The 144179-nt window shown below is 38.6% G+C and overlaps 1 protein-coding gene and 1 pseudogene across 1 annotated transcript; both read left to right on the top strand.

The window, feature by feature from the left end:
- The first annotated feature begins 4588 nt into the window (after positions 1-4588).
- Positions 4589-111962, top strand: LOC126248851 (amyloid protein-binding protein 2). The gene is made up of 11 exons (XM_049950284.1): positions 4589-4825; positions 4963-5076; positions 5163-5286; positions 13893-14019; positions 42700-42868; positions 50629-50892; positions 68167-68291; positions 68795-68928; positions 108960-109105; positions 109433-109598; positions 109764-111962. The coding sequence occupies exons 1-11, from the start codon at positions 4658-4660 to the stop codon at positions 109994-109996; spliced, it is 1770 nt and encodes a 589-aa protein (XP_049806241.1). The 5' UTR covers positions 4589-4657; the 3' UTR covers positions 109997-111962.
- Positions 111963-134017: 22055 nt separating this feature from the next.
- On the top strand, positions 134018-134886 carry LOC126248859 (NADH-ubiquinone oxidoreductase chain 1-like; annotated as a pseudogene).
- The last annotated feature ends 9293 nt before the right edge of the window (positions 134887-144179 follow it).

Consider the following 144179-nt stretch of genomic DNA (forward strand, 5'->3'; position numbering starts at 1 on the left):
TAGCAGGAAATTTAAGGGGGGGAGGCACTGCCATGAATGGTAAAATACCAGTGGTTACAGGTGTTGGAGCAGCACCTTTTTTAGGATAGGTAAGACAGAAAGATGTCAAGTTCTACGAGAGGTCAGGATTGAAACAAATCTTCAGTTTAGGAAAGAAATTAAACAGCACAATTCTAGCACATTGGATCACCAATCACAGCTATCAATTATAAATTTTCACCAATCACCAGAAATTTTATCTCCACCAAGTTGTATCTCAGTCCTAGGTAATTGCATTTATGAATTAAAGTCACCCAACCCAGTTGACATAATCTGCCTCTCTGAACACCGTGTGACCACTGGTATAGGAACTAGGCCTAAGCACAATGAGAAACTCAGACAGGAGAGTACTGCAAATGTTAGAATAAGGAAAGGTTCTCATAAAAGTATAATTAAAAATAATGTAAGTATATTTCATCAAAATATTGGGAGTTTAAAGAATAAAGTAGATGAGCTTCTGGTTTGTTTAGAAGATTTAGAAGCTGAGAATGAAATAGATATACTATGCCTGTCTGAGCATCACATTGTTACTGATATGGATAAGGTAAATGTAAGTGGATATAAGCTCTCTGCACATGTAATGAGAGAAAATATGGAGAAAGGAGGAGTTGCCATATATGTCAAAAGTTATCATTGTGCAAAAAGTATAGAAACAAAAAAGTTTTGTGTAGAGAAACATATAGAAGCATGTGCCTGTGAGCTTAAATTAAATAAAGGCACATTTATAATTGTAACTGTATATAGGTCCCCATCAGGAAATTTTCATCTATTTCTGAAAAATTTGGACTCCTTGTTGTGCTATCTGTCAGACAGGGGGAAGCAAATTATTATTTGTGGGGACTTCAATGTAGATTCTCTGAAAGAGGGTAATAGGAAAAATGACCTTGAAGTATTACTCGGTTCTTTCAATTTGACACCCGTTATTGATTTTCCTACTCGGGTGGTAAAGGATAGCAGCTCACTGATAGATAGCTTCTTTATAGACCAAGATAAGTTTAACCAGATAAATGCTCAGCCTGTTGAGAATGGTCTTTCTGATCATGGTGCACAGCTAGTTACAATATATGACATAGCTCCATTCAGCAATACTAAACAGTCCTCCAAAGTAGTACGTTCAGTCAACGATTTAACAATTGCAAATTTCAGGGAAAGCCTACAGCAGTTAGACTGGGATGAGGTGTACCGTGAACCTGATGCCAATTTAAAATATAATTTATTTCATGACATTTTTGTAAATGCATTTGAAAACTGCTTCCCCAAGAAAATAGTTAAATATACTCGTAAGAAACCTTGTAACAAACCATGGCTTACTAAGGGTATAAAAATATCTTGTAACCGGAAAAGGGAAATGTATCTGACAGCAAGAAAGAGTAGTGACCCAGAAACTATCAAAAATTATAAAAACTACTGTGTTATATTAAGAAAAGTTATTAAAAAATCCAGGAGTATGTGTATCATGTCTGAAATCAGCAACTCTGATAATAAAATTAAAACAATTTGGAATATTATTAAAAGAGAAACAGGTCAACCAAGAGCTGAGGAAGACAGTATTACCATCAAATTGAATGAAAACTTTACGAACAAAAAGTCAGAAGTTGAAAATATTTTTAATAATCATTTTCTAAATGTTGTGGATATAGTAGGATCCAGGTGTTCATTAGAAGATGCTAGGCTGTTAATGGAAGAGGCCATACCTATGCAATTTGATACAATTGAAATCTCACCCACTTCTCCCTCTGAAATTAGGAAAATAATAAACTTGCTTAAAAGCAAAAACTCACATGGAATTGATGGCATTTCCAGCAAAATACTAAAAGCTTGTTCTCAACAGATAAGTAAGATTCTCAGCCACCTGTGTAATAGCTCTCTGGAACAGGGCATTTTCCCTGATAGACTGAAATATGCTATTGTTATACCTTTGCATAAAATGGGGGATAGATCTGATGTCAACAATTATCGTCCAATCTCCCTTCTAACAGCTTTATCCAAAATTTTTGAGAAAGTAATGTATTCAAGAGTAGCTTCACATATCTGTAAAAATGAAGTACTAACAAAATGTCAGTTTGGTTTCCAGAAAGGTTTTTCAACAGAAAATGCCATATATGCTTTCACCAGTCAAATTTTGAATGATCTGAATAACCGAACACCACCCATTGGGATTTTTTGTGATCTCTCAAAGGCTTTTGACTGTGTAAATCATGAAATTCTGCTAGACAAGCTCAAGTATTGTGGCATGAGTGGGACAGTGCACAAATGGTTTAATTCGTACCTAACTGGAAGAGTGCAGAAAGTAGAAATAAGTAGTTCTCGTAACATGCAAAGATCAGCACATTCCTCAAACTGGGGAACTATCAAGAATGGGGTTCCACAAGGGTCAGTCTTGGGTCCTTTGTTGTTCTTATTATATATTAATGACTTGCCATTCTATATTCATGAAGAGGCAAAGTTAGTTCTCTTTGCTGATGATACAAGTATAGTAATCACACCTGACAAACAAGAATTAACTGATGAAATTGTCAATACTGTCTTTCAGAAAATTACTAAGTGGTTCCTTGTAAACGGACTCTCACTGAATTTTGATAAGACACAGTACATACAGTTCCATACAGTGAATGGTATGACGCCATTAATAAATATAGACCTTAATCAGAAGCATATATCTAAGGTAGAACATTGCAAATTTTTAGGTGTGTCCATTGATGAGAGATTAAATTGGAAGAAACACATTGATGATCTGCTGAAACGTTTGAGTTCAGCTAGTTATGCAATAAGGGTCATTGCAAATTTTGGTGATAAACATCTTAGTAAATTAGCTTACTACGCCTATTTTCACTCATTGCTTTCATATGGCATCATATTTTGGGGTAATTCATCACTGAGGAATAAAGTATTTATTGCACAAAAGCGTGTAATCAGAATAATAGCTGGAGTCCACCCAAGATCATCCTGCAGACATTTATTTAAGGATCTAGGGATATTCACAGTAGCTTCTCAGTATATATACTCTCTTATGAAATTTGTTATTAACAACCAAACCCAATTCAAAAGTAATAGCAGTGTGCATAACTACAATACTAGGAGAAAGGATGATCTTCACTATTCAAGATTAAATCTAACTTTGGCACAGAAAGGGGTTAATTATACTGGCACTAAAGTCTTTGGTCACTTACCAAATAGTATCAAAAGTCTGACAGATAACCAACAAGTATTTAAGAAGAAATTAAAAGAATTTCTGAATGACAACTCCTTCTACTCCATAGAGGAATTTTTAGATATAAATTAAGAAAAAAAAAACAAAAAAATATAAAAAAAAATTAAAAAAATAAAAATAAAGAAAAACACAAAAACACAATAAAATAAAGTTGTTATATTAACTTAAGTATGTTGTTAAATTAACCTAATTATGTCATGTATTGGAAAATTCGACTCGTTCCACATCATTACGAAATATCGTATTCATGATCCATGGAAATAGTATTAATCTAATCTAATCTAATCTAATCTAATCAATAATAAAGTTCATGAGGTACTTTTGACCTCCTCTCTTATGCTGTGTATTTATAATTGGACAAGTAAATTATGAGAGCTTGTGTAGATTGTACAACAATTAAAGGAATATATTCTTCATCAAATAATCTAGTTTAATGCAATTTTAAGTTTATTTATTAATCTTCATTTTGTTTCTTAAAGATTCAATTCCTCAAAAAGTACCACTTTTTGCTGGGAGATATAAAAGTCAAAAGGTGAGCGGTTTAACGCGAGGAAAAAGACTATAAAAGTGCAAACACAAAATAGTTTTTAATAAGCAATATTCTGGAGCCTTTTTGGACTTTTAACCGCCAGGCGTTTGAGCACACTTAACACAAGGAACATGCTGAAAAATCCCATTTTCTAGTTAAAAGATGCATGAATAAAAAGTTGCATATAGCACAAACACAAGGGACTTTGAAAACCTTTACATTAGATTAGTATAGATTCAGATCTCGTTCCACAGACCCAAAATGAGATGATTCTCGTGGGTGTGGAACATGTCATACCCACTGGAATACTCTAGATCCTAAGGATTTTATGATGGGAGACGTGAGTGTCATTTCCATTTTACTGAAGTTGTTTTTAAAGACTGCTCTCAGATACTTCATTGCACTGTTCACCGAACTTGATTAAAAAAAAGATTTAAGTTAAACTGCATTATGAAAGTAGTGTTCGTTTTCTCGATAATACTACAACGAATTTAACAGCTTCAGTGTTGTCCGCTAAAGAGGACATGTACAATTGTTATGAATATAGTGATATATTCTTTGTTGCTAGAACTCGTAAGTATTTCCATTTCCTTGTTTACAGAGGAATGAAGAAAACGTTATGCCATATGATTGTTGCAGTGCATTTGCTTATTTCGCATGTCATCGTGTGAATCAATAGTTGCGATATAAAATTTTCGCCAAACAACCGTCTCCTTGCGCTGTTTTAACTGCATCCATTTGCGGACAATAAAGAACACTGTCAGAGATCTTGCTTGACTTGTTTTCAGTTTCGTCTGGTTGATGTCAGTGATGGCCATCAGCTGTGGGTCTGGATGTTGAATTCTGTGTTGATAGGCGTCCGTCGATGTAGGTAAACAATGGCCGCAGAAAATGTAGGGGATTCAGCCGCAGACAAGCGACACGTTTATAAGACAGCAGAATCGCTTTATAAACTCGGTGTAGCTGCTGTTGTAAATAATTATTCTACTTTTAAAGATGAAATACGTTCATTGCCTGCCAGCCTTCTGTTTGATTTATATTACAAGGTATGTATGATTATATCGTACCAACAGTTACCCATTACTCCAGACTGAATGACAGATCGTTTTAGGGGTAATATGTATTGTGCCCTCTGTAGGCAATGATGAATTGTGGCCAGTAATTTGTCTTTTTTGTTACACAGTTATACCAAGATCAAACACTCTGTTTACTGAATCTCGAGTTCACGGATATCGATGTGTTTTCAACAATGTTAAAAGTTTCGAATAAAAGACTGCAGCTGCTAAGAAGTTTCCAGGTGGGTGCCTATTATTATTATAATGTTCCTTGATGAAAAATGTTTTTGTTTTGTGGATAACTTACAAAGTAATTGCCGTTTTGCAGGCTCTGATGGACCACAGTAGGAGGATTACAAAAGACTTAACTTCTGCCTATATCCGTAAATGTAACAGTGTCCAGTTAGATCCTTCATCTCGGGAAAATGTGATTGATCTAGGTCTCAGATTAGGTATGTATTTGTTTACATTATTCTGCTACTAGTTTGTACTGGGATGTTTTATTTTCATCAAGGTCATAGAATCATAAGGACTAAAAATTAAGGAAATCTAGATAGCAAGCTGATATGGTACAATGCTCTGTCTTGTTGCTTGAAAGGGGTTGTTGCACTGTTTTGGAACTGTGTTGCTGGAGAGTGCAACTCGTGTCTTATAGACACAGGTCTCGAAGAGTTGAGAGTTCCTAGAGTTTAGAAAGTTTGAATGTTGTGTCGTTGATAATGGAGTATGTCAATAATTATGCTCTTGGAGACTTACCAAATTTTGTAATTTGCTTTTCAAATACATTGCTACATTTATGGAAACTTTTGTTCCTAGATATTTTTCTTCCTGTAGGTAAATTTTAATGATTTTGTAATACCTATGTTGAGGCAAGGGATTGATGTTTGTATTTTAACTAAAGGGAAAGGGCTCCTCACTGCGTGTATTAACCAAAGCATAGGCCTACCCAAACCAATTGTTGTTATGGTCTTCAGCCCTGAGACTGGTTTGATGCAAACCAATTGTATAAATATGCAATACTTAGCTTGAACTCTCGCAGATGGTGGGGAGGGGGGGGGGGGGAGGGAGGAAAAAAGAAAATAATTCCTGTATGATGGCTACCATATGTAGTCATTGTAAAATTTAAGGACTTAGAGAACTTAACAAATAGTTTTAATTGATTAGTGTGATGTAAGAGAATTTTGTGCTTCGTTTTCATGTTGTAAGATGTATGGACACACCAGTATTAGCCTAGTGTGAGACAAAGATTTTACAAGTGTCATGTGTGACATTTGTTGCTTAAGCAAGTGACAACTACTGCAGTTTGGCAGGGGGGGGGGGGGGGGGAAGGATATCTGAGATACTGATGGTTGGTCATTGTTGATTTCATTTCTATGTAAAGTGTCACTGATCTTCATTGAACACTCGCATGTAACTAGAATAAAATAAGCGTATTACTGATAAATGGCTATTAGTTTTCAAGCTTTATCACATTGAACAAAATCACTGAGTGATCAATAGCTAGACCTTCGATACCTATGCTAGTTGCAATTGTCAAGAGCTGAAGGATATATCATTGTACACTTGAATTATATCCTATGTGTGTGACTTCATCAAAGAAGTGTTTAACCTTGAAGCTGTAATAGATTTAATTAATTGTTTTTATTTATGAAACATTTTGGTATAATTGGGTTATTCCATGTCAAGTGTCAAAACAGTCTGAGGTTGAACTCCTTCAGTATGTGCAGAATGTACCTAAGGGGACTGTGTGAAATTAGTTATGAAGTTCCAGGCTCCATGTGTTTCCTAATATAAATACTAGACCTGCTTTTTCACAAGGCCACTTATCTTTTGGACTGTAAAATTGTGAAAATATTCTCAAATTTGCAGACCATTGTTCCTGAACTAATATATCTTGGATTATGCAAATTGCCTTTCTGACAAAGCTTTTTGCATAGCATATAGAAATATCATAAATGAAGATCAGATTGTGAATACAAGATTAGACTGATTACAGTGTACAGAGGAATTTAAGCAGTTATTCTTTCCTCACGCCATGTGGAAATGGAGTGCAAAGTGAGGGACAAGGAGAAATATCCTCTGCCATGACCTTTGCACTTAGCAGAGAATGGATATAGATGCACCAGGTGGGTCAGGAAGCAGTGCTTATGCAAAATCTCTCTTCAAACTATCTGCAAATTTTGTTGCGACAATTTTCCCTTAGTTTAACAAGAAAAAGGATTTGAGTAAAATGTACTGGATACATATTCGTTTGTGAGTGCCTGATTTGTTTGTTTGCCAAAAAATTAGCCGAATGTCAACCAAGCAGTGGAAACTCGAGCCTGGAATATCAACAACATAAGAAATATTATAGATTGCTACTCACTGTAAAGATGACACGTTGAGGTGCAGACAGGAACAAGAGAAAGAATGTTATGCATTTAGCTTTCAGCCAAAGTTTTCCTCAGAAAAGGTAACACACACATACAGATTTCATTCAAACAAGCAAGCAAACACCTCTCATGATCTGATTGCCATTCCCAGTAGCTGGGACCTGAATGCAACTGTCACAGGGAAGAAAAGTAGCAATGTAGAGTGTGGGCAGAGGGGTAGGGGTGGCAGGGTATGGGTGTGGGAGAGAAGGGTATTGTGTGTAGCGGAATGTGTAGTGACTATATGGAGGTGCGATGAGAAGTCTGCCACCAGGTGCAGCGATGGGAGGCTGTTTGTTACAAGGAGAGGGGGGGGGGGGGAGATGGAGTGGAAAAGAAGAGGAGTGGGGAAGAGAAAGATGGGCAGGTATGTTGGCAGAAGCCATCCCCCTTGGTCCTATCACCTCCTTCTTATTCATGTCCCCTCTGCCAATGCACCTGCCCATATTTCCCATTCCCTTCTCCTCTCCTGTTGCTGCATTTGGTGATAGTCTTTTCATGCTTCTATCTAATCCCTGCACACTCTGCCAGACACCACACTTCTCCCCACCCCCTACCCTCCCATATCCTGATATTCCTTCCCCGCCCCCTCCAGATTGCTGCTTTTGCTCCATGTGACAGTGTGATTCTAGTCCGAGCTGCCAGAGATGGAGGTCGTGTGTATATGTTGTGTGATTGCTTGTGTGAATGAATATGCGTGTGTTTCCTTTTCTGAAGAAGGCTTTTGCTGAAAGCTGAATGTGTAACAAGTCTTTCTGTTGTACCTGTGCGTAACTCAATGTGCCTCTTTACGTTGAGCAGCAATCTATACTTTTCCTTATATTGTCAATTATGAACAGTCGCACAGATCCAGTTGCTGTGTTGTCAGGCTCTCAGTTCACCATAAGTACTGAATGTATGAAATTGTGGCTGTATTGTACACCATGTATCTTAATATTGAGACAAGTCAGAGGTGTCATCAAAGAACATCAGGTGAAGTGATGCACACCAGAATTTAATATTGTAAAAGGCTGTCCTGCTGAACATCTGTAGAGTGGCTGACTGAATTGATGCTGAATTAGGTGAGGAGGGGGGGGGGGGATGGGGGAATCCATCAGACAAACCTATGAAGACCATCAGCAAGAGCGTGAGATTGGCAAAGTATGAGAGAAGATCCTGTCAGAGTTGTATACCATGCACTTGTAGAAAAGTTTGTGTGAGGGTTAGAACTTAAATAGTGGAAACTATTTATTCACAACCGATACAAAAGAGTTACATATTTGCACCTGTTACTGTTCTTCAAAGTAGTCATCAGCATTGTGTAGAACCCGTTGTCAGTGATGTGGAAGGCTTAGTATTACCGTTAGCAGAGTCTGTTCTGTTGATGGTGTGAATGGAGCAATCTACTGCCTGTCGAATCTCTGCAACAGTTCTGAAGCAAATGCCGCAAATTGGTTCCTTCATCTTTGGAATCAAGTCAAAGTCACAAGGACTTAGGTCTGGGGAGTATGGTGGAGGGTAGAGTACTTCCCAGTCCCATCAATCGAACAGAGAAACCACAGCTTGCACTGTATGTGCCTCCGCATTGTCATGTAAAATGATGGGTGGGTTGCGCAGATAGTGTCGCTGCTTCTTTCACAAAGCTGGACACAAGTGATGCTCCAAAAATGAACAGTAATACTGTGCATTGACGGTCTGCCGTGGAGGAACATAATGCATTAGGATAACACCATCGCAGTCGTACACGAGAATCACCATAACTTTAGACTGCTCCATTCACACCATCAACAGAACAGGCTCTGCTAACAGTATACTATGCCTTCCACATCGCTGGTAACAGATTCTACACAATGCTGGAGACTACTTTGAAGGACAGTAACAGGTGCAAACATGTAACTCCTTTGTATCAGTTGTGAATAAATAGTTACCACTATTTAAGTTCCAACCCTCGTGTTTAGATGGCAGGAAGATGAATCAATCCCAGTATTAGCTACTACAAATGACAAAATAGGATAGTACACACGAGGAAATTCCCATTGCTGATACACCAAACATACAGGAAAACACAACCACACAAGTGTTTACTGTGGTGAAGAACTGTCACACCTGTTTGTGCCTAGAAGACACCACTATACAGCAGTATTTCTGAAATTTATTTAATTTAGGAAGTATGTATACATATTGTCAAAGACTTACATACATATTGTTGAACAATATTTGTACCCATCAAATTAGGGCATTGTGTAACATGTTGAATGATAAACTTTTAAGAAACACTCCAGTATACTGTTCTTTAAGTTTTAATCAGAACCGTCCATATCCATTACACATTTTGCTTTGAAATGTCAGTTTGGAAAAACAAAGTATTAATTTTTGTTGGACTGTTGATCATAATGTTATGGCACTGTCTGAAGATACCACATCGAGAGCAGCCTGAAATGCTATGACGTCAGAAGTGGCAGGAAATCTCTAAAGAACAGCAGTGCAGGGTGTTGGTGTCATATCTTCATGTTCCTCCTTGGAAGGTGACAATAAAGCATTATCATTCTCTTCTGCACTGTCAGCAGAAATGATGATTGACTCTTCAGGAGTACAGCTGTTGTCTGAGTGCTTCTATTCTTCCATTCTCAGGGCACCAACTTGCCTGTAGAAGAGCAGCATCAGAAACAGAAGTTTTGTCACCATTATGAGTAAGTTCAGATGTTGGGCCATCAGTTTATTCTTCAGTTTCAGTGGCATTATCAGTTGCTGTCCAGGCCTTCTGAAAACAGTTAGTTATATTGCCTGTTGTAACTTCATCCCAAGCAGCAGACATGTTACAGATAGCTTGCAATACATCCTATTATCAGACTGTTGCTTGCAGTTTGATTGCATTGATGGCAGCCATAAGTAGTCAGTGTCTGTAATTGTGCTTCTTTGAGGATATTATTCCTTGATCCAATAGTTGCAGATGGCTCTTGGTGTTAGTTGGCAAGAAGATGATGTTAGGAAGTTCCAGGTCATCAAACAGATGTACTGAGCAGTGGCCCAAAGTTAGCAAAATATCTCTCTTCATTGCAGCCATTTGTTATGGTACTTTCAAGAGTCGGCCACGGAAGAGATATTTGGTCATCCAAGCCTTTTTTTGTTATTCTCGTAGTGGCATGGGAGGTTGAATTGGTTGACATTTCTAAAACAATGTGGATTTCTGTACTTTCCTGTCACTTATGGCTTGAACTTCTCAGAACCATCTGAATTACTACACAAGACCACCGTCAATCTCTCATTGCTGCATTTTTCTCTATGACATATTTTGCCCTTGACATTTAATGCTTTTTCGGACATCAAGTTACAGAAAACGTCGGTTTCATCCATATCATACACATCTCTTGGGTGATACAAATGAGAGAGCTTGGATTGAAATTCTCACACTCACTCATTCGCATATCTTCCTCATTTTCTATATGTGCCTCCACACAGATACTGACGGCATGGATTTTATACCTCTTGCCATATGCCATAGCCAGCTCTCAGAAAACACAAATGCAGAAATTTCATTTTTCTGTATACCGCAAGCCTTTTGTGGAAGCATGGAGCTGAACAATGGAATTTGTAGTCAGTGCATGGGTTGGAACCAAACAAACAGTGACTTCTCCACTTCTTTGTGTTTGGCTGGCCTCATGCAGTTGCTATTGTTGCTAAATGAAAAGCTTTGGAGACTTGCCTCTATTTTCTGCCTTGATCTTATTATTGACGAGATGGTAGATTTGGGATCTGAAAGCATTCTGCAACTCATTTCTGTTTTGGCGGCATACTATGAGTGATTGAGGGGGGAAACACATATTCACTGTTCACAAACAGACAGAAACAGAGAGCTCTCTGGATTGTTGCGTGTTTCAGTCTGTGTGCGGTGTGTTGGCTAAACCCTCTCTTCCCCCACCCTTGCGTGTTACACTGTGGAAGTGACATGTGAACAGTAAGTAAGCAATCAGCCATCCTTGCAAAGTTACAGTACAATACATTATTGAGGAAAGATTATGTGAAATGCGTAATAGAAAATACCATAATGCAGAGCACTACATATGTACAGGGCTATTACAAATGATTGAAGCGATTTCATAAATTCACTGTAGCTCCATTCATTGACATATGGTCACGACACACTACAGATACGTAGAAAAACTCATAAAGTTTTGTTCGGCTGAAGCCGCACTTCAGGTTTCTGCCGTCAGAGCGCTCGAGAGCGCAGTGAGACAAAATGGCGACAGGAGCCGAGAAAGCGTATGTTGTGCTTGAAATGCACTCACATCAGTCAGGCATAACAGTGCAACGACACTTCAGGACAAAGTTCAACAAAGATCCACCAACTGCTAACTCCATTCGGCGATGGTATGCGCAGTTTAAAGCTTCTGGATGCCTCTGTAAGGGGAAATCAACAGGTCGGCCTGCAGTGAGCGAAGAAACGGTTGAACGCGTGCGGGCAAGTTTCACGCGTAGCCCGCGGAAAATTGGCTCATGCCACAACTGGAGACCGACAGCACCGACTTCATATTTCAACAGGATGGTGCTCCACCGCACTTCCATCATGATGTTCGGCATTTCTTAAACAGGAGATTGGAAAACCGATGGATCGGTCGTGGTGGAGATCATGATCAGCAATTCATGTCATGGCCTCCACGCTCTCCCGACTTAACCCCATGCGATTTCTTTCTGTGGGGTTATGTGAAAGATTCAGTGTTTAAACCTCCTCCACCAAGAAACGTGCCAGAAATGCGAGCTCGCATCAACGATGCTTTCGAACTCATTGATGGGGACATGCTGCGCCGAGTGTGGGAGGAACTTGATTATCGGCTTGATGTCTGCCGAATCACTAAAGGGGCACATATCGAACATTTGTGAATGCCTAAAGAAACTTTTTGAGCTTTTGTATGTGCGTGCAAAGCATTTTGAAAGTATCTCAAATAATAAAGTTATTGTAGAGCTGTGAAATCACTTCAATCATTTGTAATAACCCTGTACATACTTATTCAGTTAGACGGAGAATAAAGAGTGGAATATGTAATGTGGGGACCAAAGTTTAGTTTGTTGTAGGAATGATCTAAAATATGGTTTGAGCAGTAGATTTCGATGTAATTTGACAGGGATCGAACAGCTACTACAGTACAGGTAGGCAGAGTTTTCAGTTTATCCAATTTCAAAATAACAAGGATCTGCTGTATACTAATGATGACTTCCCATTAATATAGTAGCCAGAAAAGCACACAGTATGTTACTATAAAACATAATACCACATTTAACTCTTTGTTTGTTTAAGTGTACTGATAGTATTGATGTACAACACCTGATGTCAATTATGATGATAAAACCATTGGCGCATGGACCGAAGATGCCGATTTTGGAAAAGTAATTTTTTAACTGCGTAAAATCATCAAAATTTTTTAACTGCGTAAAAATACAAACTGCTGATATGAATATAATAGAGGGAAACATTCCACGCAGGAAAAATATATCTAAAAACAAAGATGATGTGACTTACCATACGTAGGCGCTGGCAGGTCGATAGACACACAAACAAACACAATCATACACACAAAATTCTAGCTTTTGCAACCAACTGTTGCTTCATCAGGAAAGAGGGAAAGATGAAAGGATGTGGGTTTTAAGGGAGAGGGTAAGGAGTCATTCCAATCCCGGGAGCAGAAAGACTTACCTTGGGGGAAAAAAGGACAGGTATACACTCGCACACACACCCATATCCAAGCACACATACACAGACGCAAGCAGACATTTGTGAGTATGATTGTGTTTGTTTGTGTGTCTATCGACCTGCCAGCGCTTTCGTATGGTAAGTCACATCATATTTGTTTTTAGATATAAAATACAAACTGCCATTAATATGATTTCAAACTTCATTACTCCATTTACATTGGTGGATAATATTAGTCAGTTACTAGTTAAAACATGTTAGTTGTTTATTTTATGGCAGATATTTCTGAATTTATGAAATGGCATGTTAAGAATAAAAATTAAAAGGGGTTTTACATGAAATCTTCTGTTGTTTTGTAACAGCTGATCAGTGAGGATGATTTTAGATGAAGTTTTAGTGACTGCAAGTTCTTTTTTCTTGCATTAGGTAGGAAGGCAGGTTATTAACATTTCTCATTCTAGATTGTGTAGTTACTGCTTGTATTTAGGGGAGCTGATAGATGTTGAGTTTGTACTGTATCTGGGACATCCAAATTCATCCAATAAACAGTTATAATAGTGTGTATACTCGTGGCTGCTACATGAACCCTGTTGTTAATGCCCTGTGCACCACACACACACACACACACACACACACACACACACACACAGTCAGGAGCTTTCAGGAGAGAGATTAAATTTGCATAACTGAACAGTTTTAGTTGTCTGCAAATTGTAATACAGACTATGACATTCTTCTTCTTAATGAGATAAACACACAGTGACTGCACTGAATTCAGTTATTTTCTAAATGCGTATGAACTTACTTTTGAATATTTTGGATGTGATTTCATAGATGGAGTCAGAGCAAACTGTGTATTTCAAAGAGACATGGATTAAAAAAAGAGTATTTAGATTGATGTTATACATTAATTTACATACATGCTGAATGGGTCAGTAGTGTGTCTGCTACAAGTTTTCTTACATGAGATTATACTTTGCAGGTAACTTCCTTGGTGATGCGGGATGGTATGCTGAGAGTGAAAAAGTGCTGGTAACCTGTAGAGACATTTGTTATATGTCTGATGGGTCTATTTATTGCATCCAGAAACTGCTGGAATGTTGTCACAAGTAAGTTCCAATTTAAAAAATTTTTTTTTTTTATTAACGTGAAGTGACAAATCAGCACAAAAAAAGACGTACTGTCAGCACACAATAACATGTCAAAAGCACCTGAAATGTTTATTCACTTTTTCTGATTCCATAACAGCTCTCTGTAGAGAGGACATTGAATGGGAAACTCAGTATGTAAATGGAGAAGATAACCTAAAACCATGGGGATTGGAATGCTATGGCAGGGAAAGCAATTTTAGATGGTGTTGAGGGAAAATATGAGCTTGGTAGTGGGAATGAGAGGAGAAAGACTTAATTGAGTTAAGCAACAAGTATATGGGAATAGCGAATACGTAGTTCACACAAGAGGAGGAAGTATACATGGAAAGGACCTGTAGACATGGCAAGGTATCAACTGGAGTCCGTCATGGTGAGACAAACATTCCAGAGTCAGGTATTGTATTGTAAGGTGTATTTAGGAACAGAAGCAGACTTGGACCACAATTTAGTAATGATGAAGAGTAGGCTGCAGTTTGAGAGAACTGTCAGGGAGAATCAATGTAGAAATAAGTGGGAAATTGAAGTACTGAGAAATGATAATGTCTGTTTGAAGTTCTCTTAGGCTTCTAATGTTCTAACGACTTAGTGTGAGTGTGAATCTGGGTTATGTCGGCTTATTCCCCCAAACCACCTTCCGCTTCTTTACTAGGTGACTTACTTGGAACTTGCAGCCACTCTTCTTTACTGTCTAGCCAGCTGCTGGAAACTCTCTTGACTTATTCTCCGTCAAATAACGCTAGGTACAGGAATTTTTGGACTCATTCTACTTATGAAATAAGTAGACATACAAACTTAACTTTTTGTCAATTAACGCTGTATTTATCCTCCATACACAATAAAACTCTCACTTTCCACATAAATATGTAACTTCCTGTAAGTCTCTCATACAGCCGAACGTCAGAAACAAATTGAGTTAAGGTTAAAAGAAAGTTGGCTTAGATGCCACAACTTTTCTTAACATGAATCAGAAAATAAGTCTTTCCTATAGGAAGCTTATGTCAAGAGTTTTCAAGAGTTCTTTTTCGACTGTCTTTGTTTTAATAACAATAGTCAATGACACAATAAGCACAGGGCTGTGTATAAATTCCATGGTTCTTCCTAACACACTCACTAAAACATCTATGGATTGGCCGATAGGTACTTGTCGGTGCTGTTCGTCCGCCGCGTCTACTTTCTTCCCGCAACTGATTTTAAAACTGCACACACAAACGTGTGATGCGCAGTAGGTAGGATTCTACCATCCCACACTCATATCCAGAATATCGTGTGTTCGAGACAGTAGAGGGCTGAGTAGTTCTAGAATTCACACAGAAATTCTCGAATCACTACAGGTTGTAGATGCTGTGATAACGAGTACTACAGCAATCAGTTCAGTTGACGAGGAATGGACATCTCTATAAAGGACAACTACAGAAGTTGGACAAACAATTGTAGGTATAAGGAAGGTAACTGCAAAGAAACCTTCGACAACAGAATAAATATTTAAATTAATCAAAGAAAGAAGAAAGTACAAAAATTCTCAGGAAAAGACAGGAATATAGCAGTATAAGTCACTTAGGAATGAAATAAATATGAAGTGGAGACAGCTAAGGCGAAATCAGTGCAGGAAAAATTGCGAAAAAATTGAAAATAAATAGTTGTCAGGACAGACTGATGTAGCATATAGAAAATTCAAAACAACTTCACCGAAATTAAAAGCAAAAGTGTTAACATGAAGAATGCCAGAGGAATTCCGCTGTTACACATAGAGGACAGAGTGAATAGATGGAAGGAGTGTATTGAAGGCCTATGTGAGGCGGTGGACTTGTCTGATGATTTGTTAGAAGAAGAAACAGGAATCAATAGGGAAGAGATAGGGTATCCAGTATAAGAATCATAATTTAAGAAAGCTTTACAAGATTTAAGTTTGAATAAGGCAGAAAGCTCAGATAACATTCCATTAGAATTTCTAAAATCATTGGGCGAAATGGCATACAAACAGCTATTCAACTTGATGTGTAGAATTTGAGATGAGACATACTGTCAGACTTTCGAGAAAATATCCACACAGTCCCAAAGATGAGCAGCGGCAGATAAGTGTGAGAACTATTGTACCATCAGTTTAATGTCTCATGCATTCAAGTTGCTGACAAGAATAATGTACAGAAGAAAGGAAAAGAAAACAGGCTCTGTTAGATGATCAGTTTGGCTTTTGCAAGGTAAAGGCATCCAAGAGACAGTTATGGCATTGTGATTGATAATGGAAACAAGTCTTAAGAACAATAAACACATGCGTGTGGGATTTATTGACAATGTAAAATGGTGCAAGATGATCAAAATTTGCAGAAAAAGAGAGACAGGCTGTAGGGAAAGCCAGGTAATGCACAATATGTCTAAGAGCCAAGAAGAAACAATAAGAATTGAAGACCAAGAATCAAGTGATAAAATTAAAAGGGATGAAAGACAGGGATGTAGTCATTCTCTTCTACTGTTCACTATGTGCACTGAAAAAACAATGATGTAAATAAAAGAAAGGTTCAAGAGTGGGTTTAAAATTCAGGGTGAAAGGATATCAATGCAGCGAAAAGATTTGTTGATAACCTTACTATCCTTGGTGAAAGCAAGGAAGATCTGAAGGACGTTAGAAGACTATTTGAGGGCAAATTGCAGAAAGATGAAAGTATTGAGGAGCAGCAGAAATGAGAGTAATTAGAAACTTATACAATGAAAAACGGATATCAAGAAGCAGGCAAAGTTCCCTCAGGAAGCTCATGCCTCTTTCGTGAATGTGTGTGCAGCGAGCACAGGACCCCAAGCTATTGCTCCTACTTCCTTTCCGGTGCTGCAATCCCCCCATCATCAACTATATTTACATCTGTTACTTTCTTTCTCGTGTTGCCAGTCTTTGATGTTGACCCATCTATGTCTCTAGGTTCTACGTTCTTTCGCTTACATTTTTATCCATTTATTTCACTTCAGTTTTTCTACTGAAGGAATTTTTTGGTCCTTTTTGGGTTTGACCTCCATTTCAAAGTTTTTTTCTGTGCTGTGGACTGAATGAGGGAAGATCATGTTACATAGCAACAGCCTACAGTGTAAAGGATCTTCAGTGCACAGTACTTGCGTAGGTTTATATACTTAAAAGCCAATGCAGCAGCCAGTCCGATGTGGTTGCGTCATTACATACTCTTTTGGTAGACGCCCCTGACAACAAAGGGATCACACTTCTGCTGCCTCAGCTGCTAGCTCCCTAAGCATGCCACACAGTAGATGACTGTGTATTTGGGGCATTGGTACTCCTGGCAATGACCGTGGTGCTGGATGACCTTTGCTGTGGCTGAGTGGCCCCCCTGGGGAAAGCCTGTGATCAGCGTAGGTGTCATCAGGGCAGGTGTTTTCCACATGGAACCCATCAAACCCCACCAACATAATGGCTGCTTTGATCTGGCTGTTTTAACAGATAGATGTAGATTTTTAATGCAGATAGTTACTATTCAACTGCTTTTCCCTCCTGGCAATTCCTTGGAAAAAGGGACAGCCAAAAGAGCTCAGTACCTGGTATCAAGATATATAAGCCTCAGGAAATATGGTTAAAACCCGGGAATTTTTTCATCTGGGAGAAAACTGGGAAAAAACCCGGGAATTTTTTAGAATTATGGAAATTTTTCATTGTTTTAGTTTTCAGTTAAATTTTTGTAATTTTGACTGATACTCTAACAGAGAATTACACTGTACCCCACTACTGCATAATAATAACACAGCAATAAAACACAAACAAGAGGGGTAAAATAATAATAATAAAACTTAAGCTGGAAAGAAAATGTGCCACTTACAACAACAAAACACAGTGCATGCACAAGTGTCTGCCAACAGCAAAGTGTGTCAAAGACTTTAATACAAAGACTATGCAATACTTCATATCAACAAACTGCTTACGATGAGCGTGATGTCACAACTGTTTACATTAGGTTCACTTGAACAGTTGCCAGTTGGGTCATGTGCATGCACATTTGAGTCAAGTATGGCTACTTGAAGAGTGCGTGTTTGGTGGATCAGCATTAGCAACAAGCAGCCATACAAGGTACCTGGAAAACTTTTTCTGGCGTGCCTGGGCTACCAGATTCACGCATGTACAGAGCAGTCTGAGTTGTAGTGGAGAGTGGGGCTAGTCTCCATGTGATTGGTGTTTATGTTTAGGTTGCTGTTTGCTCTTCATTTACAGCTCTTACGTCAAGTGAAAACTAAATAGATTTCTGTGGCTGGTAGCTATCAAGTGAATTAAAATAGTTTCACATAATTATGGAAGGCTGAAATATGTTATTAGTTTGTTTTCTGATTTTATTTTGCTTCCACATTTTAGCAGTCAAGCATTAATCACCTTGCAGAACAGTGAAGTTATTTTTGCTGGTTTCCTAATGAAATTTGGCTTTTATCAATCTTTTCTGCAGAGGCTGAATTTATTTGGAAGAAAGTATTTCATTCCATGTTATTGGCTGGTTTCAACTGTTTGCTGAATTTCAAGTGCACATTTTCATCTTCTGTTATGTATGGCACTATGCCAAAATAAAGAACCAAATGAGAGGTAATACAGTACTTGTACTCCAAGAAAATTTGCATCCTGAGAACCACACTGAAAAGCTTGAATGTCAGGTTGGGGCTACTTCATTGTGAATCGGGACATATGAATGTGCAATCTAAGTTGAATTACGCATCTCACAAGGGGAAGGCCTCAGACACGGCCAACCGATTCAACTCAAATTTGGTAGGTCGCTTGTGTACAACCTAAAATGAAGGAATCTTAAGATATTTTGGGTCAACACTCCTGCAATTTTGAGAAAATCACCCCTAAAGGTTATGACGAGCAACCAACTCAGAATTGGCGGGATCTATAGATAATTGTAAATAGAGCATTTTTCATCATCAAGTATGGGGTCCGAAAACGCATACTTTTTCAGAAATCGAGGTAAGAAACTTCTACAACTGCCGCTTCTGTACCCACATGGTAAACGCTTTTTGCCGACAGCACCAATAGCGCAACGGCCAAGGTAACTGGCTGGGAATGGGAGAACCCAGGTTCAAATCTTGAAGAAACCTAGCTGATATTCTTCTTTTCATTTGTATTTTTCCATATCTCAATTGATAGGGATAGGAGAGTTAATAAGGTAAGCAAATCAATGAGGAATGATGATAATAAGGTAAGCAAATAAATTTCTCAAACCTCTTGGGATATTAAGCAACTAAAATGTTACTCCAGGTCACTTTATAATGGCTCTTCCGGTCGCCGTTATGTGTCCTCACTTTTCTTCGAACAACTCGATGGATGGCACTTGTCATATAAACATTCGAAACAAATATACTCACGGCACCAAGAACATCTAATTAACGCAATCTTTCGACAGCTACACTGTTCCTTTCGAAGAGTCGGCGGAAAACAAACTTGGTTTACATTAAAAAATATGACTTTTTCGGGAATTAATTTTGGTGCTTATCACGCATACTATATCATTGCCTGAAAAATCGGTTCTGAAAGTTGGTTATGAATTATGCTGTGAATAGTTATTGCATCCGTGCGGTTGTGCAATTCCCGCTGAGTTTCCAGAAGCACACTGCAATTCTGAAGCCTGGAAATAAAGTTTTTAACCTGGCAATAGAAATAAACATCACACGGCTGGCACACAGGTGTGCAGTTTGGCGGCATTACTTTTACTGTGCACGTTGGCTGACCCTTGCCATCTATAAACATTGTGTCATATACCGTAATATTAATGTGTCCACTCCAGGAATCGAATATTAGACAGAACTTGTTATCAGAAACGTATGGTTTTAAAACATTCTCAAGAAATGTTCTGTAAATTGCATTCGTCAGTTTCCCGGATTTGGAGCAGGTAATGTAAACATTTTTCAACAAGTCGGTTAAACGATTGACCTCTTCTATAACCCGAGGGCCAAATCTAACACCCGTTTCTTGTAAACACAAGAAAACCTTACGCAACACTTTTCCAAAAGTGTGATGGCATATTGCGCCGTGTACAAATGCGTTAGTTTGTTTTTACTACCAACTGCGACAAGGGTTCGTTTTTCTCCCTTACGCGATAACGTGTGTCGAATGTTCACCCGAACCTCGCATCCTGTCAGATCGGCGTTTATCACATAATAATGATTAAAACCGGTCATAAGTGACGCCATTTGCGTGCTGATAAGAGCTACCACTTTCTGTATATCTTCTATATTTTGTATCTCCTTATGAGAGACGTATTTAGTGATGTGTCGTTGACGAATTTTATACTCGGATTTGAAATTTCTTGCCGAAGATAATGATGCATCAAACGTAAAATCCTTGTTGGCCCTATATTGAAGCACTACACCTGCAGCCCATTCCTGAAGTATTCTCGTTATGTCAACGAGATTCGACAAATCGATCGTATGTCCACTTATTTATCACCTGGTATTTGTCGTATCTTGTCCCTCCTTTAACGATATCACTTTCGCACAATTTCAAGTCCTTCTTCTTATTCAGGGCTGTTGTTGCTCCATTCTTTTGCAGTGTTTGTAAGTTCCAATTTGAATGATTACTGTCTAGCGCTACCGCCTTTACTTTTACTTCAAGGGGTATAGTGCCGTAGTTCAATCGTTTAGTAACCAGTTCGTTATACTCATCGGAAACAGATGAAGCACATATTCCCAGTGACGTGGAGATTTCCAAAGTGTTATGGCCATTTTGCGATTCACTAGTCGGGATATCTTCCACTGAAACACCTTCTGCTTCGTCTTCATGGTGTAGTACATCAGTATCAACAAAAGTCATTTCGTTCGTCAGTTCCAAAAATCGCTCGACGATAGCTGCTCCTATCAATCTAGAACGCCGAGAAACAGAACTGCCCTCTTCTGGTAGTGCATTGATAATGCATCTGTCTTGCAACACTTTTACAAACCAAAACACAGCGTCGGTAACTTCCCGCTTGCCATCGTCTGTGACAGGCTTTCGTCTATGACAGGCTTCCAACTATATATTACAGAGCTAGTCGAAGGGTGTACATCCTCCATTATTCAGATTATGCACCTGAAAGATATGACACAACAAACAATAACTAGTTACTACGGCATAAACAGATGAGCTAATTACTACAAACTACATACAGTACTTGTCTTATGTTACTTACCGAAGAACACCGTATTCATTCACAAAATGTATTTCATTCTTCACATTAATGATGGAAAAATCACTACACGTATCCATGAGGTTCGCGGCAGCCTAATGACAGAAAACAACTCTTTTCAATTGACTTCTATAAGGCTCATGCTGGACACCTTCACTCTTCCAAGTTCACAACTATGATATGACGAAGAGGCAACCGGGACAACATTACTCTCCCCGCGTGTATTCTATCCCGTGCCTCACCATAAACAAGCGTCGCGCGCTTGGCTATCTGTGATTTGTTTGCCTACCTTATTTTATCATTCCTTATTGATTTACTTACCTTATTAACCCTCCTATCCCAATCAAATGAGATATGGAAAAATACAAACGAAAAGAATAATATCTACTAGATTTCTTCGAGATTCGAACCAGGGTTTTCCGATTCCCAGCCACTTACCTTGGCCGTTGCACTATCAGCGCTGTTGGCGAAAAGTGTTTACCATGTGGGTACAGAAGCGGCAGTTGTAAAAGTTTCTTTTCTCGATTTCTGGAAAATTTTGTGTTTGTGGACCCCATACCTGATGATGGAAAAGTGCTCTATTTACAATTGTCTATCGATCCCTCCAATTTTGAGTTATTTGCTTGTCATAACTTTTAGGGGTGATTTTCTCAAAATTGCAGGAGTGTTGACCCAAAATATCTTTAGTGTCCTTTGTTTTAGGTTGTACACAAGTGACCTGCCAAATTTGAGCCGAATCGGTTGGCCGTGTCTGAGGCCTTCCCCTTGTCAGTGCAGTGCACGAAGTTCTGTTGGTCTTGGAGTATCCTCTGATATCCTGTTTCTTTCATGAGTTGGTCTTGGAGTATCCTCTGATATCCTGTTTCTTTCATGACATAATGTAAGAAGATCAGTGCTTATACGTACGGACATAAGGGCATCTTATGTCTTCGTAGTTGCACGCGTGCAGCAACGCCTGTTTTCTGGCACACTCTGGCAACTGCCGAAATGTACCTATTTCTAATAGGTCACTGGAAAATATTGCAAATGGTGGTTTGAAAAGCATTACTTTCAAAGTTAATTTCATTTTACACAAGATGAATTATGATACTCGTGAGAAAGTGTGACAAATTTCTTAAATCACGGGGCATTTGACTCTCTTGTAAAACTTAACACTTTGAGGTCTAACCACTTTGAATTTCGAATCCAGACATTTATGTCATTATTTAAAAGTTTGCTAGCGCACTTTAGTGAGTATCTTACAGTGTAACACACACAAAAGAAGGACCAATATTATATGTGAAAGCTTAGGTTTTCTTGTAGCTACACTATTTATATTAATTTAAACCATTAATTTTTTTCTATTTGTGTGTTCACGGTATTTAACAGTGATGTTGCTATTGGCTGACTAAAACATGTGTCTGATGCTGTGGATATCTGCTGTCATCAGCTGGCGAGATCACTTGATGTGAGCTATGATAGGCTTTCAGAAGTGTATAAAACCTTAACCATTCAAAGAATTGATAATTTTTATAGTTCCGAAGAAAAGTATACTGTCACAATACAGAAAAAGTGTGTTTTAAACGGAAAAATCCAGGAAATTTTTTTCTTTTTTCACTTGTCCATGTACACACCTTTTGGTAGATACTCTTAGAGCCATGAGGCTATTATTTTACATGGAACAAGTAGATGAGAAATTTGACTCATTAGGATAATTGCAAAACTTAAAACTGTTAATGCCCTGCTGCACAGTCTCGAGCACTTCACACTTGTGAAGTCCTATATGATGTACTAGTGACTATTACTCTACAAATATGGCATAGGGAGTTACCTATCGCAGAGACCTTACTCAACACAAACAAGGAGCTATGAGCTACCAGGTAAGATAACCGAATAGCTACAGATACTTTCATCGTAGCTTCTGAAAGAAATGTCCTACCAGAAAATGTTTGTCATGACATGAAACCTTACATCCCACAATTCATGAGATGTTTCCAAATTCTTATGCTTTGGACATAGTCATCCTGCTGCACGGCAGACACAAAATGTGGAAATTGTGGAAGAACCCTTCAAGAAGAGTATCCTAGTGAACGAATTATACAGAATACCATCCACCACGTTCACTGTGTTGCCCAGTATTTAAAAAAGAATAGAATATAAATCAGTGTACCACTGTCGCACACTGAGGCAAGGAAAAAGTATGACCTCATGCATCCAGTCAACATGATGATAGGTTATGCAAAAATCACAGCTATTACCCTCCTACCTCAACTTTTTCAAAACTGAATCTTCTGGCACATTTGTCTCTCATGGTTCCTGTGGTATCATCTTCAGGAACCATTTTCCATGCTGAGGTGGAGAAGTAGCTCCCTCCTCTGGTGTTTACAAATCAGTCAAGGCTGAAGGAGCCCCAGGTCGTGGATCCCAGGACTGTCAGCTTTTTGTCCATTCCTACACCCACAGTGGACAAGCCCTCCCAAAAATCTTGATTGGCAACAGTTAAAAAGAAGAAAAATAAATGCCAGGAGAAGGCTAGTCTGGAGATACTACAGGCACTAGAAACCCCACCCACCCCCGCCCCACACACACACACCGTTGGACTTAGAACTGGTGGTCATTTATGTGATTCCACCCCCACTGGTAACAGACAGTGATTCTGGGGTGTGACCTGTTTTCTTGGCCCCTTCACACCTAACCTGGATATCCCAACCCCAATGTACCTTAAAAGATATTACTGTCAACTGCCTGAACTACAACAACCCCAGTGCTTCAAAATTACCGTGTGTGTCAGAACTGTACTGGCCCTCAAAATGGCACCTGGAGTAGTCTGTTGATTCGCACAGATGTCGTCTGTTAATGGATTCCTCTCCATACCACACTGGAAGCAGTAGTGATGTGGGTGCAAATGACCCCAGCGATCACTATGTATGTTATTTATCTTCAGGCAGACCACTTGCTTGCCTTGGGATGATCGTCTTAATTAAGCAATTCTCTTCCCCTTTTTTTCTACATGCGGATTTTAGCGTGCACCATTGCCTTTGCAGAAGTACTGCTTCAACTGGTAGTGACCTTCCGATTGACCGGCTTTCATTCTTGATCAGTGTCCCCTCAGTCACAGTACTCCTACTCTTTCAGTGCCGCCCATGGCACTTCTTCAGCCATTGACCTTATGATCTTCCTCAGTCTCATGGCTTCCCTAGAATGATCACTACACAACGATCTGTGTGATAGTTACCATTTTTGGGGGATCCTGCCACTTCCTAGTCACCATGTGATGGACCAGTAACTGCATTGGGTGTTTTGATGAGCCAACTGGCAGGTCGCTCTACCATCCCCCCCCCCCCCCTCCCCTCCCCTGTCCAGTTGCATTGATGAGATCGGGAGAGACCTCTCCAGTGTGCTCACCTGCACCAATGGAACTGCTACTGCCCTTTCTACCGGCCCCTTCTGCCACTGGCTGGTGCTATGACAGACCAAAGACAGCGCAACAGCTGTTCAGCAATGCCAAAGAGCCCAGTAGCATCTCAAGTGATGCTTTCACAGACCCCACTTCTCACTTTTTAACAACTTAGCACTAAGATTCGCCATCTAAACACACTAAGAAAGAATACTGGAAACACTACATCTCCACCCTTTGGGCCAAGTTCTGAAGTCTTCTGGGCCGCCAAAACTCAACAACTGTTCTGGGTCTTTTTCTTCAGGGTGGTCTTTGTACCATCGCGTTGGTTCGTTCTGTACATCTTACGACACACTTTGCAACAGTGGGGCATCCTCTTTCTTCCCAGCAACCTTTTAAACCCACAAACAAGAAATCTCCTCCTGACACCCAGTTATATAATGAAGCTTTCAGTGATTGGAAACTGCTTCAGGCCATGATCCTATTCATAAGCAGTGACCCAATATCTCAACTGTATTTGGCTTGAAGGTGCCTATGCAATGGTAAGAGAATATCGTCGTCTCAGTCTTCAGCCAGCCAAAAGCCCAACATCCATTGACAGCTACTGACAGGTTAGTCTCTTAAATGTGCTGTGCAAAATGCTTGAAAGAATGGTCACCTTCCAATTATGCTGGGTTCTCGAATATTGAGACCTTTACCCTTCTGTCAGTGTGAGTTTTGGGAGGGACAATCCACAGCCATCTGTCTGGTTAAGTTGTAAATGGAAATCAAGACAGGCTTTTTCTAAAAGACAACACATTTTTGCAGTCTTTTTTTCCTGCATTAGGCATAGGTCACAGCTTGGCACAATTGCATTTTACATACACTCCTTGTCGACTCTTTTGAGACTCCCTGCCATGATTTATTTATCAGTTTTTATTCAATAGTTATTCTTGTTTAGAATTGATGCACACTCAGCTCCCAACGGGTCCAAGAGAATGGTACTGCAGGAATGGTGCTGCAGGGTTTCTTACTGAGTCTCACACTTTTCCTTATCACTTTCAATGGGCTAGTGACTTCTGGCGGACTACTGATCAGCCCTGTAGTCTATGTTGACCTTTTCATTTGGTATAGTTCCCACTCTGCAGCCTTGGCTGACTGCCAACTCCAAGGCTTCATCTGAAGGGCCTCTACTTCATCCCTTTCCCATTGTTTCCAGTTCTCTTCTGCAAAAATACGGGTCACGCATTTCTGTCATCGAGCTAAGGCCTGCCCAGAACTCTACTTTGGTACTCAGCACTTGGACATTTTTGCAAACTACCAGTTTTTGGGACTTCTCTTTGATAAAAAGTGGACATTGCTGCCCCACATTCCCCAACTAAAAACTACCTGCATGCAAAAGCTTAAAGCTCTCTGATTCCTTTCCAACATGTGTTGGGCTGCAGATTGTGGTACTCCTTATTTACTGGGCCTAGGTCTCATCCTGTTTGGACTACGATTTCCAGGATTATGTCTCAGCAGCACCATCAGCTTTGAAATTGTTGGATCTAGTCCATCATTGTGGTGTTCATCTGCCCTTGGGCACCTTCTGGACTAATCCCATGTACAGTCTCTTTGCTGAAGTGGTTTTTTTTTTTCTCTGAGTCCCGAATCATTTGTTGTATAATATTTTTACCGGTAGCCTTAACCATACATTATGATTATATGGTAATGACACATTGTTTCTATACTTCTACTATGTATTACATATTATTATAGATTCTAATGTTCACTAGGCATTTGACACTTGGTCCATAAATTTTTTTATTGCTATAGATGTTTAAAAATGATTGAAATGTACCATGAGCACACTATAAAATAATAGTAAAGGCTTATTTGTTCTATGAATTTACTAGGCAACCCCATGATGATGTCTATACGTAACAAAAAAATGTTGGAGTGAGATCCACAATTAATCTCTAAGGCTACATTCATAAAAAGACATTAAATGCCAAGTAAGGGAACAATATTCTTAAACCAACTATTAAACACACATTGTACCCAGAAAACAGGACAGAAAAAATCAGTTCATCCCTCCTGCGAGGTGTTGGTTCAGATAAAACAGGCATATATCAGTATCACTAGTTGTAATGTATTTGTCTTTGCCATGTGGCCATGCAAAGATGCCATTGTAAGTTTTTATAAAATTAGTCTCCTCAATGTCATTACATTAAGCTTAACAACTCAGATATCATGTTGACGTGTATTAGATTCAAATTGATAATCGCTACTGTCATGGACATAGAAAGTTGTAATCACATCACAGATATCTGTACAATGTTATCCGATCTCTCCTTGCATGATGTTACTCCAAAAACTGTGTTTTTGTAATAGTTGCAGTAAATTTGCTGCTTTACCATTGCGTGTTGATTGGATGACTTGGCAATCCATTCTTAGCTCTGCAGACTACTTTTCCCACTGCTTGAGGAGAAATTTAATAAACATTTGTGTCTTGCTGTTGCTTTTCAAGTTTTTCTCACTGTCACTGACATTTGTGCACCCCTTTTGCATTGCTCTTCCTTTTCTGCCAATGTTGCATTACTTTCCTTCCTTTGGTGATACTCTCTGCCTCTCCCTGCTCCACTTTATAGCGTTTTTCTTCTTCACCAGCAAGCTTCTTCCTGCAATTTTGCCAGCCTACTTTCCCAGGTATATGAAAATTAGCCACGATTTTGGAGTAAGAACAGACTTGTCACATGCCTAACAGAATGTAAGTTATAGAATGCTGCATCTTGTATTTCAGAAACAAATATAGTTAGATGAGAATTGATTGTTCAGTTTATGATATTATTATGAAAAGGGTAGATTGCTACTCACCACATAGTGGAGATGTTGAGTCACAGACAGGCACAACAAAAAGATTACTAGACATGTAAGCTTTTAGCCAGAAGACCTCCTTCTGAAATAGATGACATAACCATACATAATCACGCAAATGCAGCTCTCACACACACACATGATTGCTGTCTCTGGCTGCCGGGGCGTTTACGTGAATGTATGTGTTTATGTTACCCATTTCAGAAGAAATGGAATACTCTGACATCAGTATTGCCTTCAATGGCTCGATTCTACCACTCCCATGTCTTTACATCATCCAGTCACAGTTCTGGCAGATGCCACTAACTTCAGATGAGCTATGATGCGCTACCGTTTGACCAAAGACTGTTGATTTCACTGTGTAATCTCTCAACCCCCAATCAACCAACCACATGAAATTAAGGAATTGTGGTACCTTGGAAGCAAAAGTAAAAATGGAACTTCCTGGCAGGTTAAAACTGTACCAGACTGGGACTTGAACCTGGGACCTTTGCAAAGATTTTAATCTTCCAGGAAGTTTCAATTCCGCACACACTCCATTTCAGAGAAACAACATGTGACAAATGAAATAGGACTTAAAGACCAGCACAGGCAAAGAGAGCATTCCTGGCCAGAATAAGTCTATTAGTGTTTAACATTGTACCTGTTGTGAGGAAAAAAGTTTCTTTGAATGTTTGACTAGAGCACGGCGCATTTGAAATGTGGAGCTTTGGAAGGATTTTGCTAATTAAGTTGATTGATAACATAAGGTTCTCCACAGAACTGTCGAAGGAAGGAACACATGGAAAACACTGGCAGGAAGAAGGGCAGGATGGTACGAAATGTGTTAAGACAGCAATAAATAACTTCCATGGCATTAGAGACAGCTGTACTGGGTGAAAACTATAGTGGAAGACAGAGATTGGAATACATCCAACAAATAATTGTGGGTGTAGGGTGCAGGTGCTAGTCTGAGGTGAGGAAATTGTCGCAAGAAGAGAATTTGTGATGGGGCTGTGTACAGTGGGACAATTATTGGACTATATGAAATAAAATTGCCATAACTTCTGAATGGTTTGCTTTAAGACATTCAAACTGCATGGTTGGGCACGGTGCACGATGGGAATTAGTAATCGCATGTGCACGTGATGTGTTGTCAGCCATTTGCATGTGAAAATGTCATGCTACAGTGTGCCTGAGCGTATAGTGATGATGAAGGCCTGCTATGTGAGCAGTAATGGCCCAACTGCAGCTCAAAGGAAGTTTGCGACTGAATTCAAGCTGAAGACAAATGGTTAAAGTGTGCTAACAATCAAGTATTTGATTCGCAAGTTTGAGAGAATGGGTAGTGTTCTTGATGACTTTGTTGGCAATGTTGGACATCCAAAAAGGGGTTCACATTGAGAAGACATATGCTGTGTTTCAAACTAGCCCAAGGAAATCGATCAGATGATCTGCACAACAAGTGGGAATTAATGGGAGACACTGCGACAAATTGTTGTTGAAGACCTGCATCTCTTCCCATACAGAATTCAAACCCATCAGCCATTAAGCCCCAGTACCATGGAACAGCAGTTGTGTTTCGCCAACACTGTTGTCCACAGAATTGACGAACAGGACTTTGATATTAATATGGTTTGGTTTAGCGACGAAGCCCACTTCCATTTGGATGGGTTCATCAGTAAGCAAAATTAGCACATTTGAGGTACTGAGAAAACACCTTTTGCAATCGAGAAGTCTCTTCACCCTCAACAGATGACTGTGTGGTGTGCAGTGTCAGTCATGGAATAATTGGTGTGATATTCCTTGATGGCACAGTGACTACTGTACGGTATGTGAAGGTTTTTTTTAAATTTATTTTATTTATGAAATTGGCCAGCTATGGACCGCATACAACTTAAGACTTATGGTGTTTCTTTTTCTTCCGTTCTTCCCAGTACTACTTCATTTTCTCGCCCTCTGCTCACCTGTCCACACTCTCTTGGGTCGAGGTTTTGGCTCATCTTCTTCATAGTTTGCATTTTCTATAAGTAGCCTAAAGTGATTCCTGTCACATACCATTTCTTCTGTAACACCTATTTTGCTGGCATCTTTCTTTACTGCTTCTATCTGCCCTACAGTTTTTTTCAGCTTACTAACGTAATTAAAAATTTTCTTTGTAATCCATGTTTCTTCCATTCTTTTTAAATGTCCATAAAATTTTAGCCGTCTCTCTTCCTCATTGTATCTGTGATCTTTTCTGTATTTTTGTATAGATCTTCATTTCTCCTTTTAATCCACCTATTTTCCTTGTTTTTCTCAGGACCTAGAATTTTTCTTAGTATTTTTCTCTCTCTTTTTTTCTAGTTCTCTTAATTCATCTTTCTTATTCAATGTTAGGCACTCTGATCCATATGTTGCTTGTGTCCTAATAACTGAATTATAATGTTTAATCTTCGCTTGTATGGATATTGATTTCTTATCGTAGTAGTTTTGTGTTAATTTATATGCAAATTCTAACTTTTTTATTCTTTCTTTATTTGTTGTGTTATCCAGTCCATTGGCTTGGATCCACTCCCCCAGGTATTTGAATCTATCAACTCTTTTAATTTTTCCATACTTTGTTTTCATAAACTTTTCTGTATTATGTTTGTGTTCTATATACTCGGTTTTTTCATAGGATATGTGAAGGTTTTGGAAAATGATTTCATCCCCATTATCCAAAGTCGCCCTGATTTCGTCAAGATATGGTTAATACAAGACTAAGCTTGACCCCATCAGAGCAGGAGAGTGTTTGATGACGTGGAGGAGCAGTTTAGGGACTGCATTCTGGTTCTGGGGTACCAAGAGGCCACTGGCATGGTTCTTTATTGGCTGCAACATTCTCCGGATCTGAATCCTTGCTATTGATGGCAGGCATATCGAACATGTCATAACCCAAATCCAAATATCTGTAGTGACATGTTAATGTTGAATAAAGTGTGTGCATGCTGTGGTTTGTAACTAATTGACGTTTTTTTACTCACCCTGTGTAACCAGTATTGTACTGCCAGGAGGGAGGGTGGAGGGGGGTGTTCTTACAGTGAAGGATTTCTAATACATTACTGTAGAAGTGGAAGACAGTTAGAGGACAGTGACAGTTGATTAAGAGCTAAGTGTGAAGAATAATGAGTGCATAAATACAAAATAATTTCACTGTTAATGAACCTTCCATGTTAGTTCCACTTATACATAAACTATGTGGATAATATTTTGTCCTTAACCCGTAATTCTTTCCCTCTCTTTAACTCCTGACTCCCCCACCTCCCCATCTAATAATCTCTCTCCCCTTTCTCTTTATTTGCTCCCATCTGCATCTCATGCTCTCCTTTCCCCCTTATCTCTTGACCTACTTTACTCACTGCCTCTCTAAGCCTACTCTACTCACTCCTTTCTAAGCCTACTCTACTCACTGCCTCTTTAGGCCACGTAACCTCCTTGTAACTCAGCTGCCTTACCCCCTCGTTACTCGGCTACTTAACTCCCTCCTTACTCATCCACTTAATCCCCACATTACATGGTGGCTAACTAATCCCCTCATTACTCGGCCGCCTAACCTCCAAATTCCTCAGCTGCGTAACCCCTCATTCCTCGGCTGCCTAACCCTCTTGTTCCTTGGCCGCCTAACCCACTCGTCCCTTGGCCGCCTAACCCCGTCATCCCTTGTCTGCCTGCCGTCCCTCATCTGCCCGACGCCCCTTGTCTCTTGGCCATCTGACACCCCTCGTGCCTCAGCCGCCTACCCCCCCCCCCCCCCGGTCCCTCAGCCCCGTGACCCTCCTTGGCCCCCTCGGCCTCGTGGCCCTCCAGCCCCGTGTCTGCCCCTGGCCCTGGGAGTGCCCAGGCACTGTGCCCCCGCCCCCTCTCCCTCCCACAGCCCCGTGATTGCCCCTTGATTCTCCACCACCTAACCAAACCCCCCTTCTCTCCGCTGCCTAACTGAACCCCATGTCCCTCGGGCAAACCCCCCCCCCCCCCCCCTCTTTGAGTAGGTTGGTGGAGCAGGTATAGTAAATAATAAATAATAAAATGGGCAGAGGGTGTAAGTATAAGGACTATTGGGGAAGACAGGAATATAGGTTAGAAACAACTAGCAGAGGGGCAGGTGTGTGTGATGGGTTTTAGTCTCACTCCCCCCTGTCCTCTCTTTCCTATATTCACTATAAATAACCATTACTGTGACCAGTAAATCAGTACAAAAGCATTTCATTTCCCTTTGAAGTTTCAATTGAAAAACACACAACAAGAAGGATATACATGCACTGCACAGTAAATGGCATAACGGTATAATAATATGCATAATGAATGTGAACAGCATGGGTATGCTGTAGTAGTCATGTACGACGACCAGCCACAGACTGGGTTGTAGTGTTCCCTTTGTTGAATAGTGCTGCAATCACTTAGCTGTTCACGGTTTTAGTATTACACCACTTTTAACAATCTAGGACAGTTAGTATTCTGACTGCCAGTCCTGCCATTGGATGGTATTCAAAAAATTTGGTGGATTACCAGTCCCGTCATCTGATGGATTACGATTTCTCCCATTTTTAAGTACAAAGTTACTTATGTCGATGGGTTCTATCAGTATATTGTGTGTTGCAAACGACATGTAGTTTCTAAAACAGCTGATAAATGATGGAAATGTGGTTTCCAAATAATCTGGTAGATTGTGTTTGTTGTGTGGAATCATTTGCTGGAGGGCAGCAGTAGTTCATTCAGCACATAAATCCATGTAAACTGGAGCAAGATTATGTTGACAAAGACGATGAGAATGACGATATAAATGATTCGTATGATGATCCTGACATTGTGCAAGAAGAATTATGTTCAGCTCTTAAGTGAGAATTTCTCATGTGGATTTCATAAAACATTTGTTAAATCAATTGTTAACATTCTTTTCAGACGTTTTCTTCTTTGTCTTATTTGTAAAACATTTTTTCCCTTTGTTATAGAATGTTATGGAAATGAAGTGATGCAACATGATCATGTGCAAATAGTTATGTTTTCACACCAAAAAATTATACTTTTTGAAGGTAGTGTGTAATAATTTATAGTAATGCTGTTAGATTATTAGCTTTCAGTTATAGAAAGGTGAATATAGATTATTAGGACCAGGATGATGATAAAGAATTATTGTGACTTTAGTAAACTTTCATATCTTTTGCGAAACCTTACAGTCATTACAAATATGAGAGAAAAAATGAAACATTCATAGAAACTGCAAACGTAATCCAGGAGTAGTAGTTTACAGGCTTTCAGGAAAAGTTAGTATTACAGTTAAATGTTGGCTAGTCATCCAAATAAGGATTGTTGAAAATCTATGAAAATGGCTGGCATTCTAAGAAGTGGAAAGCGTCACATGGCCGGCAGCCAAAAATCTTAATAAACTGGATAAGTAATTACCCTAAGCTTGCACTGAACATCGATTCAGACATCCCCTGTCCGTGTATTATTCTGCCCCAGTCCCATAGTTCTTCCATTGAACTTAATTCACTGACTGGCAAACCCCCAAGGCACCTTTTGGGCATGTGACAACGAAGTTGAAATTACTGAAAAATATGTGGAGCTTAGCACCAGATCTCAAGGCAGTATAATGTGTCTGAAAGCAGAATGAGTGGGCAGGCAAGTGCCCACTTTCTCTACACAGTTACACCACAAGGAACATCTACCATCTGTTTCACAAGGCTGTATTGGCCCTTTAGCAGTGTTTGCAGACACACTGATGGAATGTTCATGTTTCACTAAATGTGTTGACACTGTACAGGAAACAGAAACTAGTGACTAATATGTGTAACAGAACTGCATATGAGCAGAATCTATGTAAATCACTGCATGCTGTACTACAGTGTTAGATAGGAACATGATTATTCGTATGACTGAATGGCAGTTGTAGTGTTCATCTGGGACAGGCCACTTCCCCTATCATGAACCGTGCTTGCTCTTCAGTTTACTGACTTAAGCACTAATGAGGAGCAACAGTTGCATCCAAGTTTTAAGTTTGTGTACTGCATATGCATCTGTTTGGAAGTAAGCAGCCTTTATTTTTGTCAGTGTTGAGAATTTTATTTTGTTGCCTGTTTTTGTGTTTGCAGAGGCTAGCCATGTCATTGACTTTTATTCGCATATAGTCTTGAGTGACTCTGCCGTATGATTAGTGAAACTTATCTGTTTGCCACTTGGAAGAATATTGGGCCTAGGAAGCCGGCCATTTATGCGGTTATTTGAAGTGTTACTGTCACATATGTAGTTGATGTACCTTCAAGGCAAAGCTTCGAGATTTATTTTTCATATTTACTCTAGCTCTTTGATAGATTACGAATGTTACAGTAATAATGACAAAAAGTAATTCACCCAAGAAAAAAGAGTGAGGTGAGTCACTGAACATTTTCTTCCTCTTGTGCTTCCAAAATTTCTTGCTCACTCAACAAATGTGACATATTTGCAGCTGAATTACAGCAAACTGCGAAACCTAACCAGTACGTGCACGAAATTACATCAGTGCAGTCGTATTGGCTGAGCCATTTGTTACAGTAGTTGAGCTGTTATTTTCGCTAATGTTTCTTTTTAAATAACTCTACAAATTGACAGCAGAAAGCAGCATCAGTCAAGAGGAAAGTAGAGAGACATCTGTACATTGTTCTCATATGAAATGAGTCCAGTTTTTGAGTGATAGGTGCCTTGCATGTCAAGAAAATCGCCTATACTTTGGTGAGATCTCTAAAGTGTTAAGTAACACTCCCTACTGTGCTAGATCCTGAGGCAATACTTCAAACATTTAGCTGTTTTTGTGTGTTTATTGCAATAGTTTCAGTGCTTACATAGCTGCTTGAATTTTTATTTTTTATTTTTTTGTAAAGTTGTCTATCTTGTTATTGTGTTTGATTATAGTTTCTCATTTCATCTCTTACAGTTTGGATTAGTACACTTTCTCGTGTTGTTCTAGTTCTGCAAAGAAGGAAATCAATAAGAACTTTCCTTGTTGTGTGTCGGCACAAGAGAAATTGGAACTGCCAAGAAGCAGTTACAAACTATGTTGATTATAGTCAGTAGTCTTCACACTGCTTCCATGTCTTCTTCTAATGTTGAAACATGTGTAATGAATGTTGTGGCATTTCTGATGGTCCTGGAATCCCCCTGGAAATCCTTTCCATTTCTGTGCCTTCCTATGCTTGTTATGAGTAGTTCATCTTCCCTGAGGGTGAATGATGAAAAATGATGAGCTGGGACATTTATGGGTGGAAAGTGGATGTGAACTACAGAGGGCTGAGTGGAGACACCTGTGTGTGAAGTCAGGACAGCTGTTGGGAAGCTATGAAACATTGACGATGCCAGTAAACTGTTATTAGAGCTCAGTTAATGAGTTCAATTATTTATTCACAATGGTTACAAGTCATCGTTCTTCTGCAGCAACATCGAATGTTGCTAATTCAGCTGCGTGTGGGATTATAGCTGACATCCATCTAGGCAGCTCAGCATTTGCATACCCAGAAGGTGATGTCAGCGACCCTGGCGGCACAGCGGCTGTCAGTGAGCAGGGCGGCGGCTGCCCAGTGCAAAGTGGTTCTCGCAGTGGCTGTTTAGTACACTCGGTCCCACTCTGAATTCTATGATGACCCAGCCACGATGTACCTAGTGTCAGTAGTTGTGTGATTAGTTGATCTCCTCTGTACCCCTGGTAAGTTTCGGCACCCAAGGACACTTGAGTGTTGCATGAGAACATGGACCCCAAGAGGTCCTGTTGCTGGCTTCTGCATTGAAGTCTGGTATTGGCAGTACCTTGCATCAAGGTGTTGTCGGAAGATAGTCAGTTTCTCCATCAGTAGGTGGTAGGCATCAAGCAGCATTTGATGAACGTCTTAAGCTTGAGTACATCTTAATCTAGTTCGTAGACTGTGCTGGGGCATCTAGGACATAGATTTACTACAGTGCCGTGATCATGGAATCGAGTGCTATTATTCTGAATGCTGTTGATCCAATGATCAACTCATGATAAGAGCTGAGTTTTTGAAGAGAGCTAGCATGAGGTTACGATGTTAAGCTAAGTTTGTAATGACCGAATGTGTCGTCCTTATTTTGCTACATTCACTTAAAAGGCTGTTAGCTGCTGTGTCAGCCCCTCGGTATGTGCTGTTATGGAATAGGTACAGTGTCTTGCAACATGCCTTACGAACTAACTAATATGCTTGTCTTGCTTCCTTTGGTTTTGCACCCTGTTTCCTGCTGAATCCTTATTCCTTACTCAGCAGGCAGTGTTGTCGACCTGTCGCATCCCACATGCGACATAATGGCTGCTTCCTGGTTCTGCCTCTGTCTCAGGCATGACTTGAATTTGACTTAGGTGGTGTGACTGAATTTTAATAATTTTTTTTCTAATTTCTACCCTGTATTATTCTGTCCCATAGCAGACTACTGTCTGCAAAGTGAGATGCTGTCCACAGTTGGCAGCACATGTGAGCCAGCATGAGAATGCACAGCCTGTTGTGCCTGTAGACAGTTCTTCTGCAAAGTTTGGATGAGCACAGTTGTTGGATATGTTGGTAATTAGGATCTCAAATTTTGTAACTTCCTGGGAGGTCAAAACTGTGTGTTGAGCTGGTCTTCAGACTGGCAAAGGTCCCAGGTTCAAGTCATAGTCCAGCACACAGTTTTGATCTGCCAGGAAGTTTCAAAGCAGCTCACTCTCTGCTCATAGTGAAAATTTATTCAAGAGCTCCAGTGTTAGATGGATAACGAATAACATTTTTCATGGAAATATGAGGCAGGTTGAAAATGGAGGCCAGTGTGCACCGAGTACCGTATTTACCCAAGTGTAAGATGACCCTGATTACAAGGTGAGCCCCCCCTCCTTCTTTTTTTTTTCCAAGAGGCTTCTTGAGAAAAATTTATTTTCAACACATTCTTGTTAATCAGAATTATAAATTGTTTTACTAGAAAAAAGTATCTGCCTAAAAAGTTAACCTTATATCTATTGTAAATTTATGTCACTTATTGATTGCCTACATTTTGATAATACAAGAAGAAATAAACAAAAAGAAATAGTTTATATTAATTTGTGGACCATTTTTCTTTTCTACATTTTTCGCTTACTAATCCTATCATCTGTGGTATCACTATTTTTAATAATAATAATAATAATAATAATAATAATAATACTGTATACATGACTAAGAAAAGGCAATATATACAGTGAGATGGAAGGATTCATGATTGCAGTACAGGATCAAACAATAAACACCAGATATTACAGCAAGCATATTATTAAAGATCCCAATACCACAACAGATAAATGCAGACTTTGCAAACAACAAATAGAAACAGTAGATCACATCACAAGCAGATGTACAATACTAGCAAATACAGAATACCCCAGAAGACATGACAATGTAGCAAAAATAATACATCAACAGCTTGCCTTACAACATAAAGTTATAAAACAACATGTTCCCACATACAAGTATGCACCACAAAATGTACTGGAGAATGATGAATACAAATTATACTGGAACAGAACCATTATAACAGATAAAACAACACCACATAACAAACCTGACATCATACTCACCAATAAAAAGAAGAAATCAACACAACTAATCGAAATATCCACCCCCTATACAACAAATATACAAAAGAAAACAGGAGAAAAAATTGAAAAATACATCCAACTGGCTGAGGAAGTCAAGGACATGTGGTATCAGGATAAAGTTGACATTATACCAATTATACTATCAACTACAGGAGTCATACCACACAATATCCACCAGTACATCAATGCAATACAGCTACATCCAAACTTATATATACAACTACAGAAATCCGTAATTATTGATACATGTTCAATTACCCGAAAGTTCCTAAATGCAATATAACATATACCGTACAGTTAAAAGGAAGTCATGCTTGATCAAGGTCCGCGTCACTTTCCATTTTTGACCAGACATAACGTCTGAGAAAAGAAAGAAATAATAATAATAATAATAATAATAATAATCATTCTTGTAGCACATCTGTGAAATTTATATCTTTGTTGTCACAAATATTTGGCTGTTTCTTCAAAACATGTTGTGATTTCTGAGGCTGTGGTTATTGTGGCACCTAAGAAGACACCTGTTTTTATCCAAATACATATTGGATTTCACTTCTGTACTGATGTGAGAATGTCTCTTGCTTCCAAACATATTATCTGCCTGCTGCTCGCTTATTGGGTGCTTAGAACTGGCAGCTGACACACCCCTTGTCATTCTCATCATATGCCACGGTGAGTATGGATAACATTGTAGCATGAAACATGTTAGTGCACCACTTAAACTGGCGAATGACTCCGGAAATGTTGTGGGGTTATTTAGAATGATTGTTGTATGTAGATAACTTGCAATGGCAGAATCTGTAACAGAATGTAGGAAGCCCTGCCAAGGATCGATGCCTGATGCTGGGACTGGTAGTTGACCCTTAACATAGGGAATATATTGTGCATAAATAGGTGCAAAGACCCATCACTGTTCAGTTACACTACTCACAGTGAATCACTGAAAACTATAACAGTTGTAAACTATCTGGAAGAAGCTGTCCAAAGTGACATAAAGTGGGCTGATGATATGTAGCTGGTTCTCAGAAAAGTACAGAATATGCTGAGGTTCATTGGAACCCTAAGAAAATGTTACTGATGAATGAAAGAAGTGGCTTTATGAAACACTCATTTGACCGATTCTAAGCCATTGTCCAACTGGGACACTTAACTATTAATGGAGATGATAGAGAACCAAAGAAGAGAGACATTTCATCAAGAAGAATCTGTCAGGAATAACAAGTGTGGGATGATGATATCCTGCTTGAGATCTGCAAGTGGCAATCGTGTTAATTTTCCTAAGATAGAACTATCAGTCATACAAGATGCGTAGTGATCCAATAGATACTTCAATACAAGTGTTATGGACCTCTGTAGTTTTACGTGTACATTTTTTTATTCTTCTTTCTTACTTTTGTGTATGTATCTTCAATTTCAGAGTTGCAGACAAGATCCATATCACCATTTTTATGAGACTTTCATAAAACATTAATCCTTTTTTTCTCATGGTACTTTATTTTCTCAAACAAATGTGACAGGTTAGAAAGCATAAAGTCAATAAAGGTAAACTGGAACAGCTTGTCATTTTATCTCGGACAGACCATGAAAATTTGCACAAGACATTTTTATATTTATAATCAATTACATACCTTATTATTTATTTCACGCTGTTTGCTCCTGGTTAATGCAAGCCCAAAAATACTTTTCTGTAGAGTTATTTTCCTTAATAGTCATTTGTCATTCGTTAGTATCTGTGGAATTATTTGCAATTATCATTTGTATAATTATATTGCACTTGCAAAAGATCTCGCAGGATCCACAGACAAACATTTCCATTGGCATTGTGGGATGGAATGACAAAGAAAAACTGAACAATTTTTACCAGTCCTTAATGACTGGAAGAATGTTTGAATTTCTCAAAATACGTGCTCCAATTTTTGTGAGACTGAAGATTAATTAAATCATAGTTCTTCATTAACAAACTTTTTCAGGCAGCAAAATTCATTGAAACATTTCACATCATCTGCAGGTACCTCTCTATCCAAAGGAGTGCTTGATTCCACTTTCTTTGACTCGGGGGATTTTTGAAGAGACATCCACGTAAAACACACAAACTCCTTGCATGTGAACAGATCACTTTTGAAAATACTCTACACATCTTTCATAGAGTCCAACTTCTGCTGCAATGAATTTGTCACATTCAGCATCTAGTCGATTTTTAGGCTTTTCTTCTAATAGAGCTTTCACTTTTACACATGTAAATTCAATGGCCCCACGATCAGTGAGCATGTTATTAAATTGACAATAGTATTCCAACGACTTGAGCAAGTCAATTAGTTTCTTTCTTGAGCTCTGCTGTGGGTGAATGAAATATGCCAGCAAATGTTTGTTGTGGTATAGATAGAGCTCACTAAATTCACTTTCAAAGAACTTTGTATTGATTTTAGGTTGGTTACACTGTGAGAAAACGTATGATTTCAGGGCAAATAACATTTGTACAAATCTGTTTATCCTTGGAAGTAATGATAACAACATTGTTTTGCTATGGAGTAACCTTTTTTTGTATTCAGTGTCAACAAATTCTAGAAATTCTTAAAGTTCAATAATCCAGTCTGTTTAGTTCTGGAAATAATGAAATAATTATACTTTCGATATCTTTATTGAATATGTCCAAAGCTTGATGAATACAGTTATTGAGGATGTATCTTGGACACCTGATCCCAAACAAAAGTTCTCTCCCTGACAGTTTTTTAAATGTAAAAAAATATTTTTTTTCCTTTCCGAATTCCAACCCAACCCTGCAAACATTGTGCTATAATCATCTCTGTGAATGCTATACAGGATGATTAAACTTCCCCTACCAATGATATTTAATTCAACCCACAATGCTATACCTAGCCTTCAAAACCAAGTGTGACATTTTCATATTCTGTCGCTCGCTGTGTGAAAACTATTAGTCCTACAGAAAAATTGAAAAGTACTTTTTTGTAGGAAATTTAAAATAGTTTACTTTTGTACTGGGACGTGTTTTTTGCTGGAGGCCATGATGTTCTAGTTATTTGAGAAAAATGTACAAAAGCGACATTCAAATACATCTCCAGCCCCACACTCATCCCTCACCAGTCAGAATTTCTAGTATGTTGTTCGTTGCAGTCCCTCCTACCACTGCACAAAAGTTTTCAACTACATGAACTGTTCCCGATTTTCAACACCTTTTTTGGTCTCCGTTGATTGGCTGTTATGCAACCAGCATAGTCAGTTGTTTTGTTAGCATTATTAAAAGGGGAATGAAAGGAAAATGACTTTTGTAAACATTTAGCTAAAACTAATTACATTGACAATTCGATCCAACTTTAACCTTACAAGCACAGTAGTTTCGTAGTCAGAAGGAATGGAGAATACAAGTTTTATTTTTTAATGTATGCAGTTAAAATTCGAAAAATTGTCAGATAAAATATACGCAAATGTCAATTTTACAATTTGTAAGTGCTCGATTAAGCCAGTGGTGTAATGAGGCCAGTCAGTGAAGACCAAAGAAGGTCAAATGTGGGAAATAATTTGTGCAGTTACAAATTTATGTGCTGTGGTAAGAGGGAGTGCCATGAATAACATACTAGAAATCGTGACCGGTGGAGACTGAGTGTGGGAGTGGGGGTGCATTTCATGAATAAATCAAAAAGTGCGCCTTCTAGTGAAAATATATCTCGGTACAAAATTTAATAACGTTTAATTTCCTACAGAGAGATCCTGTTGGTTTTTTTCTGCAGGACTACTAGTTTTTCCGTAGTGAGTGGAAGAATATGAAAATCTCGTGTGTGGTTTTGTAAGGCTAGGTGTAACATTGTGGGTTGCATGAAACAGTATTGGTAGGGGCAACTGGATCACCCTGTACATCTATCAAGGAATCTCTTACTCTGATGAGCACTCTTTAAAAACAAAGTGATAGTGTCTGAAGCCTCATTATATTGTTGATCTAATTCAGTTAATTTCGATTGTAGACCACCAATATTCCAGTCAAAATTCTGAATAATGACTAGGAATATTTTCACTGATCCATGGTTACTGCTGTCGGTAGAAATACCAGAGTAAGCTGTGTTGTTACCCTTGAAGCTCTTCTTAACACTCAACAGAATGAGGACCAGGCATTAAATTTATTATTGCTTCTGTTTTCATTCTTGCATTCAAAAACCGTTTTGCCTCACTGCAACCTGGAAACCGCTTTGCCTCACTGCAACCTGGAAATAAGTATTTTATCAGACTAGTCCAACACTTTACAGCTGTTATGATGTGTGACACACTTAGTCTTTGTTGCCGGCCACAGTGGTCGAGTGGTTCTAGGTGCTTCAGTCCGGAACCACGCGGCTGCTGCGGTCGCAGGTTGGAATCCTGCCTTGGGAATGGATGTGTGTGATGTCCTTAGGTTAGTTAGGTTTAAGTAGTTCTAAGTCTAGGACTGATGACCTCAGATGTTAAGTTCCATAGTGCTTAGAGCCATTTGAACCCTTCCCCCCCCCCCCCCCCCCCCCCCCCATGAGAAAGTGAGTTAATTTTGAGATTGTGCTTCTCCTGATAGCCCTTTTATGCTTTTACAGGCTCCAGGTGTATTTGTAAATCTTGCCGTGTGTTACTTCCTGCAGAGACATATGTACTGGATTTATGAGCCACACACTCGCATTCAAATTCAGCCCTGCTATTTCTAAAACAATGAAATTTTTTGTGCTGTTGTATAGGCTACCTGCATTTCCTTTTAGGCAGATTTATTATTAATTTAATAGCTTATGAAACACCAGTTTGCTCTTCAATCAGTCAAATAGTAACTGGAAACATCTATGCCAAACATCATGAATCCTTATCTCAGTGGGCGCAGGGAGAGTGGAGAAAACAGTGTGGATCATTGCTGGGAGAGGAATGGTACGGGGTAAAGAATTTATACCATCTTTCTCAGTACTGACAACTATCTTCTTCTGTTCCACAAATTACTCACTATAGTAAGAACATTTTGTGAAAGCACAGTGTAGAAACCTTTATGTTCACATTTGATACTTATTTGTAGTAATGAATGTGAATTTAAATTAAGATTGTTTTAGCACTGTTAGAGTACTTACGTTGGCAGTGTCTGGCTACAGCATGAAGTTTGCAGACATGTAATAATGACCATAACACTGCAAGCAGTTCCATAACGTTGTATGCAGGCTTAAACAATTGCTTATTGTATTGTTCAGTTTTGCCAGTGTTGGATGCTGTGCTGAAAACTTGCTGCATAATTTATCTCTGAACTAATACGTATCAAAGTTCTGGACATTTTAACAAATTTTAAAATTCCACCCAGACACAAATTTTGGGGCTGAAAAGAGGACGTGTCCGGAAAATTCCAGATTTATGGTAGTACAATTAAAACTATGTTTTTCCAGTATTTTATTAGTATTTTCAGTGTTGTTACATATAGAAGGTGCAGCTATTTTGTTCCATGAGAAATAAAACTCACAATAACAGTTTTACGGTTTGATCTGGTTTCCTTTCTACTGAAATGGTGCTAGAGATTATAATCAGAGACTGTTTTAACATCTGGTCAGTCCTGTACTAACTGGATCATTTTAATAACAGGCAAGTCACTTCAGTACATTTATGTGGGATTAATTTTAATTGTTTGATATTATTAAATTAGTATATTGTTGCAAATAATGGAGTTGTGTATGCATAATCCGCTGAGTAATATATCGTTGTCTTTCCAGATTACTTCATACGCAAGCAGCTTTTTACAATTTTGATGGCGCAGAGCAGACGTTTCAACTTGCTTACAGTTTAGTCCAAGAGCTAAGAAAGACAGATAACACCACAAATCTTGCAGGATTATTTACGGAGTTTTCTGTCTTGTATTTCTCAAGAAGTGAATATGCTGAGGTAATGATGGAAGAACTAAGTAAACATAGTATTTTAAATTTTACACTCACCTTGCAAGGTGTTATTTTTTTTTTTACCTTTAGGCATTTATTTAAATCAAGATTTTCTTAATATTTCCTTATTAATTACATCTTTAAATTCCAGACCACTTAAAAATTAAACCTATTAATTTGCGTTAACATATGTGGTTACAAGTGTAATACATTATAAAAATCGTAATAAAAGAGGCTATGAAACCAAATTTATACATAACATATCTTTATGGCTGAGAAATAAACGTACATTACAAGAGATGCTGGAAGTGAACCCCCACCCTCAATGGTGTAAAGTTCAACACAGCACTTTGTGTTCATGAACTTTGCTGCTAGAGTATTGGGTAACGCCAACAATCACGTCTTTAGCTCATCCACACATTCTTCCATTAACTGCAGGTGCTGTTCTGTTCATATTTAACAATGTTCCCTTTCCAGAATGAGATTTTCACTCTGCAGCGGAGTGTGCGCTGATATGAAACTTCCTGGCAGATTAAAACTGTGTGCCGGACCGAGACTCGAACTCGGGACCTGTCAATGTTCCCTTTGTTTTCAGCTTTGTCATCAAGTCTTGAATGCAGCGTTCAGGTGTTTTTCATTGAGCACCGCAATGTTCTAAAAACAATCACGGACAAATTGTAAAAGAATCATTTATCCAATACTGTTTCATGGGAAACATGGGCTGTCCCACAGAATATTGATACATCATCAGAATCAGACAGCAGTGGAAGAAGCAAGTTGCATGTTGGCGACTGCCTCTTGTCATGCTCTGAAATGAAGAATGTCTTACCCACTATCCTTCCCACCACTCCCATAATGGTATTCCGCATCCCACTGAACCTACCCAGTATCCTTGTCCATCCCTACTCCACCCCTGTTCCCAATTCTCATGGCTCATATCCCTGTAATAGACATAGACACAAGACCTGTCCCATACATCCTCCCATCACCAACTACTCCAGTCCAGTCACAAGCATCACCTATCCTGTCAAAAGGCAGGGCTACATGTGAAAGCAGTCATGTGATCTACAAGCTATGCTGCAAGCACTGTGTTGCTTTCTATGTGGGCATGACAATCAACAAGCTGTCTGTACACATGAATGACCACTGACAGACGGTGGCCAAGAAACAGCTGGACCTCCCAGTTGCTGATTGTGCAGTCCAACACAAGGTTCTTCATTTCAGTAACTTCTTCACAGCCTTTGCCATCTTGATCCTTCCTACCAATGCCAGCTTTTCTGAATCGTGCAGGTGGGACCCGTCCCTGCAATATATCCTATGTTTCTGTAACTCTCTGACCTCAACCTTTGTTATCACTGTCCTTCATCCACCTACCCCTTTCCCAGTTCCCACTCCAGGACTACACAGCCTTCTATTCTACCAGCCCACCAGTGCACCCACAATCATTTAACTTGTCTCCTTTTCCACTGCCCGCACCACTCCTCGCTCTCCATCTAAACTCACGACTGTACACTGCTGCCATACCCTCTCCTCACTTTGTCCCAGTTGGTCCCTGCAGGTGGCACTTTACCGTCACGCTCTCTTACCCTACTGTACCCCTGTCCCCAACCTATCCATTTCCTTACCACCACCACCACCACCACCCAGATTGCTTCTTCCATCATGTGCAGTTGCTCGCAGTCTCGGCAGCCAGAGACAGTGGTAATGTTTGTCTGAGAATTGTGTGTGTGTGTGTGTGTGTGTGTGGAGGGGTGGGCGGTTTACTTCAGTAGAAGGCCTCTTAGCCAAAAGCTTACTTGTCTAGCAGTCTTTTTGTTGTGTCTGTCTGCAGCTGAACCTCTCCACTACATGGTAAGTAGCAATCTATCCTTTTCATAATATTGTTGATATTCTATCCTGGATTTTCTGATATTAAGATTTTTTAACACCTTTCCCAGGGACTCGTAGGAGACAACTTGATCTACTGGAATGAGGATCTCTAGCAAGACAATTCCCAGAATATCCTCAGTTCATGTTTTTGCTCTCAGAGAAATTTCAGTTTTCACTGTTTGGCAGTATACTAGCTGCCACCAGTTTCAACAGTAAACTGCATAAAAATTAATCATATGATTTTGCAACACCTTGAACAGCTCTGTTTTTGTATACTTGGTGCTTGTAACTTTTTATCTTTGATTGTAAATTTTATCTGTGGTATATGTAAATCCAACTCCCCAGTATAGTTTAGTCACAAGGTTTTGGCAAATTAAGTAACAAATAGATGCACTTCAACAGTCATCAACTGTACTAGACAGTGGCTGGTAATGGATGCCCAAATGCTTGTTCTTCATACATATCAGTTTGTCAGTTTTTTAATGTGGCTGGTATATCACGAAGTTGAACATACCTTCAGAGTATTCCTCATTACTGCTAGAAAGTAGTGCCTTTGTTGACATGTATTAGTCTGTGGCCACTTTTGGAGTTTACTCAGCTTTTTCAGGTGGGCAGGTCTTTTCTATTAACGTGTTAACAACTTCTTTTGTCTGTGTTTTGATTGGGGGGAGATGGGGTGTGGTTGGTTTGGTCAGTAGTATAATCAGACCTGTTAGTATAATGTGGATATGATTGAAGTCTCGAGGACAAAAAGTCTAGAAAACTAGGATAACTACTTGCCAGTGACTGGAGTCAATTTGCGAAATGTCATAAAGTACCAACTACTGCTAATAGTCAGTTTCTGTGTCATTGCTACCCAAATAGTTCTACACATAGAATCCTAAATAAAACTCTTGTGATTCATGATTGCAAAAGTTCACTCTACATATTAATGATAATTTTGAACCAATTACATGTGTGAAGACACAGAAAAGTTATTAAAAATGCTGGGAATGTCATTTGCCTGGTTTCTTTGTTCTTCATTACTTATTGGCCTGAAAACTTTTATTTCTGACATAAGATTTACTGCATTGCATATCCATGAGAGGTTAAAATTCTTAGCCCAGCTGGCAGTAGGTCCTGGGCATCATCCTTTCACATTATCATGTTGAGGTCCTCAGGTGCACTGTCCATGCCAAGATAAGCACTTCAGACTGCAAGATGGTCTGTGTAACTTTGGTAATCATTTATTCTCCCTTTTTTCAACATTTTACTGTATTATACTGTACAGTTACTTGTGTAATGGAGGGGGGGAATGGTCTATCAAAATCAAATGTGCATCATCAGTACAGTTTGGTACAGCATTTGTATATGCTTTTCATTGTGACGCTGCAACTCTGTCATTGAAAGCTTAGACGATTCATGAATGGTCGCCTTAGGGTAAGAAAGGTCGTCAGTATGAAAAGTTTCACATTGAATTATGGCTCAACACTATACATTGTTCGAAGATTCAGCAACTATAGTGACACACACAACATTGCAGATCTACCTCACAATGGACTCCTAAAATCAACAACACTAGCCCCAGGAGAATGCACAGTGCTCTTTTGGAAGCACCTGGGTATGCCGTACTAGCAGGGACACTACTAAATAGTCTTAATTTTTCACATGATTAATTTCACTTCTAGACATTCATTATGAACAACATAGCAACCTCTCTGCCCACCAACATTGTACCGTGTGAAGAAGGTGGGCAAGGAAACACTTGGAATGGAACCTGTATCAGTGGCAACAGGTTCTCTTCACAGATGAGTGAATATATGGCTGATAGTTGCTGTAGAGAAGTGTAAAGGCAGTTAGGTCCAATGCACAATTCAGGTATGTCGCCTCACTGGTTCAGCAGGGTGGTGAGTTAAAAGTCATGCTTTGGGATTTTAACCTCTGCAGATGTTTGCAGATGTTGGACGCCTCATTATTATCTAGTTTAATTTGAGGATTGTGCAGTAATTGATAAACAATTCCTGCAACTTACTTTCTGTCATGTTTTGGGATGGTAACATCTGCAGATGTTGGACATCTCATCATTATTGAGGGTGTGCTGTAATTGGGAAACAGATCCTGCAACTTATTTTCTATCTATGCAGCCAGCATTTCGACAATCTGTTTGCCACTCAAAGTAGTGAGTATACTGCACTCACTTGTGAACTCCTTGTTCCAGGAGGAACAAATCAACCAAATGAAATGGCCTGCAGTACCTGTCGACATGAGTCCTATTGAGTGTGCATAGGACTATTTGAAACTTGCAATGTATTGCTACAGGAATCCTTCTGAAACACTGGGTCATCTCAGGGGGAGGGGGGTGGGAGGGGTGCCTGCTGGTGAAGAGTGGAACAAGCTCGAGTAGCAATGTCTTGAAAATCTTTTGAAGATGATGCTGAAGAGGAGGATCCAAGCATGTTACAAACCATAGGTTGGGCCACACACAGTACTTTATGTCATCCAGGAGCATACATAGATTTTATAGGTATGCAAAATGGTGCACTTTTGAAGGAATAGCCCTTATTTTGGTTATGTTTCATTTTTATTTTGCAATAAAGTTATTTTTTTAATATGATGGTGCTTATTGTTTCATTCTGTGCTCCTCACATATTTTCGGATATGTGGGTAGAGCAAAAAACTTTTTTTAGCTGTTTATCCCAGCAATAAGGTTTTATATGAAACTCAAGTGCACTCCACAAAAAATGTCACCCATTCCTAAATGAAGTGCTTCTTAGTATTGTCCTTTTGTCCCCTTCAGTAGCATGATTACTTGGTAATATGCTGCCGCATTCTCTTTAAATCAGTAGCAAGTGAGATGACGCAGTGGTTAGCTTGCTGGCTCCAACACTTGGGAGGACTGGGATTAAAACATACAGTGCTCTCTTTTCTATGGACTGCGTGAATCATCTCAGGCAAATGGTGTGATAGTGTTTTTGAAAAGGCAGTCCATGACACATCCTTCCTTTTTCAATTCAAGTTTGTGTTCCTTGTCTGTAAGACTTTTTTATTGTTAATGATGTGTTAAATCCTGAGAACTTTCTCCTTGTGGGTCAGCATACTCTGACTATGTAAACTAGGATATTACAGGACCATTTTTGTGAAATTGTAGACTGTCTCTTCCAAAAGTTGCCTCCAGTGGCTGCTTCTGTGTGTTGACACATCCCACATGCCTCATGGCTCCTTACAGAATTTGATTGATGAATGAATGACTCTCAGTGGTTAAAACTTTTATATGCTCTGCCACTTGAGAGAAGTCACTCTTCTGTGTGGATAGTCGGTAAAAGCGTCAGGAGACCCCATATTACAGGTTGCCTTTGAATGTATCACAGATAATGCTAGTAGCTGTGGGTCACATGTGACCCAAAAATGTTTGATATGGACAGCGGTACATGTGATCAGTCTTCACTTAACCCACAGAGCATCACTTGTTAACTTTTTCTTTATCCAGCCTACATCCACTTCTGTACTCCACAAGCCGCTTTATGGTGTGTGGCAGAGGATACTTTTCATAGCACTGTTCCATTCATTGCTGGTGCGTGAGGAGGATTGTCGCTAAAACTCCACATGGCATCCAATTTCTCTGATTTTCCTGATTGTTATCATAAGTAAACTATATATTGCCTGGCTCTTGATGGAACATATGCTCTCAAATTTTCATCAATAAAGCTCTCCATGATGCCCAATGCTTCTCTTGTAGAATCCACCACAGTAGTTTATTGAGCATATGCTTAAAGCTCTCACGCGAGTAAACAATCCCGTATTGAAACACACTGCCCTTTATTGGGTATTCTCTATTTCTTCTATTAAAACTACGTAGTAAGAATCCCAGTCAGATAAACAATACTCGAGCATCAGTTGAATGAGATGTCTTGTAAGCTACTTCTTTGGTGAATGAATTACATTTTACTCAGTGAAACTCCGTCTGGTATCTGCTTTTCCTACTTTTTGTTTTATGTGGTCATTCCAGTTTAGCTTTATGGATGGTTACACCTAAATATTTTAAAATTGTTACTGTTTTATGGATGGTTACTCCTAAATATTTTACACTAGTTACTATTTTCAGCAATTTCACATATGTAGTGTAAACAAACAGTAATGTATCTCTTTACCATGTATTCATAATATATTATATTTATTTACCTTCAAGATGAACTACCGGTTTCTGTCCGAATTGTTGATCCTCTCCAGGTCTTCCTGCTTTTTGGTGCAGCCGTCTGGCTTTATAATCTTTCTTTAAAAATGGTATTTTCCGCAAGTAACTTCACAGGGCTCCAGCATTATCCAACAGATCACAAATATAAATTGCAAATAGTAACAGCCCAGTAATGCTTGCTTGGAGTAATGCTGCAATTATCTTTATGTTTATCAGTTTTGTTCCATTAAAAATGATCTGTTGAGTTCTGTATGCAAGGAAGTCATGTATCCAGTCACAATTCTGATCTGATACTTGGTAAGCTCATATTTGGTTCACGAGATGTCATAATGCTGAGCATAAAATGTGTTACATAATTCTATTACAGATGACATTGGTGATATAGGCCTTTAATTTAATGTGTCTCCCTCATGATCCCACTTGAAAATGGGAATGACCTGCACTTTTTTCTAATTGTTAGGTACCCTTCTTAAATCATCTGAAAATGGTAGCCTGTCTTCACTCTTCTTTAAAGTTTATAAATGCACGTAGCTAAAGTTCTGTATCAGATGTTGCTTTATGGTAATTTTTATTATTGTCCTGACAAGAAACCTAATGTTAATAGCTATATGCTTTCAAGGTGAGCCAAAGCCTTAATTCCCTGACGTAAGGAGTGACAGAACATTGAAGTAAACGTAAGTCTGCTAGCTTTTGTGGTCTTCATCACAGAAGGTAAAATCTTCTAGGTTGTTAGGACACGTTATATCTCTTCTACATGATTGACATTCCAACCCTTCTGCTGGGATCTTCTTCAGGTCTTGTGGTGTCCACAATATGATGCACATTAACTGGAAATTAACCAAAATTAGTTGTACAGAAAAGAGATCCCAGCCATTGAAACTATCAAGTTCAGTCCTGCGATGCTTGTGGAGGACTGACTATGCATAAACTGTAGGTAAGTTACCACTTATAAGTACCCTGGACAAGAAATGTAGTCTTCCTAAGATACTGCTTGCCGGTGCTGTGTAACACCATCTGTAGCCTTGATAACAGCCTGTATTTGCAAAGGAAGAGAGTCCGAAAGTTTCTTCAGGTATGTCATATCCAGATAGGGCCACTCATTGATAATTATGTGAAATGGAGCTACCAGATTGGGGAGATATTGCTACATTTCATCCACTGTTCCAGATAGTTTGACATTTTATATGGGACAGAGATTATGTGATTTAATGGACCAGTCAAGATGTGACAGTGTGACTTGCTGTTCATCAGACAGAGAACATATGTGTGTAGTCGTGTGACCAAGGTGGTTGTCATCTTGGAAAACAAGTGTGTCCACAGCACACCCATCATGAAGATCTAGATCTAGGACAACACTTGGTCACCATCAGTGATGAAATAAACATTCACCCCCAGTCATGGTATGAAAAACACCCCAAAACATCGCAGAACCGTGTCTGGCCTGAACTACACCTTCCACATAGTGCAGGTTAAACCACTCATTGAGCCATCAGTTCACTTACCACCTTGCATCATTTGAAAAGAGGCAAAATTGTGACTCATCAGACCACACTATATACCACACACTTGTCAGTTTTCCTTTAGAGTGTTTTTTGGCATTATGTAAATGTTTTTCATAGTAGTTGCAAATATGTGATTCTGTATATAATCTATAACAAATTTAAAATATGTTAGAATGAATGAAGTTTAGTGATTCAGAAATATATGTAACTTTACTCTCATTCCAGGCATATCGGTGGAGCATAGACGCATTACATCAGGCAGCATGTGGTGTTCCCGTTCACGTAATAGTTGATGTGCTGCGGCAGGTTGCGAAATCTTGTGTTGTGAAACGAGAATTTAAGAAAGCAGGACTTCTCTCTCGCCAGTCAGTTTATCTTGCTAGGGAAGTGTTTGGTGTCAAACATCCCAAATACTCAGATGCTTTAAGTGATTACGCATTTTTTCTTCTGAACTTCGACCTTGTTCGACCAAGCGTTGATGTATTTACGGTAAGTTGTTAAGCACTTAAATGCATTGAGTTGTCAAATATTTAAAGCGCAACTGCGCAGAGAGGTGGGGGGGGGGGGTCGGGGTCAGGATTAGTGACACTAGACTGACACCATTTACATCTTTTTAGTACACTTTATAGCAAACATGAATCTCTGTTTGTTGTTAGTGATAAGAAATGATGTATAATTGTAGAGTGGGAAATACGCTTAAAAACAACTAAAACACTCCTTTTGTAGAATGCATGTTTTCAGTGGATTATTAGTTTATCAGCTAAACTTTCATGTTTTCTTTTCCTTGGAAGAAGACACGTTGGTTAATACAGGCTTGGTTAGAGCTAGAGGCTGACGTCTGTTTCACTATAATGCGGTGCAGTGTGATTTTTGATGTTTATGTAATTTCACTGTTCGTGAAATACATTTTTTGTCCCGATTTCAGGTCTGTTATTATTTATTTACTATTGTGTATAGCTTTTTTCACAGGTCAGTTAAACTCATTTTTCATTTAAACCTAACTTCCACAGTGAGAAAGTTTATTACAAGTAAGGGAAATTTTAGTTCGGTAAAATTGAGTAGTTGGCCACACTTGTCACACCCATATGACTGTTAGGTGAGAATATTGATTTCATTATTGAGATGCTATAGCGTTGTGAGGTTACGTTTTTGCTGTTAAATGTAGTTTTGCAGTTTCTTAGAAATGAATTCCTGCAAGTGTTTGAAATAACTCAAATGTATTCTGTTACTTTGTGGTAGCTACATAATTGCTAAGCAAAGATAGGACATTAATAGTTTTGTAAAAAATATGTCTACTGCACATATTTTGGTGTAAGTGTTGGTAATCGACAAAAGATAGGCACCTCTCAAGACGTACCGTATGTGTTTTGAGGGACAGACTGAAAAAATGGGAATAGGAAATCAATGCCTTTTGCAGTTTCTACTGATTGGAAGGGGCTGCAAAATTATGTATATGATTGCTATTTTTGTGTGGTTAATGTTGAAGATCACAACGCAAAAAATAAGAAGTGTGTAAAATATCCTAGCATTTCTTTGGTATTACGACCAGTTACACATAGTGAATCTCTCCCTGTTGCAATTCCACCTACAATTCTTGAAGGTTTGCACAGGACAGCAACTCAAAAAATTAATGTGGTGTTTAAAAGCTGGAAGAAGATTCTGCACAAGTGTTATTTATACAAAACAAACTAAATGATTAATTCTAGAGTTGAATATAATAGAGGGAAACATTCCACGTGGGAAAAATATATCTAAAAACAAAGACTCTGTAACTTACAGAACGAAAGCATTGGTATGTTGATAGAAACAATAAGAAACACAAACACACACACAAATTTCAGCTTTCGCAACCCACGGTTGCTTCATCAGGAAAGAGGGAAGGAGAGGGAAAGACGAAAGGATGTGGGTTTTAAGGGAGAGGGTAGGAGTCATTCCAATCCCGGGAGCGGAAAGACTTACCTTGGGTGGAAAAAGGGACAGGTATACACTCGCACACACACACACACACACACACACACACACACACACACACACACACACACACACATCCATCCGCACATAACAGACACAAGCAGACATTTTGCTTGTGTCTGTTATGTCCGGATGGATATGTGTGTGTGTGCGTGAGTGTATACCTGTCCCTGTTTCCCCCCAAGGTAAGTCATTCCGCTCCCGGGATTGGAATGACTCATTACCCTCTCCCTTAAAACCCACATTCTTTCGTCTTTCCCTCTCCTTCCCTCTTTCCTGATGAAGCAACCGTGGGTTTGCGAAATCTGAAATTTGTGTGTGTGTTTGTGTTTGTTTTTGTTTCTATCAACGTACCAACGCTTTCGTTCGGTAAGTTACAGAATCTTTGTTTTTAGATATTATTCTAGAGTTGAATTGACAAGACACCATCGTATTGCTTGGGTCAAGACTGAAAGCAAAAAATCGTCTACTACACAGAGTATCATTGTCTTGGTAAAGGAACAGAGAAAAGGAATAAATAAAATTCTTTAAAGAATAAGACCACATGGTTTTTTTGTGATATTTAGTGTTTATTGAATTTCTTTAACATCACTTATGATTTGAGTCCATAGAGGTTGTTTAGACTCGTTAAAACATAGCTTGAAAGGTGTACTTTTATATAATGGAAATTTGTTCGGCTAAATACTTACGGTACATCCAGTATGCCATGAGGAGATGTATGAAAATGATACATAAACTATTCTTGGACAATATGTGCAGATTTGAAAATGCAGTAGAAACCCTATATACTGCGGATTCGGGTATAACATGGTACAAGGTATGCCCCCCAAAATAAAATCTACATCTACATGTATACTCTGCAAACCATCGTGAGGTGCATGGCAGAGGATATGTTCCACTGTACCAGTTATTATGATTTCTTCATGTTCCACATGCATATGGAGCGCGGGAAGAATGATTGTTAGGAATGCCCTTGTGCGTGCAGTAATTACTGTAATCTTATACTCATGATCCCTATGTGAGCAATACATAGGGGATTGTATATTCCTAGAATCATCAATTAAAGCTGGTTGTTAATAGACTTTCTTTGGATAGTTTACATCTATCTTCAAGAGTCTTTCACTTCAGTTCCTTCAGGATCTTTGTGACACTCTCCCACGGATTAAACAAACCTGTGACCATTTGTGCTGCCCTTCTCTGTGTACATTCAGTATCCCTTCTTAGTCCTATCTGATAAGGGTCCAATACACTTAGTATTGCTGTACATGTTCCCAAATTTATTCAGAACCCAGACTCATCCTTTACCATTTGTTTCACCCTTCTGCAGAAAATTCTCATCTCGTGCCAAAATTGCAAGTGTCTGTGGCAATTAAAATCTACAGCAAAAGAGAAGTGCTAGTATCCCAAAACAATGTTTTTATAGGTTCATTATTATTCATTTTTAAATGTAGTAGTCAGTGTTTCAATGTAACTTCCCTTATTGTCTATTTCTGGTAATGGTCTTGAAGTATGTCGAAAATGTGAGATGTTCTGTGTTGACAGTTAATTTTAAGTGACCAATGACTTAATTGCAGCAGACGACACTTTTTGTAGTCCTGAATTTAAATTCATATCGAAAGCTAATCACAACTTGCGATATGCAGTGTGTCTGAGAAAGTGGCAGTCAGCAATCTGTAGCAGAATTAAAATCATGGCTGCTTTGTTCACAGCAATTATAGCTGAACTCCACAAGCAAACTCAAGACAGAAAAAATGCAGTTGCAGCACTAAATACTTAATCTAACTGCACAAGCTGCCGCATTACCAACTGATGAGCAGTCCTGGTTGGTACTTGGTTGTAGTTTATAGTCTATCCAAGCAAATTCCAAACGAAAGAAGAATAATAGTATGAAAAATAAGAGAAAATAAAAAAAAGTCTGTACAAGAATGAAAATTACATGCCAAAGTATTAGAAATTAAGAAAATTACATTTAAATCAAGTAACTAAATATAAATGACAATGAAAACACAAGCTGCACGAGCTGCTGCATTACCAACTGATGAGCAGTCCTGGTTGGTACTTGGTTGTAGTTTATAGTCTATGCAAGCAGATTCCATGAAAGAAGAATAATAGTATGAAAAATAAGAGAAAATAAAAAAGTCGGTACAAGAATGAAAATGACATGCCAAAGTATTAGAAATTAAGAAAATTACATTTAAATCAACTAACTAAATATAAATAATAATGAAAGTCTTATGATTACATTGAAAAAGCGAAAAAAATTTTGCTTTATTTTGTGAGGTTCGAACCAGTGACCTTGTTCATGACAGGTTAATATGCTAAACACTGCACTATGACACTGTACGGTGTAAAGTTGTTATATTTATGGCTGTGGTACCCCAGTAGTAATGATTATTGTGGTCTTCAAAAAATTTGGCTTCATGTAATGTTGTGTGAAACTTTTCTGATGACGACGTAAGCCGATCTCTGTGATTATGGTAACTGTATATGTGATGCTGAATCACATCTAGTGCAGAAGGCTCCAGTAATGTTTGCATTGTGCTGTGTATGAGATGCATATACATTGTCAGTGTGTGTGTGTGTGTGTGTGTGTGTGTGTGTGTGTGTGTGTTGAAATATGAAAAAAAAGTGCCAGATCCAGGATTCGGGATCCAGACAAAAAAAAAGAGTGGCGGTAAGGAATTGGAAGTGAACTGACCATTTGTTGTGGCACTTTGCTTGGAGGAAACCAGATTCAGCAAGTGAAGTGTCAGCTATCAAATAACATCAACAATGTAGGCACAAGCAAGCAAACAAGTAACCAACCAACCAACTCGTGTGTGAGGTGTGCTTGCTTACTGACGAAGGGTGTGGCTGAAAGGTATAAGTAGTTGTCTTTTAATCATGCGTATCTGCAACTTGACGCATCTTCTTTATGGTAAATAGCAATCTGTGTTTTCGTACATTGTGGATATTCCTGCCTGGGGTTTCCATTGTTTGATTTAACTATCAAGTAATTTTAATTGGACTATAAATTTCTCTGTGCTTGTTATGAGGTCACAGGAACAGAAAGTGGAATCGTGCAAATGATGAACTAGAAGCTATTGACTATGAGAATAATCGTGAAACTAAAGCAAGTTTTCATGTGATTGTGCTGTACCGGAAGAAACAGGCAGGGGATGGGTGAAATAAGAGAATAATCTTAGAAGTTCCTTAACACCGTCGAAAGTGACATTGGAATGGACAGAAAAAGGACTAAACTAGATAAGATAGTGAAATTGACAATAGGTGGCTTTTAATAAAGAGAAGTGAAGATGAGCCACTTATTGGACCAATTAAAAAAAAGCCTAAGCTGAAAATTTTCACTTTGATTTACATGGCAACAAAGATTTTATAGCTTCCAATAGATGGTTTTAAAGATGGAAATGATTTTTCCCCAGCAAAGCTTGGCATTGTCAGTGAAGGACAAGGAGAACAGTTCCACCTGGACATTAAAGAGATGGGAAAAAGGTGAAATGCAAATATGACAGCAGACTACTGTTTTATGCTAAAGAGAGATGGCATTGGTGAAGTGAGACAATCAAGGAAGAGACGTTTCACCCAATCTTGGAAAAACTTGATGCAATGAAGTCATTGAAGGAAAATTAAATTGTTGTACATGTGTTATGTTTTTGTAATAGTTGTTAGCATTTATGCCTTTTTCTTCTGTAATGCAGCGTGTGGTGACCTTTACGAGGTTACAAAAGAATTCATTTATTTTTAATGCTCTTACAAAAAGTCCTTGTTAGAAAAAAATGTGATATCAGCTAAAACTTTGGATGTGATTTGTACAAAAATCTGATGTTATACAGAAAAACCAGAATCAGATTGGAAAGCAGAATGAAAAACACTATAAATATCACCTTACAGTCACAAAACATTGTTCCAAAAGTTTTAAAATGCAATATAGTATAATCCTGTCTTCTCTAGTGACTGTTTATTGCATTTAGAGTTTTTTTTTTTTTTTTTTTCACTGTTGTGGAAGTACTTTCACAGAAGCAAAGATAATTGGTGTAACAATGAGAATAAATCGTGATTACATTTTTTTCTTTAATGACCACTGGAGACCACAGGTACCTTTTAACAAAAACACGCAAAATGTCCCTGAACAGACTTTCAGATTTTGTCTGTGAAGTTCGGGTTCACCCTTTATATAGTATAAGACTGCCTCTCGTCACAGTGTTTTGACGGTGTACTGTGCACATCTGACTCACTGAGCACTATATTTATGAGGTTCCTGCTTAGTACTCAACACACCACTCTAAAGTTATGACATTGTTGTTATATTGTCCAAATATGTGATCTTTCTGTTCTACCTGGTACACGAGTCAAGCATTTTAAGTAATAAAGACTTCATTGATTTTCACACATTCATGTAAAATGCAGCACAGAGCAGTTTGATGTATGTTGATTAGGTAGGGCCACAGTAAATTTCCGCAGTGAAATGAAGAGAGCAAAATAGATGTTGGATTGCATACATTCATTTACTAAAACCATGGCAGGTGTGCCCTCTCCACATTTGCAACAGCACACGAAAAGTGTAGTTTAAATCATCACCTTGCAAAAGACCATTTTTCTCTCTTTCTGTCTCTCGGGTACATGTCTTGAGTTGTGGTGCACACTGAATTGCTGTGCTGCAATACCATAGCATGCTGTTAGAAGAGCCAAAACAAAATAGTGCCACCCATTGATAAAGTGGACTATCATGTGGTAACTTGTTTACTGCATTTAGATGGGAACAATGGTGCAACAATCAATGCCTAGTTGGTGGAAGTGTTGCACCATCATAAGACACAGTGGTTAGGTGATGCAGATGTTACCATTGTGGTCAAACAAAAACTTAGACATAGAATGGGGTGGCAGACTATGTCTCGGTGAAGAATCGGGAAAGCAAGTGGAGACTTAGGTGCTTAAATAGGACAGCGCATCACAATCGTGGCAATAGTGGAAAAAGTGGAAATCAGTCATGGATCAGTTCATGATATCATGGGCATTACAAAGGTAGCCGCATGTTGAGTTTCACAATATATCACACCCTATTAAAAAAACCTCTGAACTGAAGAACGCCAGAAATTTTTGCAATTGTGTCAGGTGATTTCCAGGTCACTTCTTTAGACATCTGATCACAATAGATAAGTACTAAGACAAAGAAGCAGTAGAAACATATGGATTCACCAAATATTAAAAAGGTCACGAGGCAACTGTCTTTGGGCAATATGATGCCGAGTGTGTGTGTGTGTGTGTGTGTGTGTGTGTGTGTGTGTGGGTGGGTGGGTGGGTTTGTGTGTGTGTGTGTGTGAGAGAGAGAGAGACCGCAATCTTTTAGTGGCAACAGATTAAGCTCATAAGGGACCAGCTATCACAGAGTATGCTACTGACATTTCTCGTCAAGTTTGTGGGAAGCTGTCAAGATGTAGCACCACGGAAAACTGTCGTAGGTGGTGTTTGTGCTCCATGAGAATCCCTCAGCTCTTCTGTGCATGAAACAGTAACACGTGCTGCTTCTTTGAGCTATCAATTTTTCCTCACCACTGTATTCTCCTGACAAAGCAACCTATAACTTGTTCCTCTCTCCTTGGGTGGAGAAACCATCTGGGGCTGGCATTTCGAGGATGAATTTTTACGTAGAGGTTTTCGTATACAGCAAAAATGCAGAGTTCTGCAGCGAAGATCTCTACCAAGTCATCTATCATTGTGAAGAATGTATAATTAAAGGGTTAGTGTATAATGCCATAACCAAGTTTCAATTTGCAGCTTCTGTTTTTACAAGGTGATGGTTAAAACTTTATGATCGCTCATCATATTTAAATCCCTGTTACCACCACACCCACATATGCCCACAATTAATCTTTCATGAAAATTATCTACTTAACTGTCCGAACAGTTCTTTCAACTTTCCTTTAACCATAATTGACATTTTGGTCTGCTTCTCCTTCTCTATTAACTTTCTGTTGTGGGATAGAAATTTACAACTTATGAAAAGGAAAGCATGCTGCTGTCTAAACAAGGACATTCCAAAAGCATATTGGAATTATTGTGCTCTGCAGCTTGCATGAATTTCAGAAACAATATCTTGTTTCAAGGGTCACCTCTCAACTGTGTTGAAAATATTAGTTGTTCAGTTGATTTCAGCATTGCCTTGTAATCATCAAAACTGAAGGAGAATAAAATGCAAAATAGAAGAGTGTTCTGATTAGTAAAATAAATTATGCTCCAATTTCAGAAGATTTCTGTTGTTTGATATTATCAACATTTATACAAATGTTCCTATATTGGAAATTGTTTTTGACATCACAGACAAATATATAAATTTATAAATATGACTCATGTCAATACAGAGGACTCAGTATACTTGTTCGAAGAAATTGTATGTCGGAATAATTTTTGGATTTACAACAAAAGAGAGGTTTAGTGATGGCAACTGTTTATCGGAGGCTCTTGCTAGTATCATTTTTGCCTGCTTATAAGAAGAGGTTTTTTCCCAAATTCATCACTCGAAAACTACAGGGTCATCTTATATTTGCGTATTAAGCAATTTCTGCTGAGGTCAATGTTTTTACATTAAATATGTCTGCTTGTGAGATGTCTGCTTGTGTCTGTATATGTGTGGATGGATATGTGTGTGTGTGCGAGTATATACCCGTCCTTTTTTCCCCCTAAGGTAAGTCTTTCCGCTCCCGGGATTGGAATGACCCCTTACCCTCTCCCCTAAAACCCACATCCTTTCGTCTTTCCCTCTCCTTCCCTCTTTCCTGATGAGGCAACAGTTTGTTGCGAAAGCTTGAATTTTGTGTGTGTGTTTGTGTTTGTTTGTGTGTCTATCGACCTGCCAGCGCTTTCGTTCGGTAAGTCACATCATCTTTGTTTTTAGATATATTTTTCCCACGTGGAATGTTTCCCTCTATTATATTTTTACATTATTTAATAGATTTCATGTTGCTGTTGTCTTACATCTACTTACGAAGCTTGGCCTATTAAGATTGCTTGCAGATTTATTCTGAAGAATTTGGAAGGGGAGGTACTACAGATGATACTCGTGCTTGAACAGGTTTGGGATTTCCTGATACGCTGAAGTGCTCGATACAATATTGATCTTGCTCGAACAGTAGTGTGACGTGACTTGTGCGGTGTTAATGCAAGGGATACCCAAGAATCTATGAACTAGCCACCACAGCAATCCATTGCTCGGCTTAAAATTTGACAATTTTATGAAACACAGGATGACATAGAACTTAATGCTTTTATGAAAAAAAACTGTCTTGATCGCGATGTTTAGGCCATCTTCAGGCAGCACCATCAGCCGAAGTTGACAATGCGTAGAATAGTCATTTGATCTCAGTCGCTGAAACTGTTGACTAAGGTCAGCTAACTGTTCTATGCATCGTCAACTCCAGCTGATGGTGCTCTCTGAAGATGGCCTAAACCTAGGCCAAAATCAGCCATTTTAATAAAATAAACATTGCAATGAAGACTATTTATTTACTGATTTTATGTAGATTAGAAGATCGCTGTTTTCCCAAAATTGTTATCAAAATTTTTTATTGCTTTTATCTTACAAATTCATGTTTTATTTGAACAGGTTTGCATTTATTTGAACAGGTTTGCAATAAAAGTTCTCATCCATTTGTGGCTACCGTGTACACACGTTTATGGTTCTTGTTAAGTTAATATTGAAAGGTGAAAAAGTTGCCCTTCAAAAAACATTACTTGATTCTGAATGCAACTCAGTATTTTATATGTTTATCATCTACTGTAATGATTTAGCAAGTGGGTTACAAATAAGAAACTTGGTCACTGTTCACATATTGAATACTGGGTAAAAATATTACCACCTTTTAAAGAGCTTTAGAAGAAGATGGTGTCAAGAAAAAATTATCCAGGAATAAGTGTCTAAAAATAAAATAAATCGTTTTAAACTGACTATAATTGTTAAGGTGAGAATAAATTACAGTGGCAAGACCCGTTGTGGAGAAAATGCCAACAGATGTTGAGAATGTTACTGACTTGTGATTGTGATCTTTTATTTATGTATTAGTTGGTGCTTTTATATATGACCTGCACCTTAGAAGATATTCCAGTCCATGTTTCACAGTTCCTCAGCACAGTATTACAGAAGAGTAAGAGTTTGGGGGTGGGGTGGGGGGAGGGTGGTTGGGGGACGACAGTGATACCAGCTTGGCTGAGAACTAGGATGGGTGTGGGGTGGGGAGTAGTGAACAGGCAACAGAGTACATCATGCTGCCAATCATGGGAACCTATACCGATGCAGTTTCCCTAATCCATTTGAAGTGACTTTAAAATTGGGCAGATACAGAACAATATTATACAATGCTGCAGGAGACAGTAGATAGGGGCCAGTGGTGTACTACGTTTTTCCTGTAATAATATTGTTGATGCTCACTGTGAGGTACAATGAGAATGAAAGGGGGTGTGTCAACTGTTGGTTCTGCACCACCAATGTGAGAGTGGTGGGCAGACAATACGTTTAGAAACAAGAAACATTGTAACATTCTCATGTCAGTATAGAAGCAAAATCCAATATGCATTGGGCAAAAACTCAGGCTCCACTGTAACCACAACCTGTTGTTGTTGTGGTCTTCAGTCACGATACTGGTTTGATGCAGCTCTCCACGCTACTCTATCCTGTGCAAGCTGCTTCATCTCCCAGTACATACTGCCGTCTACATCCTTCTGAATCTGCTTAGTGTACTCTTCTCCCCCTCTACGATTTTTACCCTCCACACTGCCTTCCAGCACTAACTTGGTGATTCCTTGATGCCTCAGAACATGTCCTACCAACTGATCCCTTCTTCTAGTCAAGTTGTGCCACAAACTCCTCTTCTCCCCAGTTCTGTTCAATACCTCCTCATTAGTTATACGATCTACCCATATAATCTTCAGCATTCTTCTGTTGCACCACATTTCGAAAGCTTCTATTCTCTTCTTGTCCAAACTATATATCGTCCCTGTTTCACTTCCACACATGACTACACTCCATACAAATACCTTCAGAAACGACGATTTCCTGGCACTTAAATCTGTAATCGATGTTAACAAATTTCTCTTCTTCAGAAACACTTCCCTTGCCATTGCCAGTCTACATTTTGTATCCTCTCTACTTCGACCATCATCAGTTATTTTGCTCCCCAAATAGCAAAACTAGAAAGTCTATATCTGACAGCAGCCTACTAGCTTCTTCAAGGATGGAAACGACCGGCTAGTGTCACAATGGGATAAATGTGCCAACAGTTTTGGTGAATATTTTTGAATATGTGTACTGTGTATAGCTACATTTTTTAGCTAATAAAATCATTATTGTTACTTTCCACTAGTGACCGGGTGTCATTTGAATGCCCCTTATACTTCAGGATTAAAGGAGTCGACTCATTGAAATGCAGAAGCGGTTGGTCATTGACAGGCACAAACAAAAAGAAAGAAAATTTGCTAGCTTTTGGAGTAGTCCTTTTTTGATCTAGAGGACACACACACACACACACACACACACACACCACCTCTGTTCCTACAAGGTGCTAGCTGGATGTACTGCAGACTGTGTTATTCACAACAGCTCCTGCCTTCAAAGACCTTAGAAAGAAACATACTTTCAGTTAGCTGTAGATAGACTAGTGAAATATGTGTTAAATGATAATAAATGATCCTAATAACCTTACAGCACAACTGGACCATATCTAAAAAACAAAACAAGGTTGTGGGTAACTTGAGACCATTTCCACACACCTTATGGCACCTTATAATGTTTCGTTACCACAGCGATTCATTAATAGTGTCTAGGTGTAATAAAAATTGCTGACAAGCCCCATATCATTGTGCTAAAGAAGGTCAAAACGCTCATGTTATATTTCTGAAAAGATACGTTTGATGTTGTTCTTTAGTGCAGGCCACTGACATTCACTCCACCTTCTCTTCCACAGAAGGACACAGTTTTCAGGTGGACTGCAGCCCATCATTTAAAGTAACATTAGTCAGTAAGCCCCAACAGTTGTGCAGAGGACAAACATGTCACTTAGTGATGTATCTGAGTGGGAAACTTGTGACTTATTCTGTTCTGAAGCCCAGTATTTCAGGTGAAGGAGTGGAAATGTAACAGAATATGAAAAACCCTACAATATGTCAGAAAAAAGTGATGTGTGTTGTTTTCCAACTACACCAGTCTGGAAGTTAACAGTGTGAGACAGTTGTGGCATTGTTCATTCACAATTGGGACAGGTTTGTGATAATTTTTGACTGAGGAAGACTGCATTAATCAGTAACAAATTCTTCCCATCACTCACCACTAACTCACTTGAGATTTCTGTCATTGATTAGGATTTTCTAAATAACAAAGTAGGAAAACACATATTGCTACTTACTGTAAAGAAGACACATTAAGTTGCAGGCAGACACAATTAAAAAACACTTACATAATACCTTCAGCCACAGCCTTGCTTAGTAATAGAGAGATACACACACCATTCATACACATAAGCAAGCACACCTCATGCACACATGACCACCAACTCCAGCATCTCAATCTGAAATGCAGCTATCATGTGGGATGCAAGCAGCAGTCTGGAGGGGGTGGAAAAGGGGAAGGGATAGTAGTGTATGGGTGGGGAGAGAGGTGAACACTGTTAGTGGAGTGTGCAGGAATTAGAATACCAACAGGCGCAGCTTCAGGAGGTTGTGGGGCAGAGAGATGGGGGAGGGGGGGGGAGGAGAGGAGCAGGGAAAGATGGGCACATGCATTGGCAGAGGGTGGCAAATAAACAGGGTGGGAAATGGGAATCCCAATAGGTATGATAGGACAGAGGGATGGAAACTGTTGGGTGGAGGATGTGGGGATGGTATGCTGTCGTAGGCTGAGGCCGGGAAAATTACAGGAGTGGAGAACACGTTGTAAGGGTAATGCCCATCTAAACAGTTAGAAAAGCTGGTGGTGGAGGGAAGGATCCAGATGGCTCAGGCAGTGAAGCAGCCATTGAAATTAAGCATGTTATGTTCAGCTGTGTGTTGTGCCACAGGGTGGTTTACTTTGCTCTTGGCCACAGTTTGGCGGTGGCCGTTCATCTTGGTGGACAGCTGGTTGTGGTCATACCAATATAAAAACCTGTGTGATGATTGCAGCAGAGTTGGTTAATGACAGGGCTGCTTTCACAGGTGGCCCATCCCCTGATAGGGTCGGATAAACCTTTGACAGGACTGGGATAGGAAGTGCTGGGTGGGTGGATTGGGCAGGTCTAGCACCTGGGCCTTCCATAGGGATATGACCCTTGTGTCAAGGGGTTGGAATTGGGAGTGGCATAGAGATGGACTGGGATGTTGTGGAGATTGACTGGGCGACGGAACACAACTGTAGGAGGGATGTAAAGGATCTTGGGTAGGATGTCTCTCATTTCAGGGTATGATGAATAGGTAATTAGAACCCTAGGGTGGTTCAGTTGTTCCAGTACAGGGTGGTACTTGATGATGAAGGGGACACTCCTTTGTGGCTGGTTCATGGGGGTGGTGGGAGAGTTGGGTCTGTGAGGAAAACTGTCACAGGAGATCTATTTGCAGATTAAGTCTGGGGCATAGTGCCTGTCTGTGAAGGCCTTGGTGAGACCCTCAGCCTACTGAACAAGGGAGTTTTTTGTCTCTGTAGATAAGCCATTGCTGGGTGGCCAGGCTATATGGGAGGGATTTTTTGGTATTAAAGGGATGACATCTGTCAAAATGCAGCTACTGTTACTGGTTGGTGGGTTTAATGTGCACAGAGGTGCAGATGGAGCCATCAGAGAGGAGGAGGTCAACATCTAGGAAGGTGGCACACTGGGTTGAGGAGGACCACATGAAGTGGATGGCAGACAAAGTGTTGATGTTCTAAAGGTACGAAGATAGGGTGTCCTGGCCCTGAGTCCAGTCCCATTGTCCTTCAGACACAAACCCACTCCCTCATTCCTCATACACCTTACTAACTCTATCCTAACCCAGAACTACTTCACCTTTGCAGGGAAGGTATACAAACAAATCTACTGCATGGCCATGGACACTCGCATGGCACCAACCTGTGACAACCTTTTTATGGGTCTTCAGAGAAGATTTTGCTAGTCTCCCAGAACACCAAACTGTTAATGTGTCAGGATTGGTGAGGAAGGGAAAGCAGTGGACACCCGTTGAGGAGAAAAATTGAACATATTTTAAATGCATGGATGTTTAATGGCCTTAAAAAGGAAAGGCAGGCCCAGAGAAGCCCCTGAAACTGAATGGGCTGCTGACCAAGGGAGCAGAAGAGAAGAGCTTCTGGTCGAGTTTGAAGCTGCCAGCAGAAGAGAGTGGACAGCATGTCCACTCATGGCAGCAGGCCGCAGTTCCACCCCCACATGATTGTTTCCAACCCTCCCTATTGGACAGCCAAGTTGTAGACATGCAGTTCGGTAGCGTCACCTCGTCAGCAACATGTGAGTTTAGCTGCTGATGGTTCGACATATGAGTTTCAAAGTGGTTCTGTCCGGATTTGTGCAACATGACTGATACGGTGCAACTGGCTGCCAGGCAGAAGGCACTGATGAGCATCGAGAAAAAATAAAAATGGTACTGATGAACATCGAGTGAAAAATAAAAATCAGATTTTTATACTACCAAATCCATTCAGTAATGGCCCCCACTGTACAAAACCCCTGGTCAGATTCGGGTTCAAACTGCACAGATGGGTGTTACCCTAACAACACATTCTCCCCTGCTGTAATTATCCTGGCCTCAGCCTACAGTGGCATACTGACTGCACACCTTCCACCCAACAGTTTCCATCCCTCTGTCCTATAATGTCCTTCCCATTCTCATCACCCACTCTGTTTATTTGCCGCCCTCTGCCAACACATTCGCACCTCTTTCTCCACTCCTCTCCATTTTTGCTCCTTTTTGCCCCCACCTCCCTTCTCCACAATCTCCTGATGCCGTACCTGTTGGCATTCTAATCCCTCTCTCCACCCATACACTACTATCCCTTCCTCTTTTCCACCCCCTCCAGATTGATACTTGCATCCCACGTGATGCTGCATTCTGACCCAAGATGATATTGTCACCCTTATTTTTTTCCACTTCCAGTAGCTTAGGAAGCACACCACTTTTCAATTTCTGCTCAATTTTTCTTCCAGTCTCCAACAGTACTTTATGATACGCTTAACACCAAAGCAGCAGGCATGGCTGCTACCACAGAATCCAACTGCATTACAGCATGTAATTTCTGATCCATAGTCACTGCATGTTTTTTTTTTTTCCATTTTTCACCCATTTCAGGCTCTTTAATTAAACCACAAAGGACCACATAACACAATTCAACAACAAGCACACTTTGAACCTCTTATACACAACTGAAGAAACAACAGAGCTGCTGTCTACGTATGTTAATTGCTGTTTGTGAGTACTGAAAGAGGGTTTCTAAATATTGTTTGTTGAAGATTGGTTTCAGTAATGTATTCAATATTAACAATACATATGTATGTTCGAATTGTGACTCCCAGTGTGGTAGAAGCTCAAAAGGTGCAAAAACCATTTTGAAAGACCACTCAGCATAGTAGCCAGTGCCTGCTTGCTTGCTTTACTTTGGAAATCCATTGTATGTACAATTAATTTATCCTCGTTTTATCCCAGAGAAGTATTATTATGGTATTATTATATTATTATGGTATATTGGGTAGTACAGACACTTAATAGCCACGAGCTAGATAGTCGAGAGTCTACTGCACGTCAATATTTTGAAAAATAGTCTGGCACAATATTCAGTTATTGTGTGTGTTTTCTCAGTGACAGTAAAATGTGAAGAGTAATATGTTTCAAGCAGTGACTGAAAGTTGCTGTTCCACACTATCCTGTTTTCATAATCACGTGACATTTTAAGTTGAAGTCACTCTAAAGTGTGTCCCATGAGGAAATGTCAGTATTCATGGGTATGAGAGGGATGATCATCCAGAGCAGAAAAAGTCTAGTAAACATGGCCTCTAAAATGCATCTCTCAATAGCTATGAGCACTTCCCTCTTTGTTACTGTGAAACGAATCTCTTCTACTGCAAGCTCTATGCTTTCCATATTTGGAGAGGTGGTGGTATGGACCAAAACAAGAAAAAAATGCCCAATAAATGAGAGTCCTATTGTGCACACCTTTGAGTTATTGTGAAACACATCTCTTCTACTGAACAAGTTGTCATAGTGCTTACAGTATGCATTTTAGAACCCATGTTTACTAGACAATTTTTTGTTTGTTTTGATCCATAATACCTCATCCCTAAATATGGAAAGCAAAGAGCTTGCAGTATAAGAGAAAACATGTTTCACAATATTGAAGATGAAGTAATTCTCGTAGCTCTTAAGGTATTCATTATAGAGCCACTGTTACGCTTTTTTGCTTCAAATGATAATTCATGACATAGCCCTAAATGTTTTGACCATTCCTCCTGGACACCCTGTGTACACTGAGGAGACAAAAGTCATGGGACAGCAATATGCACGTATACTGATGGTGGTAGTGTTACATACACAGTGTATAAAAGGGCAGTGCAGAGATCGACAATGTCAAGAGAGTGCCCAGAATACTAGTTTCAGGCATTACCTCTCACCGTGGACACTGCAGTGGCTGACAGCCTTCACTTAATGACTGACAGTAGCAGCGTTTGCATAGAGTTGTCAGTATGAACAGTGAAACAACACTGCTTGAAATAACGTACAATGAACATATCTGTTAGGACAGTGTAGGGAAATTGGGCGTTAATGGGCTATGGCAGCAGACTACCAATGCGAGTGCCTTTTCTAACAGCATGGCATTGCCTGCAGCACCTCTCCTGGGTGCATGACAATATCGGTTGGACCATAGACGACTGGAAAACATGGCCTGGTCGGATGAATCCCAGTTTCACTTGGTAAGGGCTGATGGCAGTGTTTGAGTATGGCGCAGAGTCGTGGAGCCATGGACCCAAGTTGTCAACAAGGCATTGTGCAAGCTGAATATGACTCCAAAATGGTGTGGACTGTGTTTACATGGAATGGACTGGGTCCTCTGGTCCATCTGAATTGATCATTGCCTGGAAATGGTTATGTTTAGCTACTTGGAGACCATTTGCAGCCATTTATGGGCTTCATGTTCTCAAACAATGATGAAATTTTTATGGACGATAATGCACAATGTCATCGAGCCGCAATTGTTTGTGATTGGTTTGAAGAACATTCTGGACAATTTGAGTGAAAATTTTGGTCATCCAGATCGCCCGACATGAATCCCATCGAACATTTATGGGATCTAACCGTGAGGTCAGTTCATGCACAAAATCCTGCACTGGCATCACTTTTGCAATTATGAGTAGCTATAGAGGCAGGGGATTTCCAACGAATTGCTGAATTCATGCCATGTTAGGTTGCTGCACTCTTACGGACAAACAGAGGCCCAACAACATATTGGAAGGTATCTCAAAGCTTTTGTCACCTCAGAGTATTAGCACTTATTAAAGTGCACTTGATGATGGGTAAGATGAACATAGGCACACATTTAATTTAATTTACAAACGAAACCATTAACTTTGTGGAATGTTTGTTATTTACTTTTATTGACGTCTGTTCATCTTAATATTTGTCTTATGTACAAATATACACTGGTATGTAATTCTAAAACATAGAAGTATGTTTTTTTACAACATTTGGTTTGTTAGAAAAAAATAAACTGTGTGTTAGATTTAAAAAAAAAAAAAGTTGTCCAGGTGTATGTTGGTTATAGTGATGTATTTTCAAAAAAGTTATGTTCCTTTACAGATGGCACTGAAAATCCGACAGGAGTTATTTGGAGAAAATAATCTTCATGTTGCTATAGCTCATGAGGATTTAGCGTACGCTCTGTATGTTCACGAGTACAGCTCTGGCAGGTTCGGACTGGCTAGGTAAGGCTTAATTTTAAGGTAAAAATCTTGAAAGAAAGGGACATGATCACCAACTATGAACAATGTAGTGAGTGTTTTGTTCTATCTAGTTAAATGTCGGATAGTAATATTAGCAGTGAGGAATGTTTATCATCACGATACAGATGGATGCAGCACAAGGTGCTTTCCCCAAGCGTGAAAATACCATTGCATTCCTCACAGATCAGAAACTATTGATTTAATTTGATGTTGATAAACTAGGTAATTATTTGATTTAATTTTGATTATGATTTTTCACTGACATAACCAGATTTCATCACACTAATGGTGGAATTTTGATAGGTATTGCAGTGATTCACTAAAAGTTGCTGAAGCTACTAGCAAACTTCCATTCTTTGATTAATTATTTTCATGATCTGTGCATCATGCTCATAACAACTCACTATAATGAAGCATTTGTTAATGAATATGTCACCACAAGAGACTGTGTGATAGTGTTTTGTTATGTATGATTATTTTTCCAGGGAACATGCAAATATTGCAATCCAGATAATGCAGAACATTCTCCCAGAAGATCATCTGATGTTGGCATCAGTGAAGAGGGTCAAAGCTCTGGTCTTGGAAGAAATAGCACTCGATGGACTTTTATCCAGTTCTGGTATGATCATATCTTAGAAGGAATAGTAGACATACTGCTAAATCACTTGAAAAAATAGATCAGCAAGCCACTTTAAAAGTTGCTGATATGTTTTTTCCAAATAATTTAATCCATATCCACAGAGCTCAAAATGTTATGGATAAAATAATGTTAGGCTTAAATGATTATTCATTTAACATTTTTGTTTGTTTTAAAGCATGTTTACTAGTATTCAGATCTATGGAGATATTCATTGTGAAGTGCATGCTGCCAGGAATTATTTATTGTAGTCATTCTGTGCACACAGTTTGTAACTGCTTCTCTCAGATAAAATTTGTTCATTGTTTTTCATTTTCAAGAAGTATGGAAAATGGGAGAAGGCACAACTTCTTTGGAAGGTGAGTAATAGAAAATTTATGTATCCGAAACAAAAATAACTTTTATTAGCGCATTTAATTACAAAATATAGTTAATGTAACTTTTTAAACATAGATTTGCATGCAATACCGACATCTCTTAAAACATGACTATTTTCCTGCTCAGAAATATAGCATTTTCTGTTACCATAAGCAAGGTTTCAGTTTGTGAATGTTGGATTTCAGGATAGTCTCTTAAAGTTCTTGAGCAGTTGAATGTTTATTAATGCAAACCCTGTCTTTCAGATACCCTCGCCAAATGAAGTTTGTTGCCATTATATCATTTGAATCCAGAGGACAAACCAGTCAACATTTTTTAAGATTATTTGAACACCAAAAATTTGTTGCAGGATATCTATAGTTGCCCTAATACATAAAGACGCTCTTGATTCTTTCTGGATGACCCCACTCATTTTCAGAGAAATATTGCATGATAACTCTTTCAGAAAAACTGATATTCCAAGTAACACATTTCTAGGGCTGCTGAAATTCTTAGTACTCTGAAATCTGTAGTTTTCTTTTTCTCTTAATATATCCATTTAAATGAAAATGGGCGTTCTCAGTCAATATCATTCATTGTTTAATTTGAATGATGTACTGCAGCTGCTTCTGAGCATCTGAGGCCTGTAAAGCTCAAATCATTTGATTCTGTTTTGAAGCATTTTTAAATATGCTTTCAGAATCTCTGAAGTGATGATGTGGCATGCCTAGTGGACCAATGCAACATTGGGTAGAAGCAAATGTATCTTCAGGGGTGCTCATCTCAACAGTTACCACAATTCTATTAGTGTTGACTGTGTACTTGAACCTCTTTCTGGAAGACTCTTAACTGATCAAAGTTGTTTCTAACATGATAACAAGTTTCCAAATGATGTTACTGCAGGGAGACACTCTGATATTAAACAATTTCCTGTATGTCCTCTAAGTTGCAATAATTGAAAAGATAAAACAGGGTGTACACGCTCTGGAAGATCTGGGAAAAACCCGGGAACTTTTTCACCTGGGAGAAAACCGGGAAAAACATGGAATTTTACAGAATTCTTGGAATTTTTCAGTGTTTTATTTTTCAATTAATTTTTGTAATTTAGATTGCTAACAACTGATAGCCTAACAAAGAATATTACTCTACCTGCTGCTGCAGTATTATATTGCAGCAGTGAAATGTAAACGAGAGAAGAAAATAAAGTTAAACATAAGTTGCAAAGGAAATGCACCATTTACAACAAAATAAACTGCACACTCAAGCGTCTGCCAACAGCAAAATGTGTTAAAGGTATTAGGACAATAGACTATGCAATATTTCATAACAGCAAACTGCTTGCGATGAGTGTGACGTCACAATTGTTTACGTTAGCGTCGTTAGACCAGATGCCAGCAGGCTCATGTGGCTGCGCAGTTGAGTCACATATGAACAGTAAATTCTCCTGCTTCTGGCTACTTGAAGTGTGGCTGTAGCAACCAACCAGATGCTACCCGTAAAAATTTTTCTGGTACGCAGTGTTTACATTTAGTGATTTTGCTCTTTCCTCTTCATTTACAGATCTCACGCCAAATGAAAACAAAACGGTTTTCTGTGGCCGGGAGCCATCAATTGAATTAAAATAGATTCACCTAATTACGGAAGTCTAAAATACGTTATTCGTCTCAGTTTTTTGGTTTTATTTTATTTCCAGATTTGTAATAGTCAGGCATTAATCAACAAGCAGAACGGTGAAGTTATTTTCTTCAGTTTGCTGAAGAAATTTGGCTGTTATTAATCTTTTCTGCTGGGGCTGTCAATTTATTTGAAACGAAGTGTTTTTTGGCTAGTTTCAACTGTTTGCAGGTTTCCAAGCACACATTTTCATCTTCTGGCATGTATGGCATTATTGATAATAAACTACCAAACATGAGATAATGCGGTATTGGTACTCAAAGAAAATTTACGTCTTGAAAACTACACTGAAAAGCGTAATATCAGGTTGAGGTCTACTTCATTGTGAATCTGGACATACGAATATACACTTTAAGTGGAATTGGGTGTTTTAGTATGGTTTACGAAATTCTGATGCTCTTGGAGTATCATCTGATGTCCTGTTTCTTTTATGATGATATGTAAGTTCTCTTAATGCTTTAAACGTACAAACATACAGACTTCCTATGTCGTAGCTGCGCAAGGGCAGTAACAAGCTGCTGAAACAAACCTGTTTCTAATAGCTCTTGGGAAAATATTGTGAATGGTGGTTTGAAAAGCGCCACTTTCAATGTAAATTTCCTTTTATGCAGGATGAATTATGTTGCGTGTGAGAATGTGTGATGAATTTCTTAAATCATAGAGCAGTTGACTCTTGTTTAAAAATTAAAATTTTACTGGCACATTTGTTTGAGAAAAAGACCAATTTATAAGTCAAAGTTTAGCTTTCCTGGTTGCTAATTGATCTTGGAGACCAGTATTATACGTGAAAGTGTAGTTTTTCTTGTAGCCACACTTGCACATTAATTAAACCATTAACTTTTTCTACTTGTGTGTTTGCGCTACTTAACAGTGATGTTGCTGTTGACTGACTGCATCACGTGTTCTGTGCTCTGAATATCTGCTTTCGTTGGCTGGTGAGATCACATGACATCAGCCATGATTGACTTCCAAAAGGGCATTGCAATCTCGATTTCAATGCTTTGGAAATTAATGTGCTGTGTTTGTCGGAATTTGAATTTATACTTTTGTAATATGAAAATATGCAGTGTACTTGTTGCTGCACATCAATTTTGTTTTTTCCTCGCTTGCGATTGTTTATTAATGTGCTGGGAAGTTCAAGCTGGTGCATGAAACATTAACCTTCAGTGGATTAATAAGTTTCACAGCTCCGAGGGAAAGTATCCTGTTACGTAACATGGAAAAAGTGTATTTTTAACCGGGAAAGATCCAGGATTTTTTTTTTTTCCTTATTCATGTGTACACCCTGTAAAACAAAATACATGGTGCTTCAAAAAGAGTAATCTGATTTCACAAGGTTGTATCGTCTACATGAATGAAGATAAAAACAAGAGTGAGTTTTAACCTTTGCATAGGACTACAGAGCTTTTCTTTTTCTTTTTCTTCCTCAAAAGAAGCATCTGTTTTTATACGACTATATTTTTTACATACCTACGGGTACTTTTTAGAATTACATTTTGGATAAAAGTTTTCATTTACCTTTCACAAATGTTGAAAATGATGTGCACTAGACTCATGACAAACATCCAGGCAATAGTCAGACTCATTCCACACTTTGTGATCATGTCGTAAGTTGCTGCAGTCACTGATGTTGCTATGCAGTGTCACAGTTACCCAAAGTATTAGAAACAGTGCAATATCCCGCGGTGTGTGAGACTGTGAAACCTATCAGAATCAGAGTAATAGGCCTACCTAGACTCTGTCACACTCCCTTTACAATCCCATGTTAACTGTAAATTACACAATGGAATCACTATATTGAACTGCCGTAACGTAGAATTGAAAGGTGGGAAATTACAGTATCTTACTATATAACTATCTGATGAATCAATAGAATAAATTAGTGAATTGAAGGGAACTATGTGCTCCTTCAAATAAAATGCAAATGAAACATAAACCGATTATTTATTATATTAAATAATTACAAAGTATTAGTATCAACATTCTACGAAAAACAAAGTTAATTGCTGACGACAACTAACAAGTTAGGCAAGTGGAGGGATGGATACTGTGTCCTAGGTGCACATTAAATAGTTAATCCACTAGTATCCAACAACTGATTTAGAAACTCCAGTGGTCAATTGAATACCATATGAAACGGTACTAAGGCACGAGTTGGGATTAGCGGAGCTGTGGCAACGGTACCCTTCCTGTCTAAAAATTAACCCCCATCTAGTGAGCCATGCTGCTGTATACACTCACTAGTCTGCTGTGGCAGTAAGTCGGAGGACCATGGTCATAGTGGAGAATCAGAATCTCACTCGTCAGGACTTGAACACTTCCAAGTGCTAAGACGTCTTGAACCAGTGATCTGTCCCCATTCACCAACAAACCAAGAGTGTCTCCTTTTCTTCCACCAGCTCATGATGTTGCAGTTTGTGCTAGTCTATCCTCAAATGCCAGTCAGGAGAAATTCCTTTTCGCCAGTAGCGTGTCAGTGACACATTTAACAAATCTCTACCCTGGAACATCATCAGTCACAGGCCTTCCTTGCTAGTTTATCCTAGAAATTTCTGTTTGACGCCAGCCGATGATGGGTGAATCAGAATATAGTTTAACAATCTGAATTTCCCGGGGCCAAACCACATTCCAAGCCTTGTACTTTTACATCATAAGTTGTAGTTTCCCAGCAAGCACTTGAAGCTGTTGCCCTTGGCCATCTCGAGAGGCAAGTCTTGCCAAATACTGCTTGTGAAAAGGCCTGGAAGGTTCCGTGAGCTTCTGTCTGTGGCCACTTGACACATGCAAGCAAGCACAAGGCTCTGAGTGCTCATGACACACCTGTCACATTCAGAGGAGTGTGCGAGCTATGCATTTCTCACATATTCACAGACTGGAACTATTAGCCCCTTTACCAATGACCACAGAAATTTTGTAAAATACATTTCCCCGTTACAGTTCAACATAATGAGACTTTAAGTAGAAGAACCAGTGTCCTGCCTATTGCTGGTCATGACAAGCTGCAGATAAATGTAATATAAGTGGAAGGAGGCAAACTAGATAGCTTGTAACCTTCCATAACCTCCCTCTTACAATAGAATTTTGAGTTAAAACTACCACTTATCAAGACTGGTTGTAGCACCCATATAAAACACTGAAATGTACTGCATTGAATGGCATAGCAGAGATGGAAGCAGAATAAACACTCCATGTTCAGGCACAGGATAGCCCACTCCTGCACACAATTAAAATAAATATACACTGGCCTGAGATTGGTGGTACATAGTATCTGCGCCAGCAGACTTAATAAGTACAATAATACCAGCGTACCAAGGAATGGCTGCTAGTACAATTACTAGTTTCACAGAGTTACAGTTTAATATTAAGTCATCAACTAGGACTCTGGGCTCAATTTTATATTTACTATTTTGCTGATATGTGTATTCTGTACAAAGATGACAGGAGGTCTATTCATACAACTTTAAAATCCAAGTTATTCTTGTTTGAATAAGTTACAATTTCTGCCTCTTTCCAGTAGAAGACTGGCCGAAAAATTTTCTTATAAGCTGTAAGATTTATTGCCACTGGAATGATAGCCATAAAGAATGTGTTGGTTGATACTCTGGTTACACTAACATGATGAACAGTCAGTCTTGAAAAATGTAGTTAGAGGTGAAAAAATGGGCATGTGTTGAGTGTTTTACTGAAAAAAAAGTGATGCAGGTTACATCATTGAGAGTTAAGTTCTGGGCATACAAATGACGTTAGGCAAATTATCTAGCATGTAACAGCAAAATATCGTCGGTGTGGTTGTGATTTTTGGCTCATTACACTTAAGATTGGTGTGTCTTTTCACAGTGTGTGGTGAGTCAGAGGGCTGTGCACTACTATATGTGTCATTGGAGTTAGGCCCATAGTCTCCATTGCTGTTCCATAAGGCGCAAACCGTTGGACAGCTGTGGGCACATCCTAGGCCAGCACTATCAAGGATAGCAGTAGCAATTGCGCAACTGTGTCCATCAGTCATGGCCTCCAGCATGGACGTCAGTGTTATCCTTTGGTCTCTGTCCTCTTGGCGCATTGAGTCTCACCCAGGCTGGCAACACCTATGGTGTTAACTCGTCTGTACTGAGACACAGAATTGCTGTGAGCTCATGAACAATAACATATGAAGTGAAGTAGAGGAGGGTCAATGTCTGTGTACCCATTGGAAGTAACACTTGCAGGGGCACTTGTACGGACAAATAAGTGGATCCCTGGAAAGCCCAAAGTTGCAGAGCCACAACCTGGCTATTATGATGCTCTCCAAAGGGAGAAAGACAGTGGCACAATCCCAGCGTTAGGGGTGGATTATTTGGCTGCTGAAGTTGTTCGTCCTTTCCGCTACTCGTGTTTACATTGGCGCAGTTTTAGCGTGCAACTGGGCCTCCGTCCATTGTCTGGCCGCTACCACCATGGGGAACGGTGTGAGGGGTGGGTGTAAAGCCTGGATTAGCACACCTTTCATACTGGTGCCCTTATAGTGGTGCTGTCTGGCCGAATCTGCTCAGTATTATGGCTATGCGTTGTTCAGATTCTACACGGCTGGATAACATGACATGAGACACAAGAACTGACATAAACAAAATCACTATGGTGAAACCCCTATTTTACGTTTTTGTGCAGTCCAGAGTTAAAAAATGCAAAACTGAGGAAAATGCAGAATTGAAATGAAAAGATGAGTTTCATTCCCCAGTTGACGTAACAAGCTTATTAGAAGTTGGCTCAGTGAATTTCTGTACACTGTGTACAATGTAAATTTGAAAAATAGCTCAAGTGCTACAGTTTCGCTTCATGCCCTCTATGACTGCTACCAGTTTTCCCGATCTGCAGTGTGTTGTGCAAAGTACATATGTGAGTAGTGTATGTAGTTGCAACTGTATCGTGTCAGATTTGATCAAAATAGTCTTTAAAATGTACTATCGCATAACCCATGTTCTATTTCCGTGTAACATCTTTGTCACAGCACATCATCTGCATAAAAAGTATATTTTTAGCACTTCACAAAATGCTTTCACCCCCTACCTGCATTCCTGTTATTGAAGGGCCACTCCTCCTTTCCACACATCCAGTACGCAAATTCATTTTACATGTGTTAGTGTGGCATGATGACTGCGCTGGCTGTTGGGTGACTTAATAAGTCGCCACCCGATAAGAGTTCACTAGCTAGAAATGGGCGATGTTTCCGTGATTATGACTGAGCATATTCTTTGAGACTCAGTGTTTGAATTTAAAGTGTTCATGATTGATATTGTTGCTGAACACAATACATCGGAAATATATGCAATAAGATGAGACTGCGTTATAAGTGGTGCAAGAAAAGGTGGTGGCTTAGCTCCTTCGTCACATATTGGTTCAGTCTGGAACACTTCGCTTCGACTGTCATGTTTTTGCTGTTACAACCTTGCAGTACTTGTATCATAATTGCATGGTGAAGCTAAATGTTGCAAGTTGTGTTGGCAACACTGTTTGTGGATTATGTCAGTATTTCCTCTCTCATGTCTCCACACTCCGCAACAGCCTAAAATAGTCCATTAACTCTGCCACCACCAGTGGTGTGAACCATCTGTCGTTTGTGCCACTTATAACTTGTTTAGTGATGTAAATGTCAATAGGAAGAAAATGGGATGAAGTAAAAGGAGATGTCGACTAAGAACTTAGAGTTAAGGCAAACGTCACTAGTAAGAAATGTTAAAGGGAATTTTTAGCATTGATCTTATGGGGTTTTCAAAGGGGAGTAAAAATTTATGTTTTATAATTGTGAAAAATGTAAAATAGATGAGATGAACATAAAACTGAAGTTCCACTGTATTACTAATTCTACAGACACCTCTTTAACTAAGTCATGGCTACGTAAGAGATGTACATGTCCACACACACACACACACACACACACACACACACACACACACACGCACACAGTGCATTATGTCATTGGGATACTTAAGCTAACTATGCGATTACCTATTTACCAGTGAAATTAAAATTGTAACTTGACCCTGTAAATGAAATTTATGTGGTTAAAGACAGAAAAATGCAGGTCGTCTTATTCTGCCTTGTCGGCAGCTTGTCTTTATTTCAAACTTTATTGTGTTCTATTGAACATGTGTTAAAAATCTCAGTTGTAAATTTCTTAATCTAAGCTGTTGTGCAAAAAGATGAACTTTTCCTGGAATTAAAGCAGATGTAAACATTGGTGTATCATCTATTTCTCATAGGCCGTGTCTCCTCACTTACACTCTGTCCACCTGCAATAGAGATAAAACACATTTCTATTATACTTGATAAGTGCCAGTGCTTCCTGGCATCACAGTTCATAAAACAGAACAAAATCTCCACTCTCCAGACATTGGTCCATGCAGTGGTGATGTGAATTTTTTGGAAATCAAAGTGGAATCCTGAACTGCTAAACTGCCACAGTAAAGGTAACAGATGACAGCCTGCACGTCTACTTCTCTTTGTACTAAATCATCAAAATTTCCATTACAGTATGTCATGCTCTGGCATGTAGTCATATGAATTGAGCACCCACCGACTTTCTTTATTTCTGTCTTTCTGCCCCCCCCCCCTTCTCCCCCCCCCCTACACACATGCACCTCAATTTACACAGATTACCTAACAATAACCCACTAACACAAGGCTGTGTACACAATGAAAATCACTAAGTTATCTACTTACCCTAATTACATTAAACTACATACTTCTATAATCTGTGCTATACTACTTGATGAATGGTTTCAGGGGCTGATGGGGTGAATCTCCACGGATTTTCCAGTCCTAGGTGTCTCCAATTCATACACATTTGGATCTCACTCCTCAGGATTCAGACACCTCCAAGTGCCACAACGTCTTGAAGCAGCGATCTGTCCCCTTCCACCAACAAACCAAAAGTTTCTCATTTTCTTCCACCAGCTCCCGATGTGGCAGTTTGCACCAATCTGTCTGCAGTCTGCAAACAACAATCAGGAAAAATATAACACCTTTCCGCCAATAGCGTGTCAGTGCCATGTTGAACAAATCCCCACCCCTGGAATGCCGTTAGTCATGAGCCAATCAGAGCACATCATCTTCGCTAGTTTGTCCTAGAAATTTCCATCTGACATCAGCCAATGATGGAGTGGAAAGGACCGGCAGGATCCGTAAGTTTCTGTCTGTGGCCACTTGACACACGCAAGCAAACATAAAGCTCTGAGTGCCCATGACACACCTGTTGCATTCAGAGCAGTGTGCAAGCTGTGCATTTGTCACTTATTCACAGATGAACTATTAGCCCCTCTTCTGACGACCACTAAAATTTTATGAAATGTTCCCCCGTAATAAATCAACATAATGAGACTTTCAAGTAGAAACAACTGAAGTATCCTGCCTGTCGCCAGTCATAACAGTGGGCAGATAAATGTAGTATAAATGGAAGGAGGCAAGCCAGATGGCTTTTAACCTTCCGACAGGAGGCAGTATTTCATAAATAGAGCCTCACTCTCCCTCCTCCTCCTCCATCCCCCATCCCCACAGAAAGTGAGACCAGACAACTTTGTAGGCTATTGGTGCAAAGTGAGATCCGTATGCCTCTTTTAACCAATCCATAGTTGAGATAGCTCCTTGTTAAGAATGTTCTTACATTTTCTTTCAGTGGATTGGTGCTCCATCCTGCAAAAAAATAAATTTTTGGCCTGTTCTAACAATTATGGAGAAAGCCATATCTCCATCATGTCTAGGTACATGATTCTTGTAACTGTCTTTTCCGCAAAATGGCAGGTCGTTCAGGAAACGGTGCAAAATTCATGAAGGTTTCCAGAGTTTCTTTCATTCTCAACTATGGTATAAGGCTGCTGTTGTCTCCATGTTTTTACATTGTGGCAGTTAACTTTTCCACTTAAAGGGAAAGTAACCTTATCATTGAACACTAAATGTGAAAGGAAATTGCCGTGTTATATTTCCACATCCACAATGAACTCGCATAATGCTACTAGTTACTGTTGATCACCATCATAAGAGGCTTGTAGCAACAAATTATGTATGGAATGAATTGTACACTCTCCAGTGTGGTTGAAAAATTTATTCTTGAAATTTCCCCTTGGCTGTGGATAAACCATGTCTTCACAATATCCTTTCTTCCAGTAGTGCTAGTCCCACAAGTTTTGCAGGAGAAGTTCTGTAAAGTGAGGACGGTAGAAGATGAGGCACTGGCAGAAGTTGTGAGGATGGGTCCTGGTGGGTCCGAGTTCATGTCTCAGCCTGGCACAAAGTTTTAATCTGCCAGGAACTTTCAAATTGTGTAGGGTTTGAAACACAAACATTGCCAAGAAACGAAGCACACAGACACATGAAAAGTGGCTAACTCATAGCTGGCACAATCAAAAGACTTCTGTGGACTATGTGCAAAAATTTTTTGAATGTGCTGTTTGTCTAGAACAGGCACATAGGGCTGGTCCATAGATTTCCCCTTGCATAAACAACCAAATTGCTGGTGACATCATCAAATGATTTAAGCTGTAGGAGAAGCAGTGCCTTCCCTCGTGAAAAATTTTGCTCTACAGGTGTAACTGAATTGCACCTGTTGAAATGTGAAATGTTTGTTCCTGTGTTCTTACGACTTCGACTCTACACATGTTCACTAATGAACAAATGAGCAAGTTGTAGAAGATAAGTCTTGTGAAATTTGATGAATCTTTTTCAGATATCCTGTAGATAAAAGATAAAATTTTATGATTTCTTCATACCTTTCAACAATTCAGTGGTCACCTTCATCTTAGCTAGGCATCCCAGAATGTCAAGAAAATTGAAAGGAAGGGATTGATTCTTAACTGTAGAATAGAAGTTGACTGATCACGGAAAGATGGTAGATAAATGAGCTGGTAAGTAAATGGTGTCATTGCTGTGTATGACCTAAGGTGTAAAGTTCATCCAATGGAGTAATGTTCATCCTGTGTGTGTACCTGTACAGTTTCATTTTGAATCATGCCCATTTGATTTACCGTTTCCACGGCTGTATCAAGAAATTCCTTGCAGATAATGTCAATCTTTTGACACTCATATCAGTATAATTATTTTTGCATTAATTGCCTTGCCACATTTTTGCAAAAGCCTTATGCTGATCTGAGAACCATCATCAGCCATGTGTCATCTACTGCTGGGTAAAATTCTCCTCTAGACTTTTCCATCTTTTGCAGTCTTCAACTACAAATATTTATTTTGCTCCTGCATATATTCAGGTGTCATTTACACACTTACCATCAGGTTGTCATTTCTCTTTTCCTGTCTCTTGAAATCCAGCTAAGAACTTCCTTGTTCTATCTACCATATATTTGACTGATTGTGTTACTTCTTATTACTATTTGAAGGGTTTCAAGCTCAGTAACTACAGAAAACACGGTTTTATTTCATATCAATCGTTACAGTAGCATTCACATCGTTTACATGTGCTGCAGAGAGCGGCAAAGTCTGTTCACTCTAAAATGGAAACAGATGGTGCAAGAGTCTTTTCTCAGTCCTCAGCATCCTTCCCACACTGGTCTATCTCAAGGCCCTTCCACTACTTCTCTCTCCCACAAGTGATGGTTTGATGTCCTCTTAAGGGGAGCTGGAATGATCCATCTCCTACATGTTAATTTTAGCAAATATAAGGAACATTTTTTCTAAAACCATTAAACATATTGCTCTGAAATTTGGACTACATGGTCAGTGAATATTTCTCTACAAAGTTATAGTGCCATGTTAAGAAATATTTATTGGTTTTTGTTTTACAGTTTTTTAAACACATGCTTATTTTTTTCTCTAAAATTTTGCACTTTTTCTTCTATAACTCTTGAATTATACACTTTTTTTTTTACAATTTGTTATAAAAATGAAGGAAAAGAAGTAAACGATAATGTGTATAAATTTCATTGATATACTGTTAGCTTTTTGAGAAAATGTACCTCAAGGATGAAAATTTTAAAATTACGGGAAATGGCTTCCAAAGTTTTTTAATACATTCCTGCCTCCATATGATGGATTACCAGCATCCTTTTCTTTTTCCAGTGTTAACTTCTTTGCCATTGGTCTTTTCTTCCCTTTTGCTGCATGCTGTAGGCTTTTGTCTCTTCTTCCTGCATCTCTTAGTCTTTCTTCATCAAGTAGGCACATTGTGGAAATGGTGTTGTGTCCTGGTTGGAAACCTAAATGTTTCAGCGCATCACATTTGATAGTGTTACCTTCAGTGTATGTTGCCACTGCATCATACACTCCAAAATGCAATGTTTTTATCTGTACAAACACTCTTTTGGAAATCCTAATCCAAATTAAATTATTTACACTTTTATTAGGATTGTGTGTTTTCCCATGTAAACACTTTTCCAATAAACTTGGCTGTGAGAAATCTCTGAATACGGGCTTAATTGCATCACTTATAGCATTTGGAAAACTGTTTTTATGGGCATATTCCTTTCCTGATTGGTACTTACACCATGAGTCGTCACCTGTGGGGCACAGTGCATGTTGTGGGTGCTCATTTGTTGATGCAGTATGAAAAAATAATGTCCATACTGCTCTCCTCATATGCTCAATGCTTCTTGTATTTTGCCTAATTGTACACCCATAATACCTCTGCAGCCTATCAGTTGCTTTATCTGTCAAATCTTCCTCTTCCTCCAAGGGTCTTGCCATCACTAAGCTTCTGGGATCCTAATGTCTGCTTTAGTTTGCGCAAGCGAGCCCCCATGCGCTTCTGCACATGTCCAATGCACTCCTGTTTTGTAATGTAAATTTCATTGCCATAAGGTTTGAGTTCCTCTATTGCTTTATATCCCTTAGAATCACCATTTCCTAGATAGTTAGTGTATCGTACATTATGACACTACTGTGATCTGAAAAAAATTGCTTTCACTCCCTCTACTTCCATTGCTCCACTCGTGCCATGAAAATTTGCTTAACAATTTTCACTATGTTTGTCCTTGGTATTTGCCCTTACATCTACAATGTTTTGAGAGAATAGCAACATCAATTACTTTGCAATGCCTCCACTGGTAGTGGTCACAACTCCATTTAGAGATTTATGACCTCTACGTTGCCATGATCCATCTAAAGCAACAGTTAAATCTCTACAATTACCATTATCTGTCACAGCTTCTTCAACTACTTTCTTAATTGTTGCTTGAGCAATATCTTCAGCAGAAGATCCCACCAATTCATTATAAAACCCAAACTTGGTTGGTGGTTTTGACAAGTTCATAATTCCACATAACATTGTCCCTGCAGCACTTCCCTTGCCAATGCAACGCAAGCCATACACTAGCCTAACATTTATATCATACACCTTCTGTCCACTATTACCACTACGAGGAATACTGTTAAAATTAGAGAACGAAACTTCTGCAGCACATTTGTTACACTTCAATAACATTTTACATGCCAGACCAATGTGTGAAGTTATTTTCAATTCCAGTCCTCTTTCTTTGCAAACTTGGCATAACACGTTACGTTTCAAAATATTAGAGAGCAAGGAAATGTTAATTATTTCATTCACATCATTACTGTCACTTTCATAGTTTTCAAATTTTTCTTTTCTGTCACAAAGTTTCTTGCTCGAAGAAGTTCTATCACATTCGTTTGGAGTAGTCGGTGAAGCAGTCTGAGCAGCATCTCCCTTCGAAACAACAAAAGATTTCTTCTTCAACTCATTGTGCCTTTTCTTAAACACTCGATTACTGAAACGGGGCATTGATATCCACAAACCAAATATGTAAAACAAGTACGAGCAAAATTCGTCAAATACGCAAAATTGAACAGCTTAACAACACAAAGCAAACTCCACAAGTCAACACACACGGTATAGTGTTTATGTTTGCCGATATGAACAATCGCTTGTCACAGAGATAAAGTGATACAATGTCGGAAAACAAAACACTGTTTAATTCCGCAAAGATACCCTGCTTGCAGCCAGCAAGCGGCGCCGTCAGAGGTGACACACCAAGTTGCTACAACCGTTTACGTGGTGTGTCAACTTTTCAGCGATAAAAAACACACTTAGAATACACTTAGAAGGGTGAAACTTGATTTGTTTTCTTCAGAAAACTCCAAATAATTTTATAATGGAACAAACAAAAAAAAAAGTTAATTTTATCATTTTCATCGTTCCGGCTCTCTTTAAAGAAGAATGACTTATCCAATTCTGTTTCTTTTTCTTGATGGATATCCTTATGCTTTGTGGTAGCTTCTTAGCAGTAAAACATGTTAATTTTTCCTTCTACACCAAATGTCCTCATTGTTCTATTGTCTCAGACAGAACCCCTTAGCTAGATCCTTACTAGTAGTTGCCAGTTCGGGCCTGCATGTAACAGCTACCAGTTTGCCTCTATTTAGGAAGTGTCAATGCCCTGTCTTTCAGTGCTGAATCTTGAATTTATTGTGGCTTCTGTTTTTATCAGAATGGTGTTTAGGCTCTCTCCATCAACATGGAGGGACCTAGCACCTTCCTCCAGTAACACTTGACGGAGCCTATCTTATTGCCACCATTGTTCCCACCAAGCCACCTGTGGTAATATGTGGACACAGTAGTTATTGTGTTTTAATATGCTGGACTGTGTTGAATAACTCTGCCAGTTCTGTGTTTGCCGCATTAAATGTTGTAGCATTGTTTGAATAAACAGTGAGTGATAGGCTTCTATGTCTTGTAAAGCATTATGTGGTCACCAGAAATCTATTCGTGGACGTATCAGTGACAAGCTCAATAAGAATTGCACTTGTTGTGGTGCATATGACTGGGACCCTGTGGGATGTCTTTGTTTTGTGTCCAAATCAGTTAATGGTCCAGCGAAATCAATGCTTGTTACTGCGAATTATCATGTGGCTCAAACTTCTGTCCAGGAGTAGTGGAAAATCAATTTCTTTGTGGTGATGACTGTATATTATTTTGCAGGGCAGGCAAGAGAAAAGAACTTTTCAAACAGCTTGTTGTCCTTGCAAAACACAAAATTCTTGAGACAGTTTTCACACTCTGAAGAAGTCATCTTATGTGGATATGTTTGATTTGAAGCTGCTTCTCTGTATCAGACAATGCAGGGCATTGTAGCCTCCCACCGAGCTTAATCGTACCATCAGACAGGAACGGGTTGTATTGAGCAACCTTTGATACTTTCAGTAGCTGTTCTTCCTCAATCAGTGCAATAGTTCGGCAGTGAATAGTTCCTCTTGAACTCTTCTGACCCAAAATGTATGGAAGGATTTTAATTCCAGAACGCTCAAATTGCCAGTAGTTCTAATCTTGTTCTTTGTGATATCAGTAAATCAATGTGCTATTTGCCGGTATGAACACAAATTTGTTATATTGAGTAAAGATTCTGTGATGGTGATCAAAGTGATGTTTGTTTGGGTTTTCTGCTTCTGGTATTGATTTAGCTTGAACTGGGATATTCTGTAGCTAATACTGTTTGTCTTTGGAAAGTCATGGTGCATCACACCATCGTCTGTCAAGCGTTACCAGCAGATCTGCTTCTAGTCCCTGTGTGAGGTGATCTGAGGGATTTTCTCTTTCAGGTCAGTACCTTCAGTCACCCGATTAAAAATGAAGGCTTTCTATTTGTTCGAATTATTTTGTACCCACCCGAGGTGACTGTTGGGTCACTCCACAAATTAGCTCTGTTCACATCAAATCATATTTCCTGGCAAAAGTAATGAAGAACTCGTGAGCCGCACAATGTGGGAAATAATTCTAACCTATGTAAGGTTACATTCTTGATAGCTGCCCATTTGTTCTTGTTGCAAATAACATGTGCTGCATAATCAGTTTCTGCAGTTATTGGTAGATATGAAACAGCACTGCAAGCTCTTTCAGATGCATCACAGAACACATGCACTAAGTTAGTTATACCTATCCATCTGGGAATGCACAACAATGACAAGTGGTGAAGTTTTGAAACCCAGAGTGCCAAGATTTATGAGCAAAACTTCCTCCAATGCAAGACCCCTCAGCCATGTGCCTTTGAAGATTAGTTTAACAACAGTCCCAATGTGTGTGAACAGATACAGATGGTCATAAAACTGAGCTACTGCCAGGTTGTATTAGGTCTGTAGCTATTTTGTGGTAGACAGTGGAGATAGTCATGTGCAGTATTCCAGTTAATTCCCAAGACTCTCGTTGTGGGCATGATTCCAGGATCTTTGGCATACTATATTGCCTTTGGGTATTTTGAACTAGTTGTATGTTTGGAAAGAGGAAGGCTTAATTTGCATTAAGAGTGTTATCAGTTCATGATAAACTTCCGCTGCCTAGTCACCATCTCTCACACTTGCTAAAAAATCGTGCATAAATGTAGAATTCTCCCTGAGTGCTGACATTTTACGTATTTATCACTATCGTCATTTTTTCTGTTGTCAGTCTTTCCTCTGAGTTGCTTTATATTTGTAGAGGTATGTCCCGTCTATGCAACTAATTGACAGCAGTTTATTTATTGCCATACGCGTTTTGCTTCATGAGAAGCATCTTCAGTGGCCTGTAATATATGTTTTTCTTTTTTTACATACAATAAACATATTACGTGGTAGATACAATATGCTGCTATGTTACATTTTGTCGTGTTTTGCTCTTGTTTTTTAGGTTAGAATCAAGTTCTGTAGCGCACATTTCATATGTGAAATTATCGTGTGTGGAGATGTATTCGTTAGTTTCCGTGCTCCAGCTGGCCGATTTCTGGCATTCTTTCACCCACATTTGTCACGTTGCATATATAACGTGCACTTTCCATTTTGTGATCAACATATGTGTGTTTTTGGTGTGTTGTGTTGTCAACTGTTGTTGTGTGTTTATTTGTCATCTTTTGTTTGTGTTTTGTGTGTGGTTTGATATTTTTTATTTGTTTTGTGTGTGTGTATCCCGTGTGTGATTGTGTCATTCTTTCTGCACACATGCGCGCGCATGTGTAAATGTCTTTTTTTTTTAATATGTATGTGTGGGGTACAATATGCTGCTATGTTACATTTTGTCGTGTTATGCTCTTGTTTTTTAGGTTAGAATCAACTTCTGTAGCACAAATTTCATATGTGAAATTATCGTGTGGTCCTGGAGATGTATTCGTTAGTTTCCGTGCTCCAGCTGTCCGATTTCTGGCATTTTTTCACCCACATTTGTCACGTTGCATATATAGCTTGCACTTTCCATTTTGTGATCAACATATGTGTGTTTTTGGTGTGTAGTGTTGCCAACTGTTGTTGTGTGTTTATTTGTCATCTTTTGTTTGTGTTTTGTGTGTGGTTTGATATTTTTTATTTGTTTTGTGTGTGTGTATCCTGTGTGTGATTGTGTCATTCTTTCTGCACACATGCGCGCGCATGTGTAAATGTCTTTTTTTTTTAAATATGTATGTGTGGGGTGGGGGAGGAGAGAGAGAGAGAGAGAGAGAGAGAGAGAGAGATTCATTAATCATTTATCCTGGCTACATTTTAGTTTGTTATTGTTTTGGTAGCTAGCATGATCAGACAGTTATTGCTTATATGGATTTTGTCATTGAGTACCTTATTTTCCATTGTGATGGCTCTTTGTATGTGAAAGTTTTCTTGCAATATCAGACGTTTTTTGTTGTGATTATTCACTCTGATAACTGTAATGTCATATTCCACATTGGATGGTTCGTGTCCATGTTTTATCAGGTGTTTGATGAAGGTAGAATGGCTGTTTTCATATTTTCAGCTTCTTATATGTTCCTTATATCTAGTTTTGAAGTTCCTGCTTGTCACCCCCCAAATAAACTGATTTACATTCATGGCGCTTCAGCTGGTATATGCCTGCTCCGTGGTATTTATCTGGTTTGTCCATTGTGTGTAAATGTGATTGGAGTGTGTTTCTTGTTCTGTAATCTATATGTAATCCCTGTTTCTTTAGTATATTTGCTATCTTGTCTGTTGCTTTGTGTTTGTATGGGAAAGGGTACCATTTTTTTCTGTTTTTCATCACACAAACACCCAAGAACCCCGCAGACACTACAGCACACATAGAAACACAAAACAGTAACACTCATTACATGAATAACGGAAAAAACTGGTACTCCCTTACATACAAACACAAAGCTACATATAAGATAGTAAGTATACTAAAGAAACAGGGATTACACATAGCTTACATAACAAGAAAAACACCCCAATCGCTGAACACCTGATAAAACATGGATGCGAACCATCCAACGTGGAATATGACGTGACAGTTATCAGAGTGAATAATCACAACAAAAAGATCCTGACATTGCAAGAAAACTTTCACATACAAAGAGCCATTGCAAAGGAAAAGAAGGTACTTAACGACAAAAATCCAAATAAGCAATAACGCTCTGATCAGGCTAACCACCAAAACAATAACAAACTGAAATGTAACCAGGATAAATGATTAATGAATCTCTCTCTCTATCTCTCTCTCTCTCTCTCTCTCTCTCTCTCTCCCCCTCTCTGATATAGAATACGTTTAATATCACTTTTGTATGTTTTTCTTTAATAGCTCAGAACCCCACACTCCAATGAAAACGTGTCTTGATACACACTTAAATTAAATTAAATTTGCTACAAAAAAAAGGTCCTATTTATTTTTTGACTAGGATGAACAGTTTGCACGAACAGATCGCGAGAATATTGAAAGCCTCACGCTGTAGCTTGGGTACTTTTTGTAAGCCAGTTTGAGGTAGTTTCCCAACTTGATTGACCACAAGCGTCCTGTATTAAAATGACCGTCTCAACTTCCTCTATCCTACCGTGGTAAGCCGGCCACTGTGGCCGAGTGGTTCTAGGTGCTTCAGTCCGGAACCGCACTGTTGCTATGGTCGCAGGTTCGAATCGTGCCTCACGCATGGATGTGTGTGATGTCCTTAGGTTTGTTAGATTTAAGTAGTTCTAAGTCCAGGGAACAGATGGCCTCAGATGTTAGGTCCCATAGTGCTTAGAGCCATTTGAATCATTTGTTGCTGTGGTACATTGTAAACAATGACAATGAATAATACAGAAAATAAATAGAAATCTGAAAAATATGTAAAAATCAGCCAACCGGTTGCATAGGTTTTCTATATACCTTGACCAGGTTTCGTCACCTCTGAGGGCGACTTCATCAGAAGGTAAGGTAATTACATGAAGAACATATCGTGAAAGATCTACATTAAAAGTGTTCTATCTTGGAAACCGTTCGGAATAGGGCACAAGTCCACATAAAAGTTTTTTTGCTCAAAATCACTAATTCAATCGCCCATCAAAACACGTACCTTACCTTTCCTCATGACTCACCCGGCGTATTAAAAAAAAATTACATACAGCAAAATGCGCGCGCGTGCACACACACAAGTGTCTTTGCCTTTACAAATGTCTGCTTGTGTGTGTGTGTGTGTGTGTGTGTGTGTGTGTGCGCGCGCGCGCGCGTGTATACCTGTCCTTTTTCCTCCCTAAGGTAAGTCTTTCTGCTGCCGGGATTGGAATTACTCCTTACCCTCTCCCTTAAAACCCACATCCTTTCGTCTTTCCCTCTCCTTCCCTCTTTCCTGATGAGGCAACCGTTGGTTGCGAAAGCTTGAATTTTGCGTGTTTGTTTGTGTGTCTATCAACCTGCCAGCACTTTCGTTTGGTAAGTCACATCATCTTTGTATATATAGGGAAACATTCCACGTGGGAAAAATATATCTAAAAACAAAGATGATGTGACTTACCGAACGAAAGCGCTGGCAGGTCGATAGACACACAAACAAACACACACACAAAATTCAAGCTTTCGCAACAAACTGTTGCCTCATCAGGAAAGAGGGAAGGAGAGGGAAAGACGAAAGGATGTGGGTTTTAGGGGAGAGGGTAAGGAGTCATTCCAATCCCGGGAGCGGAAAGACTTACCTTAGGGGGAAAAAAGGACGGGTATACACTCGCACACACACACATATCCATCCGCACATATACAGACACAAGCAGACATCTCACAAGCAGACATATTTGAAGACAAAGATTTCGCAACAAACTGTTGCCTCATCAGGAAAGAGGGAAGGAGAGGGAAAGACGAAAGGATGTGGGTTTTAAGGGAGAGGGTAAGGAGTCATTCCAATCCCGGGAGCGGAAAGACTTACCTTAGGGGTAAAAAAGGACGGGTATGCACTCGCAATCACACACATATCCATCCACACATATACAGACACAAGCAGACATATTTAAAGACAAAGAGTTTGGGCAGAGATGTCAGTCGAGGCGGAAGTGAAGAGGCAAAGATGATGTTGAATGACAGGTGAGGTATGAGTGGCGGCAATTTGAAATTAGCGGAGATTGAGGCCTGGTGGGTAACGGGAAGAGAGGATATACTGAAGAGCAAGTTTCCATCTCCGGAGTTCGGATAGGCTGGTGTTGGTGGGAAGTATCCAGATAACCTGGACGGTGTAACACTGTGCCAAGATGTGCTGGCCGTGCACCAAGGCATGTTTAGCGACAGGGTGATCCTCATTACCAACAAACACTGTCTGCCTGTGTCCATTCATGCGAATGGACAGTTTGTTGCTGGTCATTCCCACATAGAATGCATCACAGTGTAGGCAGGTCAGTTGGTAAATCACGTGGGTGCTTTCACATGTGGCTCTGCCTTTGATCGTGTACACCTTCCGGGTTACAGGACTGGAGTAGGTGGTGGTGGGAGGGTGCATGGGACAGGTTTTACACCGGGGGAGGTTACAAGGATAGGAGCCAGAGGGTAGGGAAGGTGGTTTGGGGATTTCATAGGGATGAACTAACAGGTTACGAAGGTTAGGTGGACGGCGGAAAGACACTCTTGGTGGAGTGGGGAGAATTTCATGAAGGATGGATCTCATTTCAGGGCAGGATTTGAGGAAGTCGTATCCCTGCTGGAGAGCCACATTCAGAGTCTGGTCCAGTCCCGGAAAGTATCCTGTCACAAGTGGGGCACTTTTGTGGTTCTTCTGTGGGGGATTCTGGGTTCGAGGGGATGAGGAAGTGGCTCTGGTTATTTGCTTCTGTACCAGGTCGGGACAGTAGTTGCGAGATGCGAAAGCTGTTGTCAGGTTGTTGGCGTAATGGTTCAGAGATTCCGGACTGGAGCAGATTCGTTTGCCATGAAGACCTAGGCTGTAGGGAAGGGACCGTTTGATGTGGAATGGGTGGCAGCTGTCATAATGGAGGTACTGTTGCTTGTTAGTGGGAACAAGCAACAGTACCTCCATTATGACAGCTGCCACCCATTCCACATCAAACGGTCCCTTCTCTACAGCCTAGGTCTTCATGGCAAACGAATCTGCTCCAGTCCGGAATCCCTGAACCATTACGCCAACAACCTGACAACAGCTTTCGCATCTCGCAACTACCCTCCCGACCTGGTACAGAAGCAAATAACCAGAGCCACTTCCTCATCCCCTCGAACCCAGAATCCCCCACAGAAGAATAACCAGAGCCACTTCCTCATCCCATCGAACCCAGAATCCCCCACAGAAGAACCACAAAAGTGCCCCACTTGTGACAGGTTACTTTCCGGGACTGGACCAGACTCTGAATGTGGCTCTCCAGCAGGGATACGACTTCCTCAAATCCTGCCCTGAAATGAGATCCATCCTTCATGAAATCCTCCCCACTCCACCAAGAGTGTCTTTCCGCCGTCCACCTAACCTTCGTAACCTGTTAGTTCATCCCTATGAAATCCCCAAACCACCTTCCCTACCCTCTGGCTCCTATCCTTGTAACCTCCCCCGGTGTAAAACCTGTCCCATGCACCCTCCCACCACCACCTACTCCAGTCCTGTAACCCGGAAGGTGTACACGATCAAAGGCAGAGCCACATGTGAAAGCACCCACGTGATTTACCAACTGACCTGCCTACACTGTGATGCATTCTATGTGGGAATGACCAGCAACAAACTGTCCATTCGCATGAATGGACACAGGCAGACAGTGTTTGTTGGTAATGAGGCTAAACATGCCTTGGTGCATGGCCAGCACATCTTGGCACAGTGTTACACCGTCTGGGTTATCTGGATACTTCCCACCAACACCAACCTATCCGAACTCCGGAGATGGGAACTTGCTCTTCAATATATCCTCTCTTCCCGTTACCCACCAGGCCTCAATCTCCGCTAATTTCAAATTGCCGCCACTCATACCTCACCTGTCATTCAACATCATCTTTGCCTCTTCACTTCCGCCTCGACTGACATCTCTGCCCAAACTCTTTGTCTTTAAATATGTCTGCTTGTGTCTGTATATGTGTGGATGGATATGTGTGTGTATGCAAGTGTATACCTGTCCTTTTTTCCCCCTAAGGTAAGTCTTTCCGCTCCCGGGATTGGAATGACTCCTTACCCTCTCCCTTAAAACCCACATCCTTTCGTCTTTCCCTCTCCTTCCCTCTTTCCTGATGAGGCAACAGTTTGTTGCGAAAGCTTGAATTTTGTGTGTATGTTTGTGTTTGTTTGTGTGTCTGTCGACCTGCCAGCACTTTCATTTGGTAAGTCACATCATCTTTGTTTTTAGATATATTTTTCCTACGTGGAATGTTTCCCTCTATATATATAAAACTTACCAAATGAAAGTGCTGGCAGGTCGACACACACACAAAATTCAAGCTTTCGCAACAAACTGTTGCCTCATCAGGAAAGAGGGAAGGAGAGGGAAAGACGAAAGGAATGTTTCTCTCTCTCTCTCTCTCTCTCTCTCTCTCTCTCTCTCTCTGGGAAACATTCCACTATATGTAAAAAGAATGATACATTCACATACAGCAGAATGCGCACACACACACACACACACACACACACACACACACACACACACACACACCACAACAAAAGATGACAGTTAAACACACAACAACAGTTGGCAACACAACACACCGAAAACACACTTATGTTGATCACAAAATGCAAAGCGCAAGTGATATATGCAATGTGACAAATGTGTGTGAAAAAATGCATTAAATCGGCCAGGTGGAGCATGGAAATTAATGAATACATCTCCAGGACCACAAGCATGAGTTAACAGTGCTGGAAGTCATAACACCAAAAACGATAATTTCACATACAAAATTTGTGCTACAAAAGTTGATACTAACCCAAAAAATAAGAGCAAAATGTAACATAACAGCATATTGTATCTACCACATAAAATGTTTATTGTATGTATAAAAAGAAACATGTATTGCAGGTCACTGAAGACGCTCCCCAAATGAAAGAAGCGAAATGCGTATGGCAATAAACAAACTGCTTTAAATTAGTTGTATAGACAGAACATACATCCACGAATTTATCACTATTTTGTGCTGCTAGCTCCCTTTTGGCCACTGACAAAAGGTATGGCCTTGGTGCAAATCCAAATGACAAATGTTTGAAGCTGTATGTTATAACATCATCCCTGGTGTTGGGTTCACCATTCTCAGTTTGTTCAGCATCTTCCCACAATGTCCTGTTTGTTCAAGGTCAGCTGTGGGATAGCTTGGTCCACATCCCGCACTAGTTCTGTTGGAAGTTTGTGGAATCATAACAAGGATGCAAGAATGTGTGTCAGTAAATCGGATCCTGTTTCTAAGGCGTCATTCAAAGATGGAGTCTGATTCATAAGACAGTATTTGATACTTCCATTGGTGTGGAAGGTAAAATATGTTTCCAACTGTATAGTCCTTAAGTGAAACTTTTACCGAATCCCTCTTAATGTAGTTTGACATGTTCTCATGATAAATAAGCTGCAGTTCTTCATTCCTTCAGAACTTGTTTTGTAAGGAGTGAAGGTGCGCTTCAGCACTAGTGTAGTTGCAAGAGAAAATAAATCCCTTCTTTAGAGGCAGGGACACAACTCTGCAACCATTATCCATGTGGTTTGACTGCTAGAGGAGGTTGTGCCTGGGTATCAGTGCTTGCTGTTGATGATCTGTTATGCCAGTTGTCTCCAAATCCCAAAAGCATTGCACTGACTCACGAGACATCTTACTAAAGCTCCCCTGCATGAAGTTGACAGTTGCCTGGTTAACTGCCATACTAGTTTGGTTTCCACTAAGAACATGTCTGAAGGTTGTGGGTAGAATTAATGAAGATAATACTTTGGTAGTTCCAAGGTCAAGATTTTCCAAGAGTAATAAGCTCTGATTAGGAATCAATAGGGAGATCTTCAGTCTCAATAGGGAGATCTTGTGGTGCTGTTGGGTGATGTAAGAATTTGTTGATGCTTTTGAAAGCTGTAACTGTTACCTAGCTGTTGGTGGAGTATCCCGTCATATCAAAATGAACATTCCTCCTTGAAAGGAATAAAATGTGGGATGGCTCAGTATCGTTATTTCCAAAGTTGTGATTTCAGTGACCGTGATTCGATCAGTTAATGGTGGATAAAACTTGACTGACTCCCTGTGTCTAGGATTACGGATTACATATGTCAGTTGATTCCTACTGGCTGGCTCTTGATACACACACAAGAAGTTTGCAAGTATGTGAAGTTAAAAGTCGTCATTTCATTCTTGTTCACTGTCATGAGGTGGCTACTGCAGATGGAAATGTGGTGCACAATGCTTTTATTTCACACAGGATTCTTTCTGCTTGTAGAACACTGATGTTTGTTGTGGCCATGTCCGAGGTGTAAGCAGCAGCAGTTATTTTTTTTTTTTTTTCCCCAGGATATCTAGCCTGTAAGCATGCAACCTTTCGATGAACCTGGCCACAGTACCCCCATTCTTCAAAGCACACACAAGAAGGGTCTGAATTTTGTCATTTCTTCTTCTTGTCATTCTTTGTTTGAAGCTTCACATGGAAAACAGATGCTTTGGGTACATAATTCTCTTTTGGAACTGTAACTCCAAATATCTTGCATATTGTGATGGTTCCTTCTATCTCTTCATTTATAAAGTCTGTAAGATGTGTAAGATTCCTTTCTTGGATCTTTTGCCTTCATGCCTGGTATGCCAGTGTTTGCAGATTTGGGGCGAGAATTCTCCCATAAAAATCCACATCCGCTCCTAGTGCTCATTATGCTTAGGTGTGCCCATGGTACTCAACGTAGGTGATGTTGAGAGCCTCTAGACTGCCTGACGGAGAAATTTTAGAAAATGCATGTGTTGCATTTTGCGCATTTATTCTGACCGGTTTTGGTTTTTGACGATCATCCACGGACTATACCAAATAGACAGAAATGAACAATACATGTTGCTGACAAAAACACACATACCATAGTCATTAAATACTGAATATCATACATAAAGATAATCTAAAGAAGTACTTACAAAGTGAAAACAATAAGCCTGTTACATTTCATGTATCATGCTACAGACAGATGTGATACTGCAGGCTATATTATAATACACATCAACATTTATCAATCAGATATTATGACTCAGTCAGTATAGATACAGAGTCTGAGTGTCAAGGATACTTGTAGAATCACAGTAAACATATGGTGCTACACCAAAGAGTGTATGTGTCAAATATATTACAATCCAAGAAACAAACATGATTTACAGTCAATCATTATGAAAATATCCATTGTAGAACATAACATTTTGTAATACAACATATTCACAAATTCACATCTGCGTATTACTAGGATGTCAAATAACATCAGTAATGTCAGGTCAATACAAGCACTGCTAGCCTAGGAACTACCACTGAGATATGTGAAATACCTCATTGAATTGAGTACAAAACTGAAATAAAAGTCTGAACATTACGTTGTTACACATAAGAACAAAGTACTTCAGCTTGGTATGAAACAAAAATTGTTTTTCTTACGTATTGTGCAGTGTCTAGAATCAGTTAACAAAGAAACATTTGAAAATAACTTAAATAAAATTGTTGAGAAATAGAAGGTACAAAAATCAAATACCACATAAAATCTACACATGTATGTATGAGAAGTATTAAATCATAAATGAAGTGACATAGAAACAAGAAGTGTAGTTCAATGCATGATAGACAAAAAAGGGGAGTTTGCGGGCGCACAATGCCAAAATTATTAGTGACAAACAAGAGATGCCTGGGTAAATGATTTTCATATTCCAAAAATGTTTGGGAAGATTTTTGTACTGATGATTTATCCAGACATCCCTTTGACAAACAAGGGATGCCTGGATTAAATCACCAGTACAAAAATCGTCCCAAACATTTTTGGAATATGAAAGACGTTCATATTTAAATAGGCCAGCAACTACGTAATTGCATTAGTATTCTAACATGTACATCATCAAAACTCCTGTTTCAAAAGAGAATAGGGAACATGATGTGAATATTCAAGGGGGAATGTGCAAGAATATCAAGTACCTAGACATATTTATAGGAGTTACCATCATACAGAATAGTCCATCCTTTGGTCACGTAAGTGCGGAATGCAAGGGGAAAAATGTAGTTTCATCTCATTACTAGAAATTACATGAGAACGTGAGTACCATTTTGACGGGAATGTTATAAGAATTCCGTGACAAGTTACATTCTGATATACCTAAAAAGTAAAGTGTTGTTATAGGACAAACCACAATTGAGTTGTGTCTGTAATTACATAACATGAGCCACTTTCATCATAAATAGATTAATAGATGTAAAACAGACATAGAACAGTAGTATACAGATTAGAAAATCACCAGAGAAACCTGCCAGTGTAGAGTCAGTGAAGACATCAGTATGTGATGGACCAGAACTGTAACTGGCCAACATGAACAACAAATTAACAATTATGAAAAGTGGAAACATTCGTGAAAACTGGATTTGAACCCTGCTTGCCATAGTACTTATAGCCACATATGGTTAAACATTGGGGAGACATCAGTATCAAAACAATAATAATATAGTTTGACTTTACATGACCTTATGAATGTCTTTCATACTCCAAAAATGTTTGGAAAGATTTTTATACTGGTGATTTACCCCGGCATCCCTTGTTTATCTATCATGCACTGAACTACATGTCTTATTTCTGTGTCACTTCATTTATGATGTAATACATCTGCAACATACACATGTATAGATTTTATGTGGTATGTGATTTTTTTTACACCTTCTATTTCTCAACAATTTTATTCATGTGACTTTCGAAGTTTCGTTGTTCATTGAGTTTACACATTACACCATATATAAGAAAACAATTTTGGTTTCATACCAAACTGATATACTTTGTTCTTCTGAGTAATGTCGTAATTTTCAGACTTTTACTTCAATACAATGACGTATTTTGCATATATATGTGGTAGTTACTAGGCTAATGTTAACTTGACGTTACTGATGTTATTTGACAGCCTGGAAATATGCAGATATGAATTTATGAATATACTGTATTAAAAATGTAATGTTAAACACTGTTTGTTTTCATAATTATCAATTGTATATCATATTTGTTGCTTGGATATCTTTGATGGATATTCTTTAGTGTGGCACCATATGTTTACTGGGGTTCTACAAGTGTCCTTGATGCTCAGGCTCTGTATCAAAGTTGAATGAGTCACAATATTTCATCAATAACTGTTGAAATGTATCATATTATGCCTTGTAGTATGACGTCTGTCTGTGGCATTATATACGAATTGTACACTCATGTTCAGAAAAGACAAAACACCTTGAACGACTAGAGATAGGACGTTCATATTCACAGCACATGTACGTTAGCACGTTCTGCAGGAATTATTAACATTTCAGGCACCTAGGTTCAGTGTATGTCCTGTTGCCCATTAGGCACAAGGTCCACCATGGGCCCTGGTATGTTGTACCATGTGTGATGGCATCGAGGTGTATAAGGTGTAAATGGTGTCCTGTGGTACAGCCATCCATGCTGTATTCACCTGGTTCCAAAGCTCATCTGTGGTTGTTTGCATTGGATCACAGTGCTGCAGCCATCATTTCACCAAATCCCACCCAAGGTGTTTCCGAACGTGAGTGTCAAAAGGTGTGTTGTTTTTGGTTTGTAAGTACTTATTTAGATTATCTTAATAACTGTGGAATGTGTATTTTTGTCAGTAACATACATTGTTCATTTCTGTTTATTTGGTATAGTCCCTGTGTGTGTGTGTGTGTGTGTGTGTGTGTGTCTGTGTGTGTCTGTGTGTGTGTGAATTCCTAAGGGACCAAACTGCTGAGGTTATCAGTCCATAGACTTACACACTACTTAAACTAACTTATACTAAGAACAACACACACACACACATGCCCGAGGAAGGAGTCGAACCCCCAGCGGGAGGGGCCTCACAATCCGTAATATTGTGCCTCAGTCCGCACGGCCATTCTGTGCGGCATCCCTGGATGATAATGGAAAACTGAAACCCATGTGTGGTCTCCTGCTGCCATTTGGTGAGTAGATTTTTTGTTTATCCAAATCCTGTATTGAAGCTTTTTGTGTGTTCAGTCCTAAGGTTTCCTGTGGGCGATTTGACAGTGTCCAATCTCCTCTACTGGCATAGAAACATTGAGTGTATTTGTCTGTCTTACATAATGTGTTAGAGCATAAAGTAGTGCACTTGTGTTGCAGTTTTAGGAAAATAGTGTCAGTATCAGTTATGGCATGTGATTTTTGCTACTGCCACGATGATCTATCTGTGCTGGTCACCACCTTTAAATTGATTGCTGTCACAAAAAGACGGTGCTGCTGCCCAATAGTTCGCTGTGTGCACTTCTTAGGAATGTTTGCTGTTTGCTAATGGGTGGTACTGTTGTCTGGTATGAGCAGTCTCCTTCTGCACTACCCAGTAGTATGCCAACTGCACAATATTTCTGTGCCACCAAGATGCATGCTCCAAGTAACACCATAAACAGCTAATAACACCATAAGCAACCAATTTAATGTTTGTGTGAGTTCAGTACAAGCAGTGCTGTGACTTACACATGTGAGTGGAATGTGGCTTGGCATGATAGTATTTTGAAATTTAAGGCAGATAGTATTTTGAAATTTAAGGCACTCTGTATCTTCTTCATTGACATAGTCTGCTCTTGAACTTGTTGTGGCAGTTACACTTGATAGACTCCCAGGTTTTGGCACCAAAATATTGTTGCTTAGTATTATTTAATGGGATTCAAACACAGCAACCACATAGCTTTATTTCACATTTGTTACAGCGGTAGCCACATCACACACATGCTGCAGAGGGTAGCACAGTCTGCATTTTGCTATAAAATGGCAGCAGGGTCGCAAAAGTAGCTTCTCATTCCTTAACAGGTTGCATGTCCTGCCTGTGTCGATTTCATTCATTACAGTCCTAATTGTGTCTTCCATTTCAGTCTGTTATCTGAGCCATTTGTTTAAAGCCTCTTTCAGTAATTCCAAATATTCAGTGCATGCTGTATGTTAACATAATTGTAAACCAGTACAAGCAACGAGAGTACTCATTGCCAAAAGAAATGTGCTAGCATGAAATAGAGGTCTTAATTTGAGGAAGAAATTTATCATAACATACGTCTGTTGTATGGATATCAATCGTTGACTGTGGGGAAACCAGAAAAGAATAGGAGTATTTTAAATGTAGTGTTGCAGAAGGATGCTGAAACTTAAATGAACTAATAAAATAAGGATGTTTGCTGCTGAATCAGTGAGTAAACTTTGACTAAAGGAAGGGCAGAATGATAGGAGATCTGTTGACATATCAGGGAATAATGTACTGTACTATAAATAAAACTATAGGGGGAGACAGCTTAGCATAGTAGAGCTAATCATGGTGTTTCACACCAAACAAGTCAGAAAAGTGCTATATAAAATAATAATAACAGTGATGATGATAATAATAAGAAATTAGTATGTTCAAGTCAACACTACATTTGGCAAAATGTCTAGTTGTGTGATACAAATGTTTTGTTCCCTTATGTCAGTAGGGTGTACTCCCGTCAGTCAGCTAAGTATCTTATCACTGCAACCACTGTTATGTTAACAGCCATTTCTCTTCATGACATGAAACGTCTTTCATTCAACCTGGTGCTCAACATATTATTTGACAATTCTCAAACTTCTAACTCAGTGTGCATGTAATTGTATTGTGAAATTGTAAATGTCATACAAATACAGTGACATTATTTTCAAGTTTCAGTTGAGAAAAAGAAGCCTTGTGATTTGTGTACATGTATTATACTAGATAATCTGGCAATACTTCACAATTGCTAAATATGTATGGGAATTGGATATATATTCTAATCTCCTCCCCTCTTTTCTTTACCCATCTCCTTCTCCCCCACCTCTCTCTTTTCGTCTCCTACTTCCCATCACCCCTCTCTTTGCGCATCACCTACCCCTACACCCCCCCCCTCCTGTCATCTAACCCATCACCTCTGTCTCTGACCTTGGGCATTGTTCATTGTTGAAGTTGCTTAAAATAAATGGGTAAATCAGTTGGGATCATTGGTATGAGAGACACCTCTCCAGCTGCTGAATCTATAAACGTAGGAGCTTCATTGACAGTATTCCACATAGTTGTAATCTGTGAATGCATGGGATTATGGGTTTCAGACTATTCATGTTCCATAGTAGTATTCTAATCACATGCCGATAAGCCATAAATACAATTTTTCCTGTTTTCTGTAAAACCAGCGGTGAGGAATAAAACAAAACAGCACATTCAGCACATTGTTGTGTTGACAGGTTTCGTTTGAAAATATGTATGAGGAAGAATATGTATATTGAGAAACAATTTGTCTCATGGTTTACAAGCCCTCGGATCATAGTTAAGAAACATGCGGGAAAGAATTTGAAACTTCACATTTCCGTGCCACAGCACAGCATTTTATTTGTGGCTGTCAGTTTTAACGGAAAACCTGCACATTGTCATTTGGGGGGGGATTTACTTTTGTTTATCTGGAAGTTGATGAGAGTATTGTGTAAAAATCTGAAGTATATTGGTCAACAACTTTGTGTTCATTAGAGCATCATGTAAAAATTTAAAGTAAATTGATCAAGTACTTTTCGAGATTTTTAGTAACGACGTTAAAGGATGACTTGTCCATATATAGTAGCATAGAAATGTACATTTCTGCAGTGTATTGTGCCATGTGTAATCAACATCGACCATATTGTCAGCATTCTGCTGCTGGTGCAAATCCTTTGAAAAGCTAATTTTTACTGAATTTGTTCATTCTTTCGATCAGGGAGTTAATATGTTTCAGTAATGCAGTTGGACAACTTGTAATTTTATAGTTTTCTAAATGAATTCTCCTTTTAATATAAAATGAGCTAGGAGAAAAACTTACACTTGCCAACTGCAGAGTCAAGAACAGCTGGAGTGGCTACAGATACTTGGACTGTTATTTCACAAGAAGAGAGAAAAAGTATAGGAAAAAGGAAGGAGGCTAAAGGGTGAAACAGATACTCAAACCAGATGTTTTGGAGGGACAAGATGAGGAATGGTCATTGGAATTATAATGAATATAAAATAGTCTTAAAATCAAATTATGCCTTTTGAGGAAATATGATTTGTCAGTCACATCACAGGTGATGTAACAAGTAGTGAAGAGAAGCTCTGAAAGAAAATTGCCATTCTTGCACTTACATCTTGAAAGCAAATTCAATATGCACAGTGTGCTATGATTAAATTTGTGATGTGTTTTTTAAAAACACATTTTGCAATGTGAACTAGAATTTTTCTGTGTCATCACCAGTATTTCCATTTGAGATCTTCTGACTTTGCCCATGTTATTGTTTTTTAGTATGTTATATTCATCTCTGCTCTGTTTTTTCCCCCTTGGATAAAGTAAAAGTACTTACCTCTACAACTGACTTTGGCATCCCATGGTAAATGAAAGAACATGGGAGATTCAATAAAAATGCAACATTTTCTCAAGAAATCTTCATTCATTCATAGAAATTTATTTTATCCACTTAAAAATATTTCCCGTGAAATATAATGTATTCTCGGAAGCACTTTTTCCAGTATTTGAAGCTGCTTGGAATCATAAGTTACAATATGAAGTTCAGCTCCCCCCAGCAATTCAGTCAGCGTTAGAGAAAATCATCCTTCTTGGTTTTGGGAGTTGAACGAAGTCACTGGGAGATGTAGCTGGTGAAGATGGAGGTTGAGGCATCATACGGGTGATTTCTTCTTCTTATCCTCTCTCTCTCTCTCTCTCTCTCTCTCTCTCTCTCTCTCTCTCTCTCTCTCTCTCTCTTATGAACAAGCACTGTAGTGTTGTTGTGGTCTTCAGTCCTGAGACTGGTTTGATGCAGCTCTCCATGCTACTCTATCCTGTGCAAGCTGCTTCATCTCCCAGTACGTACTGCAGCCTACATCCTTCTGAATCTGCTTAGTGTATTCATCTCTTGGTCTCCCTCTACGATTTTTACCCTCCACACTGCCCTCCAGCACTAACTTGGTGATTCCTTGATGCCTCAGAACATGTCCTACCAACTGATCGCTTCTTCTAGTCAAGTTGTGCCACAAACTCCTCTTCTCCCCAATCCTGTTCAATACTTCCTCATTGGTTATGTGATCTACCCATCTAATCTTCAGCATTCTTCTGTAGGACCACATCTCAAAAGCTTCTACTCTCTTCTTGTCCAAACTATTTATCGTCCATGTTTCACTTCCATACATGGCTATACTCCATACAAATACTTTCAGAAATGACTTCCTGACACTTAAATCTATACTCGATGTTAACAAATTATTCTTCTTCAGAAACGCTTTGCTTGCCATTACAAGTCTACATTTTATATCCTCTCCACTTCGACCATCATCAGTTATTTTGCTCCCCAAATAGCAAAACTCCTTTACAACTTTAAGTGTCTCATTTCCTAATCTAATTCCCTCAACATCACCCGACCTAATTCGAATACATTCCATTATCCTCGTTTTGCTTTTGTTGATGTTCATCTTATATCCTCCTTTCAAGACACTGTCCATTCCGTTCAACTGCTCTTCCAGGTCCTCTGCTTTCTCTGACAGATTTACAATGTCAACGGCAAACCTCAAAGTTTTTATTTCTTCTCCATGGATTTTAATACCTACTCTGAATTTTTCTTTTGTTTCCTTCACTGCTTGCTCAATATACAGATTGAATAACATCGGGGATAGGCTACAGCCCTGTCTCACTCCCTTCCCAACCACTGCTTCCCTTTCATGCCCCTCGATTCTTATAATGCCATCTGGTTTCTGTACAAATTGTAACTATCCTTTCGCTCCCTGTATTTTACCCCTGCCACCTTCAGAATTTGAAAGAGAGTATTCCAGTCAACATTGTCAAAAGCTTTCTCTAAGTCTACAAATGCTAGAAACGTAGGTTTGCCCTTCCTTAATCTAGCTTCTAAGATGAGTCATAGGGTCAGTATTGCCTCACGTGTTCCAACATTTCTACGGAATCCAAACTGATCTTCCCCGAGGTCAGCTTCTACTAGTTTTTCCATTCTTCTGTAAAGAATTCGCGTTAGTATTTTGCAGCTGTGACTAATTAAACTTATAATTCGGTAATTTTCACATCTGTCAACGCCTGCTTTCTTTGGGATTGGAATTATTATATTCTTCTTGAAGTCTGAGGGTATTTCGCCTGTTTCATACATCTTGCTCACCAGATGGTAGAGTTTTGTCAGGACTGGCTCTCCCAAGGCCGTCAGTAGTTCCAATGGAATGTTGTCTACTCCGGGGGCCTTGTTTCGACTCAGGTCTTTCAGTGCTCTGTCAAACTCTTCACGCAGTATCATATCTCCCATTTCATCTTCATCTACATCCTCTTCCATTTCCCTTCTTTGCTTAGAACTGGGTTGCCATCTGAGCTCTTGATATTCGTACAAGTGGTTCTCTTATCTCCAAAGGTCTCTTTAATTTTCCTGTAGGCAGTATCTATATTACCCCTAGTGAGATAAGCCTCTACATCCTTACATTTGTCTTGTAGCCATCGCTGCTTAGCCATTTTGCACTTCCTGTCGATCTCATTTTTGAGACGTTTGTATTCCTTTTTGCCTGCTTCATTTACTGCATTTTTATATTTTCTCCTTTCATCAATTAATTTCTATATATCTTCTGTTACCCAAGGATTTCTACTAGCCCTCGTCTTTTTACCTACTTGATTCTGTGCTGCCTTCACTACTTCATCCCTCCCCTCAAAGTTACCCAGTCTTCTTCTACTGTATTTCTTTCCCCCATTCCTGTCAATTGTTCCCTTATGCTCTCCCTGAAACTCTGTACAACCTCTGGTTCTTTCAGTTTATCCAGATCCCATCTCCTTAAATTCCCACCTTTTTGCAGTTTCTTCAGTTTTAATCTACAGTTTTAATGTGTAGTGTTAGCAGATGAAATATCATGGTGGTGTCTGAAATTAACGATTCTGCAAGATATTAATCATTTTATCAACTTTTTCAATTTTTATTGATGTCCTGGAATGTTCCGGATATTCATAATCTTAAATCCATTAACCACTTTCTTTGCAGTGAATATCTCACTTTTAAGTTCTTGTTTTAATCCTGAAAGATTTACCAAAAGCAGCATTCAACATTTTCATTGTGTTGCTGCACTTTATTTCATTCTTAAAGTAAAATGTAATGTAACCTTTTTGACAGCAAGCTTTGAAGTAAGCTCCTAATGTAGCTACTAATATCATAATAAGCTAGTAACAAGCATTCCAAAATAAACAACAAATTGTAACAGTTGTAGTTAAACGCTATGAAAATTAAACAGTTTTTTCACCCTTTGTCATCACAACCAAAATTGGCAAGAGCAGGAAGGGGGGGGGGGGGGGGGGGATATCATACTCTAACCTAAAGTTTATGTATTGTACCTCCCTTCCATGTCATAATCAACTACTAAAGGACACCAGATGCTCCTAGATAATATCTCTAGGTAGCGTAGTTATTCGCCGATGTCACATTTCCTGGTACTTGATCACAACAAATTATGGTAAAAGACCCTTTTTGGAGAGATATTTGATGAAATGTGTGTTAGCTTTGCTGCATGCTTAAAGTTTTTCTTGTTTTCAATGCCTAACTTTCGATGTCTGATGTGTGTATTTGAGTGAAATGGCGAACATTGCATCTGAAAGAAGGATTTATTGAAAACCAAAAATTGATACTGAATATAATAATGGAAAAACTGTTACTCACCTTTCTTTTCAGATGAATGCATATAGAAGTTCATTGAGAGAGACAGTAAAATAGTATCACAAATTAGCATTTAATCTCTTTTTGAAGACTGCTGTAGTGAATGCACTGTATTTATTTCAAGAGGTGATGGAGCGGAAAGTGGCAATCATGATATTTAGAGACCAGTTAGTAGAGGGCTCAAATGGCATTCATGTGAAGAAACTCCATCCAGTATTGATAATGAAGAGGCAAACACCAGTTGGGGGAAAAAAAAGAAGAAGATAGGTGCTTAAAAAGCATGGATATTGTTCAGCATGTTGCAGGACAAACACAGAAACATTTGGGCACAATGCAATTAGAAAATTAACTAAACAGGTGGTTGCCTTTTGTATTACATGCAAATCTAAAGCCCATCTTTGTTCTGAATGTTTTAATAAACTTCATTAAAATTACAACATTTATTTTTTAACTTTTTTACTGCATTTCCCATGCACTGATGTCGTCTAAACAGAAAGAACACTTTCAGGTGAGTGACAGTGCTGACAGTGCACTTTTTGTGTTAAAACTAAATCAATTACTTGTCTGTTTGCAGACGTCTCATGTGCACACCTTTCTTGATTCCTTGAAATGTCCCTGTTTTGCAGTTGGTTCATCTTCCTTCCAGTGATGGTCAGATTAAGCTGGACAAATGCTGCAAAGTGAGATGCTTATTCAGTACTTTTCCCTCCATGAATATTTCTTTGCTGTAGTTCATTGATTGGAATATTACAATGAGGCATGACAATTAAGATGTAGCTAGAAGAGGAAATCTTCATCTTGGAGGAAACCCTTTAGTCTCATAGCCATGTCCGCTGTCCTGTAATCATGTATGATTGTCAGTTTTTTTCTTGCACTCAACAACATCTCTGTGGTATTTGTGTACCAATTTTCCATTGTTTGAAAAATTTGATCCAGTACTAAACTGTTACTTTCACTGCCATTTTTTTTATTTTCCTAAGCTTCAAATGACTGCAATTTTGACTGTGTGACTCCTTCACTATATCATTTAATCCAGTCATGTGCTGATGGAAATTCATAATAAATACAATTTCATTTAAATCAGCAATCATGTCTTGCTTGAAATATGAAAAGTATATCATGAGCAGTGCTTATAAAAGTAATGGGATAAGTTTCATGCACTTATTTCCTCTAATCGTTTTTGAAACTATCACTGGGTGGTGACACCGCACTGGATAGAATTGCCTGTGCCAGAAATAGAAAATTATCTAAAATACTGTCAAAACGGTAATACTAACAAGCAACTCACCTTGACAATGGTTGGAAGGTTGTCAGCCAAAATATTGGTACAAGAGTTAGCAATATCCTTGATGCACTCACGAAAAATGATGAAATATTATTTTAGATATTTAGTTGGTTCTTTCATGTTATAATTTTAAAAATAGTATGAGGGACATTCCAAAAGCAGGTTTCATCATTGTTTTTGAAAGAAATGATTGTACCCCAAGTAACACAAACAAATGCCATACGAACCCACAACCATTACTGTCTCAACCACAAAAGGGGCGTCAGTGGAGGAGGAATGACACACGTGCAGAGAACAGAAGAAGAGAGCGTAGCAGCAGACCGGCGTGCCCTAGGTTATTTGAGTAACCATATGACAGCAGATAGATGTGTACTGGCAATGTGGTCACCAATGGAAGTGGACGAGGGCTCTTCAGTAAAGGTGTTGGGCTCTTGGACAACAATGTGAAACCACAAACGACAAGGCTAACACAGGTTCAGATTTATCACTTCAGCTGGGAAAGATTGAATCACCCGGCATACAGTCCTGATCTTGCTCCAATGGACTTTCACCTGTTCCCTGCATTGAAAGCCCCACTCTTGGGGTGTCAGTTCCAAGCCAGTGCTGTAGTATAGCAGACTGAGAGACAGTTCCTTGCAAGGCAAGACACTAAGTTTTACCAGAGTGGTTACTTCAAATTGATTGCAAACTGTGACAAATAGTGCAAGGTGTGAAATTCTTGATGCCATGGAGTATGTATTTTTGGCAATAAAGTTTCCATGTGAAAAACAATGACAAAACTTACTTTCAGAATGTCCCTTCTACAATGAATACTCTTCTTCCAGCCTTGCAGCAATTGTGCACCAACTGCAATTAACACTGAAGGTGAAAAGCATTATGGTTTCAACAGAACCCTCAAATCTTAATTGCTATATGATATGCTGAACAGTCTCTTTGCTTTTCTTATGTATTTGATGAGATGCACCGAGCACAATGTGTGCTTGTTAAAACTCACAAACTTTCAGTTCTGTGTGCAGTGGTGGGTAGATTATAATTTTTAACTTCAAAAATGTCTAAGTGGAATTTGAACATGGTACATATATTCCTTTGAGACATTGCAGTGAAGCCAGTTCCACAAAAAGAATACTTTTATTTTATCACAAGAACATACAAAACTCTCGATTTTTTATCTTATAATTTCTTTCACACCTGACTCTGTATATTTGAATGATGTTGCTTTAATGCAGTATGTGGGACCACTGGTGTTTTATTAATCCAGATTAATACAGTGGTCAGTGTGGTGTTGATTCAAATAAGACTCTGACAGTCCCACTAATTCTCTAATCTGCTTCCTACTCAAAAAAAAAATCGTAGCTAAGCCTACATGCACCACCTCTTTTACCCTAACAAAAGGATAGAATTTTTCGCTTTTCAGGTATTACCTTCCAGCCTGTCCTATATTACTTTACACAGCATTTTCCAATTATACTCAAACACCACATCAGGTATTGAGAATGAAAACATGGTCCTTTTCCTATCTTCCCATGTATTAACATAAACTTATATGAGATTATATGTCACCATTTTCCACTTACATAGACCATTTCTCAAGGTGCATACGATACATGCAACATAACAATTACAACATCTATTAATGTATTTTTTTATCCAAATGTGTCCTTTTCACAGCTCATAATAAGAAATACATATTTAATCACCAGTTTGACATCCTAAGGGGCGGAAATGTTAAAAAAGAACACTTGCTGAGGTCCGCAGAACAGAATGGTATCTCACACTTCTCTCAATTCACCAAAGAGATTGAAGGGGGTGGGTGAATGCCACCCATTTTTTGATGTATTATTTCACTTTGGGACATGTCAGTTACAGGATCATCTAAAGAAGGAACTTGAACTTTTAAAGAATATATCGTGGCTACCATTAAGACTCGGCAAATTAAACCAAGTATTGAAGAGGAAAAGTTTACAATCTGTCATGTACTTACCTTATGTTGGGGGGACTCTTCCAAATTGAGTTTGATTCTCATGAAAGGTATCTGAAAGTAATCAAGCACCACACTTGAAGAATGCCACTTCTCATCTCCTTGGAACATGATGTGATGCTCCACAAGGCAAGTGTCTGCAAGATTTTGCACAAGTGTTGGCCATTGTCTGTCAGGCAAATGGCAGAAACTATTTGAGGAGAATATATGGAACATCAGCAGTTCACGTGTCTATTCAAATTGACAAATAGATGGTAGCTGAATGTTGGATTTGATGCTCAGATGTTCAAATTGTGACATGTAAATAATCCAAGAGATGGCTTGCAAGCAGTACTACAAATCTCTACCGTTCAAATTACTTCTCTTCAGTTGTTCCTGTGTGAGATTGCTCATGTGTTGGTGCTGTCCGCAGGATTATGGGGGTAGTTTGAAAAAGTTCTCAGAACGGAATAGGAAAAAGGTACTTACATCACCAAAACTTTTTTATTTTTCAATGTAGTCTCCTAGTAGATTAATGCACTTAGTCCAGTGATGTTCCAGTGCTTTGAGACCATCTCGAAAATGAGTTTCCTCCAGGCCTGCAAAATAGTTGTCAACTCCAGCTATCAATTCTTTGTTTGAAGTGAATCTTCGTCCATCGAGAAAAATTTTCAGTTTTGGAAGAGATGGAAGTCTGACAGCCATATCAGGTAAATAAAGTGATTGTGGCAACAATTCTCATACCTTAGTTTGTGTAATTTTGCCATGGCGACAGCACATGTTTTTGATCCTGAGTCGAGTTGCGGCACCCACCTCGCAGATAATTTTTTCATTTCTAATTCTTCAGTTAAAATGTGATATATCCTTTCAGATGACATGTGACAACCGTGAGCAATTTCACGCACTTTCAATCGGCAATCCTCCATGACCACTTTGTGCACTTTTGTAATGGTTTCTGGAGTTGCGACACATCTTGGCCGACCACTGCATAGATCATCATCCAAGCTCTTCTAACCAAATTTAAACTCATTTGTCCACGTGGAAACAGTTTAATTGAAGGAGCGGAGAGCCCCAGTGTATTCTGGAAATCGGCATGAATGTCCTATGCTTTCATACCTTAATCACTTAATCATGGCCCGAATCTCGATTTTTCCCATCTTTGCGGGAACAACAACAGAACCATGTCATCACTACAGCTCTCTTCCAAGAGCACTGATGTGGCATGTGTTTACAGGCTACAGTCCAATGAATAGGCAACAGTTCAATGAATATCATGTGAACTACTTGTTGTGCTAGCGCTGACCTCTCGTGGTGATTCCGAGAACTTTTCAAACCACCCTCGTACAGTGTTTGGATGGAAAGGCTGTAATGTCAATTTTTTGACTCTGAGAAGTGTTAGGTATTTAGCAGCTGAAATAGCAAGAGAAAGAAAGAATTGGTTATGGCAGCATTTTTTTAAACCTTAAATAAACAGTTATGACACAGAAAGTAGTTTGACCAATCAAATTTATATTTTCATCAGAACTTCAGATAACCAAATCTCACATTTGTGTACCTTGAAACTAAGATTGTCAAGTGTATTGGTTGCCTGTACCATGATGATTACACTTACAAACTTGTGTATGTTGTGTGTATTCTTTCTACAGGCCATTATTAACATTTTGTGAAGTGCTACTGGTGGTACTAGGAGGACAGAAACTTGTGTGTTTTTGCTAGCTCAGTAGAATCATTGCTATTTTCAGAACTCCTGTTAAATATTTTTAGAATAAAATTATCTATTTATTTCAGGTATGCAGGAATTACTAGCTGAAGCAGAAGAGCTTCATTTGTCAGCGTTGAAATTATCCCTTGCTACTTTTGGTGAAAAGAATGTGCAAACTGCTAAACACTTTGGGAATCTGGGCCGTCTCTACCAGAGCATGAAGAAGTTTGAAGTAAGTAGATAGCAGTTCTAGCAGTCTACAGGCGCCAAACAGCAACTGTTGTAAACTTCATCAGACAATTAGACATAGTAGTTTACTTATTTACATGTTCTACCAACAAGATGTTGTGTCCGGAATGAAAATTATGGCACGTGGTTATCTGTTATATAAGTATTCACATAATATAATGGAGAAACTTTAACAGGAAATTAAGTGCCCAACATCTGAACTCTAAAATTTGTTCAGATGTGTTACAGAACCAAACCAGTAATAATAATTGTTGCTGTAATGGTTACTGAAAGAGAGTCAGTGTCTTTTCATTGCCTTACTTATTCACAGGAAGCAGAAACAATGCATTTAAAAGCAATAGCCATAAAAGAAGAGCTATTAGGAGAAGATGATTATGAAGTTGGTTTGTCTATAGGTCATCTTGCTAGCCTGTATAATTATCACATGAAGAAGTACAAAAAAGCTGAAGCACTTTACAAGCGATCTATTGATATCAGTAAGTACAAATGAAAATGTATTTAAGGAATGTCTTAGTTGTATATTATTCCTGATATAAAGAAACCTTCTGTCATCAGTAACAGCTGTATTTGTACTTAGAGTGATTGCTTTTATGTTTTTAATGTAAAATGTATAATCTTTAGTTCCTGTATACTTTTTCTAGGTTTAAAGCTGTTTGGTGAAAGTTATTCCGGCCTAGAATATGATTACAGAGGTCTCGTGCATGTATATCATGAACTTAAAGAAGTTGACAAAGTTGCTGACTACACATACTTATTGAACAACTGGAAACTTCATAGAGATATCACTTCCCAGACAGAATATGAACCTATTGACACCGATGGTGAAGTTCTTTCAATAAGTGATATCACAGCACAGTTTTTCCAGCCTAACTGAATGAGGTGTCATGTTTGAGTGTAATACTCTATCAAAAAAATTAACCTCCTTTCATAGGAAGGAGCATTGTGCCACAGCTTTAAGTGTTTTGTGATTCACACAGAATTCACAAGTACCTGGACACAGAGTATATACTGCCATTCCTTCACATGTGCATTATGTGGATAGATAGCTTTGTCCTCTTTTTTTTTTTTTTTTTAATTTAAACGAACATGTTTTATGTTGTTTTGTATTATTTTAAAATGTTTACTTTTTTATGTTAATTGTGGCAAAGATACTCCATTCAAAGCTTGCTGTCAAGTTATTGTTAATAACATTGGTAGTAATCTGTTACACTTAGGCGCTGGTGTCGTACCCCACGTTATGTATGTTGTTGTTTTTTAAAATTGTCGTGTACATACTTGAGAATGTTTAATGTTGTGACAGTTGTCTGCAACTCTTTGCATTTATATAATTTCATTTGTGAAACGCTGTATAAAGAATGCCAGTAATATTTGCTGGTTTTTTACTCTTAGTTGTGATGTTTTATATCTTTTAATATGTAAGATGCATGCTAGTCAATAGTTCATTTTGAGAAAACATGTGTCCAGTATTGATGTGATGTGCACAAGGAGCCATGAAATAATGTCTGTGGATGGTACTTCCCTTTTATATAAATTATCTGACCAAGGCAGAGTTGTGACATTTCATTTCATGTTTGAGTTCATTATTATAGTGAAATTTTATTTCCATCTTGTTCTCCCTCTCCACGTCTCTCTCTTTTGTTTTCCTCACCTCCTGTCTGCCTTTAAAACCCTATCCCCCCACCCCCTTTAAAATTAACTTATTTGCAATTTTTGACTGTTTTTAGTAAATAAAAGAAAACTTGAAGTAACAATAAAATTCAGCATAAAGGATGTAACCATGACACCTGATACAAACATTTCAAACAAATGCCCTGAACTAGAGTCCCTGTAGGGATTTTATGGATTCATCTCTACGGTGAATGTTGATAAGTCTTCATTCCAGAACTACGAATCATGTCATAGCCGTACTTCCATTATTTAAGTATGTATACATTGTCTACATTTACGGAAACTGATTGTTAGTCTCTTCTTCATTGCAGAGTAATTTGCCATGAAAATACCAGAGCCAAAATTAGGAGCTTTTGTAGTTTGGTAGAGCAGACTGTGAACAGCTACCTATTGTTTTTTTCAGTTGTTTGTGGTTGAGTTAACAGTGTCATTTCACAATTTTTAGTAATTCCATGACTAAAGTTTTGGTCGTGGGCCTGCAGTAAGAATTATTACTGCTTTACATCTTCATTTTATGGCATAACCATGTCTGCTATTTATTGCGTGCAGTCATCATGGCGGCCATTCTCTTCTGTGGAGAGAATTTGTACATTCTCATGTGTTTTAACGATCACCTTTTTGTCAGCTTTGTTTAAATTGAAAAATTTAATCATCGTGTTTCATTGATCAACATGGACAACTGTTTTCTTCAGTGTCATCCATTTTAATAAGACCTTTGTTCCAGAAGTAAATTTATCAACTTCACAGTAGTTGTACCAATATTTTTTCTAGTAAATGAATAAATTCTGAAATATCATTAAATGGGGTGGAGTTTCTAGTACTTGTGCCAGTTCAGGAGATGTCTAAGGTTCGAACATTTAATGAAGGACATGGAAAAACTGTTGAAAGTATTTCTATAGCAATGATATTTGCAGAGGATCGTGGGAATTGCCCATTCAGGAGGTCGTGCAGTGCAAAAAGAGTTGAATTTTAACCAATGGTCAGACTTTTTGCAGCAACTGCAGCTCCTAATTGTGTTTGGTTTTGATTCTTGTTATGTCTCTTAATTCATTAGTGAGACACAAATTTCCATGCATATATGATGCAAGCATATGCACACTGCCATACCCAAAAGGAATGGAGGGAACTTGTAAAAGAAAAGAATTTCATATGAAGCAGTAATAACAAAATTGTTCCTGCAAAAAAAAAAAAAAAAAAAAAAAAAAGGTGGAGGGGGGGGGGGGGGCAGACAAATTCAAATTGATGTGACTGGAAAAAGCTAAAACAAGGTAGCAGAAAGTGGAAATTTGACAATTATATTGTAAGATCATGGTCAGCTATAGAGCTGTTAGAAATTAACAATGTGGAACTGGAGCACATATAGTTCAAGGTAAGTCATGAAGACTGGAACAACACAAGAAACGGCAACCATTAGGAATTTCATTTGGCTACAACAGAAACATTCTATTCTTCTCATTTCTGTTGACAAATTTCCTTTAATGTGAAACATTAAATGTAAGATAATCTGTGCACTATACCACTTTTGTTAATTTTTTTGAACCTTGTATAGATGTTTGTGAAATTAAATCAGTGATGGTATCTCTTTTGTAGACTTAAATTTTAAAGCACGTATTTAAGAATGCATAGCTTGTTGATATGTTATGCAGCCTCTCTATGAATTTTTTTCCTGAGGAGCTCTCTAATGTAGTGGCAGTTTTACATACCTCAGCAAATAGAATTTTACATACCTCAGCAAATAGGAATGTGACATTTCTTTAATATTACACCAAGTACTTCTTGTTAGGGAGTAAATTTGTGAACTGTCATGTGATTATCTAATTTTCTTGTAATTTTGTCTTTGCATGACCTCAGGTCACAAACATTTTTAAATATACACAAGTTTCACATTCTTTTTATGCCCTCAGTCAGTTCCCGTGATGAGAGACAGAGATTGATCTTATTGTCACCTTTCGGCACGCGCGCGCGCCCACACACACACACACACACACACACACACACACACACACACTCCTAATACATCATGTATAATGGCCTGCCTACATATATAGTTTTGATATCTTTATTCAGAACCATAGACTATTGTCCATTCTTTTTTGTTATGCTGTATGATGTGTTTTGAAAATCTTTATTCTCTTTGCACTGAAGTTTGAGCTCTGTTACTGCATAATTTGATCTTGTATCATAATTTTTCTTTTGAGAAATAACCTAATAACACTTTTGATAACATGTTTGGTCACTGCACCATTTTCTATTCCATAAAACTATTTCCTTACTATATTGTTGAAGTTGCATGTGTCTCAATAGTACTCCTTAACATGACCTTTAGTTTTATGTTAAAGGACACTTGTTGCTGACATCCTTCATTTTCATGTAAAAGTGTGCTTTTTAATACCTTCTCCACAATAGATATTTAAAAGTGCTTCCTTTGTTCATTTTGTATGTGACAATTTTCTTCTTCTTCTTTTCCTCGTTTAACCTTTCTTATTTTGGATTTGTTGGTCAGTTTATATATTGCCTAGCTTAATCTCTTACAGTGAGGTACATCGTATTGTGGAAAGCAAGTAATGGTCATCTTATGAATGATATTGTACCTTATCATCCTGATTATCTTGGGTCGAGTAGAATAAAAATGTAAGATAATATTTTAACAGAGAAATTTCCATCTCAGTTACAATATTTTGTCTTAATACTGTGTAGTCTCTGTTACTGGGAGTGTGAGATGATACACAATATGTGCTGCATTTTGAATAAGTACAAAGAATTCATAGAGCTGTGGAAAGGAGTATTGGATGTTATGAAACAAGGGCAATCTGTCAGATTCAGTAATTAAGGGATCGCTGCTGGTGAAGAGACAATGGCTGGGAAGTATAACAACATGGTTAAGAAGATAATGAAGGATAGTTAGAATAATGGGGATTGACTGGTAAAGAATGGGGATAAGAAACCACTGAAAACCGGCATAATGTTGAGATAAGACTCAATTGCTTTTGTTTTCTGCATTTTTTTTTCTCCTTGACTTCTTTAAATCCAGGTGACTTCTGTACATTTACCTCCTTCCCTTTTCTTCTCATTGCACTCTAATTGTGTGTGTAATGTTATAAATCATTTGAAACATGTCTTCAGAGGGTGTGCAACAGTATTTTTTTTTTTTTTTTTAATATTCCTGTTTTCATAGTTGGTAGATGTTTAATATCTTCCACAACCTTTGAGAAAGTGTCAGCATTTGAAACAGTATTTACTTGACCAGCTTATTATAAAAAACTTCTGTTATTAAGATGAGGCATTGCATTTACCTATCAAATGTTCTTGGAGTATTTGTTCTGTAAATGTATGGACTTTTTTTTCACATTCTGGATAGCTAATTATAAAGTCTTGTTATGTATTATATGTGGATTTCACTTTTATAAAAATCAGCACCTTGATATTTAGGAGAGTTATGTATGGGTTTTGTGTCCATGTTCAAACAAATAACTAATGGGGTTTGCTTTTCTGTACATGCTTAAAGGTGCCAGAACATTTTACAGCTGAACCATATGTTTCTTTTAGTAAAGTAACAATTGTAGTGATAAAAAATTAGAGCAGAGTTAATGAAGCCGTGATCTTAGTGAATGGACCAGAATTCTCATAACTTACCTGCTTTTGGCTGTGTTCATGGATGTTACGCTCTGAGATGTTTTAACATTGCATGATAAGTATGTCCAAGACTATTTCCAATGTTACTGTATTCATAAATAGTAATATTTCCCATGAAGCTATTATGTAATATATATTTTAATAATTATGTTGAGCAACATTTGTAAAGTAGTTCTTAAATTAAGAATAAAAAGTCTGAGTTCCTCACTTTTTTTAATATGTGGGTTTAGTTTCTACAACTGAATCTCTGTTTTGGAACTGAAGCTTCATGGAAACAAGTTTTGTTTGTGAGTGGGGTTACAAAAGAATGCAATTAAAAATGTTGTTAAACTTTCATCTATGTGTAATATGTGTTGTAGAAATACGGAATATTGTTTTCTTTTGTTAAGTATTTGTGAACATCATGTATAGGAATCATTTTTTAAAAAATTAAATATTTTAGTTCTGTTACGAAGTTTTTGATTTGATCTCCTGACTATCAAATAAATTTAAGTATTTGATAATTGAGACATGAATAGAAACAAGAAGAAGAAAAATTAGCAGAAGTCAAGGAAAAAGGAGCAATGATAAAAAAGTGCATTAATTAGATATTATGTTTTGCAGCAGACTATTTGATGTAATAATTGCTAATACATATTCTATAAGAAAAAAAAGATTACTTTTCAGATAAATCTGTTGTCCTGGTGGTAAAAACCGTTGGACAAATGGAAAATGGAGTGCAGTCAGTAATTTCCTTAGATTTCAGTTAATCATCGCTTTTACGAGAATGAGGCGCTTAAATATCTTATTGAGATTTTAAATGATTAATTATAAAGATATTAATTTTACTTAGTGTATTTCATCCTTTAGTTTCTATCTCACCACCTAGAGACCCTCCCCAGCTTCGCACAACTAGCACGTAGTATCTATGGTCGGATAGCTTGTCTGGCGTAGCAGTAATATATTACATATGCAAATCTTCCTCATGAATCGATCTGTCTATTAGTGAAAACTGTATCAAAATCCCTACAAAAGTTCCGAGATTAGCCTTCATATATAGATATGTAAGTATGTAGAAAGTGCAACTTTGTTCTGTATGGAATTGCAAATACTAGTCAGACGGCCTAATACGTCATGATTGTGGATATTTCATGTGGAGGCACACATTAAATCATGATCTTAGTATAAATATCTGCTGTTATTATTTCTTCCCTCAAATTTGTGAGTATCCTGTATCTTCGTCTTCTGATCTTTTTTCTTTTCGATTTTTCCTTTAATGATAGTTTTTTTGCAAACCATGTATCCTTAAAATTGATCGGTCCCAATTCGTTTAGCTCCTTCCTCACTCCCTCTACCTGTTAAAATTCTTTCATTTTTCTCCACAGTTACTTTTTGAAGCTTTCAAAATATTTCTTCACTTCAAACAAGGCATAATGCAAAACTCAAATCACTTCCTGTTGCTCTTGTTGCCAGTAATCCTTAAATTTCTCGAAATACTTCCTTTCCAATTGCTATTGTTCTTTCTGTTCTGTAGCCTCCATCTGCATTAAACATGCTTCCTAAGTAAGTGAAGGATTTTACTTTTCCAGATTTCTTTTCCCATATTGTTATTTTTATAGGGCTGTAAATGTGCTATTTTCTCTACTTTTATTGTAGGTATTTTGACACACATTCACGTTTCTCCTCATTTCCTTTTTATCCCTCCAAAATTGCCCCCGTCGTATTCTAAAGATCTTTCCACTTTCTGCTAAGACTGCTCGATCATCTCCATATTTAATAATTTTCAGTGTCCCTCCTAATTGTATTGCACCTGTATTATTCGAAGTTTCACCTACAAGTCTGCCACTACAGAAATTAAGCAGAGCTAGAATCATACAGCAACTTTGTCCCACACCTCTCTTAAAGGTTGTGTGTTTTGTTTATTCCTTTTACACACACGCTGTGCTCTGTCTTGATCTATATCTATATTCTGCAAGCCCCCTAATAGTGTGTGGTGGCGAGTACTGCTGGACCACTATGCATATCTCTCTCTCTCTCTCTCTCTCTCTCTCTCTCTCTCTCTCTCTCTCTCTCTCTCATCTCTCCCCCCCTCCACCTCCCCCTCCCTCCCTCCCTCTTCCCCCCTTCCTCCCTCCCTCTGTCTTTCTCTCTCTCTCACACAACATGGTAAGAGTCCCAGACTGACTAGCATATTTAAGAATCAGTGTTACAAATGTTTTGGAAGCCACTTCTTTTGTGGATCACATTTCCTTAATAATCTTCCAAATAATCTCAACCTGGCATCATCTTTTCTCACCTTTAGTCTTATGTGTCATTCCGCTTTAGCTCATTGGGTATGGTTAATACCAGATACATTACCTTTGTTACAGTTTCTGGCAATTTTTTGTCAGTATGTTACCAAACAATAAACTATGTTACAAATATTTTTGTTCAGAGTCAACAGCCAGTCCCTGCAGCAGTTATCGATCGTACAGTTCTTACTGCATTTTGATAGTCTTCTAACGATGCAATGTTTTAATAGATGTTAGCATTGTCTGCGAACAGAAGCTTATGACATTATCCTCTAGCTCATTTATATATGTTGTAAACAGTCATTTCACAACGGCTCTCCTTGGGGTTTCTCCAATATTATCTAGACATATGTCAAATTCCTCCTATTAAGAACAACATTTTGAGATATAACTGCTTGGAAGCTTTAATTCAAGTCACTGTTAATCAGCTGGTTCATCTTTACTCACAAAGTGACAGTGTGGAAGTATATGAAATGTCTCCCGGAATTCGAGAACATTGCATGAACCTGGGTACTGTGGTCTATGATACTTTGGATTTCAAGGACAAATAGAGTGACCTATGTTTTGTAAGATCTCTGTTTACAGAATGTACGTTGATTTTTATTTAGCAGATTGTTGCTGTCCAAAAATGTTACAATTCCTTAACATAAAAATGTTACAATTCCTTAACATAAAAATGTTCCATAATTCAGTAGGTTGACGTTAGTGATGTTGTCATCGTCTTCAGTGAAAAGGCTTGTTTGATGCAGCTTTCCATGTTACTCTATTCTGAGCAAGCCTCTTCATCTCCAAATAACTACTGCAACCTACATTCTTTCGAACATGCTTACTCTGTTCATCTCTTAAGTCTCTATGTACAATTTTCAGCCCCCCACAGTTCAATCCAGTACTAAATTGATGATCCCTTGATAGCTGAGAATGTGTCCTATCAACAGATCCCTTCTTTGAGTCAAATTATGCCACATATTTCTTATTTTCTCCCTAATTATATACAGTACCTCCTCATTGGTACCCTCATCTACCCATCTAATCTTCAGCATTCTTTTGTAGCACCACATTTCGAAAGCCTCTATTCTCTACTTGTCTGAACTGTTTATTATCCACATATCACTTTCATGCAAGGCTGCACTACACCCTTCAGAAAGAACATCCTGACACTGAAATCTATATTCTCGTCATCAGGAACAATTTTCTTGCCATTGCCATTTTACATTTTATACCCTCTCTACTTTTTCCATCCATTATTTTACTGCCCAAATAGCAAAACCCATTTACTATTTTTAGTATATCATTCCCTAATGTAATTCCCTCAGCATTGCCTAATTTAATTTGACTACATTCCATTACCTTTGTTTTTTGTTGATGTTCATGTTATATCCTCCTTTCAAGACACTATCCACACTACCCATTCCGTTTGACTGCTATTCCAAGCCCTTTGCTGTCTCTGACAAAATTACAACATTATTATCAAACCTCAATGTTTTTATTTATTCTCCCTGAACTTCAATTTCTATATTTTAAATTTTTCTTTGGTTTCTTTATTGCATGCACAATGTACAGACTGAACAACACTGTCTCACTCCCTTCTCAGTCACTGCTTCTCTTTCATGCTCCTTGACTCCTATAAGTGTCGCCTGGTTTCTGCACAAGATGTAAATAGGCGATACAACAGAGAAACACCCAAAGATGCAAATTTCACTTTTATTTTTTTGATGACTAGTTCTGATTCAGGACCCATTTTCAAATCATCCAGATTGTCAAAATGGTATTTCCCAAAATGTAAGAACCATGTCAGGATACCATACATGTACTGTAACAAAGTGCAGCTGAACAGTTACAGTGCATACAGATAACATTCCAGCATGCTGTTGCAAATAAGCATTTGCTCTCTTTGTTTTATCCCTGTGATCTTCAGAATTTCAGAGTGTATTCAGTCAAGATTGTTAAAGGCTTCCTCTGTATCTACAAAAGTTATGAATGTAGGTTTGCCTTTCATTAACCTATTTTCTAAGATAAGTCATGGGGTCAGTATTGCCTCACATGTGCCTACATTACTGTGGAATTTTGCAACCATGAGTTATTAAACTGATAATTTACTAACAATCACACCTGTTGACATGTGCATTCCTTAGAACTGCAATTATTGCAGTATTTTTGAAATCTTAGGGTATTTCACCATCTTCATGTGTCTTGCACAGCAGGTAAAATAGTTTTGTTATGGGTGCCTCTCCCAAGATATCAGTAGTTCCGGAGGAATATCAGCTACTCCAGGGGCCTTGTTGCAACTTAGGTCTTTCAGTTCTCTGTCAAATTCTTGCAGTATCATATCTCCCATCTCATCTTCATCCATGTCCTCTTCCCTTTCTATAACAACGCCTTCAGTCATAAAAAAACACACAATTGCAGGCATTGACTGGGTGCTGTAGACAGTTTGTGTCAGGATTAATGCTAAATACTCTGTCACTGTTAAGTTTCATTAGTGTAAAGACTAAATGAAGGTGGGCAGAACAATGGTACATAGAATTTTAATTGATTGTAGAGGCTTTAACTGAGGTACAACTATTATATCACTCCAACTTCAGTATACAAACAATGGAAAGTCCAGATTGGAATATCAACAATATTCAGTACAAGTTTTTTGTTAGTAAGAGGTGCACTGGATGTATTTTATTGTAGTTGTTGAAAACAGAAGTTGAAGCAGAACATCATCTGATTAATGTATGTATGAAATTGCTTTAGTTGCATTAAAGAGATCCTTATGTTGTGATTGATGCAAAGTAAAAGACATGGAATAGCAAAGTGAAGATCTGCTAGATGATTGGCTATGATGTCTCTCCGACAGTCAGAAGTGAGAGAATTCACATGCATTTTGTGGGCTAGAGAATTTCTTTGTCGAGTCTAGACAGTCAGGTTCAAATATCATGACAATTTGATGCAGTTATGGTAAGCTCTGAAAAGATATTTTAATTTTGCAGAATTATAATTACATAAATGTCATGGAGTGCTGTAAAGAGTTACTGGTAATGGGCAAATGGCAACAACAAAGGTGCAAATTCCAGATTTTTTTGTATGAACTGTGCCTTTTTGAATAACAAAACTCCACATGATGTATGGTTAAGTCATGACCATTGATTTTTCAGAGTTGCCAATTTGTGTAATATTGAGCGAGCATTCAGTTTCACAGACCATCATGTAAATTTTCCATGTGATTATGTGTGAGTGTAGAAATTGCAGCTTCAAATTAGACTGTATTTGGCAGTAAGTTTGTAACCAAGAAATGACAGTACCGGATGTTTCAAAATGAAAACTGTGGTTTTAAGGTTTTGTAGCATTTATTACATTTATCTTACAAATTTTAAATCAAATGACAGAGCAACTTCAACAGTTTTTCTTGCAAGTGTTGATTGAGAGCACTATTCGTCACACGGCAGACATCGAGTCGATAGATGAGTTCTTCTCAAACCTTGATCCTTGTGTCTGGAGTAGTCGCAACAACTGCTTCAATCGTGTTTCTTACGTTGGATAGATCAGCTAGTAGCGGAGGCATATACACAGGATACTCTTACGAACCCCAAAAGATAAAAATCACATGGCATCAGATCGGATGAATGTGGAGGCCTTGCGAAACGAGCTCTATCATTGGCCCCCAGCATCCAATCAGGCACTCAGGTACAATGTCTCCAGAATGAAATTTTAACTCAGGACTTTTGCCTTTTATATCGGCACACCCTCCACTGCAGAGTGAAAATTTCACTATGGAAACAACCCCCAGGCTGTGGCTAAGCGATGTCTCCACAATATCCTTTCTTCCAGGAGTGTTAGTTCTGCAAGGTTTGCAGAAGATCTTCTGTGAAGTTTGAAAGGTGGGAGACAAGGTACTGTCAGAACTGAAGCTGTAATGATGGGTTGTGAGTCATGCTTGGGTAGCTCAGTTGGTAGATCACTTGCCTGCGAAAGGCAAAGGTCACGAGATTGAGTCTCAGTGCGGCACACGGTTTTAATCTGCTAAGAAGTTGCAGGTACAATGTCATTTAATCAGTTGTGTACTGAGTTATGCCAGTGAGGAGGCGCACTATCTTCCTGCCAAATAAAGTTCTGTGGTTCAGCTTCCAATTGAGGAAAGAGCCATACTAACACATAAGAAACACTGGCTACAGTGCTTCTACATCTACATCTACATTTATACTCCGCAAGCCACCCAACGGTGTTTGGCGGAGGGCACTTTACGTGCCACTGTCATTACCTCCCTTTTCTGTTCCAGTCGTGTATGGTTCGCGGGAAGAACGACTGTCAGAAAACCTCAGTGCGCGCTTGAATCTCTCTAATTTTACATTCGTGATCTCCTCAGGAGGTATAAGTAGGGGGAGGCAATATATTCAATACCCCATCCAGAAACGCACCCTCTCAAAACCTGGCGAGCAAGCTACACCGCGATGCAGAGCGCCTCTCTTGCAGAGTCTGCCACTTGAGTTTGCTAAACATCTCCGTAACGCTATCACGGTTACCAAATAACCCTGTGACGAAACGCGCCGCTCTTCTTTGGATCTTCTCTATCTCCTCAGTCAACCTGATCTGGTACGGATCCCACACTGTTGAGCAATACTCAAGTATAGGTCGAACGAGTGTTTTGTAAGCCACCTCCTTTGTTGATGGACTACATTTTCTAAGGACTCTCCCAATGAATCTCAACCTGGTACCCGCCTTACCAACAATTAATTTTATATGATCATTCCACTTCAAATCGTTCTGCACGCATACTCCCAGATATTTTACAGAAGTAACTGCTACCAGTGTTTGTTCCGCTATCATATAATCATACAATAAAGGATCCTTCTTTCTATGTATTCGCAATACATTACATTTGTCTATGTTAAGGGTCAGTTGCCACTCCCTGCACCAAGTGCCTATCCGCTGCAGATCTTCCTGCATTTCACTACAATTTTCTAATGCTGCAACTTCTCTGTATACTACAGCATCATCCGCGAAAAGTCGCATGGAACTTCCGACACTATCTACTAGGTCATTTATATATATTGTGAAGAGCAATGGTCCCATAACACTCCCCTGTGGCACGCCAGAGGTTACTTTAACCTCTTTAGACGTCTCTCCATTGATAACAACATGCTGTGTTCTGTTTGCTAAAAACTCTTCAATCCAGCCACACAGCTGGTCTGATATTCCGTAGGCTCTTACTTTGTTTATCAGGCGACAGTGCGGAACTGTATCGAACGCCTTCCGAAAGTCAAGGAAAATAGCATCTACCTGGGAGCCTGTATCTAATATTTTCTGGGTCTCATGAACAAATAAAGTGAGTTGGGTCTCAGACGATCGCTGTTTCCGGAATCCATGTTGATTCCTACAGAGTAGATTCTGGGTTTCCAAAAACGACATAATACTCGAGCAAAAAACATGTTCTAAAATTCTACAACAGATTGACGTCAGAGATATAGGTCTATAGTTTTGCGCATCTGCTCGACAACCCTTCTTGAAGACTGGGACTATCTGTGCTCTTTTCCAATCATTTGGAACCTTCCGTTCCTCTAGAGACTTGCGGTACACGGCTGTCAGAAGGGGGGCAAGTTCTTTCGCGTACTCTGTGTAGAAACGAATTGGTATCCCATCAGGTCCAGTGGACTTTCCTCTGTTGAGTGATTCCAGTTGCTTTTCTATTCCTTGGACACTTATTTCAATGTCAGCCATTTTTTCGTTTGTGCGAGGATTTAGAGAAGGAACTGCAGTGCGGTCTTCCTCTGTGAAACAGCTTTGGAAAAAGGTGTTTAGTATTTCAGCTTTACGCGTGTCATCCTCTGTTTCAATGCCATCATCATCCTGGAGTGTCTGGATATGCTGTTTCGAACCAATTACTGATTTAACGTAAGACCAGAACTTCCTAGGATTTTCTGTTAAGTCGGTACATAGAATTTTATTTTCGAATTCACTGAATGCTTCACGCATAGCCCTCCTTACGCTAACTTTGACATCGTTTAGGTTCTGTTTGTCTGAGAGGTTTTGGCTACGTTTAAACTTGGAGTGAAGCTCTCTTTGCTTTCGCAGTAGTTTCCTAACTTTGTTATTGTACCACGGTGGGTTTTTCCCGTCCCTCACAGTTTTACTCGGCACGTACCTGTCTAAAATGCATTTTACAATTGCCTTAAACTTTTTCCATAAACACTCAACATTGTCAGTGTCGGAACAGAAATTTTTGTTTTGATCTGTTAGGTAGTCTGAAATCTGCCTTCTATTACTCTTGCTAAACAGATAAACCTTCCTCCCTTTTTTTATATTCTTATTAACTTCCATATTCAGGGATGCTGCAACGGCCTTATGATCACTGATTCCCTGTTCTGCACTTACAGAGTCGAAAAGTTCGGGTCTGTTTGTTATCAGTAGGTCCAAGATGTTATCTCCACAAGTCGGTTCTCTGTTTAATTGCTCGAGGTAATTTTCGGATAGTGCACTCAGTATAATGTCACTCGATGCTCTGTCCCTACCACCCGTCCTAAACATCTGAGTGTCCCAGTCTATATCTGGTAAATTGAAGTCTCCACCTAAGACTATAACATGCTGAGAAAATTTATGTGAAATGTATTCCAAATTTTCTCTCAGTTGTTCTGCCACTAATGCTGCTGAGTCGGGAGGTCGGTAAAAGGAGCCAATTATTAACCTAGCTCGGTTGTTGAGTGTAACCTCCACCCATAATAATTCACAGGAACTATCCACTTCTACTTCACTACAGGATAAACTACTACTAACAGCAACGAACACTCCACCACCGGTTGCATGCAGTCTATCCTTTCTAAACACCGTCTGTGTCTTTGTAAAAATTACGGCTGAATTTATCTCTGGCTTCAGCCAGCTTTCTGTACCTATAACGATTTCAGCTTCGGTGCTTTCTATCAGTGCTTGAAGTTCCGGTACTTTACCAATGCAGCTTCGACAGTTCACAATTACAATTCTGATTGCTGCTTGGTCCCCGCATGTCCTGACTTTGCCCCACACCCTTTGAGGCTGTTGCCCTTTCTGTACTTGCCCGAGGCCATCTAACCTAAAAAACCGCCAAGTGCACACCACACAACCCCTGCTACCTGTGTAGCCGCTTGCTGCGTGTAGTGGACTCCTGACCTATCCAGCGGAACCCGAAACCCCACCACCCTATGGCGCAAGTCGAGGAATCTGCAGCCCATACGGTCGCAGAACCGTCTCAGCCTCTGATTCAGACCCTCCACTCGGCTATGTACCAAAGGTCCGCAGTCAGTCCTGTCGACGATGCTGCAGATGGTGAGCTCTGCTTTCATCCCGCTAGCGAGACTGGCAGTCTTCACCAAATCAGATAGCCGCCGGAAGCCAGAGAGGATTTCCTCCGATCCATAGCGGCACACATCATTGGTGCCGACATGAGCGACCACCTGAAGATGGGTGCACCTTGTACCCTTCATGGCATCCGGAAGGACCCTTTCCACATCTGGAATGACTCTCCCCGTTATGCACACGGAGTGCACATTGGTTTTCTTCCCCTCTCTTGCTGCCATATCCCTAAGGGCCCCCATTACGTGCCTGACATTGGAGCTCCCAACTACCAGTAAGCCCACCCTCTGCGACTGCCCGTATCTTGCAGACGGAGGGGCAACCTCTGGAACAGGACAAGCATCCATCTCCGGCCGAACATCAGTATCAGCCGGAGACAGAGCCTGAAACTGGGACAAGAAAAGCTTGTGAGCTTTCTACCAGCATATAGCACAAAAAACATTCAATTTAGGATAATTTTGTTGTAGCTGTACCACCTCATGGAGATTTTCTCAAATCCCCCCCTCCCCCTCCTCCCCCCACAGATGGGCAAGTTGTGTTTTCACATTTCTATGTGGTCAAACGTTAATTCATCGCTAAAATTACACTATCCAAAAAATATCAGTTGTCATGCAGCAACATAGTCTAGGCTGTAGAGCTTGTGACAGCTGTGAACGATAAAGATGTAGTTGTAAACATCCCCTTGACAATCTCCACATAGATCTCATTGGAACTGCCAATTCACGACTAGCCTTCTGCATGATTTCTAGGGGCTATGTGTGAAAGATCCTTTCACTTCAATTACTCTTGGTTGTCCTGTACTCTTCCCTTTGCGAAGGCAGCAGGTAACAGCAAACTGGTGATACTATCTGTGGGTGTTATAAGCAGTTGGAGGATTAGTACGGGACTTAATACGAAAACCAAGGTTGCACTGTAACAACAGATTAGTCCTTGCAAACTGTAAGACATGAAAAGCTTTCTGTTCACAAGTCACCATCTTTGCTACTATCACTTTCTAATGAAAGACACAGGACATAGTGCATGGAGAAGTGCAAAGATATACAAACAAAACTCTTGAGAGTTACTCTTTCATTTGTAACAGTAAGTTGAATGTAACAGATGCTACAAAACATCAAAGCTTAATTTTTACACTCGTGGTATACTGATTTTCATACAACTTCCTTTTATTCAATAGGTAGTAAAAACCTGCAACTAGAAAATATTGATGCAACCCTTAGGTACATTTAGCACAGCCAGTTTCTCCTTACAGCTTGTTTATCTGAGGAACTGTACTTGTTTTTTAACAGGGAAGGCGTGTCATGCAGAAGACGACCTCCAAGAGGTGAGTGCACATTTTTTTGTAGACAAAATAACAGCATGCTGCCACGAGTGCCTGTGGAGATGTATGGCCTATTGCCTAGAAGCCAGGGAGTAGCATGTTTACCTACAGACTGGTTGCAGTGAGAAAGGCAAAGTCATATCCCGTAATAAAGATATTGAGAGATGGATTTTTTTAAAAGAAGTAGGTATACCCAACAGAATATTGTCAGAGAATAGAGCTGAGTTCATTGTACGAGGGCGGTTCAGAAAGTAACCTCCGATTGGTCACAGTGCGGGTTGTGGGGGGAGTAGCGACGCCATCTGTGCGTTCACGCACTCAACAGGTCAGTCGGCATCAAGCCGTGGTCGAGTGAACGTCGTTCCTGCGCTAGTTTAGTTTTTGTGGCAGTTTGAAATGTGTGCTGCAATAGAAAACCCCGCCAAATGTGAAGTGCGTGCTGTCATAAGGTTTTTTACAGCCAAAGGATATTCTGCAGCAGCTATTCATCGTGAGCTTTGTGCCGTGTACGGACCAAGAGTTATGAGTGAAGGAGTTGTCCGTGAATGGGTACGTTTATTTAAAAGTGGACGAGAAAACGTTCATGATGAAGAGAGGAGTGGTAAACCATCATTGGTGACTGACGAACTCGTTCAGACAGTTGATGCAAAAGTTCGTGAAAATCGACGTTTCTCAATGTCGGAGTTGTCTACTGGTTTTCCACAGATTTCTAAGACTCTCTTGTACGAGATAGTGACAGCAAGATTGGGTTACCGTAAGTTCTGTGCACGATGGGTGCCCAAAATTCTTACCGACCACCACAAAACTCAAAGAATGGCCTCTGCATTAGACTTTCTGTCACGTTATGAGGACGAAGGAGAACCATTGTTAAACAGAATCGTGACCGGTGATGAAACCTGGATTAAGTACGTGAACCCTGAGACAAAAGAACAATCAAAGATGTGGGCACATTCAAATTCGCCTACCAAACCAAGAAAAGCCTCGCAAGATTTTTCTGCCAGAAAACTGATGGCAATGGTGTTTTGGGATGCCAAAGGGGTGTTGTTGGTTGAATTCATGGAACGTGGTACGACCATTGATCAAGACGTGTACTGTGAAACAATAAAAAAAGTTACGTGGTATGCTGACTTCCGGTATCGTTTTTTTGCACGATAACGCCCGTCCTCACTCTGCTCGCAGAACAACGGCCCTTCTTGAGTCCTTCAAGTGGGACGTTATCAACCATCCACCTTACAGCCCAGACCTGGCGCCAAGTGATTATCACCTCTTCATGCATTTGAAGAAATGGCTCGGGTCACAGCGGTTTGATGACGACGAAGAGCTCAAAGATGCGGTCACAGGCTGGCTGCAGGCACAAGCGGGTGATTTTTATGCAGAAGGAATTTCAAAGCTTGTGAAGAGATACGATAAGTGCCTCAATCGCTATGGAGACTATGTAGAAAAATAGTGCAAAGATGTAGTTGTAAGATGTATATATTAAAATATTTTTATTTAACTTGGTGTATTTTTTTAAATCAACCGGAGGTTACTTTCTGAGCGGCCCTCGTACAAAATTTAAAAGAGATTTTAGTTCGAGAAAGAATTAAACTGTATTTATAACAAGGCAATACCCTCAAAAAACTACTGCAGAAAGGATAATGAGAGAGCTGGGTAGGATGCTCAGGAGTTATTGTGGAACAAATGTTTAGAATTGTTGGAATTTGTCCCAGAAATGGAGGGATACTGAATGAGCTACTACACACAACAACTGGGTTTAACTATTAGAAACAGCAATGTTCAGGTACAGAGAGAACCATTGTCAAAGTGTGTCAACTGACCGGAGAATTGTAGAAATTCTGGTAATAAGAAAGAGGAGCCAGCTGTGCTGGCACACCCAGTCTCTCACTAAGTAAGAGAGTTATTTATTATACAGGATATAAAAAAAAAAGTTATGGACTAGCTGTCTGTGTTAAAAATGATGATTGGTTACATTTAAAAAAAAAAAGTGAATGGTCTTTTTAAAGGGTGTGTTCCATGCATGAAAGGTTGGAGAATACCCAAATCAAGAAGCCAACAGATGGATACAGAATTAGATGATGACCTTGTTAACACCTGTAAACAAACTTTCGCAAAGGATCTTCAGTGCATGGACATGAATGGGGAGGAAACTGAAAACCTGGCAGCTGATCGAGTTTACAGGAGGAAACTTGTTGCGTGATATGCGGCCTAGCATTTGAGGAACTAAGTAAGTCTAATGATGATTTGTTTACTATTTGTAGTGAGTGCTACTATATGAGGGCTTGTAGCATTTTCTACTGCATGGGTACTAACAGTTTTGTGGGGATCAATACAGCATTTGGTGGAATATTGCCAAGTGGTTGTATGGTTGTGCCTCTAGTAGTAAGGAGTCCCTGAACATAACTGAAGTGGAGCTGCATCTAGTTTACTGAAGGAGGGGTCGTCAGGTGGTTGATATGATAGATTTCCATAGAAGGGAACCGGAGTCAATTTTTGGGCCTGTAAGGGTGCCATTCACCTGTGAAGTATGGTCCAGGAAAGGGTCTTGGCCTGGGGTAGGAAGGGTATCTGTCTTTGCATCTGTTGTCTTGATTACGTTTCTTCTGTTTCTTTCCTTTCTTTCTTCTGCTACTAGAGTGACTGACTTTATCTAATCCCACCATCCACATTCGGTTGTGTCATTGTAACACCCTCACCTTTTCTTCACAATTTCAGCTTTCCAACCCATTAGCAAATCCTGTCTGTAAGCTCTGTCAAGATAAACTGCCCTGCAGACATAGAATCATAAAGTGTGCGTGCTGTCAAATAGACGGTATGATATCCAAATTTCATTATTGTGATTAAGAACTAAAGGGGGTATGGAGCCCACCAGAGTGATGAATTAGTCATCTGTATGGCAAGAAGTTTTGAAAAATGCTCTAGATTGCTATATTAACAAAGAGGAGTGAAGAATTTAAAGTTGATAAAAAGTGAAATAGGGGCAAATCATCTCAAGTGCCGCAACGTATGTTACTAGAGTAGAAAAAAAATTGAGAGCAGCTTGAAGTAATCGAGCATGCTATTATTAATTATTTAATTAACTGACATTTGCTGTAGAGCAATTGCAGAGCATTGGAGAAATGATGCCAAGGTAGCAGTTACCTGCAGGTTAAGCTTCACACAACCACCTCAGTTTAGGCTGTCATGCAAACAGGTGTAGGTGACAATATATGAAGCATCTAGTCTCCAAAGTATGCAAATGTTAATTATTTCTCTTTACAGTAACCCCAATGTAAAAAAATCAGAAAATTTAGTTAATGTTACAGGTTTTCAGTCTGAAGCATCTTTGGCTGACAACAAGTAGCGACAAAAAAAAAAAAATTGGCTGAAGTCATTGCTTCTGTTGCTTCCGTTAGCTGCTACATAGGTTGTGAATGCCTCACTGGCTAAGTATTTGATATCAAATAAGACTTAAAATTAGTGTAATATTATCAATTTTTGGGATGAATAGCTTGACTGGTGAAGTTCTGATCACTTTCACTATGAGGCACATAGTGGGATTGAAAGGGTGATATGAACATAACTGAAAAAAAAAAAATATGAATAAAGGAAATCACACACTGAAAAGCAGAAGTATTGAGTCATCGATGGGAATGCACAAAAAGAGAAAGAAAACTAACTTGTTAACAGTATAAATGCATTATCAAGCTAATCAAACAATGGAAAATCCAGGATGGAATGTAACAATATTATGAAAAGGAAAGTTACTACTCACCACATAATGGAGATACTGAGTTGCAGATAGGCACAACGCAACCCTGGCTGAAAGCTTCATTTGTGACAGTCTTTTTGTTGTGTCTATCTGCGACTCAGCATCTCCACTATATGGTGAGCAGCAATTTTATCAAGCTAAATTATACATACACGAGACATCTGCAAATTGGGCATTTTGTTTGCTCATGCTCACTCGAGCACACTATGCATGTGTACAGAGTGTGCAAGTGTGATTATCAGCAGTAGGCAGTCTGTGGTTGAACGAGGCGCCATGGTGAAAGCAGAGGCTGCCCAGTCTGATGTGCTCAACGCTGCATGTGGTGTTGCTTCTGCCATACTCCCACCAGAATGGGGTTATACTCACATCACTTTAGTTATGCAGTAGATGTATATTTCTGCAAGGTAGCATCCAAACACAACATCATTATGAGCCATAAGATAAAATAGCTTGTTTTAAACAATAATTAAAACTTGGAAACAGTTTAAAGTTTCATAGGAAACTAAGTAGCTACCAATGTTTGTAATGAAGGCTGATTCTGAATGGAAAATCACAGTGCTGTTTTCTGTAACACCGCCTGATTTATTGATTCAAAATTACGTATGTGGATTTTCTCAACTAAGAATTTAGAAATTTAGCAGGAACAAAAATGTCTCCTGATCATTCTCTGTTAGTGTTGTAATTAAAATGAACTGTCAGGTTGTCATCTGCTTGTTTTGGATAAACTCTGTTTCATTTGTCCAAGATAAGGTATCATTCACTAGTTACATTTGATATTGGAGCACAAAACATTGTTTTTACTAAATTACATAACCTGGAAAATAGAATACTGTTATACTTCCACCTGTCAAGTTGATCATCGTTGTCAGCACTACCCATTTGGGTTGAATACAAGCCATCCTAATTGGTAGAGTATGACATGGTCCATAATCTAGTCACTTAAGAAACAGCGATGATATATTTTTTGGCTGGTAAGGCTCTCGTCAATACTAAATAGTTACTTACAAATATCATAAAAACAGAACAAGATATTACAGTCACATTATAATTCTGTTCCAGCTTACCTGAAACTGGTATTACATCACAAATTTGATGCACAGTATTTAACATCTCACCTCTATCTGAAATGGACATTTTTAATAATCTGAAGCATGGCGACTTGCTATTCTCTGCAGCCTCCAAATTTCAACTTTCTCCCCTGTGAGATAGAGATAGTGTTTTTTTCCAATGCTCTTGGTATCTAGAGTTATCAGACAGTAATAAGACAATACTGCCAAAATACCAGTGACACTAAAATGTATTCTACAAATTAAATTCAATTTTCATTTGCTGGACATGTAGTGTGTGTTAAACAAGAAAATTAGATGTACAGTAGTTTAAATGTGCCTCTGCATCTTCAGGCACAGTATTAGCGTGACTTTTCAGTTTATGCACCCATAACAAAACGTGACAGTTATATTCCAGTCTGAGCTGCTGGAGACGGTGGTAGAGTATGTGTGAAGTGTGCTTGTGTGAATGAATGCATGCATGTGTGTTTTCTTCTCTGATGAAGGCGTTGGCTGAAAGATAATGTGTAAGTGCTTTTCATTATGCCTATCAGCAACTTAATGTGTCATCTGTATGGTAAGTAGCAATCTATCTTTTTCTTTTGTTGTTGACGGTCCGATCTGGAGTTTTGAATGTGGGAAACTGAACTGTAGGATACTTCTTACCTTTGAGCATTTCTGTTGCATTTCTGAGTGGCTTTAAAAACGTCATGAGTTCTTTTGCGGTGTTGTTATCGTAACCAATAAATTTTTCAAAGGTGCCATTCTGTACAAGCAGGTTTCTATCATACTGTCTAATTACAGACTGTAGCATTCTAAACAAGCTGTTCCACTTAATCTCTATTTCTTTATTTAAGATTGTCTCCATTGAATTCTTATCACCAATTTATCCTTATCAGTCACCAATGAAAATCTCTCGAAAACAGTGCTATGACAACTGACTTTTACACACAGGATATATTATGTAATCAAATTTCACTTTCACACTGCCCTTATCTCACATTCACATGTCATGGGTGGGTGAATGAGCTGCGATTGGGTAACTAGACTGCTGGGCCTTTCAAGCATGACACTCAATTGAGTGTGAAGAAAGTCAAGTGTAGTTTCTCCCAGCATCCAAGGAGGTTGTAATACAGTTTATTTATAAAAGGTCCTCTGTGGTGAAATATTCAAGAGGTTAAATAGTCTCCCACTCAGAACCCTGGGTGGCAACTTCTCAGGAGGGTGCCAGAAAAAAACAAATCTGGCATTCTATGGGCTTGAGCATGGAATGTTAGACCTCTTAATCAGGTAGTGAGAAATTGTAGTGGAAATCAGTGAGGTGCAATGGCAGGATGAACGGGATTTCTGATCGAGCACAGATAGCATAATCAACACAGTATCAATAGGGATAATGCCGGATGAAAGATCACAGAATCAGTACCTGTGGGTGATTTGTGCTCCTCTTAAGCCATGCAGGAGATGCTGGGCTGGGCTTCCCTCATTGTATTTTGTCAATATATCTTAAGCTCTGGGGGTAATCATGGTTAGCTGCATGTTTTCATACACCGCTTTAGCCAAGCTGCCTCATGGCTGGGAGTTCTGCCACTGCACTGGCGTTAAACTAGCAGTCTCAATTAATCACATGTTTCATTTATTTGTGACTAAAGTGTCAGTATTTCTTAAACACAGGACAAACAAGTGCCAGAAGTCATGTGTCTTAAAATGTTCTACAAAAGGACTGTCGTCTCCTTTTATACACCCATGCAGGTCAAATGCTTTTGATGAGCAAGGGGTTTGAACTGGCTGTCTCGACCAGTCAACTTTTTAATTGTGCTGTGGCAAAACTGTCAGTATTTCTCAAACTCTGTATGACACACAGGTGTCACAAAGTCACAGGCATATGATGCTCTACAAAAGGGCTATTGTCTCCTTTTTTTACAGCATGCAGGTCAGACAATTTTGCTGTGCAAGGGGTTAAAACTGGCAGTCTCATTGTGTATTTTGTTGCAATGTGATCAAACTGTAAGCATTTCTTAAACACTGCAGGGCACGACAGCACCAGCAACTCATGTGTCTTACAATTCTCTGCAAAACGACTGTTGTCTCCTTTCATATGCCCACACAGATCGAATGCTTTCAATGGGCTAGATTTAAAACTGACCATTTCACTTAGTTACCTGTTTCATTACATTGTGAATAACTGTCAGTATTTCTTAAACACAGCAGGACACACAGGTACCAGCAAGTTGCATGTCTTATGAACTTCCTTAAAGGTCTATTGTCTCTTATCACCCCTTCTTGATGTATGCCACCCAGTAGATTTAGTAACAAAATTAATCCATGCTAGTGTAATAATTCAAACTAACAGAAGATTTGTATGAGATGTTATTTATTTTTAAACATTTAGTGTTCAGTATCATTTTAATCAACATTTAAGTGCACTTTTGTTACAACGTTTGTCCAATTATGTTTATTAACGTTGATCAGTTGGTTCAGAATTGTACAAATTTGTAATATGTTGCATAACATTACAGTGGAATGGCATGGTAAGGAAGGAACAATGGCAGGAGCCAATACCAAGCAAGCTAAGCAATGTCATTGGGACATGTCACAGTTTAACTGGGACTGGATGTTGAGACAAGAAAGTAACTTGCGCCTGAGACTTGAAAAAGCCGAGACTTTGGTTTTAATGATGAAATAGGAAGGAGCGCTGTCTCAAGCATTAGAAATTCTGATTTGTTTTGACTGGCAATTAGCTGCACTGTAAAAGTGTCCAGTCCTTGCCTAAATTGCAACTCTGTCACGATTTAGAAGACTTCTGCATTGTTGAACAGTGGGGCCTTTGATTATTTTGTGTATCTGTCTTGGCTTGGAATTTCTCTGCAAGTGAGATTATACAGGAGCAGTGAAGTTTTACTGGGAAGAGTTTTCAGGCACATGAACAGTTCAAATGGTTAGTTGCAAATTGTGAATGATACGTTAAGAACTGATTAGTGAATCACCTGCCTGCTAGAGTTTTCTGGAACAATCAGTGCCATTAATAGACTTGGTTTAGTAAATAAACAATAAAATGTTTAAACACATTCATTGTATCATCTAGCTTATTTGTTGTAAAATATCTCCAGGTACATGCATTTATTTAAAATGCGGTTAAAATTTTTACCTTGTTAACTTGTTATAAGGAACTAGGCAAAATTGATTTCTGCCTGTTTATCAAAAACATGTTCTCTTGAAAATACTTTGAGGTTTGGCCTGCTCACTGAGCGGATTTTTAAAGAGCCGCGGTATTTTGACCGTGCAAGGGTAGCATAATCATTAGTCTCTTAATTAGTGGCTGGAATGAATGGCTTGACGAGAAATAAACTGTTCTTAATAAATTTTTGAATTTAACTTTTGAGTCAAAAGGCTTAAATTCTTCTTTAGGACGAGAAGACCCTATAGAGCTTAACATTTTACTTTTATATAGTTTTTTGTTTGTCTTTCTATGTTTAATGACGATGTTTTGTTGGGGTGACATGAAGAATAAATAAACTCTTCATTATTATATCATTGATTTATGTTTGTTGTTTTGATCCATAATTTATGATCATAAGATTAAGTTACCTTAGGGGTAACAGCGTAATTGTTTTTGAGAGCTCATATCGACAAAGCAGATTGCGACCTCGATGTTGGATTAAGAAAAATTTTGGGTGCAGGAGCCCAGTAATTAGGTCTGTTCGACCTTTAAATTCTTACATGATCTGAGTTCAGACCGGTGTGAGCCAGGTCGGTTTCTATCCTAAGATTATTAATCCATATTAGTACGAAAGGACCATATGGTTGAAATATTTTTCATTATATTGATTAATATTAATTAATTTACTATTTTGACAGATTAATGTGTTGAATTTAGATTCATTTATGTAGATTTTTTCTACAAATAGTATTGATACTTTATGATTTATTTATGTTTATTTTAAATTTTCTTTTATTAGTTATTTGTGTTTTAATTAGTGTTGCTTTTCTAACTTTATTAGATCATAAGGTTTTAGGTTATATTCAGATTCGTAAGGGTCCAAATAAGGTAGGATTTGTAGGAATCCCACAACCCTTTAGTGATGCTATTAAGTTGATTTGTAAGGAGCAGCCAATTCCTATTATATCTAATTATTTACTTTATTATTTTTCTCCTGTTTTTAATTTAATAATTTCTTTGGCTGTTTAAGTAATTTTTCCTTACTTAACTTATATATGTTCTTTTTCTTATGGGTTTTTGTTTTTTTTATGTTGCACTAGATTAGGTGTTTATACCGTTATGATTGCTGGTTGATCTTCTAATTCAAATTATTCTTTATTAGGTTCTCTTCGTTCTGTTTCTCAAACAATTTCATATGAAGTTAGTTTAGCTTTAATTTTATTATCTTTAATTAATTTAATTGGTAGTTTTAAAATGTTTGATTTTATAAATTATCAGCTTTATTGTTGATTTGTTATTATTTCTTTTCCTTTAGCTTTAGCTTGCTTTGCTTCTTGTTTAGTCGAAACTAACTGTACTCCTTTTGACTTTGCTGAAGGTGAGTCTGATTTAGTTTCAGGTTTTAATATTGAATATGGTGCAGGTGGCTTTACTTTAATTTTTTTAGCTGAGTATACTAGAATTGTTTTTATAAGAATATTATTAGCTTTAATTTTTTTAGGTGGTGATTTTTATTATTTTATATTTTTTATTAAGCTTGCTATTATACCCTTTGGCTTTATTTGAGTTCGGGGTACATTCCACGGTTCCTTTATGATAAGTTAATATACGTAGCTTGAAAAAGTTTTTTACCTTTATCTTTAAATTTTTTTATTTTCTTTGTTGGTTTAAAGATTTTATTTATCTCATTTATTTAGTGAAATTTTTTAAGAAAAGTTAATAGAAGAGTTAAACTTCTAGTTTTATGTTTTCAAAGCATATGCTTTTCCTAAGCTAATTAACTTATTATTCCTTAATTAGCTTATCTCATGCGTTTGCAACATGGACATTAATTAAGAAGTATGTAAAGTAAATAATTGTTAAGATTTGCCCTGTTATAATGTAAGGTTCTTCAACAGGTCGTTTATCAATTCATGTTAATAAGCATACAACAACTACTATAATTCAGAATAAAATCTGATTAATAGGATAGAATTGGATACCTCGGAACGGTGTTTTATTATAAAATGGTAAAATTATTAAGATTCTAATTGATAAGAATAATGCAATAACACCTCCTAACTTATTAGGAATTGATCGTAGAATTGCGTATGCAAATAAGAAATATAAGACATTATACATTTTTGATCTTTGTAAAAAGGAGCAGTTTGCAGTGGTGTTTTATAGGTCTCTAGATGACAGAGGTGACCCAAAATGGTCTCTCCCCAAGAAAAGTTTACCCTCAACAGGAGAAAGCTAGCAAGGAATAAGACTAATATTGAATAACACAGTAGGAATGGAGGCCAACTGCTATGAAAAATGTAATGAATGCATTATTGTAGCTGAAATAAGACACAAAGCCAACACCCACCACGATATTTCAAGTATACATACCTATTGACTCTGGAGAAGGTGAAGTAATTGAAAGAATGTATGATGAGATGAAATAAACTATTCAGTTCATTAAAGAAGAAAAAAATTAATTCTTATGTGAGACCAGAAAAAAAATGTAAATGTTGTGTGACTAGGGCCTCCCATCGGGTAGACTGTTAGCCTGGTGCAAGTCTTTCGATTTGACACCACTTCGGCGACTTGCGCATCGATGGGGATGAAATGATGATGAAGAACACACAACACCCAGTCATCACGAGGCAGAGAAAATCCCTGACCCCGCCGAGAATCGAACATGGGACCCCATGCGCGGGAAGCGAGAACGCTACCGCAAGACCACGAGCTGCGGACGTGAGACCAGAATTTGGTTGTAGGAAAAGGAAGATAAGGAAAAACAGTAGGCAAATGTGGGCTCAGGAAAAAGGAATGAAAGGGGAAGGTGACTAGCAAATTTTTGCACAGGGCACAATTTAATCTTTGCAAAATCTTAGTAAGAATCGTGAAGGAAGGTTGCATGTGCGGAAGAGACATGGAGACAACCAAAATATTTACAGATTCATGTGATGCTTCTGGCCATAATTTTATTAGTTATGAGCGATAGATTAAAAAAAAAAAAGGTAAAAAATTAAGGAGTTGGGAACTGGATAAACTGGAAGAACATACGGTTTCAAAGGGAGCATTCTGAATGAAAAATGGTTCTAAAGATAGATGAGGCAGAATTAGATATGGATTATGAGTCTAAACAATAAATGTTTGAACTTTGAAAGAGGAAGTGGAAGAACTAGGTGATGTGATAGAAAGATGAAAACTGGATGAGTTTGGGACGGTGGAAACAGTGGAGAGGCAAAGCAAAACATAAATTGAGAAAGGGGTTAAGACTTTACTAGATGAGCAGTGAGGATGCCTAAAATGAAATGACAGAGAGAGTTTTGAGAGATGAATTGAAAGTGGAAGTAACTGTAGATGTAGCAAATTGGAAACTCCCCATTCTGTTCTGTCTTCTGCTCCCATTAATAGCAGGATTTTTCCTAATGGTGTTATATCTCCAATACATAAATATTTCAAATGTTATTAGACAAAGTTACACTTAAATTTATTATTCATGTGGTTATTTTGCATATGTTGACCCCTATAAAAGCCTTTGCTTTTACTAGAAGCTCAGTTAATTAAATCAGTTGAAATTACAACAACATTTAATGGAAAATCATTTTAACCTAATTGCAGAAACTGAAGTAACACTACCATTTGTTAAAAAGCAGTTGTTCCACTCTTTCTGACAACATATTTTGAATTAAATTGCATCATTTGTCTGTAAGTACAATCTATTAAAAAGCTCTCAGCATAGTTTCCGGAAGTGAAGGTCTACAATAACAGCTGTATCTACATTTTTTCAAGCAGTATTGAATAAACTTGATGACGGAAATGAAGTTATTGCCACCTTTTTTACACCTATCCAAGGCTTCTGACTCTGTAAATCATTCTATTCTTCCATATAAATTAGAAACTTCTGGGGTCAGAAGAGTGGCATTAGATTTGTTAAGATCCTACCTTGCTGACAGGAGACAGTGTTTTAAGCTCTATCATACAACTGGGGGACATATACAAACAGTAAAATCATCTTAAAAAATTCTTAACTATGGAGTCCCTCAGGGAAACATTATCATGCCTTTTTGTTTATTGTGTACATCAGTGTTATAATAATTCCACAAAATTCAAACATAGTAAATTATGCTGAAAATACTTTGTTCATAAGCTGGGGTTTTACAAAACAGTTAGCAGTGCAAAATAATACAGAGAACATTAGCCTCATCACAGAATATCTCACCAAAACAAATAGGCACTACATAAGGAGAAGACAGTTCTCATGGAGTTTCTGCTAAATTATAAATCAAAACAGGTGGATATTGAGCCAAAGTTATCAGTTAAAACAATTGATAAACCTAAATTCTTGGGCATTTTAGCAGGTGAACATCTTACGTGGAAGGAGCCCACCAGCTACATGTGTAAAAAAATCTCGTGTTCACCCACTTGCTAAAACACTTTTCTAGCATAATAGTGTCACCTGTCTTAAGACAAATCTACTTTGGAACTGTTCACTCCCACCTACAATATGGCATCAAGATTTGAGGTGGGGCACCAATGGTATATGTGGTAGGGCTTTCAGGGCTCAGAAAAGAGCAGTCATGATAATAGCTAATATTACTAAATATCAGTCCTGTAGAGAATACTTCATTTAAGTATAATCTACTAACAATGAATTCACTGTATTTCTCAGGACTATACTAGTGTTTGTAAAAGAAAATCTGGAGCATAGTATAATCAATAGTGAAATCCATAATTATAATACAAGAAAAAGAGAAGATTACCACTTAAAATTTAGTAATAAAAGAGCAACAGATCATACTCCATTTTATGCTGGAAGACATTTTTATAACAAATTGCCAGATAACATAAAACTGTTAAATGGAAACATGTTTAAGACAAAAGTAAAGCAACTGTTAATTGATAAATGTTTGTACTCCATCAAAAATTTTTAATGTTGTTGTGTATAATTTATATTTATTTCTAAACTCAATGTTCATATGTTTATAATCAGACTATGTCCACCTCTGTAAAAGTTATTGTGGACAAATAAACCATTTATTATTATTAATTACTTGAAAGTAATTAATTTACGCCATAATTGTCATTGAACGTGCAGACATCCATAGTTTCCATTGCTAGTTTTGCGCTTATTCTTGCTGGATAATGAACTATTAATTAATGGCTTAATTAATTTGTGAGGTGTGTGCATCTACATTTATACTCTGCAAACCACAGTAAATGGCATAGCAAAGGGTATAACCCATTTTACCAGTCATTAGGATTCCATTCACATATGGAAGAATGATTGATTGAATGCCTGTGTGCGTGCCTAATTATTCTGATCTTGTCCTCATGATCCCTATGTGAGCAATACATAGGGGCTTGTAGTATACTCATAGAATTATCATTTAAAGTCAGTCCTTGAAACTTTGCTAATAGACTTTCTCAGAATACTTTACTTCTATCTTCAAGAATCTGCCAGTTCAGTTTCCTCAGCATCTCTGTAACACTTTCCCATGGGTCAAACAACCCTGTGACCATTTGTGCTGCTCTCCTCTGAGAACATTCAATAGTCCCTGTTAGTCCTATTTGGTATGGGTCCCACAAACTTAAGCAATATTCTAGAATGGGTCATACAAGTGATTTGTAAGCAGTCTCCTTTGTAGGCTGATTTTGCTTCTCCAGTATTTTACCAATGAACTGAAGTCTTACCACCTGATTTACGCACAGCTGAGCATATGTGGTCATTCCATTTCCATTTCATATCCTTACAAAGTGTTACATCCAGGTATTTTATAGTCATAGGGTACTACATTTTTTTTCATTTTGTGAAGTGTGTAGTTTTACATTCCTGAATATTTAAAGCAAGTTGCCAATATTTGTGCCACTTTGAAATCTTATCAGGATTTGACTGAATATTTATGCAGCTCCTTTCAGATAGTATCTCATTTTAGATAACTGCATCATTTGTAAAATATCTGAAAATTGATATTGTCCACAAGGTCATTAACATAGAGCGGGAACAGCAAGGGTCCCAAAACACTTCCCTGCGGCCTACCCGAAGTTACTTCTACATCTGATAATGACTCTCCATCCAAGATAACACGCTGCATACTCCCCACCAAAAAGTCCTGAATCCAGTCATAAATTTCACATCATATCCCATATGATCATACTTTTGACAATAAGCTTAGGTATGTTGTTGAGTCCAATGCTTTTTAAAATCAAGAAATACTGCATATACCTGACTGCATTGACTCAAAACTTCCAGTATGTCATGTGAGAAAAGTATGAGTTGAGTTTTACATGATTGATGTTTTCAGAAACCATGCTTTTTGGCATGGAGCAGATCGTTCTGTCCAAGATAATTTGTTATATTTGCTCTCAGAGTATGTTATAAGGTTCTACAACAAATCAGTGTCAAGGGTATTAGATGGTAATTTTGTGGATCACTTCTACTACCCTTCTTGTAGATGCATGTGACCTGTACTTTCTTCGAACTACTGGGCACAGTTTCTTGTTTGACGGATCTACAACAGATTATTGTTAGAAGAAGGGCTAACTTGCTTTTTGGCATGGAGCAGATCGTTCTGTCCAAGATAATTTGTTATATTTGCTCTCAGAGTATGTTATAAGGTTCTACAACAAATCAGTGTCAAGGGTATTAGATGGTAATTTTGTGGATCACTTCTACTACCCTTCTTGTAGATGCATGTGACCTGTACTTTCTTCGAACTACTGGGCACAGTTTCTTGTTTGACGGATCTACAACAGATTATTGTTAGAAGAAGGGCTAACTCACCCACAAATTCAGTATAGAATGTGACAGGGATTCCATCGTTTCAGGGATTCCATCAGTTTTAACAATTTCAGCTGTTTCTCAACACCACTGACACTTATAGTGATTTCACTCATCTTTTCAGTGGCATGAGCATTAAATTGTGGCAGTTCTCCTGGGTTTTCCTTTGTAAAGGAACATTTGAAAACAGAGTTCAGCATTTCACATTTTGCTTTGCTACCATCAATTCAAGTTCCTACCTCATTCTTTAGAGACGGGACACTAACTTTGGTCCAGTAACTGCCTTTATATATAGCCTGAATTTCTTTGAGTTTTGTGAAAGATCATTTGACAACATTCTGCTATGGTAGTTATTGAAGGCTTTATGCATTGCCCTCTCAACAGGCAAATGTGATTCCTTCAGCATCTCTCTGTCTATAGTCCTATGCTTTGCTTTACACCCATTATGCAATAATCTCTGTTTCTCTAGTAGTTTCCTTGCAATGACTGTATACTATGGAGGTTCACTCCCATTATGGACTGTACTACTAGATACATATCTATCCAGTGCATGGTCAACTATTCTCTTAAACCTGAGCCATAGTTCCTCTACATGCTCCTGCCCTGTGCTGAAAGTTTCAAATTCGTCATGGAGATATGACACTACTGGTTTCTTATATAGTTTACTGAACATACATACCTTTCTGCTTGGTTTAGTTACCCTTTGTACTTTGGTAATCATAACAATCAACTGTGTCATGGTCACTGATACCAATTTCAGTATGGACGTCCTCGAAGAGGTCAGGTCTGCTTGTTGCCATTAGATCCTACATATTTCCATCATGAGTGGGGTTCCGAACTGTGTGTCCTAGGTAGTTTCCAGAGAATGCATTTATTACTGTTTCTCAGGATGTCGTATCACACCCATCACTAACAAAACTGTAATTTTCCCAATTGATTGTTGGATGATTAAAGTCTCCATGAAAGATTAAAGTATGGTCGGGGAACTTATGCACAAGCAAACTGAGGTTTTCTCTAAACTTTTCAAGTACATCAGGAGATGAGTCTGGTGTGTAATAGAAGGATCCAGTTACCATTTTATGCCCACCCCTGATACTGAGTCTTGCCCAAACAGTCTCATTCAATTTCAATTTCTATCTCAACAGATTTGAGTGTCTTGTCTACTGTGAGAAATACACCACCTCTATTTCCCATCAGCCTGTTTATTTGATACCCACTTAAATGTTTGCAAAAAGTGTCACTGCTATCAATTCCAGGTTTCAACCATCTTTCTGTATCTTGTATTATGAGGGCTTCGCTGCTTTTCAAGAGCACTTCGAACTCTGGCACTTTGTTGCAAAAACTTCGGTAGTCAATCATTAGGATTTTAATACTCTCTCTTTCGATATTTCACTGATAAATCTGGTTTTCCTACAACTATCGTTATCTGCATTGGATGAGGAGTTGCTTAATATAAAAAACACTTGTGTGCACCCCATAAACAGTCAGCTATCATGGTAGCAGCCTCTGATTTGTAGTGCACACCTGACCTCTTTACAGGTACCCTACAGTTCTTTTGTTGTTATATTTTTCTGAATTGGATGATGACATGGCTCACTAACTAAGCACTGTTGTTGCTATATTTTTCTAAATCAGATGACATGTTTCACTGAATAATTAAGCCACTAATTATGATTTTACATAAATTATCATAATGTAAAATTATTTTCAGGATGGATGCCATACTTGTAGTTTGGTTATTCTAAACACAGAAGCATAACACAGTTCTGTATACTTTAATTATTTACTAACCTTCAACATTTTTTCATAGACCAAACAACCGTCAAAACAACAAAATGAAACCTGGCCAATTTTCAAAACATTATGTAAGTTTCGAGCTTAACAAATATCTGTACATGTCTTTTAATAATCCAGGCCACCTCAAAATCACCAGTGCAACACCTCCTTGAAAGTTCCAGGCATGTTATTAACCAAATAATGTGGTTTTGTAGCTGGAAGTGAAGGGTGAATTAATAACTATTTTAACTTCTCGAGTAAAGGTTCACATTTGTTTAAGATACATGTAGCCACTGGGTGATAATGATACACAAATGGTACAATTTGTATATTGTGATCAATTGTGATGACTTCGCTGATAGTAACAATAACATGTGCACTGTTTTTGTTATGATGTATTGCCACTGTATCAAGTTTTCATTGTCCTGTCCAAAGAATGGATTGTCACTTGAATTAAATCAAAATGATTGTATTGCAGATAAGTTTTTGGAAGCAGAAGGGACTGTCTTTACCTGTAATATTTGCTGATGATATGAGTATACTAATAACAGGTACTGATACAGAGGACCACAACCAAAAAATTATGTCGTCACTCAGCAAATGGTTCAATGAGAACAAACTGATTATAAATATAGAGAAAACAATGTACATCAACTTTAGACTCTCGTCCCAAAAACAAGAAATGCCCAATGTGATTCTAAATAACCAAGAGCTTATATGTGTGGACTCTGTCAAGTTTCTTGGCATATGGCTTGAAGAAAATCTTAAGTGGGAGACTCACACAAATTATATCTCAAAACAGCTATCAACAGTCTGTTACATTTTAAGGATACTCAAAAAATCAGTCACAAAATCTGTTCTCATGCATGTATATTATGCTTACTTCCACTCTACATTACAGTATGGAATCATATTTTGGGGGGACTCACCTGGAGGTAGATATATTTTCAAAATGCAAAAAAAGGCAATACACATAATATGTAACCTAAGACATAACAAATCATGCAGACAACATTTAAAAAATAATGGCATTATGACACTGCCCTCTGCTTACATTTATAATATCGTCTCATTTGTCAAGTCATACCTGTTAAACAATGACTGCACATTAAAATTCAATGGAGATATTCATAACTATGCAACAAGGCAGCAATCTGACCTACATATGATTCAGTCCAGAACTACCTGCTACAAAAAAATGTTTTAAATGTTGGGATAAAAATGTATAATAATTTACCAAATGAAATCAAAGCAACAAAGAACCCAAGAGCCTTCACACATAAGCTAAAAAAATATCTCTTGGACCATTGCTTTTATGCAGTTGATTGTTTTTTTTGAAAGGGGTTAAACAATTTTATGATAAATGTTCAATTAGGTCTGAAAATTATATACTGTGCATGTCTATGAAATATACTGGATTATTATATACTGTGCATGTCTATGAAATATACTGGACTATTTTACTATTACATTTGTATTGGCTGTTTGTATTTTACCATACAACATTTTTATTTACTGTTTTGTTAAAGATAGCTAACTTCCTCATTACAAAATAATGTAAAATCAATTTATTAAAAATTACTTGCAAATATGTTCTATTGACCTGTCCAATATTGTATGTACAACCTTACAATTCTATGATTTGTATTAACTGTTTTGTTTAAGATAGATAATTTCCTTGCTACAAAATAATGTAAAAATCAATTTGTAAAAATTACTTGTAAATAGCTCTCTTGATCTGTCCAATATCATATGTACAGCTGTACAATACTGTGATTGCCTGGACCAATAAAAATACAGTACAATACATAATATCTGTGTGTTATACGACAGGAACTGGCCATCAAAGGTGGGAAGGAACCACTTAATTCCAAATACTGTGTGGTGTGACTCATTTGCCAATAAACTTTCTACAATCAATTTTCAGGATATTATTTCAAAATCATCAAGTTATAATACTTCAAGACAAGTAGGATCAGGTGCAAAACCAGGAAGGTGATGCCACAAGTTCTGGAATAAATGAGAGAATGACAAAGACCAAATATTATTGTTCTTACACTCACTTCTCAATACATTTACACCTTAATGGTTTTTATTTGCTGATAATATAATCAATTTCAACTGAACATCAATGTACATTGTCACAAACAAGACACAAAAATAATTTTAATGTACACTTTACCTTCTTGTCCAGGGCTCAGAATGACATGTTCTCTGGTGGTGTGATACTCAACAATCTCCCATCAAACTTAAAGCAAGAAATAGGGTATCCCTGCCAATTCAAATGAAAATCCAAAAAGTACCTCATTAGCCACTCTTTTTACAATTTATCTGAATGTCTAGAGACAGGGATTGGAAATTTCTGTCAGTTACATGGCAAGT

The sequence above is a fragment of the Schistocerca nitens genome, chromosome 1 (assembly GCF_023898315.1).
Source record: "Schistocerca nitens isolate TAMUIC-IGC-003100 chromosome 1, iqSchNite1.1, whole genome shotgun sequence".
Classification (NCBI taxonomy): domain Eukaryota; kingdom Metazoa; phylum Arthropoda; class Insecta; order Orthoptera; family Acrididae; genus Schistocerca; species Schistocerca nitens.

Bases quoted from the DNA above. Each gene is read 5' to 3' on its own strand.
- LOC126248851 (XM_049950284.1), top strand. From the start codon at position 4,658: ATGGCCGCAGAAAATGTAGGGGATTCAGCCGCAGACAAGCGACACGTT. The intron at 5,077-5,162 runs GTGGGTGCCTAT...GCCGTTTTGCAG, and splicing joins AGCTGCTAAGAAGTTTCCAG to GCTCTGATGGACCACAGTAG. The intron at 5,287-13,892 runs GTATGTATTTGT...TATACTTTGCAG, and splicing joins TGATCTAGGTCTCAGATTAG to GTAACTTCCTTGGTGATGCG.